A 144,179-nucleotide genomic window follows, 5' to 3' on the forward strand; every position below is an offset into this window, starting at 1 on the left:
ACATCAAAGGTGACCTGCCAGAAACACATGAAGACGAAGAGAAGAAATGAAGAAAACTTGGTTAGACATCTGTAGTGCACTCGCAAGCATTGTATGTGCAAATTCTCAAGTCATTAAAGGCTTTACTCTCAGAAATAATAGTAATTAATTGGTGTAATACACAAAGGACATAATTATCTTTTTTTCTGTACTGGCACATATTTAATTACCCGTAATTGTTCCCCAAGCCTCGTTCAAAAGGGGTGTAGACTAGACAATCATAATGCATTATGCTCTAATCCTATATTTGGTTTTGCACAGAAGATATCACTATATCAAAGAATATATACAGCGACTACTTCACAATGCTCAAACAAAAACATCTCGGAACTCAGCAGATTGTCTTATGTAGAGAGCATTATATATGTTAATAACTGCCAGATTTATCCCTTTTCTCTCACAGACCAAAGAACAAAACTACTGATTAACGTGAATTCTTGTGAAGTGTGGCGATATCTGAGAGTGTTGGGAGCTAAATTTGCCCCCTGTGCAGAGGGCTGAGGGCAGCCTCGCGGCTCCTTGAACACAAGATGGAGTTTAATAAGTAAACAGAACAGCGAGAGGACAGACACTCTGATCATGGGCTCGTTCGCCCACCCTGGCCCCCTGCAAGCCAGGCGAGCTGATTAGCTCTGCCGATTGTACCTAGTAATTGCAGTGCCTTGACCCCCTCCAGGCAAATATTAGATTTTAGTGGTTTAACCTTTGCAGTCTACAGTGGGTTTAAATTGCCTGTGCAGATGTTGGCGAGCCCAGCGGTAGCCGGAGAGCCAGTGTCCTCTCATCAGCGGATGGAGATGTCTCAAGACTCCCGGTCCTTATTATCCCTGTCTCATTTAGAGCAACTCTTTATGTCTGATTGGTAGCGTCATTTCAACTTTTCGCAGATATCATCGCTGGAATCAACTGTGTTGTTTAAAGTGTTTATAATTGTGTGCACCAAAGCTGCTGTGCACTAGCAATTAATACATGGAGCGCAAACATTATGAACAAATCCCCCAAAATTAAAATGTTGGTTCAAAGAGGGATACTGTGCTGGGAATGTAGTTAAAGGTATAGCAGAACAAGGGGGTGCCCCTTGCAGGGCAAGTCCATTAGCAGGAAATGTTCATGGGATGAAGCGGTAGGAAGTTTTTCTAAGGTCAGTCTCAGCTACTCCAGAGGGTCGTATTACTCCCGTCCTGTCTGGGGTCTTGAACCTCTTCCTCCCATGTGACGGGCAGCTGCATCCCACGGCCCCTTTCTCTGCAATGTGTAGTAATGGTTTCCTTCCTGCACTCGCCACCGGGACCCTACCTCAGACGCTTACCTGGGGGAAAAAAAGACAGACACAAGTTGAGGGAGGGGGGGAAAGACACTGGTCTTTTCATCCATGGGAAGCAGGGAAGGAACCCTTCAACTTGTCTGAGGCTGGAAACCCAATACAGCCGCTCCACTGGTGTGTGTGTTAGGGGGGCTGAATGGGCCTACAAAGTGGTTCCATCTGAGAGCGAGAGAGGCTCACACAGGATACTGCCTACACACATAACGCAAAGCTGACAGATCCGTGTTCTGATCTATCATTACTGCCCTTGTAACAAATATCGTGTCGGTGAACAGAGGTGCACAACATGAGATGGATGAGATAGAAATACACCGAGAAAAAACGGCGCAAGTTCTGGCTGTAGCCCCATGACCACATAAGCCTGCAAAGGAGGCATTAGCAGAGCTGGCAGAGGCAAAGCACTTCACTGATCTAAATCGCCCCCATTCTTTCTTATCAGCAGTGTGTGGGGAGCAATACTCAGGTAGCCCCCCACAGGCCCATCGCTAAAAGCCCTAATATCTGTGGACGTCCGTGGCCACAGCCCAATCTGCCACGGCGGTCGATTTGTTTCACGCACTGCCAGAAGTGCTTTGTAATTAGGCTGATATTGATGAGGCCTGATTCCAGCAGGTAATCACTGGCAGTTCAGCTTCTCTCCGCTCCTCAGCAAAACGTCTCTATTTATTATAGAGCTTTTGCTATCAATTAAAGGCCACTCAAAGCACGGCTCTTTGATAATCAGCCGGATGAGTTCCGTGGCTGTCGGAGGGCAGATATGAAATCTGGACAAGCATTCTCAACGGATGCCTCAGGAGCATTACGTTATAACAATACTGGAGAATTTTGGCATTGGAAAGGCCTCGCTTGAAGGACTGTTTCATTAAAAGTCCATTTCCTACATAAGCCTGTTTTGGGAAAACAATGTAAATAAAACAGTGATTTCCTAAGAGCAGGCTCTGCCAGGGTTACGCTTTCGTGCCTTGCTTTCGCTTATGCATACTTATTATTTAGGCTTAGTTGATTGTGTGTGCGCTACATGTGTGTGCATCGTACCGCTCCGTCTGCGTCCCTGGGCCGCGCGTGTTCTGTGTGGATTACGACTCCCCTGGATTCTGTCTGTGTCTCTGAGGAGAGGACACCATTTGGGCCCCACTCGTATCCTCCGGCTGCCTTTTCCAATCACTGCCTCTCTACCTCTTCTTTCTCCCTACAGATAAGCAGCCAATCAGTGCAGGTGCTAGTTCATGAAGGGTAGGGGCATAAGGGCGGGTTCCATGGCCCCGGGGCATGAAAGGCGCTCTGGCACCCATGACAAAGACACAAACACACAGATACTCACACATTTGCACCCGAACGCAAGTGTGTATTCAAGGGGGAAAAGAGAAATCTGTTGTTTTTCTTTCACTCTTTCACCACCCTCACTCCCCTCCAGCTGTTGTTCCTTAGTATCGATCAATGGTGCTCCCTGCATCGGCAAACTATTCATTTTTTGATTCATTATTGTAATGTCAGCCTGTGTTGTGCCTTCCTAAATTGTGGTTATAAGCAAACGGGTTATGAGTACGAGTGAAAAAGTAACTTTTATGCTAGACGGTTAAATAATAGCCTTGCTACTGTATATTCATTGCTATTGAAATAGCCACTTTGCATTTCATTATGCAAACTCACTAGAACACATTTGTAGTGTTTGTCGCAATATTTTCTTTCTTTTAAAAAAAATAAAGGCTTCATTTCAAAAATCTCTGGATAGTTGCCATTTACTTTGGCACTGGCCCCGAGTAAACAAAATCATTAGACCAAGTCCTAACAGAAAGCATGTGCTGTTTGTAACCACTAAGATGTTTTCACATAAATCCCTCGTGAATGGAATGAGAGATACAGCGTGCAAAATACTAGAGGAAAAGCAGTTTTAAGCAGACTGCCCTATGGCTGATTGTGTCAGCCACAATGGCCGCTGTAAGCAGTGTGAAAGCTTTAAGGTGAAAACGACACACGCTGTGAGATGTGCTTATCCCATCACGAGCCAGTAAGGATATTAGGAAAAGCATGATGGAAATTATGACTGGAATAAGCCTACATCTTACCACTAAAGCTTAAAGAATCAAGGCCCATCTCTCTCGCTCGCTTTTCCCCTTTTTTTCGCCCTCTCATGCCCTGCCACTACTAACCCTTTTTTTTCCTGCAGTGTAAAACTGTATTTCTCAAAAAGGCATTATTTCCACGTTTCAGCCTGTGGAATTTGCTATTCCTTTCTCCTTCTCTAAAACCACACAGCTCTTTTAACTTTCAAGGAATTTTCTTTCTGGACTACAGCCACTTTCCAAAATTCCAGGAAAGGAAGAGGACATTTATTAAACTTTTGAAAGGCCAACAAAACCATCTTCACGAGAGAGTGGTGAAGTCATGCTGTACAGTTAAATACAAAAAAGCAGTCACACTTTGTTGGTCTTCCAATAATAATTCAATACAATGTTCAATACAAGCTAACCTCAGTCGAAAGCATTTGTGGCATAATTACCACAAAAAATATTTCTTAAAAGAAAAGAGGTTACAGAGAGATATATACAGAGATGTTTACAGACTGGCCTCATTCACTGCATTGTAAATTTTTGTTAAGAGTTGTCATTGTTGAATGTGGAATATTCCTTTAATTGAATGAAATTACCATTTTGACACTTCATGTAACCGATTTGAAATGTGATTACGACGTGTAAAAACAAGTCACAGAGAATGTTAAAAGTGTTTACATCTTAAAAATTCTCCAGTCTTAAGCTGTAGACCTTTGTGACATTTGACATTTTTCATATTTGCGAGGGTGCCTCACAGAAACACCTCCAGCAGGAGCGTTAGCCCTGAGTTAGGCCAGAGCTAACATGTGATTAATGTGATGCTCACTAACCCCCATGGTGAATTGGAGACCAGGGGTCGAGTCTATTTTTCTTTGTGAACGCTTGTGGCTAAACCTGAGCACAAACGTTGTTCATCATTGCGCCACATTAGCTCGCCAGAGCATTGACTGGCACAAACCAGAAGCGTGTGTCCCTTCACTTTGATAAATGTTCAAAAACACTCACTCCAACTCTATCATGAGTGAAGAAATGGCATCCATTAGAAACAGTGCACACATACATATAATCCCTGGAATAAATGTTGGCCTGTGGCTCTGCCCTCTCCTCTCTTGTTCATACATAGAAAATTGTGATGGAGATGGGTTTTTTTTAATCCATTAGGCAGTCTCACCCCGAACATGCCCACTTCCAGACAATGTAGTATGTGAAAAGTAGTATGTCAAATGAGATGTGCAGGTTTCAGAAAACAGTATGTGAAAAATACCCGGATGACCTGCTAGTTCTGCTAATATTCTGATTCTGAAATGCACCTCTGACAGACATTTTACTATCCAATTGGCACAATTATGTTTAGTTAGTTTCGTTTTCATGGACTTTTAGTTTGTATTCATCTGTTGCCTGTTTCCTTTGTTCAGTTTCCCGCCACTCATCAGTTTCCATGGACACTCATTAATTATCACAGCTGTTTGTCATTGTCTCATTATCACTGTGTATTGTATGTAGTTCCTCTGTGTGCTACAGTAGTTGTCCAGTATTGTTGGTGTATTGCAGTCTTGTTGCTGTTTCTACACTTTGGATAATCTGAGTCTACTTTTAATTTAAATAAAATGACTTATATTTGATCTTCTCTGCCTTTCGTCTTCATCATCGGACTGACAACGTTACAGAATACCAGACACATAAAAGTATTTAACAATGGATCTTGATTCCATTAATGTCACCCCAATGGGGGGGCCCTACAAACCCAACGGGGCAACGATTTTTATGTTTCAGGGAGGTCGAGACCTGGAGGAGTATGTGGAGGATTTCGTCCACGTCAGCGACCTCGCCCAGTGCAACGACTTTGTGCATATGGAGGGTTTTTGGATCGGACTGGACGACGAGATCCGGCTGGTGATGCCACGGGGAAACTCCTACCGGACCATGGCTGAGTACATCAACTTCGCCCTATGGGTCAGCGGATCTTCTTTTACGGTGGGCGAGATAGAAGAGGATCCTACCAGCCAGCGCCCAGTCTCACTCACCATCCGTCATCAGACCCAGCGACCACGCCCACTGCGGATATGGAGCCAGAGCCCACCGCAGAACGAGAGACCCAGCCATTCCATGCCACAGACATCATGCCTGAGCCTAAGCCCACTACAGAGCCAGAGCCAGCAGCCTCATATGTCCCAGAAGAGAAGCATGAGGTCCCGTCTGTCCAGGTGTGTGAGCCGGCCAGTACATCCGTGCCTGTAGGAATTTTAGTGGAGCTGGAAGAAGAATGGCTTATAGACTGGAATACAGAGATAGTGCTTCCCACCCTGCCCACCCACAAACCTTGTCTGTCACTGGTCCCCTCCTGCACCAACATCTCTTTATCACCACTGGTCCCATCCAGCAAAGATTTGTCTTCGTCATTGCTGCAAGTTCCGTCCAGCACAGTGTTGTCACCACCATCCCTGTCTATCAACAAGTCTGTCAACGCACCCAACCTTCCTCTTCTGTTCACTCCACCAAAGCCCACCATTCTCTCGGCCCCGCTTCCGCTGGATTCCTTCAGCCCTTCGGCTTAGCCATGCAACCTGGATCCGCCTCAGTCACCAGCTTCGCCGTGGAATAGGGATTCCCTGGCTCCGCCTCATCCCTCTGAGCCCTCAGCTCCACCTCAAACCGTCGGCTCCACCCTGGCTCCTTCAGCTCCACCTGGCTCCCTCGTCCCACCGGCTCCACCTGGGTCAATCGTCGCCAGACCATTGCCACAGACTTCTGGGCTGTCTTCTGCGCTCCAGCCCTCCACCCCTACGGCTCCGTCGGACTCCTCCATCCCTCAGTCTTCACCGGGGTACTTGCTCACACCGGCGTCGCCTTGGTCCACTGGCCCCCAGGCTCCACTTCGGCTACTCGTCACCGGGACTCCGCCTTGTTCTGCAGGTCCAGCAACGTCGCCGTGTCTCTCAGTCCATCGGGCGTCACCTGGGTCTCACCATCTCCCAGTGTCACCTCTGTCGGTCGGGCTCAAATTACCACCTTGGCTCCTCCCTCCATCACTGCCGCAGTGGATCGCCTCCATCATGGCCGTCTCCTGGGTCGCTCTGAAATCTCGTCGGCTGCCTGTACCACCCTGGATCCTACCACCATCCCCTCCTCCATGGTTCCTCCCATCATCTCCACCATGGCTGCTACCACCATCTCCAGCTCCTCCCTGGTCTTCTTCGTCTGTCTGCCCCTTTCACCAGCCCTTTGCCTTCTCTTAGCCCACTTCCAGGAGGGGGCTTTATGTCACAATTATGTTTAGGTAGTTTCACTTTCATGGACTTTTAGTTTGTATTCATCTGTTGCCTGTTTCCTTTCAGTTTCCCGCCACTCATCAATTTCCATGGACACTCATTAATTATCACAGCTGTTTGTCATTGTCTCATTATCATTGTGTATTTAAGTTCCTCTGTGTGCTCACTTCAGTTGTTAGACGTCAACTGAAATGAAGCCTCATGAAGCACTAAAGGCTCGTACACACCGGGACGAATATCGGCGTGCGTTATTCGCCAGCGTTTTTTTTCAACGCGTGTTTTGTGTTCACACCCAAGCGATTTTCGCTGACGATGAGCCGAGTGAACATGCCAATTTATTCCCTGACATTAGATGGCGCCCATTTGCTCTGCAATACCACTCCATAACAGTTCTCTTTTATCAAGATTTTTGTAGTCGCTGTCGCGTTTGCCATATAGTTCTTTATGTTCCGACACCAACGAGACCAGCAGCTCTTCATTCATCTTGCCTTGCATCTTCCGGCAGTGTAGACGCTACTTGGCGTATATCTTCTTCGCCGTTACGTATGTGTGCTCGGCAAGACCGTTTTGTGTTTGAGCGCCCCCAAGTTGTGTTTTACTGTAACTTCAGAAGCTCCAGACACGTGAGCAAAAGCGCCAATCTCATTGGTCGGATGGTTTTTGACGCGGCGCGTCAAACTATAAAAACGAACCCGAGGCGTTTTTTAAAAAATGACGCTTTTACGCGTGGCGTTTTTCGCGCTGGTGTGCACACTCACATTGGCGCCCTTTGTTTAGTCACAAGGCGTTAAACGTCGGCGAATATCGCGCGCGAAATTCGTCCCGGTGTGAACAGGCCTTGAGGCTTTCCCCTGAATGTTTCGGGAAATGATTTGAAGCATCAAGAGTGTCGAAAACAGCGCCATCTTGTGGCAGGTCAAATTTATAGCAGACGTGTTTATGAGCAGCACCATTGTTTTATCCATTAAGCACAAATAAAAGCCTGACAATGTTAAATATTCAGTTTTCTGATAATATAATATAATTCACATATTAAAGTGTGGCAATAAATTAAATGTAACAATTATATTAATACTAATTATAAAAATACCAACAGTTGCTTGATGCAAGTAAATGTTGGTCTAATTGTGTTATGGTTTTTATGCTGTTTATGTGTCAGAATACATGATCATATGCTATAGGCTTATTTATAAAAAAAAAAAAATTTTAGTAAATGGACTTAAACTTCCAAACACCTGTAGAGTAGTGGTCTGGGTTCAAACATTCTGACACGCAAAGCGAAGCATTCACGTGACTGCAAGAAAGTGAGGCTTCGTTTTTCGTTGATCACGTGTTTCTCTGAAAACAATACGCGCTCCGGTGTGGTGAAGTGTTGAGTCCCACTGAAGTGATGGGTCCCAGCTCAGGACCCAAGCAATCCGATTGGTTCAAAGCACTTTTTATGGGTAATCGCTTTAGTGCCTGGTTACAAATCAAATATCACTTTATTATATAAGTCGTTTGAACTACGTTATAATGACCGTTAATATATTTTAACTTATATGTTTCATATACTAGTACAAACCCGATTCCAAATAAGTTGGGACACTGTACAAATTGTGAATAAAAACAGAATGCAATGATGTGGAAGTTTCAAATTTCAATATTTTATTTAGAATACAACATAAATGACATATCAAATGTTTAAACTGAGAAAATGCATAATTTTAAGGGAAAAATAAGTTGATTTTAAATTTCATGGCATCAACACATCTCAAAAAAGTTGGGACAAGGCCATGTTTACCACTGTGTGGCATCCCCTCTTCTTTTTATAACAGTCTGCAAACGTCTGGGGACTGAGGAGACAAGTTGCTCAAGTTTAGGAATAGGAATGTTGTCCCATTCTTGTCTAATACAGGCTTCTAGCTGCTCAACTGTCTTAGGTCTTCTTTGTTGCATCTTCCTCTTTATGATGCGCCAAATATTTTCTATGGGTGAAAGATCTGGACTGCAGGCTGGCCATTTCAGTACCCGGATCCTTCTTCTACGCAGCCATGATGTTGTAATTGATGCAGTATGTGGTTTGGCATTGTCTTGCTGGAAAATGCAAGGTCTTCCCTGAAAGAGACGACGTCTGGATGGGAGCATATGTTGTTCTAGAACTTGGATATACCTTTCAGCATTGATGGTGCCTTTCCAGATGTGTAAGCTGCCCATGCCACACGCACTCATGCAACCCCATACCATCAGAGATGCAGGCTTCTGAACTGAGCGCTGATAACAACTTGGGTTGTCCTTGTCCTCTTTAGTCCGGATGACATGGCGTCCCAGTTTTCCAAAAAGAACTTCAAATTTTGATTCGTCTGACCACAGAACAGTTTTCCACTTTGCCACAGTCCATATTAAATTAGCCTTGGCCCAGAGAAAACGCCTGCGCTTCTGGTTCCCGTTTAGATATGGCTTCTTTTTTTGACCTATAGAGTTTTAGCCGGCAACGGCGAATGGCACGGTGGATTGTGTTCACTGACAATGTTTTCTGGAAGTATTCTTGAGCCCATGTTGTGATTTCCATTACAGTAGCATTCCTGTATGTGATACAATGCCGTCTAAGGGCCCGAAGATCACGGGCATTCAGTATGGTTTTCCGGCCTTGACCCTTGAGGACAGAGATTGTTCCAGATTCTCTGAATCTTTGGATGATATTATGCACTGTAGATGATGATAACTTCAAACTCTTTGCAATTTTTCTCTGAGAAACTCCTTTCTGATATTGCTCCACTATTTTTCGCCGCAGCATTGGGGGACTTGGTGATCCTCTGCCCATCTTGACTTCTGAGAGACACTGCCACTCTGAGAGGCTCTTTTATACCCAATCATGTTGCCAATTGACCTAATAAGTTGCAAATTGGTCCTCCAGCTGTTCCTTATATGTACATTTAACTTTTCTGGCCTCTTATTGCTACCTGTCCCAACTTTTTTGGAATTTGTAGCTCTCATGAAATCCAAAAGGAGCCAATATTTGGCATGGCATTTCAAAATGTCTCACTTTCAACATTTGATATGTCATCTATATTCTATTGTGACAAAAATATGTTAATGAGATTTCTAAATTATTCCATTCCTTTTTTACTCACAATTTGTACAGTGTCCCAACTTTTTTGGAATCGGTTTGTATATAACCGAAGCTATAGATTATGAAATTAAACATTTCTCGTTCTTAGTAGTTAGCTTAGATAGTAGCATCCGAAATGATTAGAGATAACGTTTTTCTCACCATCTACGATATTTTTCGATAAAAAACTTCGATAACAAATATGATTATTCAAGCATAATTCTGTTTAAGAATTAATTATGACATGACATGCTTGTAATTAAAACAAGTTATATTATGCTTTATTGCTTTAAGCTGCAGTAGGGAGTTTTGAGAAAACGTTGACTTAGCCTGAAAATTTGAACAAGCACAACTTACAGGTCCCACCCCCTTGCTCTCTGCTGCGCTACAGCCCTCCCTCCACAGCTCGTCCTCCACAGCGGAGCCTGTCGTGAACGCGCAGGCTAGTAAACAGGGCCACCGATGACGGTGGATAAAAAGTTATATGGCACATTCACTAATAGGGACTAAACGTCAATAATATGCTTTACATTGACTATGGCCTGCCCATACTTTGACTACAAACTTGGTCCTCAAATCATTATGTATTTTCCAATAGCCTACATGTAACTTTATAACGTTGCACTCTTTCTATAAGTTATAAATAGCTAGTAAGATAACGTTAATATAACGGTAACTAACGTTACAGCATGTAAGTAATTATTCTAGCGATATAAAATGCTAGATAAGGTGTGCTAGTACATTATTTCAGCAACATGACAAGCCAGTGAATTAGCAGGTTTCAATGGGCTCTATGCACGGCGGTATTTCCGGTGAAGGTCTAAGGATGCTGGATTACTTCCGCCGATCGTAGAGTCCAATGCTATACCGAGAATTTATATTGGTTTTTATACTCTATTGCTATATTAAAGAAACGTCTCAGGTTACGACTGTAACCGTAGTTCCCTGAGAAAGGGAACGAGACGATGCGTCACTTGACGCCTTGGGAACGCCCCCAGCGTGCATGCGTCTGAGCATCAATGTCAACTAGTCCAATGGAAAGAATGAGCGTCACGGGCGGGTGACGTCATGACCAGGAAGGGATAAAGGCTCACCCGGTGAAACGCGGCATTAGCTTCAAAAAGTCGAAGCAAGCCGATCACAGGGAAGCAGGAAGTATGGCAGGGTGACGCATCGTCTCGTTCCCTTTCTCAGGGAACTACGGTTACAGTCGTAACCTGAGACGTTCCCTTTCGAGGGAACTCTCGATGCGTCACTTGACGCCTTGGGAACGAGAATACCCAAAACGCCAGAATTCCAAGTACCTGAGTGTCAGTCTGTTGAAGCTAAGCACTAAGCACCTGAGAACCTGGGGCAGCATCCAGGTCTAAGCTGTAAAACCTGATGAATGTGAGCGGTGAGGACCAGCCTGCCGCATCACAAACGTTTTGGAGGGAAACCCCAAATAACAAGGCTTTAGAGGCCGCCATACCCCTCGTTGAGTGAGCTCTGACCACCAAGGGACACGGATGGTCAGAGTACTCGTATGCAAGTGAAATAGCCTCGACTATCCACTTACTAACCGTCTGTTTAGAAGCAGGAAGACCCTTCTTAGGTGATCCAAAGCAAATAAATAACTGGTCGGACTTCCTCATAGAAGATGTCCGATGAACATAAGTATCCAGTGCTCGCACTGGACACAAGAGGTTCAGCCTTTCCTGGTCCGCAGATGTAAAAGGAGGAGGACAGAAAGCCTGCAGCACGATAGGCCTCGGAATCAAGGTCGGCACCTTAGGGACGTATCCCTGTTTTGGATATAAGAATGCCTTGACCATCCCCGGTGCAAACTCAAGGCAAGTGGGGGAAACCGAAAGGGCCTGAAGGTCTCCAACTCTCTTAAGGGATGAAATAGCTAGCAGAAAGATAGTCTTAAGGGTAAGAAATTTCTCTGAAACCGAATCTAAGGGCTCGAATGGAGCCCTAGACAGGCCTTCTAGTACTATTGCCAAATCCCAAGCTGGCACCCTAGTGCGAGTTGCAGGCCTCAGCCTCAATGTGCCACGAAGGAAACGTGTAATCTGGGGGTCTCGACCCAACGATGTACCCCCAACCAGGGCGTGGTAAGCCGCAATGGCCGCCACGTAAACCTTAAGTGTGGAAGGACATAAACCTGACGTAAAGCGCTCCTGCAAGAACTCGAGTACTGTGTTCACAGAACAGTTAACCGGATCCCACTGATGTCGGTGACACCATACAGAAAAAACTTTCCATTTCAGCGCATATAGTTTCCTAGTAGCTGGAGCTCTGGAGCTTAGGATGGTCTCAGCAGCCTCAGCTGAGAGACCACTCTCTATGAGTTGGGCCCCCTCAGAGGCCAAACCCACAGGTTCCAAATCTCTGGTCGAGGGTGAAATATTGTGCCCCCGGCCTGAGACAGAAGGTCTCTCCTGATCGGGATCTCCAAGGGAGGACCGTCTAAGAGATGTATCAGGTCCGCAAACCAGATCCGACTCGGCCAGCGTGGTGCTACAAGCAGTAGGCTTATTCCGTACTGGCGGACTCGTTCCAGAACTCCTGGGAGCAGAGCAACAGGGGGAAATGCGTACAGACGTAGCCTCGGCCACGTCTGCACCATAGCATCCAGCCCCAGGGGGGCTGGGTGAGTAAGGGAGAACCAAAGTGGACAGTGCGTCGTGTGCTGAGACGCAAACAGATCCACCTCTGCTTGGCCGTAAAACTCCCAAATTTTCTCCACCGCCTCGGGGTGGAGTCTCCAGTCCCCTGGCCTCAGCTCCTGCCTCGACAGGATGTCTGCCCCCACATTCTGGTCCCCAGGAATATACACTGCCCTCAGGGAGAGTACCTTCCCCAGAGACCACAGGAGGATCTGGTGCGCCAGTTTGCAGAGCGGACGCGACCGCAGACCCCCCTGACGGTTCAGATAAGAGACCACTGATGTGTTGTCTGTTCGTACAAGCACATGATGGCCCCTCAGGTCTGGGAGAAACTGTCTCAACGCATTGAAGACAGCCATCATCTCCAGGAAATTGATGTGCCACGAAAGATGATGACTTTTCCACAGACCCTGAACCGAGCGGCCTTCCATTACCGCTCCCCAGCCGGTGAGGGAAGCATCTGTCGAGATCGTAACACGATGGCAAAGGGCTCCCAATACCGGACCCTGGGTTAAGAACCAATGTTTCCTCCATATAATTTAGGCACGAAGGCACCGCCGCGTGACCTTGATCATACGAAGTGGGTTTCCCCTCGGGGAGAACCCTCTGGTCCTTAGCCACCACTGTAAAGGTCTCATGTACAGCAGGCCAAAAGGAATCACGTTGGACGCTGCCGCCAAGAGGCCCAACAGTCTCTCGAACTGTTTCACAGTGCGTGACTGGCCTAGCTTTAGCTCTTTGGTGGCTGTCAGGATAGCAGCTACACGAACGGGCGATAGAGTGGCCCGCATCGTCACTGAATCCCATACCACACCAAGGAAAGTGGTTCTCTGTACTGGAGAAAGAACACTCTTCTTGGCGTTGAGCCTCAACCCCAACATCTGCATATGGGCGAGAACGACACCTCGGTGCCGAACCGCCAACTGCTCTGATTCCGCCAGAATCAGCCAGTCGTCGATGTAGTTCAGAATACGTATGCCCTGAAGCCTGAGAGGGGCTAGAGCTGCATCCACGCATTTCGTGAACGTGCGGGGTGATAAAGCTAGACCGAAAGGAAGAACCCGATATTGGTATTCTTTGCCCCCGAAAGAAAACCTTAGGAACTTCCTGTGCTGAGGGAGGATGGAGATATGGAAGTAGGCGTCCTTCAGATCTATCGTGACAAACCAGTCCTCGGATCTGATTTGAGTCACGATCTGTTTGAGTGTCAGCATCTTGAACTTGAGTTTCTGTACTGAACGATTCAACAGACGAAGATCTAAAATGGGACGCAACCCCCCATCCTTTTTTGGAACAATGAAATAACGGCTGTAAAAACCCGACTCTCTGTCGGGTGAGTACACCTGTTCTATAGCTTCCTTTGCTAACAGGGCCTTTACCTCTTGCTCCATTACCAGAGCCTGCTCAGGATGCACCACTGTGGGCAGCACCCCGTTGTAACGAGGAGGACGAGAACCAAACTGGATTCTGTATCCTTTCTCTACAATCTGCAGGACCCAATGAGAAATATTCGGCAGAAGCTTCCACGCTGCCAGAAAATTTACTAAGGGAACCAGCCTCTCGAGGCTGGTCTCTGGTGTTATCGAGACAGCCAATTCCGGAGCCTGAAACATAATGGCAGGAACTACCTGAACTGGCCGCTCTAAGGCCCCCCTCAGAGGGCGCGAAACCGATGCTGTGCCGCAGCATAGCATCAGCGACTCGCTGGAGACCGCTGCGCCCTGAAGCACCAAGGGTGGCAGGGTTGGCAGAACGGTCTCGTGAGGACCCCGAAATGGAACGGGCACCGTATAATGAGGTGAACACCGCTCCACTTCGGTCGGGGCTGTCCTCACAGGCCTGATGCATGAACATCAGGACCTTTTTTTTTTGAACCGAAGTCTTCTTCGCCTGAAGAACGGTCCTCAGATCCGGCTTCGACTTAGAAGACTTCGGTTGAGAGGGTTGCGTCCGTCTCCAGTCTCTACGTGGAGGTGCACGAGACGCAACACTCTCTTTCTGATGCACACGATATGATGAGCTCGACGGCTGGGGCTGCTCACGCCCAGCAGTCGCAGGGGGCTGGACCCGGCGAGGGATAAACTTTTTAAAAACGTCCGCTTGTTTCTTTGACTCCTGAAATCTCTCGACGACCGCGTGGACTGCGTCGCCGAAGAGACCAGAAGGTTCAAGCGGAGCATCTAATAAAAAAGCTCGATCTTTTTCTTTAATTTCAGACAGATTTAACCATAAATGTCTCTCAGTAGCTACCAAGGCTGCCATAGACCGCCCAATTGCTCTGGCGGTCTCCTTAGTAGCCCTGAGAGAAAGATCGGTAGCCCGACGAAGTTCACGAATATCGTCATGACTGACTCCCTCACTACTATCCAGATCCCCCAGCAGGTCAGCTTGATAAGCCTGGAGCACTGCCATAGTATGCAGACATGCTCCAGCTTGACCTGCTGCCGTATAAGCTTTGCCCACTAACACCGAAGTGGCTTTAAGCGGTCTAGTGGGCAAAGCCGAGGCTTTCAGAGACGATGCGGGACCAGGGGAAAGATAACTGGCTAAATTCTCTTCCGCCTGGGGCATCGCCTCATAACCATACTCTTTCAGCCCTCTTATTCTCGAATAAGTGTTAACATGAGGGCTGAAAAGACGTGATGAATATGGTTTATTCCACGATTTAGAAATTTCATTGTGCAAATCGGGAAAAAATGGAAGCCCTCGTGGTGGAGATAATGTGGTGGAAGATAAAAAGCGCTCATCTAATTTGCTTTTAGGACGAGCGCCCTTCTTCTCAGATGGCCATTCAATATTTAATTTCTCTACAGCCCGCGACATAACATCCACCAGCTCATCATATGCTGGGGAAATAAATTGTGAATCTCTTTCCCCCATGTGTGTGCTTACACTCTCCACACTCATCGCATCAACCTCCTCGGAGGAAGAGCAATAAAGTAATGGAGGGCTCTCTCCCCGGGCAGAAGAAACCGCAGAGCGTGCTTCCGACACCGGGGAGAGAGCACTGGATCTCTCGGGTAAGGAAGGAGAAAGAGCCCTCGGACCCGTCTCCAACCCCTCCGAAAGATCCTTTTGCGATCCCCAGGAATGCATTCTCCGCGCTGCCTCAGCAGACGCGGGTCCTGATCCCTGTGGATCGCGAGCCTGCCCACTCTCTTTATCAAAGAGTGACAGGCGAGAGCGGAGCATGCGAAGCGGTAACATCTCACAATGCTGGCACTCAGCCCCCTCGAAGGCTGAGACCGCATGCTCCACTCCCAAACAAACGACACAAAGCTCGTGTGTATCCCCACCCGTTAAATAACGCGGGCAGGGAGAAGCACACTGTTTGTACACTTGTTTAGTTTCCATCCTTTTCCGCAACAGACAACAGTAAATAGACAGAGACAAAATGACACAGATCGCTTGCTGAGGCGCAGAAGCTAATGCCGCGTTTCACCGGGTGAGCCTTTATCCCTTCCTGGTCATGACGTCACCCGCCCGTGACGCTCATTCTTTCCATTGGACTAGTTGACATTGATGCTCAGACGCATGCACGCTGGGGGCGTTCCCAAGGCGTCAAGTGACGCATCGAGAGTTCCCTCGAAAGGGAACGTTAGGGACCTTTCGGTATTTATGGAAAGGGCCACCGGAGGAAAATAGGGGAGGGTCATGTCTTTTTATTCTTTGTTGAGGGGAGGGTCATCCAACTTTTTTAGTCTATAGGGGAGGGTCACCCAACTTTTGTATTCATCAAAACAGCTACATTTCAAAGTGGCTTGTTTGGTGCATATTTTTTCCATGTAGCTTTATGTAGCTCTCTCGGTCTCGGCCCCCCATCGCTATCTATGGTCTGACCCAACAAAAATCTAGTTTGGCGCTGTTTGACAGTGCGCGCGCACTTCAGTACGCGCTCAGAAAAAGTGTATTAGAACAGAACGCCAAAGTAATGTTTACCCGGCAAAGCTTTAAAGCACGAGCAAATAATGAACTTTTGGGATTGCGAATAAGTGCAGTGTCCTGTGAGTGTAACTCTACCGCTGCATTAACATTTGATGTGAATGTACGTAGAGTTTTACAGTATTGGGACTGAGGCGCCAGAACTGCAGCTGATATAATGTGCGCTGTAGCACGATACTACCATATTTCAGTTTCCATTCTTATTGTGTTTCCACAACAATGTTAGTGAGCAAATCTACTGAAATTGCCCCCATAACAGTGGAGTGTGATGTGTTGGACATAGGGCTACCACATTTTTAAATTACTATTAGTATTATTTGAAGTTTACATAATAAAATAGACCTACACCAAAAAAACTAGTTGAGGATAAATTCTTTAAAATTGGGCAATTCCAGCGTTATGGATGTCACATTTGCTGTCAAAACATGAAATATAAATTCTCAGAAAATGCATTAAATACTGAAACGCCTGTTTATATATTCATACTCCAAGGCGGGCTTACACGGTGCGATTTTTTTTTTTTTTTTTTTTTTGCTGTTTTACGAGCTCGCAGATGATTTTTTTTCACTCGGGAGAAATCGCGTGGTAATCGGTTGTGCTCGCATGTTGCGGGCGGCTCATGTCGTGTGCTAGGAAGATACGAGCCGAGCCGAACCTCTCGACCTCACGATCATTTTTAAACATGTCTAAAAAGTTCGGGAGCTGTAGGCTTGGATTCGTGAGGTGTGTGCGCTGTGCGGTTGAATGAGCCGATGTGTCGATCTATCTGAATTTGACCAACCAGGAGCTGAAGAAATCCACAGAAGAAAGACGAACATGGCAGCGCCACCGCGAATTTGGACTATTGAAAGGGAAGCCTACTACTTTATTATGATTTCAGTATCATAATGATTAATAAATGCATGCACAATTATCAGTGAACTTGATAAATGTTGTAGATATGTTTTAATATGCACAAACAAATGCCTTTCAACTTGTGTGCAAAATTCAGAATTTAATAAATGTGCAGCAATTTGTCCAAATAGAGTCTGTATATGTGTTGTAGCCATAATAAGCGCATTTTCATATTATAATGTTTTTTTTCCATCTATGTTAATTATGAAAAGTATAGCCTACGCAATATATCGGGAGACATGGCCAGACATGATTTTGACCACTTCATTAAGTGTTGTTTTGTAGAAAGCCTTTCTTTAAAGTGAATTTCGTTTTGTATAAATTCTATCTTAATTTTAATCAATGTTTCATCAACAAATTGTCTGGATTTAATAAGAAGTAAATAGTAGAAAATCATCATGACACGGAGGCGCGTGAACTGGACTCTTGTCTAATAAATTAACCGAAACATCATAATAGGCTGTAGTAGGCTACTTGCCTCACAGATCTGATAAATATATAGAAAGCTTGACATGTCTACTTTTTAACAGAACAATTCAAAACGAAAGAAAACAGACAGACTGCTCTCTGCTTATGTAATCCGAAATGTGCATTTCTCTCTGGCGCTTATTGCGAAGATCGCGAGTCAGCATCACCACCTTTATATTTGCAACCGACACTGACAAAGACTTGTTTATTAATAAACAATTAAAATGTCCCCTTGCTATATTATTCATAATCGTTACTTTTGCTGTTGGCAGGGGGAGCATTGCCCCCCCTGGTGGCTGAAACCCGTTTAAAAAATTTTTTGCATTGTTAAAAAAAATATATATTATAAATATTTTAAATAACACAAAACAACTAAATGGTGGTAGGTAATACACATCTGATTTTATATACTGCTTTAGTAAAAAAAAAAACTGCAATGGAAACAGGTTTTGCGCATTTACAGTCAGCTGACTTAGAGAAGACGCGGGGATAATAATAATAATTATCATCATTATTATAACATTTATTAGGCTACATAGGCTATGTAGAAGACGCTTATCAAAAAAAGGAACAAAGCGATTCGTCACATATCATTCATAATACAGGGCTAAGATGATCACAAATGGGCTAAACAAGATTTTGACGCATATCCAAGTGTGTGTGCGGAATGTGGAGCGCGCACTGGATGGCACGGAGGCGCGGGGCGCGGGCGCGAACACTTGCATTTTTCTATCAACAGTGGAAACAACTTAAAATAGGCTAGCCTACTCTATCATTTCTGGTCATACAGAAAATAATAATACATTATTCGCAACTACTTTTATTTGTGTACACTCACAATAACAAGAAAACGTTGTGCTTTTGTAAAATAAAATAAAACAATCAGGCGCGCTTCATGGTCTCCGTGAACTGAAGCGCTATAACTGAAACAAAATAGCCTAAGCTAAAGCTTAAAATGTCCACTTTAAAACGAACAAATTCGAATCGAAAGCTAATACCTTCTGATTATGTAATCCGTATGAGAGGTGCATTTCTCGGTGCATCCGCCGTATACAGCGGAGATGGAGATATGTTTTAGCCGACACTGATTTTTTATTAATAAACAATTAAAATGCCTTGTTATTTTTTCAGACACATTTATTAATTAGTATAGCCTATAACTCACCTATAAATCCCCTTTCTGTAGCCTGTGGTTATCTTCTCATTCAGCACATACGGGAAAAATATAATTTCCAGGTTCTAATTTGGCCTTAGAAAACCAGTTAAATCTACATTTTTTCATATTAATTTGTCAATATTTTTAATGTTTAATAAAGGGGCAAAAAGTCATAAACAAAAATCTGAAAATTCGTCCATATTATTTATTTTGCGCAGCATTTGGTGTGTAGCAGTTCAAATTAAAATTTTGGTGTTCGACTTTGCGTTTTAAAAATACAACCGTTTATTTTTCGTTTTGCAATTACGGCTTAAATAAGGAAAAACGAATGGACACAAAAGTACACTGACCGTTTGGACATAATACGAGACAGAGTTCTTTATCAAATTCATAAAAGAAACAATAATTACAGGAATACTGGATTCTAAACCTCAAAGAAATGCCACAATCAAGACCTCGGAGCAGAAATGAGGGAGAAACAGCCAGGAACTCTTAGGCTAGGCTATGTGCCGTTCGCAGTATAAGGGTCTGCCATTAATGCTTGGATAACACCACGTCTCCTTCCATTAATAATAATAATGTTTAAACTAGTGCGGTGGCTGTGATATAGCCTAGGCTTTAAACCTACCAACATCCGGTTACCATGATTTTTGGAATGACTTATCGCGAGAGGAAAAAAAATACATTTTAGTCGCATAACATCGGTTAATGGAAACGCCGTCATTTCGCAATAGTTTTTTATCGACATTTAGAAAAAGTCGCAAAAGTTTTGCGCAAATCTGTAATGGAAACGCGCCTAATGATTACTACATGAATGAATGAATGCTACAATGATTTTTTTTTTGCCCCCCCCTGGCTCGAATGTCAAACTCCGCCTATGGTTATTGGCAGCGCCACCCTTACATTTTACATGAACACGTCACCACTGCATCAGCACCGAAAACATGATTTTTTTTTTCCAAATCAAAAATTGTGATACGAACCGAATTGTAGGTTTGGTGTATCATTACAGCAAGATGAGAAAGCAGGAGTTGAGTCGTTTATCATGGAATGGCTATCTGAACATCTTTGCCAAGCGCAAACCAGAAAAGTAGCCTAATCAATAAATTATCGGGGAGGGTCATGCCTTTTTTCACAATCATTTTGGAGGGTCATATAAAAAATTATTGCTGGCGAAGGGAGGGTCAAGTCTTTTTTGACTACAGATCTCAAATCTCCTCCGGTGGCCCCTTAAATAAATAACGAACAGTCCCTTATGGCGCTTTTCCACTACACAGTACCAGCTCGCCTCGGCTCGGCTCGGCTCGGCTCGACTCGACTCGCCTTTTATACTTAATATTTTGTGGAAACTGTGTTTGATGAATAGAGAGTTGCTGTTTGCAAGATTGATGTTGGACACACAGTGAACATTAGTTAAATAGGGTTTGCATACTAAAACATCTGAGAGAAATGCTGCATAAGAAGGATAAGAATCTTTTACTTTACACAGAACAAATTCAGAAAATTTTTGTCACAAAAACAGACAAAACAGACACCCCTCGTTTTGTTTATGCTTCTTTGTTTATTATATTAAATAAACACATAACTATATATAAAATTACAACTAAACGTATTAATGTTTCGTTTCAAAGACGAGAGGACAGTAAATTTTGAAGACTCTGCCATAATCCCGTTTTCCTCCGCTTTAAATCTCCCCAACCGGAAATGTAAGAGCATCCTTGCATCAAACGCGGAAGTTATGCGTGCGTGCATATAGCCCATTGTTGCTTAGCAAAGTGCGTGACATTTTATCTACATGTTATGCGGCTAGAGTTTTGACACCGAGTCAATGGGCTCTGTGTAATTCTTTCTTTTTCGCTTGTTTATCGTCATCAGTCTTTTTCCTTTTACCTCTTTGTTTTATGAGCAGGTGTCACTCGAGAATTGGCAGTTTAGGTTGTTTCTCCGTCATAAGCACAGCTGCAGCACGCCGGCAATCTTGAGTTTGAACGACGGCTCGCGCTCCGGCGCTCGCGCTGTGCAAGAGAGGGGTGTGATCAGCGCGTACATGAGCGTGACTGACACTGCTAAGACACTCCTCTCAGCTCTGATTGGTTGTTTCTGACCGGGAGCGTGTATTTCTTGCAAATGGCAATAGGACCACTGGGAGGAGCCAGAGGAGCTTGATTTTTACACAGATTATCTGTCTCATATTCTACTGTCAGGACATAATGACAGTTTTAGCAAATACATGTTTTCAAAAGTTACCTACAGGAGCTTTAATAACAATTAACAATGTCGCAAAATTTACCTAAACGTTATTTCTTTCACTTTCTCGATACGCGCTTTGAAGCTTCAGTGTCAAATGTAACATCATAGCACGCAGCCATCTTTAGAATTTTATCTTTGAACTTCCGTTTTTGCGTTAGCCCTGTATATTTCTATGGCGTTGCTGTTGAAGAGTAATTAGCTGGTGAAGTGGATTTACTTATTGAGTAAGTTATCATGAACATTGTAATGTTTGAAGCTGATGTCATAACAAATGTCAGTAGAGCAGGAAGATTTTAAAACGAGCAGTTCATTCATAAATCATTAAGATCTTACCTTCATGCTGTGGAAGTACAAGCCGGAGGACAGAACACAACGAGCACAGCGAGGAAAAGGGGCGGGGCTACATAAGGTCTAAAGGCCTTAAAGTGCCTCAATTATGCTATTTTAAAGGGCTCCTGTAACAGGTTTAAACAACAAGTTTGCATCAAAGGAAACTACACACCCATTACCATAACTGAACTTCAGCTCAGGAGGCTTCCTCATTCCTCAGCGATTGTACACGCTGTAAAGACATTAACAATGACGTTGATTTGACCATATCAATCCGAGCGTGAGTCCGATTAAACATTGGAAGAACTAGTTATTCAACCCGAACCTTCATCGCAAGCACGACTTGATCAGGACGTTTCTCAGTGATACACTACTCAGTTTGCGGTAGGCCTATATGAGATGTTGCAACTGTAATTCCTCACCATCAGCATTAACAAGTGTATGTCCATCAACAAACATATGTGTATTTCTAATTTATTGTGGTGCACATGTGGGAACTGTATCAATAACAGTGCATACGTTAGCCCAGCCCTAACATGAATGAATGTATCATTGTAACATTAAAGTTTGCAAAACAAATTTTGCTCCATCCTTTATCTTTACTCAAAGTAGTAAGAACGACAGACAATCTGCATTAATAGACAGGAAATAGTGGCCCACAGCTTTTTAGCAGAACTATTAAGTAGTAAGACTGTAATAACGTGAGTTAGTTTAGTCGGAAAACTTGTAAAACACATACGTTTTTAAAATAGAAAATACATCAATAATTATTCATACTTGCAGGTTGTGATTCTGAGGAGCAAGCTGGTCCAAATAAACTGATCCATCTTTCAAGAGAAAGCGTTTTGCGAATCGTGCATTGTACAGTAGTCAGTAAAATGACGTTTGAGGGCGGGTCAAGTTGTTCTCGGGCATAGGCGGGCATTGTGCAAATATCTAGTGACGTAAAACAGTCGGTAGGATTCAAATTACAGACGACAGGTTAAGGCGGTTCACAGTCGATTATTTCTTTTGGGAGACAATAACTTTATTTATCGTGCACTTTCGACTTTGTAGAACATTTACATTCACAAACAGCTATTACACACTGCATGAAAGGGAATATTTGAGAAAAAACATAATAGGGGGACTTGAATGTGCTTAATCTCAATTATTTGTGCTGAAAATTAATTAAGTAAATGTGTTTACTGCATTAAAATGTAGATAATTTAAAAATAGAGATTATAATTAAAATGGCTAGAAACTCAAAGGACATGGGTTTGATTCACAGGGAGTGCATGAACTAAAAAACATAAAGTTAATAACATTTTATGCAATGTTGTTTTAGATAGGCCTAAGTGTCTCCCAAATGCATATACACATAATACATCCCAAATGCATCCTAAAAAATGCACACATAGATTCATAACACTCTTTCCAAAGAGTTATTTTTCTATAAATCTTTTAACTGGTGAAGATTTTGAAACATTCTCAAAATTGTAGGCCTATTATTCTAAAATCTAACTGAAATTTCAAGTTCTGTTTTTTCTCAAGTAAGTATACATTAGGCTACTTGAGATATTATTACTTTAATTACAGATAGATAGATATATTTTTATGTATTTTGGATATTTAGTTATCACCGTGGATAAATGTGTTATGCTCAAAAAGGTACCATTACAATGTGGCAAAGGTATTTTTGTAGGTGATGAACGACTTTGCCTGCTTCCAGGATATGATGTAGGCATCACTTCCTGTCTAAGCAAGCGCGACTCGGCGAGCAAACATGGCTGCCTCCAGTTGCAGAGGCGTGAGATCGATTTTATGGAAGTATGGGAGCTGCGGGAAGAGTTTATGTGTGTCCCGATCAAAGACGGCTCCGCAGGTGAAGTGCATTCTTATGTTTGTTCCGACACAGAGCTGGTTTTGCGACAAGTTAGTCGTAATTGGTAGCAGCTAGTGATGCTGTAGAGAGCAGTATGTCCTTGTGGCTGAATACTAACAGTCGAGTGCTTATTGAGTCTGTAAAACACGTGCAGATTGGCAGACTGGAGTGTGCTGTTCTTTCATTGCAGTGTATACGTATTGAGTTCATAACCTAAACTATTTGAAATATTTATTTGTTGTGTTTACAACATCATGGCGTGACATTATGTCCACTGCCCATAATACACATGCAATTTTCGTTCTTTAAACAATATAATAACGTTTTAGTACTTTTTTATTTATTTAGAATATTTCCTCTGCATTTAATATTGATGTTTCGTCATTTCATATGAACGTGATCACCAAGGCTTAGTTACTTGTAGCCATGTTCTTAAAGTCACCATGACATAACAATCAGTAATTCTTGTTTTTATGTAATATTGCTCTGTTTATTATAAACGAGTTATCCGTGAACATATCGGCATTTTTTTAATTAATGTTCCCTCGTAATCTTTAATCAAATGAACTCCCTCTTGCTACTACATCTCTTCTCTGATGACGTTTTGTAGCGTGAGGGCGGGGCAACCTGTCACGAGATCGCAGCAATTGAGAATGAGAAGGTGATGTCACGCGTATCACTCCGTGTTGCATTGTGGGAAGGATTCGCCATCTTGGTAGGATAAGCTATCCGTTGTCATGGTTACTTCGACCGTGAGACCGAGAGAAATAGCGAAAGAGAGAGAGAGCAGCTTGATATTTGTTTGCATTTTTGCGATAAGGCACAGTTTCTTGGGAATAAATGAAGAAGGGGGAAGCAAAAGGAAAGGGGCTCTATCGGGAGAGACTAAATAACAACACAAAGCAGCGTTATTTAGAGAAACTACTTGACATCAACATGGACCCGTACGACCTGCAGTGCTACAGAATGGACGAAAGACCAAAGCATTACCACCTTTCACATACGCTGACATAGTTAATTACCTGGTTTGTTTATGGTATCAGTGACTAACGTTACTGCCTACACAATGCGAGAGGATTAGAAGCTGAACAAGTCTGTTGCGGCTGCGGGTGCAAGACTTAGAAACCCCAAACCTGTAACGTTAACGTTAAACTGCGAGAGTTCAGTCATACTTGATGTTTCATTCAGGCCTCATTCATATGTGGAAATAAATCTGATATGAATCAGATACGTGCATTTGCACCTGCTGTGCAACATTAAGCGAACAGGCCGGACATTCCCCTGTCAATGCGAATCGTACGTCATTAAAAAAAGGGTATTTTTAAAACATTTCACGGTACAGATATATCTATAACAAATGAAACAAGTTGAATAATAGAGTATTAATTTCGTTCGTTTGTGTTAAATAAAAGGCGAACTGTGCTGAAATGTGTTGCTTTTGAAAGCATGCTTTGCTCGCTGTTGCTGCTGTCAGTTTATTGACAAGCAGTTTCTCTAAGCTGGCTGCATTGTTATTTAGTCTCTCCCGATAGAACCCCTTTCATTTCTCTTCCTTCTCCATATCTTCCAAAGAAACTGCGGCGTATCGGTAAAATGTAAAATGTAAACAAATACTAAGCTGCGCTGTCTCTCTTTCGCTATTTCTGGATGAATGTTTAGTCGCGCCTCTGGAAGTTCTGAAGGCGTTGCCCCTGGCTACCGATAGCGTCTCCTACCATCATGGCCGACCGGCTGCGATATTTTTTTTTTAGACAGGATGGTAGGGGAAGACTCATGAATATTCATTAGGGAACTCATCCCTGATTGGTCTTAACCCCAGTGACGGGTAGGTTTAGGGGCGGGGTTAGGGGTAAGTCATCAGACCCCCAGTGACGGGTAGGTTTAGGGGCGGGGTTAGGGGTAGGTCATCAGACCAATCAGGGATGAGAACCCTAATGAATATTCATGAGTCTTCCCCTACCATCCTGTGAAAAAAAAATATCACCAACCGGCTCAGACCCCGCCCAAATCGGCACGTGACTCCTCACTCTCAATAGCAATCCACAATGATCCAACATTCCAAATTAATACCCCATGGACAAAATCAAGTCCCTTCGTGTAATTTTTCAATGAGTGAGCTGTTTCACTTGGATTAGACTTGTGTTGCCAGACCTTCAGACTGGCGGCAGAAGGTCTGGACTACATAGCAGCTTTCATTGGCCAAGGAACGCTCAGTGGCTGTCTGACTGACATGTAAAGCAAACAGTTACAATTCGTTTTGTTCAGCATCATGTTTAGTGGCATGAAAATGTAAAAGATGTCCTTACAATAATAACAGACCCGTGTTTAAAATTCTTGGACATATTTAAAGAGTCTGTTGTGAACTTAACCTACTTTTGAAAATCCAGTGTTTAGTTGATTCTGATCATTGTCACATTTGTGAACACGACGGCTTTTTCCCATGAGGGGTTTGCCGTCACAGAGGGTTTGTGTCAGATGGATAAACTCATCTTCCGGAAACAAAGAAGAATTCAACCAATCAGATGACAACTTTGAAAATCCTGAAGTGTTTCCATTTTTGTGTACCATCAGATTCAGCCGTTCAGCCAACAGCCCGATGGCGTTTCATGCTGTCTATAACAACAGCATTTGACTGAAATTTGTTCTTATGTGTTCTTCTCTTTATTAATTCCAGCTGCTGGTCAGGCAGATTTGTGTGTCATCCTCTTTGTGGAAGAAGAATCTGGCAGCGGCAGGCCCACAGAAATTCACACAGGAGTTCATCAATAAACAGGTGGAGGAGTTTGAAGTTGGTAAACGTCACTTGGCCAACATGATGGGGGAGGACCCAGAAACATTTACACAGGAGGATATTGATGTGAGTTACTTCACCACACTATTCTATATCCATGTTCAGACTTATTCTGTTCCATTTACTGTGTTGTTAAAAAAAACATTTTTACTCTAATGCACAAGTTATTTAATATACAAATGGAAAAATATCTAAAATAGTTTTGGGATGTTAACAGATTTGTATGTATTGCACATCATTGAACAATAACATTGCACAATATTTTGGGAAATATGGTTAATTCTTCTGGGGGGGGGGGTTTCTGGTTCAATGCTTCTGGTTAAAAAAACTTACATTCAGGCAAAGTCACACAAGTACATTGTAAGATTCTGAGCACCACATTATTTTTAATCTTAAGTGGGAACACCCTCTGATTCATTGACATCCATTTGCTTTATGGCATTTCATATTTATGTAAATAACAGTACTGATACAGCAGTACATCTGATCGTGAAACTATGGCTTATTTAAAAAACAAAACAAAGAATGGACAAAGTCTATTCATTTCTTAGGGCTCGTTCACACCGAATGCTTTTTGCTTTGAAAAAAATTTAAATTAGTGGTTAAAGGGAAAAACCGCAAGGCCTCAGGATGCGTCTTTTAAAAGTTGAACTTATTTTAACTTGAGCACCGCATTTTTAGAACGGCGTGGCATGTGCAATGCTGCAAAAGACGCAAAACACGAGGTCACCGGTCAAAGTCCATCTAGCATGTGTTTACATAGAAAAATAATGGAAAATTAGCACAGTGGAATGGAAAAACCACTGATCTATATAATGACTGGATAGCTCATGACGTTCTAAACTGCCACCAGGCAGTGAAGCCACCGGAAGTGTTCTAGCGGCCATCTTACGATTCCCTACCAGCAGAGGGCTCCAACGGCCGTTATACAGAGATCGGTATACCGACGGCACTTTTAAGATGACCCGCTGCACATCAACAAGTGTAAAACGAAGATCACAAAAGGATCTTGAAAAACTGCTCACAGGTTGTACTTTAAGCCCATATATAGTAATTTATATGCACAATTGTCGCTATTTCCGTGTTGTTTAAAAAAAAATTTATAGCCTACTATGCATTATTTCCCAGACGTATTCAAGTTTAAACCCAATAAACGTATTATTCAATGCATTACTTCTTATAAATTTAATTAAATGCATATATTTAATATTTTCATGTCAATCCGTGTTCAGTTTGACCACGAACCATGCGCTGTCACTTTAATTCAGCGCCTGCAGCACAAACGATCTCTGCACGCACCGCACAGGACGGGCATCCGCGTGCAGTGAAAGCTCCAACCTGTTGACATGGGTATGGTAAAAAATATGCACTGCAAACGGAGTAGGCCTATGTGTAACCCCCTTATTTACACTGCATACATTTGCGGGGCATTATGGCTCCGACAATGTTTTATTCCTACCTTCACGCGGTGTCAACTCACACCGGGAGCATTTCCACGTGATTTGCCGATTTGTGGGCGCGATCAGCTCCGGTAGCCGTATCGCAGCTGTAAACGCGCCGCAGACGTGTGCAGTGTAAATAAGGGGTAAATAAGAGGTGAAACAGGTGTACATTAACCCATACAATTTGTATTATGCATTTCCTGGGCATGTTCTTGCTAACTAATCAAATAACAGACTACTGATCTTTCTGTAAAACACAATCAGAAAGAGCTACATTTTAAGTTCACAATTCACATATACTTAATTTTTAGTAACCAGGAATAATTTCCAACTTTAAACAAATACCCATTTAAATGCTTAGGATGTTTGCCTTGTAAGACTGTTCAGGGAGACTTTAGATTTAAAGACGGTGTCTCGTTATGCAATGTTTTCTCAGTCAAATCATACAATTTCCTATTGATTCAATAGAACGCGTGAGCTCACTAGGGAATCACAATATGGCGGCGTGGTGGCTTCGCTGTTTATGACGTCATGAGCTATCCAGTCATTCTATATAGATCAGTGGGAAAAACGCGTTCTATGTGAACTGCCCCTTATACCTTCTGCTTCAGCTGTTAAACCAAATGTGTGTCATTTGTTCGAAATCTTATATAAGTGGTGAAAATATTACGCAATATATATAGCCTAGGGTTCCTATGCAGTTTGAAAAAGTATGGAATTTGCTTTGAGTAATTTCCAGCCAGGTCTTCATAAGTATAGAAATAAGAAAATATTTGTGTTTTCAGGCCATTGCCCCTATCCAGTTTTCCGAAATATAACATTTAGAATTTCTAAAAATAAATATATCATACAAGCAGAGTGTTTTCATGGAAAGTGTAGTGATTGTCAAACACAAATGAATTCTGTTTGTCTTTACCATAAGTGAGTCTCTTTTGAACTCTTTTGCCACTCATACCAGCAGCAGAGAAAGGAGCAAACAATCATCTAAATTAGACTATACTTTGTGGTTGGATGTTGCACGATCACAAAACAGCATTTACAGCATCAAACTCGTGTCAGACTTAAATATTTGCAGGTTATAAAGTGTTTTAGGCTTCTTCTCATCATGTAAGCACATGTTACTACTTTGAGAAAACCAATGAAAAAATAATTATAAAATAAAAATATTCACAGATGACTACTAGGCCTATACCAAATATAATGCTAAAAATAATGAACCATTCATGTTAAATATGGTCTGAAAAATAATTTGGAAGGACTGGGAGGTTTGGAAATTTGACTATGGAAAAGTATGTAATTTTGAAATGTGTAGGAACCCTGCATATAGGCTTTACAGGATATTTCAAATGCTCGTTCTCTGTGTATAATACAGCAACTTAAAAATTAAGACAATGAAGAGCTATGTTGATACTTAAGACATGTGTGAATAAATCTCTCTAAAAGTGTGCTATATGTTACAAAATACAAAAAAAGTCTGCTGTTCTGAGTAGAGTTCTCATTTCGTTTTCAAAAATGTGGCCCAAATATCCAGGTCCTTGATTTGCAATTTGTTTTATTGTCTCCCCAATCTTCTAATGTTTACACATTTGTCTAATGAAAAAGTAAAATTCTCCCCAGCTTTTCAGGTCTAACAAGTAAATTACATCATGAGCAATTTCTAAATAAAAATATTCCTTAAGATCATATTCTATTCTATTTTTTTAACCTGTCTGGATTGTCTTTAATAAAATATAAGTTGATATTCTAAAACAGTGGTTAACCATTTTGATTTTAAGGCCCCCTTTACTCCACAACAATATGTAAAGACTAAAGGCGGGCGTACACTGTGCGAATTTGGACACTCAGGAGGTCATGAGCCATTGCACACGTTACGAGTCAGTTAACCTGATAATCGTGTCAAAGCAGGTGGTACACGGCACGACTGCACGGTGAGCCGGCGGCAATCGCATGAGCTTTCGCACTAAACACGGAGACTGGAGCTTTCAATGTTGCTGCTTTAGCTTTGTATAGAAAAAAAGGAAATAAAAAGATGAGTGTGCAAATGATTTGGTGAAACTAAGAACTGCACAGCCATTCATTTCAACAAAAACAACTAGAGTGTATTTGTGTGTGTGTGTACCTACTTAACTATATTTTGGGGACAAAAGTGTACCCAGAAGTGACCAAAACGTGACAAACTCCAAAAACCTCCCCTTAGGGACGTCCTCATTTGTAAATCTTGTATACAAATATAGTAATGTAAAGTTTTTTTAAAAATGTAAAAATGCAGAAAGTTTTCTTGGGGTATGTTAGGAGTAGGGTTAGTGTAAGGGGATAGAATGTACATTTTGTACAGTATAAAAACCATTACGACTATGGAATGTCCCCATTTAGATGGCTTAGTAAACGTGTGTGTGTCAGTGTATGCACACGCTGTAGTGTTGCTGCCATTGGGCTATAACAATATTCATAGATCTAGCCTATGTGACGTGGTTGTGTGATTTGGCAATTGGGGACAGCCTATACACTGGTCAAAATTGGGCCGACTTGGAACTGTCAACTCGCTGTCAGAGAGAATGTATATCGATACTGCGAAAAATCTATATTTTTGACAACACTAGAGGCCAGTCATATAAAATTGGCACACTATGGACACAATGCATCAGAAGGGTAATGTGGCCAATCTGGCCATATACTTTCTTAGCAATCTAGCCTAGTTTATTGCACAAAGTTTGCATTATGAATTTGTATTGGAACATAAGAAAACTAGAAATGTGAAGTCTGATACAATCATTGTGGTACTCCTAAAGCTGAAAGTTAAGTTATCAACTTTCTGCAGGTGTCACATAGAACTTCTGGGACCCGCTTAGAAATTGGCATACATTTACAAACCGTATTTATGTCCGATATTTTATTCTGTGCCAGAAAGAAATGGCCTTAATTGATTTATCCCACTAATTTGGTCCAATTTCTCGATTCTTAGAATTATTCCCCAATCTCTGTCACCATTAATGAATTGAGTCCTCAGAGTAAGTGTGGCTAAAAGAAGCTGACACGTACCGTCCCTCTGCCAGCTGATCGGTGTGTAAGGGGTGGAAAATGGCTGCGACTGCAGGGCACAGAGCAAGTACAGGATGGGGCGTCTGTGCCTGAGCTGGCACCGGTGTGTGTGCCAAGCGCTTCAGCCGACATGACGTTCCCGTGAATGCGCTGAAGGTGTGAAACAGCTGCACAGCAAGAACTGCCAGGAGGAAGTAATTAATAAAGACTGCAAGCCTCACCTGCTTTCTCCCGCTGTCTTTCGTCTACTCTACTCGCACACACATTCCGTTTGCACCCGGGGCTCTGGCGTTCACAGAGACCATGCCACTGGGATGAAATGTGCTGAGTTTTTGACAATTCCAACTTGAGTCAAAGTTTTAAAGGAGAATGTAATGGCTTAAGAAGTTTTTGGAAAATAGTGCAAGTTATATGATCTGCCTTTATGTTGTGTATTTTTGGAGCTTGGTAGTGTGACACCATTAATTTCTATTGTATGAATAAAATCAGCTTGGGCATTCTGCAAAATATCACATTTTTTGTTTCACAAATAATAATACTGATGTCAAACATTAGTTTGTAGAAAGTAGATTATTTTTAAGTGTACTATTCCTTTAACACATGGGTTAATGACAAATAAGGGTGTCCAAAATAAAGAAAAAGGAAATCTTTAAAAAAAAAAAATATTTTCAAGTTTTTAGAGATGTCTTCATGTTGGTTTCATTTGGTTTTGAAACCCTCATACCATTTAAAAATAATAATGAAACTACTTGTAATTTTAGTTCAACAAAAGGTTTTCAAATATTAACATCATTCTATTTATTATGTACACTTCTCTTCACTGTTTGGAACCTCTAAGATATTTAATTTTAATTTATTTTATAATTATTATTAGGCTATAATGTAAAGTCTCTAAATGCTCACTAAGGCTGCATTTATTTGACCAAAAATACAGTAAATCTCCTGAACTCCAAACTGAATTTCAGAATGGGAAAGAAAGGTGATTTAAGCAATTTTGAGCGTGGCATGGTTGTTGGTGCCAGACGGGCCGGTCTGAGTATTTCACAATCTGCTCAGTTACTGGGATTTTCACCCACAACCATTTCCAGGGTTTACAAAGAATGGTGTGAAAAGGGAAAAACATCCAGTATGCGGCAGTCCTGTGGGCGAAAATGCCTTGTTGATGCTAGAGGTCAGAGGAGAATGGGCCAACTGATTCAAGCTGATAGAAGAGCAACTTTGACTGAAATAACCACTCGTTACAACCTAGGTATGCAGCAAAGCATTTGTGAAGCCACAACACGCACAACCTTGAGGCGGATGGGCTACAACAGCAGAAGACCCCACCGGGTACCACTCATCTCCACTACAAATAGGAAAAAGAGGCTACAATTTGCAAGAGCTCACCAAAATTGGACAGTTGAAGACTGGAAAAATGTTGCCTGGTCTGATGAGTCTCGATTTCTGTTGAGACATTCAGATGGTAGAGTCAGAATTTGGCATAAACAGAATGAGAACATGGATCCGTCATGCCTTGTTACCACTGTGCAGGCTGGTGGTGGTGGTGTAATGGTGTGGGGGAGGTTTTCTTGGCACACTTTAGGCCCCTTAGTGCCAATTGGGCATCGTTTAAATGCCACGGCCTACCTGAGCATTGTTTCTGACCATGTCCATCCCTTTATGGACACCATGTACCCATCCTCTGGCTACTTCCAGCAGGATAATGCACCATGTCACAAAGCTTGAATCATTTCAAATTGGTTTCTTGAACATGACAATGAGTTCACTGTACTAAAATGGCCCCCACAGTCACCAGATCTCAACCCAATAGAGCATCTTTGGGATGTGGTGGAACGGGAGCTTCGTGCCCTGGACGTGCATCCCACATATCTCCATCAACTGCAAGATGCTATCCTATCAATATGGGCCAACATTTCTAAAGAATGCTTTCAGCACCTTGTTGAATCAATGCCACGTAGAATTAAGGCAGTTCTGAAGGCGAAAGGGGGTCAAACACAGTATTAGTATGGTGTTTCTAATAATCCTTTAGATGAGTGTGTGTGTGTATATATATATATATATATATATATATATATATATATATATATAATATATATAGAGAGAGAGAGAGAGATATATACTTTTTTTTTTTCAAGGCTTGCACCTTGGACCTATTTCAAGGTTTGCGTTCTCAAGCCAGTGCCTGGTGTTGTGTGGATAAGCGGTCCGGAGCGCGTTAGGGGTTTTCTGTTAGAACAGTGTCGTGTAAGCGGCCCCTAAATTAATAACTAATGATCTTTGCAACGGTAGTAAATCCATAAAAACTAACTTTAGCTGGACAATAACTTTATTCTAGAGTTGCTGTAAAGCCAAAACAATCTGTTACTTTAATTTCCTATTATCACTGTAAAGCTGCTTTGAAACAGTCCATATTGTTAAAAACGCTATATAAATGGTGACTTGACCCCAAACTTTTGAACAGTAATGTATTTTTGAATAAATTAATAGATCAGGATAGATGTCCGAAGATATGTCATTTCATTGAGCCATATGATCTCTTGGATATCAACAACTATTCAGTATTTCGCTTCATGGCCCTTCCTGACAAGCAGATTTTCCTTTAAATGTGTGGTATGTAAGGGTCAGCGAGAGGGCACAAATGTCATGTGAAATTAAATAACACCTTGGTGCAGGAAACCTTGACTAACTACAGGGAAAAAAATTATGCTACAAAAAAAAGATGGGATGGCAGGATTGGTTTGGTATAAACATGTATGCCCTTGTCACCTGAGAAGGTCAGGCACTTTTAGGTTTTTGATGCTGTGTTTTCCATGGCACATGAAATGAGTGGTCAGATGTCTCAAAAAATCTGTTTTGAGGGAGTGTGTGTAGCAAGTTTGCTTTCCCAGATTGGGCTCGTGTGAAGTGTAGGCAGCAGAGGTTTCTAGAACACTATGACGAGGCTAAACCTCCCTGGGGGAGTTGGGCCATATTGCTTTTCAAGGTATGAACAGGTGCTGCCTTCATCTGTCACTGCATCCTGCACCGTTTGTCTGTTCTTCTCTTTGTGTTGCTTTATTCCACTCAGTTTCCCTCACCCTTTGGTTTTGATGGCCCAATACATGGATATCTGTTCTCTTGGAGTGCATCTGCCATCACCTTACTTTTTTCTTTCATCTTTTCTGTCTCTTTATCCTGGAAAACAGGGTCAAAGACCCAAAAGGTTGCCCTTCTGAATGTCTCATGTTATGCAAATGAAAGTTTTATGCCCCGTTCAATGACATCACTGGAATCTGTTAACCTGTTTGGTGTGATGTTTAATGTCCCCAACAACATCTGTAGCCCTATTTAGCAACTTGTTAGCAACCACATTTTCAAGACATATGTAAAAGCTTAAAATATATAAGGGTAGGAGTGAGGTATTACTGGTGTGTTTTTATGTCAGAGCCTGTGTTCACCACCACAAACCTTATTTCAGGCTTTTAACCAAAATCCCATTCAGAAAAGCCCATTGACTTTGGGACAATGGAACTGGAAGTACTAAAATGCTAACTTGTTTCTGAATTTTGGCCTACAAATATATGTCATCCCTGCACCACTCTATAGATATAATAGATCAGTGTAAGAGTTATAATTATGACATTTGCCATAAAACGAGTGTATTCTTGTGTTTGTTTGTTTGTTTGTTTGTTTGTATAGAGGAGTATTGCATACCTCTTCCCCTCTGGACTTTTTGACAAGCGAGCACGACCTTTAATGAAGGTGAGATTTGGTCCAACTGGTTTGGCTTTTTTTTTTTTTGTGGATAATTTACATAGTCAATATGTTTCTTATGCACATTTCTTTTTGTTTTAGCACCCAGATGAAATATTCCCAAAACAGACAGGTATGGAAGAGCTGTGTTTTAACTTTTTGACACCAAATATAAGCATGCTGATATGTAGTAATAAATTACTCCTGCCCTGTTCTCTCTTTTAGCTGTCCAGTGGGATGCAGAAGGACGGCCTTTTCACTTTCTGTTCTACACAGGGAAACAGTCCTACTATTCTCTCTTGCATGTGAGTTCCTGCTCTTAATATGTGTATGTTAAATGCTTACATAAAACATGCAAAGCCAAAGGGCCCTATTTTAACGATCTAAGCGCATGGTCTAAAGCGCAGGGCGCAAGTGCACTTAGGGCGTGTTCCGAATCCACTTTTACTTGTATAACGATGGCAAAAATGGTCTAAAAGGGTTGTCCCTATTCTCTTCATGAGTAATGGATGTGTTTTGGGCGTAACGTGAAATAAACCAACCAGAGTCTCATCTCCCATTCCCTTTCCGTGCCATGGCGGATTGCTATTTACATGGTGGAATTTGCAAGCGGAAAGATTGAACGCAAACGGATCTGCTCGTGTGCGAGGTTAAAGCGCGCAAGCAGATCAACTACGATACAAGCCGGATTCCACCATAACATTATGTACATAATATTATGTACACAATATTAATATTTTACATTGTAATCTTTTTATTTTTCATATTTGGCTAGTTTGTGTGTTGCTGCGCGTCCCTGTGTGTGTAATAAGCAGAATGTACGCGCGTTGTGACCTGCCTATATGCGCACATTACTAACGCACTCTTTAAATAACAAAAAAAAAATATTGCGCCATTGACTTTAGACCAGGTTTTTGTTAATAATAATAAAAATAATACATAAGTCTTATATAGCGCTTTCCAAGGAACTCAAAGACGCTTTACAAATGAAACAAACAAACAATGATGAGAGTGCTAATTATAGATTGTAGGTGAGCTGAAACAGGTGGGTTTTGAGCAGTTTTTTGTAGGTGGTCAGTGAGTCCGAGTTTCTGATGTGGATGGGGAGTGAGTTCCAAAGGGTGGGGGCAGCGATGGCGAATGCTCTGTCCCCCAAAGTTCGCTGCGTCGATTTGGTGATGGGTTTGAGAAGGCCCAAGTCGGCAGAGCGGAGGCGTCGGGAGGGGCGGTGATGCTGTAAGAGGTCTGTGAGATATGGAGGTGCCAAGTTATTGAGGGCTTTGTAAGTGATGAGCAGAACTTTGTAATGGATGCGCTGTTGTACAGGGAGCTAGCGAAGCTGTTGAAGGACGGGGGTGATATGGTCTCTGGAGCGGGTGTGGGTGAGGAGGCGGGCAGCGGAGTTTTGAACGTATTGCAGTTTTTTTATATCAGAGGATGGGAGACCATATAGGAGACTATTGCAGTAGTCGAGTCTTGATGTAATGAATGCATGGATGACAGTTTCCGCAGCAGATGTGGAGAGGGTAGGGCGTAGACGAGCAATATTACGTAGGTGGAAAAAGGCAGTTTTGGTGATATGATGGATATGGGGCTTAAATGTGAGTGTGGGGTCAAAAATGAAACCAAGATTTCGGATCTGGGGAGAGGTGGTAACTGTATGGCCATCGACGGAGAGAGTGAAGTCTTGGGAGGAGGGGAGGAGTGATTTGGGACCAATGACGATGATTTCCGATTTATTGCAATTGAGTTTAAGGAAGTTGGCATTCATCCAGGATTTTATTGCAGAGAGGCAGGTTGTGATGGTTAATACTGTGGCAGGAGTGATGGATCTGGTGCTGAGGTATAGTTGTGTGTCGCCTGCGTAACTATGGAATTTTAATCCATGATTATGAATAAGTCCAAGGGGAAGCATGTACAGGATAAACAGAAGGGGACCTAGCACCGAGCCTTGAGGGACTCCGTGATTGACAGGTATGGTGTGAGACGTACAGTTGTTGATGGATTTGAATTGAGATCTGTTGGTAAGGTAGGAGGTGAACCAGGAGAGAGCTGAGCCAGAGATGCCAAGATGTTGTAGGCGTTGTAAAAGGATGGAGTGGTCAATGATGTCGAAGGCGGCAGAGAGGTCAAGTAGGTGGAGAATGGAGAGGGAACCAGAGGCGAGCAGGAGGTCATTTGTTACTTTGAGTAGTGTAGTTTCAGTAGAGTGATGAGTGCGGAAGGTCTGAAAGGTCAATGTCACAGTCTATTTCAGTTGCCTCAAAATTGCAACGCACCAACAATGCGTCTGAACGCACCTCGTTTTCAGACCAGCACTCCCATGGCCGCAAATGCATTTGCTATTTAAACAACGTGAAAACAGGACGTAGACGTGAAAACAGGACGTGAAAATGATAACTGCGTCGGGCATCTCTAGTAAAACAATCCGGGCAAATCTAGTAAAATGCAGGCGTCGCGCTTGGCGCTGCATTGCGCCGGGTGTATGATATGGCCCGAAGTGTTCTAGGTGATATTTGAATAATAGCTGTAGAGATAATCAATATAGGTCCCATATCTGTTGTTGACCAATAAAATTATTTGGTAACAGGTGATATTTAATTGAAATGCTCTCATTTCCCCTATTTTTACATTTCTTAATTTCACCATCATTTTACTCTCACGTTAAAAACACTAATAATTTCATTGTTAACACTAGAAGTGCCAGAATTCCATAACTACTAGAACTGCCACAAGCGGTCATTTTGACCATATCTTTAATGATAAATACTCAATTGAGAGATTAATGCATTTATTGTATTAGGATATCTTTTAAAAACAAAACAACACCAAACTGTACATTTAAAAAAAGTTTAATTATAGGCTACATTTATAAATAATAATATCAGTAGCCCGTAATTATCGCATATTCACAACAGATATTATACTATATTTCCATATCCATTCAAAATAACTCAGAACAAGACAATAACAACTAAAAGTATCTTATTTAGATATTCTTTTGACAGTGAGAGAGACAATGTCACGGTTTATGAATTTGCTGTCTCCTTTCTCGTCTTGTTGTGTGTGTGTGTGTGTGTGTGTGTGTGTGTGTGTGCGTGGTCGCTGATCATTGCAGCTGATCAGCACGCCCGCTCTGATCAACGTGCCAGCTGCAACTGATCAACCCTTTTTAGTGTCACTGTTGTCGCCTAGTCTTTGTCAGGTCGTTGTGGACTTTTCCTGCGTGTTTGTTCCCTGCCTGTATCAGTTATCTGTGTGTCATCCCGTGTTCAGCACTCCTGGTTCTTCACGCAGCGTCCCTGTACTGCCAAGGGCTTCATACCGGACATTTGCACACCTTAACTCTGCCAGCATCTGACCAGCTCTCAATAAACATATCATTTTGCAATTGAATCTTCTGATTATTTCCTAATAGACAAAGGTCAACCGCGAGAAATGTAACAAAAGAATACCGCGAAATTTGGTGCGGTCAATATGACCGTCTATGGCCTAAATAGGTAAATATGTTCATTTGTTTGTTTGCCTTGTGTAATTTATATTAAAAAACATTTTAAATGAAAACACAGACACTTTTAGGAAAAGTCAGGTACCAGCAGGATTTTATTTATTTTTTCAACAAAGTTATTGCAGATATAAAATTCAAAACGGTCAAAATGACCGCCGTGGCCGCTCTAGTGTTAAATGTAAATTTTCTAGCAAAGTTCAATATTTTTCCATCGTGTACTCTATAATATTGTGATGGTGAAAAATTTTCCACAATAGCTGATTTTAGTGGGGGGGTTTTTCTAATTGTTTCATATAGACAGAATATATTCATTTTAATACTGATAATTTATCAGCCATAAATTTTTACCAAAATACAAAAAATTCAGCAAAGGAAATATTCAGCTGGAAATTAATCTTTGGTGTGGGAACGGTGATGTTTAGTTAGCGCTTCTCCGATGGCACGTTTTGACTGTTCGTGTCTATTGTGTCTTTTAATCTATCTTCATTTGGGAAAACCAACATCTTTTAGTCCATGCTGTTTTCAGTTAACGTGTGAATACAACTTTGCCAAACATTATTTGTAGCTCGCCTCCCATCCAGTAATAGCAATAAGCTGTGCTTTGTTGCTTTTGATATGAAATGTGATATGAAGTTTCGAGCTTTCAGATTACCGGTATGTGGGTTTTATAACAAAATTCAAAGTAAATGTCATTTTGGCACCTCTTTAAAGGAGGTGCCGTTTTAGCTGAGTGGGAGCTCTGGGCATTAGCTGTAGCAGCTCCGTGTTGCAAGCACCAATCCGGTTCGTTTATTTTTTTCTCTAAAGACTACTCACAAAGGTATAACGATCAAGATTAACTTAAAAATTGCCCGGAGTTCTCCTTTAATGTGGCGTGACATATCGCCTCAGTTCAAGTGGAACTAAGGGAATTACTCCTTCAGTGTCACGTCCTTCAGAAATCATTATAATATGCTGATTTTGCTGCTCAAGAAACATTTACTATCAATATTTCAAAAAAAAAAATATTGCTGCTTAATATTTTTTGTGTATTCCATCAATACCAGAAAACAGTTATTTTAAATTGTAATAATGTTTCACAATATTACTGTTTTTATTGTATTTTGATCAATAAATGCAGCCGTGGTGAGCTTAAGAGACTTCTTTCAAAAACATAAAAAAAAAACATTTTTTTTTTTAACATTGGTTTTACTATATTTCACAGAACACGGATATGCTATAGTAACAGGACAGTTTTAAATGTGTCACTATTTGTCTGGAGCTGGTGTGATTCTGGCCTGTAACAACCAACTCTTGCTTGTATATTGTGTACTGAATGGTCTTTTTTTTTCTTTTTTTTTTCTTGTCATTCGTTTGTCATCTTCACTTTATTTTTCGCAAAGCATTATTTTGCTTCACTTCAGCTATGATAAGGAGACATCCACTCTTGCATTGCATGTTCAACGGAGAAAAGAGAGGAGTGTGTTTGTTTGGGTTGATATCAAATATCAACACTGTTATTTAGAAATCGCTTACTGCAACTTCAATTGATTATTAACTCTCCGCCATTGACGGAAATTTTCGCCATTTATGAGACGACGGTTCCCTGCCATAGGGTTAAATGTGCAACTTAACTTCCGTATTCTGTAAAAAAGATTGCATCGCTTCCGGTTCAGGTCTTTTGTATGTGCTTTGTGTAACAATTTGCTGTTTTACTCAAGATAAATTAAAAGGAGCGAGCAAAGATGAGTATAACCAATGTCCCTCGCAGATTATCTAAAAGTTAAATTTTATCTTCTTTACACTAACGTTTAGATATTTAAATAGAATAAAAGGCCAATAACAAAGTGAACCCTTTTCTAAATAGCGGATGTGATAAGACCAGTGTTCCGGTTTAGTCATGCGACGTTCGGCATATACCCTATTGACGGAAATTTACGGCTTTCTGTGCTTTCGCTGTTGTACATTAGGGGGCGCTATTACGCATCTTCTAAAAGAGTACTCAATCTCCTGTTCAAAACAGCCGAAGAAGCAGCAGAAACGAGCGATAGCATAAGCAGATGCAAATGTGAAATAACACGATCATCAACATTAAACGGCATATAAATCAAAACTGCCTAATGTTACCAAATGAAATGTCGACCAAGGATGAGGTATAGGACTGTGCAAGCTTTGGGGGTGTTGATGGACTCTATGTTTTGATGATCGTTCTGAATTCTATGATTTTCTCTGCTTTTTGCTCAATGTTGCTATTTTTATGAAACTTACCCACATTCAAGTGTTGATAAAGCTGTGAGTCTGTTCTTTCTTTTGAAATATTGCATGTTGCAGACAGTATTGCTCTGGGGGGCCCAGAGAGGTGGGATAGAAGGAGGGGCACAGACAGAGGGAGGTGATCCCCTAAAAAGGGCCTGGATGGGGTGATAGGGGAACAGCCCCTCTGCAGAAAGAGCGAGGCTTTGTTTGACATTTCTACTCTTAGTGTGCTAAATCAAATGAAATAGAATGGCTGTTGTTTAAACAAACCAGTATACATCAGAGATCGGAATGATTAGGAAAATGCAAGTGGCAGGTTTGGATTTGTAAGAAGAGGAATGAGAGTCAGGAAGATGAGTGTGACGGAGCTCTTTCTCCTTCTTAAATCCCATTTACAACAGGGAGCATCACACACTTCACTAGGCACGCCAGGGCTTTGTGATATTAGGTGTGCTCGCGAGTGTGTATGCGTGCACACGTGCTGTTCTTTGTGTGTAGGTGTGTGCACATCAGCCTCAGGGGTTTTACTGCGATGGGAAGAGCCCCAGAGAGCCTCCTGCGTTAACCGGCTCTTTGTCACCACGGCTAATTCCTTTTCAAAGTAGTTTGTTTGTTTTAGCTTATTTTTCCCTTCTCTACCATTCATCTATGGACTCGACCTTGGGCTACTACGTCTCTCAGTAGCAGTAAGGAGTTTGTGTGTGTGTGCGAGTTGACTAATGCGGCATTGTCCTTGGTGCGCCCAAGCCCCTCATCCTCCCCTTTGCCCTGCAGTGGCTGGGACCCCTGCTGCTAATTTAAATAGGTATGTCAAATCTCTCTCTCATCCAGCTTCGAATCGCACAGAGGTGCTCTGCGTTCATAAACCCTGCAGTGTGCATAAAATAATGTACAATTCTCCTTCCTGCAGACAGCAATATTTGTATGGCCTGAGAAAAAGGAAGCCAAACACATCCAAACTCTTCAGATAGTACATAGATGGTGGACATTTACCAAGGACACCTATATTGTGTACCTAATATATCAGGAGAATTTACAGCTATCAAAGTAAGCCACTTGCATACAAGTAACTAGCAGTGGTCATTTATTAAAACGCATTAATTGTGTGACCCTTTTAATTGCATAAAACTAATAATTTCATGTTTAAAGTTCTTAAACAACTAAAATAGGGCCTTTTTTTTTTTTTTTTTATCTTTACTTGCTTGCCCATGTTTATTCTGTTCCCATTCACATATAGGGGTGGTGATGGCACAGTGGATAAGACACATGCCTTTGGTGTGAGAGACCCGGGTTCGAATCCACTGCGAGACACCAATGTGTCCCTGAGCAAGACACTTACCCCTAGTTGCTCCAGAGGCGTGCGACCTCTGACATATATAGCAATTGTAAGTCGCTTTGGATAAAAGCGTCAGCTAAATGAATAAATGTAAATGTAAACATATATTTCAATTTTATTTATGTTTTGTCATAATAAATAAATAAATAAAAATATTTAAGAATAAAATAACAATTTTATTTTAAATTAAAAAATTAAAAAAATGTTGTTTATTTATTTTACATTTATTTTAAAATGTAAGTAGCTACAATGGAAAGCTTTTTTAAAAATTATTAATACTTTATTATTACGGAAATATTAAAGTGACAGTAAAGACTAGGGCAGGATATTGACACAAATTTCATAATTCGATTAGATTTTGATTCAGTTCTGATTTTGGTTCAATTCGATATCGATTATTTGGGTTATGTATCAGGTACAGTTCAATGCAAATTTAGTAGAAACATATCTCTGAATCAATGCTGTAATATACAGGGAACCCCAGTTGGTACATGACTATAAAATTAAAGCTTAAAATTAACTGATTTGTGTAGGCTATACTTGCATTTAAATTACACATATACACAATAATAATAACAATGTTAAAATTTAATGACAATTATATTTCTACTACTTTCTTGAAATGGCTTTAAACATTTAGATGGTGGCTGTCATAAAAACATGACGGATTTATTCAAACATTAAATATTGAATAACAGATTAAGAACAAACAAACAAGACAATTACTGACCGCTGTAACTTGTAGCAAAGCGGAAGAGATGATCGGTTCACGTGTGCTTGAACTGAGGCGCTACAGCGATCTGTCATGACTCACACCACATTAAATAGTACCAAAACTGTATTTATTGTTTGAATTTCGTAATAAAATGGGCAACATTTTAAAGCTGAGACTTTGTATCAAAATTAACTAAACCACAAAGCTTATTGTTATTTATTGGCATGGGAGGAATGCTACAATGTTTTGTTCATTCATCACTGTAAAACAGCATAGACGATAAAAGCTCTATTTTTGGAATTTAAGAATCGATATCAGTTCATCAAAATGAGAATCTTTATAACTTTCTATTCATAAAATAATCCTGAAAAAAAATGTTTCACAGTTTCCACAACAATATTCAGCAGTTTTCAGCTGTAATAATAAGAAATTTAACTTAAAAGCCAAAGCAGCATATTAAAAATGATAATATGTGTGACTAAAACCGGGTATACAATATATTAAAATAGAAAAGTAATTTTAAAGCTGCAGTCTGTAACTTTTGGCACTCTAGTGGTTAATAAACAGAACTGCATGCGTCTTGCGGAAGAACATTGTAGCCGGAGCTACTTCTCTCTCTTTATGTCTATGACGACGAAACAGGTACTGGGCTAACTCCGCAGAGGTACGACCCGAACCAGGCTAAAATAGTCCCAATATAAAATTATTATAGGTGTAACTTAGTGATTCAGGATAAGACAAAAACACGGTTTGGAAAATGGATTCATGATGTACTCTTTTGTACATGTATATACATGCATAAATTGTAATAATATTTCTCTAGAACACTGTCAAATAATTGCAGTCTTGTTGAGCAAGAGACTTTTTCAAAAACATTAAAAATCTTACCGACCCCAAATGTTTGGTGGATAGAGTAGATTTATAGAATATATATTTGCTGTTGGCTCCAAAACAGATTAGTCATTTTCACAATTTGAAGAAAAAAGTTTGTTAGTCAGCCATCATGTTACTTTGGTGAGTTTAACTCCGCATTGAATTAACAATAACATTCAATGCATCACAGAAAACCAAGTGTTTAAGTTTGCAAAGCATGAAAATATCAGTAAAAGATCAATGAGTTTAATATATTGTCACAATTTAGAGTCTGACAGTTTTTCTTGCGTTTATCAACTGGCCTAAAAATCCCTCACACACATCCCTACAGGCCTACAGTTCTTATCTTTGAACATTATAGTCAGGGCTCCAGACTGCGACCAAATGGTCGCATTTTGCGACTAAAATTTGAGAGTGTGCGACTGAATTTTACATCCAGTCGCACATGTGCGACCAGTAAATTTGGCTCACGTTAAACGCATGGTTAAGCGTGGAAGGGGCGCGTCAATGAATCCGGAATGAGTGACGGTGCGGATCCACTTGTCCGTGCGGCACTTCAGTCGCGTCGCACTCCACTTTTTTCCTATGGGTGACGTCACGCGACTTTAACGCGCCCGCAAAGCATCCCGGGAAGGCGGCGCTTCATTTGGAAAAATGCTGCGCGTCCAGCTTTATGCAAATGAATCCGCCAAACGCGACGCGTCTATCCAATAGAAGTAGTCTCTCGAGGGGCCTTTGTTCTAGACTGGCCGCTGGGTCAAAACCACCCCCATAGCGGTAAACTTGAGGAACGCCCATCAATGTACAAATGTGGAGAGGCGTGCGACACCACGCTTCAGTCGTGTCGCAAAAGTGGATCTGTACCGTGAGTGTGACAAGAATAGAGAGCGCGCGTGTCTGTCGGAAGGAGACGCGGAGACAAATATCACAAGCTGCTATGTGCGTCTGAGCAATGAGCGATCTATCGACTCGTTACCAAGCAGCGAATGCAAACAAAATGAAAGTGGAACGAAAATACGCTACTCATTTATGCTTCACGGACCGTTAATTATTCCGGACCAATAATAGACAGAGCAGCGCATAGCCTTTCTTATAGCCTAACGTTATATCAATGGAGCAGCGCCCCGAACCATTGACGGCAAAATAAAGACCCGAACTTGCCAGTCGCGGGCCGTTCTCGCTCACGCGACACTGTTACTAGGAGATCCAGTGAAGAAATCCATTGAATTCGCCTCAGAATTAATAACATCATCGCCTCGAGATCCAGTGAGAAACATTCCGATTCGACGCAGAGTTCTGTTATAAACCATAGATATCAGATCAAACAGTGCTGACGTGGAAACCAGGAGAAAAACTTATAGAAGGCTTTCAGTCCACAAATCAGCAACATTCACCATGGATTTAGGCTAATGTAGTAAGTAACTCTAACCATAAATATGATAATGTGACAGAAATAGTCAAACGCAGCATACACATCTTTTCTAGCCCTTCAAAACTATAATATCATATATAAATGCTTTTTTAAATTTATTTTGTTATGTGATGATCAACACATTTTTTTGTTCATCCTTCAAAGATTATCCTAAAACAAAAAAATTTAAGATGTTGGATAACTCTTATTTAAACACTTATTTAAAAAAAAATACCATTGTAAACAGTAGGATGTTTATTGGCTATGTTCACTCCTTAATATACATTTTTTCACTCCTTTTGTTTTTTAATTAATATTAAGACATTATGAATGATAATAATAACAAAAGTTAATTTCATCTACACCCTAAATTAAGCTTAGTGATTTATTGTCAGCCCCAGTGCTACCAGTTTTTTTTTTTTTTTTTTTTTTAGAACTCCGTGTGAGTTCTCATTTGAGGTGACGCTGCCCTCAAATTTGAGTCTGGAGCCCTGTGAACTTAAAATAAAACTGCATATCGTAATATCTGTACGTTAAGTCTCTTTATTATTAAAGAATTTGTCAGTATTACAGTTATTTTGGGGGAAATTTTAATAATTGCATTGCAAGCTGATTTAAGGTGTGCCCCTAAATTTTCTGCTTGTGCTCCTACAATTTTTTAGTCAGGGGCAACAGCGCTCCTAGTAAAAAAAGTTAGTCTGGAGCCCTGATAGTCCTGCTTTACAGTTTAAAAAGCCTGTCACCTTTACATAGAGGCATTGCCTGTGTGTTTATTATTAAATGTGCATGTGCATTAGCTGGACTAGCCTAAAAATTATTTTATTTTGGCATAATTTAAGATAAAGAATCACCGGTTTTGACACAAAACTCTGTCATATTTATAAATGAAATATATTATTTAAACTTAATTTCAGTCATTAGCAATAGCTGCCCATGTGCTTTACCAAGATGGCTGTAGAGTGGACTGACTGGCAATGGCAAAGACGTCCATCTGACACATTTATACTATTTATACCAAAAATGATTCACTAAAACAAAACACAAGCAAGGTCATAAAACACTGGCTTGTGATGTTAGTACTTCCTGCTTTTAACCGCAGGCCCTTCAACTTTGATCTTGTGCTCATTATACTGTATTTTCGACTTAACCTTCAACAAAAAAATCCCATGTGCGCTTTGGGAGGAGCGAGTCTGTGCAATTTAACCATGATTTGTTGAACACAAGGAGCCCCGGCCAACCAAAAAGCAACAGTGAAAGTTCATTTTAAAAGCTGAGATCGAGGAGCCTCTCTCCCCTCCTAAAGGCATTTGAATTTCTCTGGATTTGTTATGGCGCTGTGATCACGAACGTGTAACGCGCATTCCCCCAGCTTTTTTCCTCCCTCCCCCCTTTCTTTTCTATTACTCCTCCTTTTTTGTGCTGAAAATTGGTTTTTGCCCGATGTTTGCTTTTTTGGCGAGTAGCGGTGGATTATACGCACTCTATCAGGACCGAATTAAACAAACAGCTGTGGGATAATTGAGGGGGAAATGAATTCTCGCACAGGCGTGAGGAAGGTGCCGACGTGAGCTGCATGCCAGCGCCGGGCCCCGCGTCAGACCCCTGCTCCAGCACCACCACGCCTGACGGGCACTCCAGGCTCACGGGCGCGATGCCAATTTAGACAAGTGTGCCCGAGGATGCCATCCTGCTCCGCATGGCAGATTCTCCTGTCAGGAGGACGTGCGAGTGAGTGAGTGTGTGTGTGTTAGAAAGGAGAGAGAAAGTGTGGGGGGTTACGGCCCAAGTGCTCCCCAATTCAATTTTCCCTCCACACACACACACACACACACACACATAGACACAATTAAATTCAGCCAGAGCCGTAGAGAGAGATGAGATCTGCCTTCATAATAGAGACTGTGTGTGTGTGTATCTGTGTGAGCGTGTGTGTCGGGGGGATTTTCAAATCCCTGCTTTTGCTTCACTGCATCTTTTCTTTTGAGGGATCCCTGAATATGAAGAATACCTCGTCCTTCATTCAGTGTATTCATTGACTTATTAGTCAACAGAGACCACGCTCAGGATTCTTGCATCTTTTTTTGTGTGTTATTTCTGCTCTTACAGAAATCGCTTTAAAACTGACCACTTTCCATTTCTCTTGCCATTCTAGGATCTGTATGAGAAGATTCTGGCCATAGAGAGACATCAGGACAAGATGAGAAATGAAGGTCTATTTACGTCAGACACCAAACAAATGTGAGAACTTCCAAACTTCCTGCAAGAAAAACGTTTACCTTTATGCGTTCAGCAGATGTTTTATCAAAAGCAATTGGACAAAAAAAAGCCAACAATATTTGTAACATACAATGCCAGTGCAACTAGATCCGAAAGAAAGCTAGAGAATTTTCGTTCTTTCCTCAAAACGATGATTTGAATGGCTAAACTGTTTGTTTCCTCTCAGAATGCTGACTGGGAGCAGGTGGCTGTTAAAAGAGGAAATGGAGGAGCATCTGGTTGAGAACGTTTCAGATCAAGACGTAAGAACTGATACATTGACCGGATCCTATATAAAGTGTGTATTTCAGGATGCAAGAGAGGGTGCTGTTGGCAAACTAAGTGAATTGTGTTATTTTGTGTAGTACGCGCGGTTGATCCAGCTGATGGAGAAGTTGTTGTCTATGCCCTACTGCTCTCTGGAGGAGGAGTTTGTCCTGAAGTTCCGCAGAAAGCTGGAGGTTCAGTCCAGTAAACAGGAGATTCCTGTGATACAGTACGACCCGCAGGGAGTCGCTTTCAGCGTCGCTGATGGTACGACGACGTATATCCACATCTCCAATACACAGGCTGATTAAATATGTTATGGTTAAAATGTTAGGTTTTTAGATTATTCGATTTTGCGAACACCATACAAGCCTTTTTCCCACTCTACTGACCGTCTACTGTAACTCTCAGATCTTAACTCTGTAATCAAATGTGTATGGCCTGATAATAATTCTGAATCTGATTGATTATTTGCATTTATTCTGCACTTTCAATAGCAATGATAGCCATTTATATAAGGGAATTTATGAGTCTCTCTGGTGCAATAGTGCAATATATGTGTTCTCCAAATAAATTGAGACGCATGAAAAATGTGTGAGCGTGTGAGTTTAGGACAAAAATATATATTACTATCGCACAATATTCACAGGACCAACATTAATCAATTACTATAATATTGTGGTGGGTTTTAAACCATTGTGAATTGAAAGTTTAATATTTAAATATTAAATTGTCCTTCAACCCATGTGTAGTATTCCAAATCCTTAAATAATCAATTATATTGTAATTTGTAATCAATTATCAGTTTTTTTGTAAATGGTATTAACGTATTTGTTCATTTTTTAATTAGCTTTTATTTTTATATTTTCAGATTTTGTCTTTTAATACTTCAACTTCAACTTTTTCAGTTAATTGCTGCTAACTCAGTTAATATAAATATTTTATATTATGTGTTTTATTATTTCAGCTTTATTTCAATGGTGTTTAGATTCATTGTCAGGTTTGACATCATTCAAACACCATTTGTTTCTGTGCGTGTATTGTGAACGTGTATGATTATACTATTTTTGCATCAATGAGATACTATAATAGTTTTTATTAATGTTTTAAATTAGTTTTTGGTTTTATATTGTCCATTTTATTTTTAATATTAGTTGTCAATTTAATTACTAATTTTAAAAGTCATTTTATATTTTTGTCATTTTTAGTAGTTGTCTATGTAGATTTATTCATTTTTAATTTCAGTTGTAGTTGTTATTTTAGTACATCAAGTTAAACTAAATTAAAATAAGAAATGCTGAAATTAATTTTAAAAAGATTTTCAGATTTTATTTAACAAGTTAACATTTATTTTATTTCATGTAACAGTTTTTTTTCTTTAGTTTAACTAATAAAAATGAGATTTGAGAGCTAGAGCAGAGCTGTTGATTTTTATCTGTTCCTCACAACATGAGCGACAGTAAATGACACAATTTTCATTTTTGGAAGAGCTATTCCTTCAAGTCTTGTGATCCTGTGAGTAAAATCAGAGAGATAAAGAATTTCTATTCTGCAAGGTTTCCGCTTGTCTCAGTTGATTCTCGCATAAAACTCTCTCCGTTTCTTCTGTACACACTCACTTAATTCCCACTTCACTCTAGCTAAGTCTCTCTCTCTCTCTCTCCTTCCCACAGGCAGAAGAAAGTCAGCCAAAGCCAGTATCACCCTCAGAGACAGCGGCTCTGGGAACGTCACAATCAACAGCAAAAACTACCTCCGCTACTTTCCCATACTACAAGACAGGTGTGTGTGCCTCAGTTATGCATCGCATCTTTATGAAAAGATCCTTTTAGCATATCAAGAGCTTGAATATTTGTTTTTACTCTAGTTAGTATGCCATAAATGAAACCCGCACCAAAAATGCTCAAATCCAGCATTTGTGGTGAGTGTGTTGAGTTTTTTTTAATGTGGTTGAAAAGTTAATTACACAGATGAGTGAGCCGGAGACCGGCTGCCCACCCTTATCACTCCGTCCGCTTCACACAGACCTAATTGGAGCAGGAGGGGAGTGTTGCTCTGTGTCAGCACTGTGGGCCGTCCTGCAGGAGAGCGCACACACTTGCGCCGCGTCCTCTCAATAGTTCTTACGGTGGCAGGATTATCGCTTTGTCTAAATATGAGGATACAGTCCTCAATGGGGGATTAGCAGGAGTGTCATTCATACAGATGTTGAAAGCTTGGGTAGTCCAGTGGAGAGAAACGTTCTTAATTCTGCTTTACTCGTTTCTTTCTCTCAGGGAGCAGCTGTTGTTTCCTCTGCACTTTGTGGGCATGCTGGGCCGGTTTGACCTCGAGGGCAGTGTGGAGGGCAGTGGTCACTCTGCTCAGGCTGGAGCTCTACGATTGGCCATCTCACGGGCGCTGCTCAGCTTTGTGTCTGAGGGACAAGTGGAAAAGATGAGGCAAGGTGTGTGATAAGAAGCCCATAACATCACAGAACAGGGCAGAACATATATTTTAATAATTAGTAGTAATATTAGTCATTATTTTGGGGTCTTACCATAATGCTTTTTCCAGTTATTAATTTTACTTTTTTTTTCTTTCTTTTTTACCAATAATTGTGGGGGGTGTTTAATATTCTTGTTAATATTTAGTTTAGTTTAATATTAATGACATTGGCAGGTATATTAAAGGGATAGTTCACTCAAAATTTTTGTTCAAAACAATGTATGAGTTTCTTCCGTTGAACACAACAGAAGATATTTTAAAGAGTTTTGGTAATCGAACAGTTGACGGTAGCCATTGACTTCCATTGTAGGAAAAAAATACTATGGAAGTCAATGGCTACCGTCAACCGTTACCGACATTCTTCAAAATATCTTCTTTTTTGTTTAACAGAAGAAAGAAACTAATACAGGTTTGGAACAACGTGAAGGTGAGCAGATGATGACAGAATTTTCATTTTTGGGGGACCTATCCCTTTAACTGCACTTGCTCTGCAAGGCCTAAAGCACAGGTCCAATATTTTGTCAAGTTTCCGATAGTGAAAAATAATAACTTACCATCTTTACATCTAATATCTCTTTTCTCTGGTAGTCATGTCACAGATGCTGTTAGTAGACTTGAAGTAGTAGAAAACTTTGTCATCATCTGTTTTCTCTGATTACCCAAACAGCTGGCCTGCTGACCGCTGATCCCAGGATCAAGGAGAGGAAGAAACCAGGGCAGGAAGGAGCACGGAGAAAGTTCACATGGAAAAAGCGCTGAACAGGAAAGGGGCAAGGCAGGACTGGAAACCTGAGAGAGGACACAACTTCTCTCTTTCACTGGATTATTGGGTTTTTCCATGGACAAATATACCCTGCTGATCACATATTTAAATCAGCCCTATTACTTTCTTCAGTTAAAATTGATAAAACGTATCGCTGTTGGACATCTGTGAGCTGAAAGGAAACCTTTCTGTTGCTGACATTTAATTGTTCTTTTCTGTGTGTTATTGTGTACATTAATGTTGGTAATATAAACATATTTCAATAAACCATTTTTTTCATATGTGAATATTCCCAGGTTATTTTTTCAAAAATGAACCCAGCTGCCATGCATGGCATGGTGAGATTACCGGTTGTTAGATTGTAATGCTTCTAATTGCCACAAGAGGGCAGCCAAAATCTGCTTTTGAAATTAATTCACTTTTTACCGGGGTGTTAAAGTAATTCGTCTTGCTGTTTTCAGATTTATTTTGAAAATAAAAAAATACAACAAGGGTTAAGGGCTTCTGCACCATTCTTATTCACCTATCATTTCCCTCTGTTTGTAGGGGTAGATATGGGATTACTAATACATTTTCTGACAGGAATGTTGTTCCAAGATCAACAAAATGTTGATCAGGAACATGTCTGTATTGGCAAAATCGTTTTGAATGGAGGTTAACGGCCAAAATATTTGTACAGTTCGGTTTCACTGTATATAATTATTCACAGAATAGAGCTGTTTAATTTTCTCCATATAAATACCTTGCATATTAATGTAACTATATTGTACTAATGTAGCTATTTGGGCTTTTGTTACATTGAGTAGCTACAGAGTGTTCGATAGACGTTCAGTATTTTCAGAGCTAGTTTTATTGATTTAGTTTTGTAATCAAAAAACACATTACCCATTTAAAATCACTCACCTTTGAGAGAAAATATAGATATGACAGCTAGGCTACTGGTCATTACTGTCTGCCAAAGCTTTAAACGGATAGAACAGAATATTATAAAATATGTCAAATAATAAAAGCCAAATAAAAGAGATTCATCCCATTTCAAATATCTAGGGCACATAGTTAAAAATGGTTTTGTCCTCCATCACGTTACTTGGTATATCTTGGTCAAGATTCTGCATTCTAGAGCAGTTTCCTGGAGGATGAAACATGCTAGTGTGCAAATATCAAGAAACATGAACCATGTTCTCGTCTGTAACCATGACAGCAGTAAGAAGCCAGTGAGTTGGCATGCAAAACTGTCTGCATAATGACCTTTTATTTGACATTTGAAAGTGCGTACTTAAATCGCAAAGTTTGGCTCTCTGACTCGTGTTTTTGGTTGAAAGAAGACAGAAATGTGTGATCATGGATGAAAAGATTTTTGCCCATTCATCCAGTAAAACATTTGTGAGGTCAGGCATCGATGTTGGACAAGGTGGCCTGGGTAGTTTTTACCATTCCAGTTCATCTCAAAGGTTTATATGAGGTTGAGTTCAGGGCTCTGTGCGGGCCAGTCAAGTTCTCCCACACCAAACTCATCCAACCATGTCTCTATGGACCTTGTTTTTACACTGAGGCACAGTCATGCTAAAATAGAAAAGGGCCTTCCCCAAACTTTGGTCATTGTCCAAAATTAGCATTAAGATTTCCCTTCACTGGAAATATGCCAAATGTAAAGTTTGTACATGTATAATGGTATTGGGTTGTTTATCAGGGGTTGGGTTGGGCTGGGCTGGGCTGGGCCCCTACCCCTGACAAACAACTTCATAGCTACCATTATACTATACAAACTTTACAGTTGGTACAATGCAGTCACACAGGTAACGTTCTTCTGGCATCCGCCAAACCCAGACTCACCCATCAAACTGCCAAACAGAGGAACGTGATTCGTCACTCCACAGAAGACAGAACACATTTCCATTTGCTCCAGAGTCCAGTGGTGGCATGCTTTACACCACTCCATCTGACGCTTGGCATTGTACTTGGTTATGTGAGGCTCACATACAGCTGCTCAGCCATGGAAACCCATTCCATGTAGCCCGCCGCAGTTTTTGTGCTGATATTAATGCCAGTGGAAGTTTGGAACTCTTCAGCTATGGAATTAGTGTTGGCGCCTTTACGCACCATGCGCCTCAGCATTTGATGACCCGGCGCTGTGAATTTGACGTGTTCTTCCGCTTCATGGCTGCTTTAGTTACCGCTGTCCCTATACGCTTCCACTTTCCAATAATACCACTTACAGTTGACTGTGTGGAATATATAGCATCATTTCACATACTGACGTAGGCTATTGCAAAGGTGGCATCCTATCACAGTACCATGCTTGAATTCACTTAATTTCAAAACAACCTTTTTCACAAATGTTTGTAAATGCAGACTAGTAGCTAGGAGCTTGATTTTATACACCGGTGACAATGAGTCTGAATGAAACACCTGATTTCAAGAATTAAGGAATATAGTAACTTTAGTTTAGGGTCCAATTCTCACTATTAACTAGTTGTTTATTAGCATGTATGTAAGATATTGGATGTTACTTATAAAGCACATATTAATGCCTTATTCTGAATGACCATTTTCTACATCCCTTAATCCTATGGTAGGATACTAACTTAACATCTACCTTACTAACTATTAATAAGCAGTAATTAGGGGTTTATTGAGGAAACCGTCATATAGTCAATAGTGAGAATTGGACCCTAATCGAACCATATGAATCATACTTGATGAACTTGTGAAATTGATGCATTGATTTTTCCCATTCCTCAGGCTGCAGCATCTGTCAGTCATATGATGCTTCTGCAAAGATGTTGGATTGATAAACACACACAAAAAATGGAACAGGTCCAGCCATTTGGCTCTTCTGTCTTTCTGTTAGTCTCTTTACATGAAGTACATCATCATAAATAGCGTGCTCTATTCATGTAGGCATAATCATTTATTAAAATGGACGTCTTTACATTTTGTACATTCCACCCACACCAGCATTGATTTACAAAGCAACAGACAGTTATTAATACAGTATGTACACACCAGTATCCATGTATATTTATATGTATAAAATACTTAAAGTGGATGTAAAGAGGTGTAGAAGATTTCCATTTAGTTGCTCAAGCTGAAAAGTTTACAGTCTCACTTCAGACAGGAGGAAAAATTTGGTTGCACGTTTGACAAATGGAGCTTTTTCTGGGAGAAACGCATCAGCAAATCAAAGACTAAATAGCACACAGAAACTTTCCTACAATGGCATTTCAAGTGTGGAACTTGAGCTGGATCCACCACTCAAGATTGTGTACAATAGTATTTAAATTATTTAACTGTATGACAAATTAGTTTGGATACAATTTACCATTATCCTTGCAGCCAATAATCACTATAATAAATTGTATATTTTCACTTGCTAAACCGTTTCTGTAAAAAACATCAATGCAAAAAGTCATCCTACCATTCCCTGGTTATGGCCGAGGACATTTTTAGTATTTATTAAGTAGGCAGTGTTTCTTCTATGCTTCCCCCCCCCTTCACTTATTCCACCTTTAAAATCCCACTATTTTCACAGAGAAAATATTTCAGATACTTATTCAAATATGAGCTTACAGATTATTCTCAGGCAAACCCCTCTGCAGCCATTGCTGCTACTGTGCTTTCCCAAAAAACACAAATGTAATTGATCACATTAAAAATATTTTTTGATCTTTAAAATCACAGCTTAGCATTAAGACATGAGGACTCACATCCACATCACCACATGCATATGAGAAACAAATATTTTGGATGTTATAAGCAACTTTAGCATTTAGTTATAGCATGTACACAAACACAGCACAGCCTGAGTCCATTGGTTTGTTTGATATGGCAACCATTTTTTTTTTTTTTTTTTTTTTTACTAAATATCACTTTGTATCTTAAACTTGTCTTTAAAGGGAAATATCAATCCAAATCAACCTTGGGAAAGAGGGGAGAGAGAGACACAATAGTATTTTTCTAGGGTTGTGCTAATAAATTAGACTTTAATTGCATAATTTTACATAACACTGATGTAACTGAAGTTACCCAGATCGGACTGTAGCCATAAGACGAACATGGAAATTCTGGAAAATCTTCCCTTTTTATCACAGAAAATTACTATTAAATGGTTTAAAAGAGCTATGATGACCACAAACCATATTCATGATGACATGAAAATAATTTGTTTTCTTTTTAAGCATTTCTCCCTTATATTAAAAGAATCATGATGCAATCACTTAAGGCTATAACCTGTCACTCTCTGAGAACAGAGCAAGCGACTTTGGTGTTTGTTTAATGAAAACTATGGATCGGCCAAATCGCATAAACCAATTTTTGATAAGTCTGCTCACAGGGAACAGATAGTCAAGACACTAGCATTTTGACCTCAAACAGTTAGCAAATAATAGTTAGTTAACATGGATACCACCCACTTAAAAGCGAAATATTTCAAGACAGCCATTGGACCAGTCATAAGGCAATGCTAAAAAGATCAACCAGTAGAGTCTTTTTTTTGGGGGGGGGGGTTAGTTTGACGTTCATTTAAAAGTTCATATTCATTGTCAGTGTTGTGTGTATGGAATAAATAGTATCTCAAACTCCCAAACAGTCTTATTTGTTGACTGACTCCCTCACACACACACACACACAGGGAAAGCAGGTCCTGCTCTTGCGAGGGCTCTGAACAGTTGCCCTATGCACTTCCTTCTCATGTGTGCGGTACAGGTGTAACGCCAGAATTTGTCGCCTGCCCCACAGATCAGCTTCATGTGTGATTGCTGCGGTGGGCATTTTCATGATGGCGCTTTGGCAAGTCCAGGGCTTTCTTGGCGACACAGTGAATGTGGACCGGCATTCCGCCAGGCAAGCAGGCGCAGTCTGGCTCGCTGAAGGTGTTGTGGCACAGCTGGCATCCCTTCTTTTCAGACACTAATATTGGGCCGCCTCGATACTTCAGCTGTGCAACACAGAATGCAGTTGTTAGTGGGTCAATGACATGCACTGTAGTGGTCAAGTCTGTGTATATATATATATAAACATAATTCATGTTGGTTTCATTTGGTTTTGATAAACAAAATAAACTAAAATAAAACAAATTTACTGTTCAAAAGTTTGGGGTCGGCATTAAATTTACCAAAAGTGACAGGAAAGACATTTACATTGTTACAAAAGATTTCGATTTCAAATAAATGCTGATCTTTTGAACTTTCCATTCATCAAAAAGTCCTGAATTTTTTTTTTTTTTTGCAGCTGTTTTCAAAATTGATAATAGCAAGAAATGTTTCTCAAGCATAAAATCAGCATATTAGAATGATTTCAGAAGGATCATGTGACACTGAAAACTGGAGTCCCCGAACTTTTGAACAGTAGTGTATGGAGTACACAGACCAATCATTTAAAAAAGTTTTACAAATATTTAAATATTTACTTATTTCATACAAATATCATGAATTATTACATTAACACTGCATGACATTTTTTTGCAACCTGAACTAATTTTGCCGTTTGCCTTATTGACCCTGACTTTACCATATGATTTGTATTTTTTTTCAATTTCAAATTCCAAATAGTCGAGTTTCATTCATTTTTTTTCCCTAAGAAATAATAATAAAAGATATCAGACTACTATTTAGGTTCTATTTTAAATAATTTCATTCTTTTTATGTTTTTTCCCCCCTCTGATATCTAGACAGTTGTATCACCCTGACATTTTCTTTACTTTATGCCCAGCAAAAATATCAAAATGAAATTTGACTGACAGACAGGCGAGTGAGGTTACTCTACAGGTAAAAATATAGAAGTGCCCAGCCCACTGTTTTTGCCTTTATTGAAATAGGATAGTATAGAGAACTGATAAGACATGAAGTGGGAGAGAGCGGGGGACAGGATCAAGAAAGCTCCCTAAGCCGGGACTTGAACTCGGGTCACCCCGAACCGTAGCTACATCTCGAAGCACTTCCCACAAGACAGGCTACAACAGGCTCTGACATAAAAACATAATTCATGAAAACTCACCCTGTCATGCTGAAGCTGGAGGTTTTGTGCCCGGGCCAGCCCCACTGCAACCTGGGAAGTGCAGCGTGCATGTACACTAGCCCTCAGCGCCCCACACAGGAAAGGACGGAGTAACGGTAGAGACCACTCCTCTGGAAGGAGCTTTAACACATGCACTGCGTCAAAATCTTCAGCATGTCGGTTAAGCAGGTCGACTGCAGCTATTGTTTGTGCCCCTCCCGGTAAATCCGGGTCCAAGTAAACGCTCAAGAGTTGGTGGAAAAGCTTCTGACGGTAGGACCGGTCCTGAGATGCAGAGGCCCAAGAGCAGTATTCCTCAGCCGCAGGCGAGTCTTTGAGCTGGTGCACTAGAATGTGCAAGGCCTTGTCATGTTCTTCTAACTTTCCATGAAGTGTAGCTTGCTCAAGTAGCAGCAGCTCGGAGTCCTGAATTTTACCTACAGCAAGATCAAACCATACTTTAGCTCTTAACACTAGGCATATACACATATATTGCGATTTCAACTGCGATATGATAAATACTGTTCTGTAATAAAAACCTCACATGGCACCACTTAAAAGACATAAAATCAGAATAGAAAAAACAAAAATCACATTGAAATAGTGTGGGGAAAACTTACAATCAATCCCTTTTGCCCACACTCTACTGCCATATAGTCACTCTATATGGGTGTTCACACTTGTACAATGACCAGTTTGCAAAGTGAACTCATTATATATTGAAATATTTCTATTCACTAATCTTCTTTAAAGGTGCTATATGTATTTTTTAGTGGCCTCTATCGGTGATGTTTCAGATTGCAACCAATTTTTACAAGAGCGCTCGTGCTCTTGCGCGTGCTCGAACACAAGAGCGAGCACTCATGGTACACGGACACAGAGACTTTCAACACACAGGAGAAAGCATCAAACAACATGCTGGAAACTCATGTAAACTCCCACTACAACGTTACTTATAATAATAGGCTACTTTTATCAGCTTGACGTTGAACTAATGCTCCATGCTCGTACCATGATACATTGACAGCATTTAGCCGACATGTGGTGTTATCTAGCATAACAAGGCATTTCACTAACTATTTGTGAAAGATACATTTTTGTTTTGTTTTTATATTTATGTGGAGTTTGTGTTGGAGTCTGTGTTGTGCTGGAGGCAGGTCGTTGTTTGGTGTTATCAGACTCCATGTCGTCAGCTGCAGTGCCGTCGCATAGACTGTATATAAAAAGGAGAGAGGCTCGGTAGCGCGCATGCACGTCACATCCGATGGCTTTCGCAGAAAATCCGACCCGGAGACTTTACATAGAAATAGGAATACAGGCCTTCAGAGGTAATAGCAAAACCCGACAAGTGGATCATTGTAATGTGTGATTACAACCCCTTCACACACATGCAATAAAAAAAGGATTCATTTTAGAAGAAAAGTTACATATAGCACCTTTAATTTCAATTCAATTAATATTGTGTCAGTCCATTTTACATTCACCATTGTTTTTGGAACCCAATCAGCGTGAATTTATTATTATTATTATTATTATTATTATTATCACCATAGCCCTAACTATAAAACATTAAGGGAAGGAAAGAAATTACATTTCTAACGTAATATTTTTGTACTACACAATTTATTATAGCCTATTATAGCCTTATTTAATTTATTTTTGCTTTACAGTACAGTATTACAGTACTAAAATATTTGTCTTAATTGCCTTCACTTTCATGCATTATTTTGCAGTAAAAACAAAGAGTTCCTTTAAGTTTCTGCGTATAATTGACAATGGATGTAATATGTTTCAAATGTTACAAATCTAGTGAAATGCTGTAAACCTCGGTCAATAGTAAAGTTTAAAATTAAACAAATGTAAAAACAAAGTGCTTTCTCAATGCACAGAGTATGTGTTTAGCAGCATTATTGCAAAGCATTTACTGGTAACACAAAACCTGAAAATAAAGAAGTTATTATTCTTATTAATGGTCAAATGCAACAAGACATATCTGCGAAACCAAAGATCACTAGAGTTTTATGCAAAGATCAACACCTAACCGCTCAACTCTCACATCTGCTTTCCTGCCCTTTTCACAAAGGGGCAATTAATTAAACTGCAATCAAAGGATCAAAAGTCTTGTGTATATTGGAGGCACAGGCATCCAGCTACTGGGTACCTACCTAGTAGTAACTGGACTCTGCAGAGATTGGACTCTTTCAGTAACCGTTGTAGTTTCTGGCGGGCAGCAGACAGTTGTTCCTCATTGGCTGATGGTCGTGATATCAAGCCCAGGACTTTGTCTGCATACAGCACAGCCAGATGTGTGTGATACTTCTCTTTCTGCAATAACAGACACAACACACAAAATAACTTTTTCATACTGCGCTTAACCCCAGGATATCTTCGATCTATACACCAAAACAAGATTAGCACTGCGTTGTGGTTTTTACCACACATTGCAGTGCCAAACAAGTACAGCGAAGTTACAATGTTACACTAGTTGCTTAGCAAAAGACAACCAATCATGTGCCACATATTCATGTGCTTTGGACAGTCACGGAAACACGGCGCACTATGTAAACATCAGCATTTGAAAGGAAAAATGTCAAATGATGACAAAAAACACATCAATTGGACTGAATTGGAGTGATTCTTACGTTTATAGTCTGAAAAACCTATTCAGGATAAACTTGATACTTCACTCGGCAATATATACTGTAATTCGAGGATGTACAATGCTAGAGTATTTATGTCAACAAAGGCATTCATCCAATCAGTGACGCCAACACCGCAAATAAAGATGTTAACTGCAGAGTTTAAGAATGTACAGTGTGAAACTTCAGTTTATAAATACCCAGGATTAATTGTTAACCCCGGGTAAATTATGAGCAATGTGAAACGAAGGAAGATTACCCAGGACTCCGTTTACCCAGGGTTTAGAATGACCCAGGGTTAACTAGCATGAAAAGCCCTAAAGAGTTGGGCAACCTTTTAGCATATAGTAGGTACAGCACTTGACTAAAGAATCAATAATGCTTTGGCAGTGGTGCCATTACCTGCAATTTCTTCTCTAGCACCAGGTGTTCCAGGTAGAGCAGAAGAGCCTGACTGTGTTTCTCCAAATACGCAATCACATCATTTGGGTTTAACTGCCCCATCTTCTCCTCTGAGGTAGGCCTTTTGGTGAAGATTTGCACACCAACCTGTAGGTGATCCAAAAGATAGAGAAAGCTAGTCAATTACACCCTCTAGAACAGGGATGGGCAACTTCGGTCCTGGAGGGCCACTGTCCTACAGAGTTTAGCTCCAACCCTGAAAAAAATCACCTGCCTGTAACTTTCTAGTAGTCCTGAAGACCTTGATTAGCTTGTTCAGGTGTGTTTGATTAGGGTTGAAGCTAAACTCTGTAGGACAGTGGCCCTCCAGGACCGAAGTTGCCCATTCCTGCTCTAGAACATTATGTAGAGAACCGATAAAGCTCCCTCTCACCTAAAATAGTTCATTACAATGAGGATGAAGTACACACCTTTTGATCTTTCTGTAGTGCCCAGTCTGCATGCCGCCACACAAGGTCAAGGTTGGAGCAGAAACTAAGAAAATCCACAACATATTCAAACAGATCTGGTCGTGTTGAGTCTTGGAGATCTCCATTGACAATCTTAACCCACATCTACAAGAGGACAGGATAAAAAAGAAAAAAAGAAAGCTCTTATTCATCCATTACCTGAGAGCACATCCAATTGTAAGGTTCTTAAATAGAACTGCATCTTGCTTAACATGAATATTGCAAGTAAAATACACACACACGTTCCTCCGGAACTATTTACTACCGATTTATTACTGCTCCTTTTAACTGGTCATGACACAAACTGAAACACTGTAATTACTGTACATTTAGACAGAGAAGATTGGGAAGCAATTTTATCACACCAGTCTTATGGTGCGTTCAAGTCATCTCGTAAAGATTGTATGCATTTACACACATAAACGCCACCACAATGTCGTAAATATGAACGGGCTTTTCTTTAAGCCCCAAATTTATCAAGTTGGGGGTGTGTCAGTGAGAAACATTGCGTAATAGCACAATATTTAAAGGTATTTAGCAGTGATATTGTCAGGCATTTCTATTTACAGTGAAGTAAGCTAATTGCCTGCACAGAATATGATGGCATTATAATATAACAATGTAGTAAATGATAAAGTGTGCAGTGGCTTCATAACTTAATCAAAAACCTAAGTACACCTGATGCACATTTCTTCATTCTTAATTTTCTAGAACTAGAGTTTAAGAACCTTGCTGTATTTTTGTGTAATTAATTAAGAGAAAGTAAACCGCCATCTTACTCCGGCGAAAGTGACTTGAACGCACCTGCCGTAAACACTTCCCTGGAGGACCTGAACGCACCATTAACTTGGATAGACCGATACATCATCCAGGAAGATTAACTGGCCAATACGTGGCCATTAGAATATCAGTCTCAGCCAAAATCTGCATCAGACTTCCTGACTACAGAAGCATTTACTCTGCACAATGTCAGTTTGAAAATATACAGAAAAAGCCTTATCAAATGGGTAGTGCATTTTCATGTGTCTGTGAATTTAAGTAAATATAGCATGAAAGTGATCATTAAAACTCTGCAAATGTGTTCATTTTATTTGCCACTATTAAGTTGTATTTACATATATACACACACTACCATTCAAAAGTTTTGGGTCAGTAAGATTTAAAAATAAATAAACAAATAAATAATAATGATAATACTTGTATTTAGCAAGTATGAATTATCTATTAAAAGTAATGCTACAAAAGATTTCTATTTCAAATAAATGCCCTTCTTGTAAAAGGGATAGTTCACCCAAAAATGAGTTTGAAATTTACTCACCCTCAAGTTGTTTCAAACCTGTATGAATTTATTTCTTCTGCTGAACACAGAAGATATTTTGAAGAATAGTTGAAGGGCCCCATTGACTTCCATAGTATAAAAAAAATACTTCATACTGGTTTGGAACAACTTAATGATGAGTCAATTATGTCAAAATTGTCATTTTTGGGTGAATAATCCTTGAACTCCCTATTCTTAAAAGAATCATTTATCATGTAGCTGGTTTTCCACCGTTGGGCCAAACTGATCTCGTTGCTTAACGGTTCAATTCCGTGTCGGTCCGGCCCAGCTAGTATGGATATGGTTTCATTTTCCACTGTAGGACTGATAATGGAGCTCTTTGGAATGTTGTCAGTTGTTGCCTTGGTAATGCAAGACTTTACACAAGGTATGAGATGCAAATAGCGACTGCATTATGGAGGAAGATCAGATATTTCTATTATTAACTTGTTTACTTCACTCAAATAGCACGCTTGGCGACTACAGAGAAACTGGTAATCAGGCAACAGACAAGTAACCAATCCTAAGTGGCGATGTCACTACACGCATTCTACTAGCGCAGTTGAGATTTCCGGGCCGAGAACGCTTTGCAATCCATCCGTGCCGAACCGCGCTCAAGTAGAAATATAACCGTAACAGTTCCTTACCTTTCTTGGAACCTTTTAGTACGACGGTGGAAAAGTGGCTATGTTTTTCCGCAAAAATATTTAGCAGCACAACCATTTTCAACATTGATAATAATAGATGTAAGATAAAAGAAATGTTTCTTAAGCACCAAATCAGCATTTTAGAATGCTTTCTGAAGCATCATCAGACACTGAAGACTGGAGTAATGATCTCAAAATATATATATTATTAATATTATTATATGGAGGATGAATCAAAATATTTTTCTGTGGTAATCAACAGAATGCCAAAGGATGTAAGCAGAGCTTAAATTGCAGTTTAATTCAGAAAATGCTTTTAAAATTGGCAGCAAACTTTTCCTAGCTTGTCACCACAATCAGAACGTTCAATTAGAACCCACCTGTAAAGCAGCAGAATCCTGATCATTGTAGTGATATAGAAGTCCAAGAGCATAATACCTGAACAGAGAGAAACACCATTAACAGTCAAATCACACACACATTAAGGAATGCCGCAAGTTATTTAAACTGTCATTTATTTAAGTTTTAAAAATGTAATGTACTGCCATGACTGCTGTGAATAAAATGACAGAGGGCATCGATGATTAATGCATAATAATGGTTTATAAGACAACAACCAAAATACTACAAAACGTGAAGCTTCGCAAAGCATCATCTTTTCCACTCTTAGCTTTCTTCCAAAAATAAACCGTCAAAACTTTATCAACGGCTACTCAAAGAAATACAAAAGCGAGTACCCACTTGTGATGCTTCTCCAGCCAGGGGGCGCTGTCTGCCAGAAGACAGGCATTATCAGAGGCCAGCAAGTCCAGAAGACTCTCGTGGCCGGTCTCTGCGTACAGCTTTAGCAACGCCGTATCTACGTCTTCACGGAAACCATTAGCGCTGTCGCTGCTGCGCACCTCGTGTAGGTAGCTGATGAGAAAACGTTTGAAGCGCTGTACCTTCTCCTGGTCCCCCTGGGTCAGGTGGTTCAGGTCAGCAAATTCATGAAGTGGTGGATGGCAACGTGTGAAAGAAGAAGAAGCGGGCAGGAGCAGCGGATATAGAGAGATCAGCTCCCGTACATCCAGCTGTCCCTTCCTGAGATGGGCATCAGATAAAGCAACATTATTATTATTATTATTACAAGGTTTTTATTTTATTAAAGTTTATTTTGCTGTATTATTATAAAAAATGTTTTTTTAAAAACTATTCCAGCCACATTAAAATAAAATGAACACTACAGTGGAAGTGTTGTTCCTGATAATTAAAACAAAGTATTAAAATTGTTTTTGTTAATTGAAATAAAATAAAAATATTAGATGAAACACTTACAGTAATACAACAATTATAAATGTTGCCATAGAAACTACACAAAATAAAATAAGTTTAAGCTGAAGTACTAATGTTTGGAAGCTTGTTTCCACCATAGAATAAAAAATAATTCAGGTAAGTGCGACTTAATCTCACAATTCTGATTTTTTCTTCGCAATTGAGTTCACAAAAAAAAAGTAAAAAATAGATATCAGAATTGCACGCATTTGTAAGAATTTCAGACTTTTTCCCCTCAGAATTAGACTTCATAACTATTTAATATCTCACAATTCTGAGAAAATAAGTCAAAATTGAGGGATATAAACTCTTAATTGTGAGGAAAAAAAAGGTCAGAATTGCGAGATATAAATTTGTAACTGCGAGAAAGTCAGAATTGCGAAATATAACCTCAATTGCAAGCAATAAAGTCACAATTGCAAGTTTATATCTCACAATTCTGAGAAAATTTGGGGGGGATTTGCAAGATGTAAACTGCAATTATGAGAAAAAAAGCCAGAATTGTGAGAAAAAGTTGCAATTATCTTTTAAAAAAAATGTATTCTGTGGCAGAAACAAGTTTCCATAACAATGACTACAACTAAAAATTAATATAAAAAAGAAACCAATGAAATTCACAAAAGCACATGAAATGACTAAAACTTACATTTAAAAGCTAATTAAAAATGTTAATAAATACTATAAATTATAGCAAACTAACACTGGTGGCAATTGTCCATTTGCTCAATTTTTGAAGATAAGGTTTTAAAGATAAGGCTATGTTTTTACATGGTAAATTATTCCAGATGTACCTTCTCCTTGTCATCTGAAATATTACAGTAGTACTTGCAATCTGTGATTCAAATGGGTTAATAGTTCATGGCATGCCGTATGACAGATGTAGCAACTTAAAATACATGCCGAATCCAACATGGTGAATCCACTGATATTTACGTCAGCCATTTATTCAGCTATTAGACAAGTTTCTGTTCTCCATCCATTAGCATACGGCGATTAGGGTCAGGTGCGCAGAGGGATAAGAAGCAATTAGCAAACAAGTTAATTAACTCCATTCAGTCATCCTCTGAAACATCTGGGCCTGAACAGCAATTAACAGTATTAATTGCATGACAAAATTATGTACTTCACCTAAAATGCTCTTTCGCTTCTAAAAACTGAAGCTGGCCAAATTGGATGAATCCTGCTTGTTGGAGAATTCTTTTGTGCAATATCTACAACATAAAAAGAGAAAACGATCAATTTAAATCCTTTCTCCATTGAGAGAAATACTCCTGTATCTAACCATAGTCAGAACGGCTCGGCGTACCTGATATTTCTCTTTGGGAATGTTTCTCTGTGCGGCCTCGGTGAGGGTCAGGGCTTCCTCGACTCGATGGCTTGCCAACAGGTCTTGGATCTGACGCTCTAGAGGGAGAGGCACCAGCATATACACCGCTTTTGATGAGGCCAACACCACCTTACCTGAGAAATTAGAGGCTTTTTATAAAGTTGACAAAAAGACATTCATTGTGTGTTCTGCTCTTTGAGCACCACATTACTTGAACGCTGTAAATGCTGCTTAAAGGGATAGTTCCCCCAAAAATGAAAATTAGCCCATGATTTACTCACCCTCAAGCCATCCTAGGTGTATATGACATTCTTCTTTCAGACGAATACAATCAGAGTTATATAAAAAAAATGTCCTGGCTCTTCCAAGCTTTATAATGGCATTGAATTGGCCGTTTCAAATTTGAAGTCCATAAAAGTGCTTCTATCCATCATAAAACTGCTCCACGCGACTCTGGGGGGTTAATAAAGGCCTTCTAAAGTGAAGCGATGCGTTCGTGTAAGAAAACTATCCATATTTAAAACTTTAATCGACTAAAATAACTAGCTTCCGGCAGACCGTACGCATCGATTTACGGAGAAAGAGTGGCCCTTGACCTGACGCACGACGTAAATGACGAAAGTGGGAGTGCAGAGGATAGAGCAAAACAAAACACCAGTCACGAATTAAAAGTCTAAAATGTCAATTTTTAAAGAGAAATGTGGGAGGAACTTGAGTTTGTTACCCAGCCCTGTTTGTCTGAACCGCGAGAGGCGTCAAAGCTTACGCTACTCACACATCCTTACGTCATACATCGTCAAGAGTTACTCTTTTGGCGTAAGTCGACTTGCGTAGGCCGTCTTCCGGAAGCTAGTTATTTAGTCGATAAAGTTTTAAATGTGGATATTTTCCTTACACGAACGCATCGCTTCACTTCAGAAGGCCTTTATTAACCCCTCAGAGCCGTGTGGAGCACTTTTATCATGGATGGATGCACTTTATGGACTTCAAAACGGTCATTCACTGGCATTATAAAGCTTGGAAGAGCCAGGACATTTTTAAATATAACTCTGATTGTATTCGTCTGGGAAGAAGAATGCCATATACACGTAGGATGTCTTGAGGTTGAGTAAATCATGGGGTAATTTTCAATTTTGGGTGAACTATCCCTTTTAATTCCACAGAGTTGCAATGCAATGGATAACGTGTTTGCATAAAACACCAATTTCACATCATGATTTCCATTACACGAGAGTAGATGTTAAAACTTCATGCTGATTTGTACTCGGCTTTCGCCAAGATAAGCAAAACTAAGACGTAGCTTTACAGTAAACTATGCTTCTCCATCCATTTACGCTTCTTTCCATAAGGTAGTGTGACTCCCCTTCTGTCCGGCGTTAACGGCAGCAGTGTACTTGGCGCGTTAGCGCACGCGACGGCTGCAACTACAGGACCAGCACGACAACCGTCTGGATTGAACCGAGTAGGGGACATCTCTAGGGTCTTCAAGTGGGCACCTTCCGTCCTCAGTGTTTCGTCGACTAGCCCACGACACCTCAAGAGGGCTCGACAGTGACTCTGGCGTCCCAGAGTCACCCCCCTCCGTCCCCCACTCAACTCAGCCCAGCTTACTGGCCTCTACATCCCTCCCGCTGCTGAGACCTAACCACAATATCACAATCTCTCCGCGACCCAACCATACGCGCCAACCCGTTGACTAAGGCTGTCGAGCCCCACTGGTGCGTTAATATGCAGTTTCAGTGGACAACGGTTCCGTATGGCATACCACCTACCGCAAAACACAATATCTACCCAACCACCCGTCATTCACGCAATATCCACAGGAACGTATACAAACAAACCAACAGACTCTTCAAGTTTTAAAGAACTCTACGAAACCGTAGCGTGGCGGCCTGTACACAGCCAGCCAGAATCTTTCCGTCTCAACCACAGCCAGTTGCTGCTCCTTTCTGCTGCTTCAGATAAGTTCTTTACTGTGCGACGCAACTCTTGGCCACTGAATCCGACGTCTCTGAGGAACCGGGTTGTAGAGTGTGCCACAAAACCTCGACAACCCACTTCCACTGGATAAACCTGGACTCTCCATCCTCGCTGTTCTGCTTCAGTGGCCAGATGAGCATACCGCAGTTTCTTCCTCTCATATGCCTCATCTACCGCATCCTCCCATGGCACTGTTAACTCTATCAGTTGAACAATGCGTGCTGATCCAGACCACAAAACAATATCTGGTCGTAGGTTAGTGGTGGCAATCTCAGGTGGAAAAATAAGCCGTTGGTCAAGATCAGCCAGCATCTTCCAGTCCCTAGCAGCTTCCAGTTGTCCTGGGCGAGAATTGGTGTTAACACCTTTTCTTGGTGGTTGCTCGCCTGGGCGGAGGAATATTGTCTTCTGCGTGTAATGTTTTGCTAGAACAGGTGGCAACTTATTGGTCATGTTACGCTTGCCTTCTAATGCTAAAGCCAAACATCGCAGTACTTGGTCATGGCGCCAAGTAAACCGACCTTGGCTAAGAGCCACCTTACATCCTGTCAAAATGTCTTAATGTGGCAGGTGATGAACACAAAGGACAAGAGGGATCCTCTCCTACCCAGAGGTTTAGGTTCTGCGGGGATGGGAGAACATCATATGTTGACCTAATAAGGAAACTGATCCTACTCTCTTCCATTGACCAAAGGTCTTGCCAGCCCATCTTACGTTGTTCCACACTCTCCCATCTCATCCACTCTCCCTGCTTGGCCTGTGAAATGGCCTTTATACACCTCATCCTCTCCTCCTGCTGTCGCACCTCGTTGACTACCAGCTTCCTCCTTTGAGCTGGGCCTGCCTTGTGCCATTTAGGAGGAGCTAAACTGAGCCCAAAACCCCCTCTTCCATGCTGTACCTGTCCCACGATATCCCTAATTTGAAGGGCAGCCTTTGCCTCTACTACAGATTTCTTTGCTGACCACTTTCTACCAGTTTTTAACACAGGGGCTGCCTCCCTTACACATTTGTCGCGTGACTCTACTAAGGTCATTTCCAGTCTGACCTTGGCACACTTGGTTGCAACTCCTCGGTTAAAGCAGAGACTGGCAGCTGCAATATTCCTTTACTATAAAGTCCTACTCTGCTGAGGCAGCGTGGAACTCCCAACCATTTCCTGATGTATGAACTTACCAACGCTTCCAGCTTATCCACTGTTGTCAAAGAAACCTCGTACACGGTCAGTGGCCACAGCAACCTCGGCAGTAGACCAAACTGAAAGCACCAGAGTTTTAGTTACCAGGTAGAGCACAGCTGTTTATGCTCTTCAACCCTTCCACTGCTTGTCGTCTAACTTCTCCCACCCGAACTGTGTCCTTTAGATCCCCATCGTACCATCTCCCAAGACTCTTCACTGGCTTCTCAGAAACTGTTGGTATTGCCTCACCATTAATGAAGAATGTTTTATCTACTACCTTTCCTTTAACTATCGAGATGCTCCTTGATTTAAATTTCATTCTTGCCCATTCAATATTATCTGTTAACTTCCCCAATAACCGATTAGTGCAGGCTACTGTTGTAGTCATGGTTGTCATGTCATCCATGTATGCTCTGATTGGTGGTAGTCGCATCCCAGAAGCCACGCGCTCTCCTCCTACTACCCATCTTGATGCCCTCATGATTACTTCCATCGCCATGGTAAAAGCCAGTGGAGAAATGGTGCATCCTGCCATTATTCCAACCTCTAGGCATTGCCATGCAGTGCTGAATTTTGGAGTTGAGAAACTGAATTGCAAATCTCCAAAATAGGCTTTCACTAAATTTGTTATTGACATTGGTACTCTGAAAAAATCAAATGCTGCCCAAAGAAGCTCATGTGGCACTGAACCATATGCATTAGCCAAATCCAGGAATGTCACATGGAGCTCCTTCCTCTCCTTTTTAGCTGACTGAATTCGTTGCCAGATAACATTGATGTGTTCTAAGCATCCTGAGAACCCTGGAATACCCGCTTTTTGAACTGAGGTGTCAATGAAGCCATTCTTTAACAGGTAGGTGGACAATCTCTGGGCAATAATGCTGAAGAAAATCTTACCCTCAACGTTTAATAGTGAAATAGGACGAAACTGACTGATGCTTGTAGCATCTTTTTCTTTAGGTATAAAGACTCCACCTGCTCTGCGCCATGCTCTAGGTACAACCTGTTTTTCCCATGCCACTTTTATCAATTTCCACAGAATTCGCAGAACTCCTGAAGCACTCTTGTACACTCTGTACGGAACTCCATTAGGCCCTGGAGATGATGAAGCCCTTGCCTTTCTCACAGCCTGCTCTACCTCTTTCCACTTAGGTGCACAGACCTCCATTTGGTATTCTGGTGGGTTGATAGGTGGTATGTCTGATGGAATTGACATAGGCTCATGCCTTTTTGCATCTGTATGCGTGTCCTCCAAATATCTCTCTAGCTCAATCCTAGATGTTTTTAAAGTGCCATTCTTCTCACTGCTGAATAACTTCTTTACGAATTTGAATGGGTCTTTATAGAAATTAGCCCTCGCACGTTCCTTCTTTTTGTAGCGTTTCCGTAGGCGCTCAGCTCTGCGTAATGTTGCCAGCTTATCTTTTATGGCCCTTTGTAAGAGATTGAGTCCCTCCTTCTGACTTTGTTCTGCTCTTTTCCATTGCTTCCTCAGCTGTCTCCTTTCTCTAACTAACCCTTCAATTTTCTGCTGCCGTCTAGACATTCCAGGAGTAGTTTGTACTTTTTCCTTCCTTTTTTCCACACCAAACCTCTCACTTTCATATGCGTAAATGATGTCCCCAAATTTATCCAGCTTCTTTTCAACTGTACCAGTTAATCTTTCCAATGCAAAGCATAGATCTGTGTTTACCGTGTCCCATGAAGTTTTCTCACAAGCTCTTGGCCATCTAACTCCAGGCCTATGCCCGTTGAGGTTCTTTTCTCTCTTATGCTGGTTAGCCTGACCGGGTTCACAAGTATGAATATGTTCATCACTAACTGTGCAAGCCCTCCTTTCGTCAATGACAGGGGTGCTGATATCCTGCGAGCTGTGGTTTGCTTCCTGTCGCTGGATTTCATTCGACTGACTTGACTGACTTCGTAAGAAGTACTGATCAATGCGAGGCCCTTGTCCCTTCTCCCTCAAGCATTTCATTTTCCCTTGATGAACCTTCAAACCCCTGACCGTTGTCACCTTGCTCCAGCCACAGACACAAACTTGGAGTTCAATGACTTTACTTACTGCAGATCTTGAACTAGTCTTACTCTCCATACTCATATCCGTTTCCATTCCTAAGTCGTTAACCATGTTGTCCAACATTGAGTCATCTTCCGTCCCCGCTCTCGCAGACTCTAGGGGTATTTTCTTTATTTTCTTTCCATGGAAATAAATGCTTTGGCATAAAGACCAGCACATTCATAAGACATGAGAATGTAAGGACTGATGGTGATTAAACCGCTGAAAAATAATTAAGCTTGTGATCTGCACAATAATGAGTTTTTGACACGGGACGTATGGTGACTGACCTGATCCGAGCTTGTCATAACACATTATATCAGATGCTCCTAAATAAATTGCCTTCACTACATTCTCTGCACTGCTTGCTTTATTAAATGTGAATGTGTCTGGTTTTCGCCCTACCGATTCAAGCACTATCAAGCTTTAGCAAGACTTGACAGGAGAAAATTTCCCTGCTGCTTTGTAGGGAAATTTACCTCAGCACTTTAGATAAATCAATACTTGTAAACACTAGACTGCAGCACAAGCAATCTAAAGGAATACCAACTAAGACACTGGAGATCTTTATTTATATAGATTTTTCAGCTGCTTCTTTACTGTTTCTCCTACAGAATTTTGTTCTGAAACTATGTTGTGGTTTTCTACCTTTAACTACATGTTCTCATATAAACAATTAAATCAGTCGTAATGAATTAAGTTAATAACCTTACAAATTTGCATCTTTAACATTGCTTTCAAAAATAAGTTCTCCGCTCACCGAGTGAGTCAGATGCGAGCTGATTCAGTGTGGAAATGAATCGTCTGACTGATTCAGTCCGATCACAACAGTCTGACATGACAGTCTGATTTGCTAATCTGGCTGCTAATAAATATTGGATGAATGTGTATTTCAATGAAGAAAAGGCTGTGGCGCATATATAGTTCTTAGTTAACATGTCTACTGCAAAAAGATTTTTTTTTTTTATTATTATCATCATGAGGGATTATATTATAATATATTATATAACGGTCACATATTATATTATAAATATTGCTTGTTTTTTTATTATTATTATTGAAGCTAACTGACAAAACATTTACATCTATCATTTGACTAATTTGTGTGAATTTTTGTGTAATTCGCTGTATGTTGATGATAATGAAAGGGAGAGAGAGAGTTTATGGATAAGACTTTAATGCACACTTCTTATACTGTGTTTATTCAGCTCTTATGGTGATTTTCTGGAGTAAAACTGATGCTTCATCTTTTGTGTGATGTATAATAAACTCATCATTCGGAGACGGTCTGCTACAACAGGCTTGTAGCCTACTAATAGTGGATAAAAGCAAGATGAAAAATAAATTATAACCGTAATTAAACTAAACTATACCTGTTATATCTCCATACAGCATATATTCTCTGGCCCTGTGGGCATTATTGTCCGACTCCGGGTCGAAATGAAGTTATGAACACCGCTACTGAGAGTTTCTGTTTTGATATTATCAGATGAGATTGTCCTGAGCGTGAGCTACTGAGGCTCCGCCCTCTGGGCCGGCAGCAACAGCTAATTTGCATTTAAAGGGATACACACTAAAACAGCGCATTTTTCTCAGCCCCAAAAAGTGACAATTTAAACATGCTGTAGAAAATGATCTGTTGGGTATTTTGAGCTAAAATGTCACATACACACTCTGGGGACATCAAAGACTTATTTTACATCTTGTGAAAAGGGGCATAATAGGTGCCCTTTAATATTTTGTTAATCTACTTAAAAGATGCAGTACAGGAGGAGGTGTGTTAGTTCTGACAGCTTGTGGCCATAACTAAAGAGCAACATTATTACCACAATGGACCATTCAAAAAGGCAACCGTCTGAGGAATCATCCATAGTTAAAACAAAGAAACCTCGTTCAGAGAAGAGTTTACAAGCAAAGGAGGGAAGTGAAAGAGCCCAAAATACAACTCATATCAACACTGCACTGGGCTTTCAGAAGGATTGAAAAACCGACACAGAGATGGTACAACAGTGGAAGACTAATATTTAAAAGACATTATTTTCAGTTATTTGTTGTTGTTTTTTAACAATGATCACCTGCGACCATGGGTATACCAGTATGAAACCATAATTTGTATCTGCACTGTAAAGCTGAGCTGATGTACTCATGGACTAAATGATTGGATAAGTCCTGCATGTCACCAATTTTCAACAACATTTTGATTAAAAATAAAATGTAACAATTCAACAAATGCATGGATGAATTGTTGAAAAGATTTTATCTATTATTTTTTCAAACGCTAAAATCATACAGATTCTGCAAGTATGGAAAGTGAAAAGAACAAGTGTAGTTTTCACCTTTGAGCCTGCAGAGCATGACTTGCTCAACTATGAATGTAGATGCTATAAATAGAGCATAAGCAACATTTAACTTGCCATAATTGAAAATGTGGTTACGAGAAAAAGTACAGTGCATTAATATGCTGTAGCCTACTGTCTTGAGATCCAATCAACTCTAGAATGCTGGAAATTAGTGGAAAGACACATTTTCAATGTTTTGTTGTCTAAAAAAAAGCCATTTAGATACACTGCACCTAAGCGCAGAGGTGGAAAGTAACTAATTGCAAATACTTTCATTACAGTACTTAAAGTAGAAACAAATTAAAAATCTACTCGAGTATAAATGAATTGTAGTACTTTTACTTGAGTTGAATAAAAATAAAGTATTCAACTTCACTACATTTATTTCTCACCTAAAGTACAAAGTACTTTGACAAAGGTGCCGACCATAGACTGTAAAAAAAAAAAAGAATATATAGAAAAAAAAAATATATATATATATATACACTCACCGGCCACTTTATTAGGTACTCCATGCTAGTAACGGGTTGGACCCCCTTTTGCCTTCAGAACTGCCTCAATTCTTCGTGGCATAGATTCAACAAGGTGCTGGAAGCATTCCTCAGGGAGTTTGGTCCATATTGACATGATGGCATCACACAGTTGCCGCAGATTTGTCGGCTGCACATCCATGATGCGAATCTCCCGTTCCACCACATCCCAAAGATTGGGTTGAGATCTGGTGACTGTGGAGGCCATTTTAGTAGTGAACTCATTGTCATGTTCAAGAAACCAATTTGAAATGATTAGAGCTTTGTGACATGGTGGAAGTAGCCATCAGAGGATGGGTACATGGTGGCCATAAAGGGATGGACATGGTCAGAAACAATGCTCAGGTAGGCCGTGGCATTTAAACGATGCCCAATTGGCACTAAGGGGCCTAAAGTGTGCCAGGAAAACATCCCCCACACCATTACACCACCACCACCAGCCTGCACAGTGGTAACAAGGCATGATGGTTCCATGTTCTCATTCTGTTTACGCCAAATTCTGACTCGAACATCTGAATGTCTCAACAGAAATCGAGACTCATCAGACCAGGCAACATTTTTCCAGTCTTCAACTGTTCAATTTTGGTGAGCTCTTGCAAATTGTAGCCTCTTTTTCCTATTTGTAGTGGAGATGAGTGGTACCCGGTGGAGTCTTCTGCTGTTGTAGCCCATCCGCCTCAAGGTTGTGCGTGTTGTGGCTTCACAAATGCTTTGCTGCATACCTCGGTTGTAACGAGTGGTTATTTCAGTCACTGTTGCCCTTCTATCAGCTCGAACCAGTCTGGCCATTCTCCTCTGACCTCTGGCATCAACAAGGCATTTCCGCCCACAGAACTGCCGCTCACTGGATGTTTTTTCTTTTTCGGACCATTCTCTGTAAACCCTAGAGATGGTTGTGCGTGAAAATCCCAGTAGATTAGCAGTTTCTGAAATACTCAGACCAGCCCTTCTGGCACCAACAATCATGCCACGTTCAAAGTCACTCAAATCACCTTTCTTCCCCATACTGATGCTCGGTTTGAACTGCAGGAGATTGTCTTGACCATGTCTACATGCCTAAATGCACTGAGTTGCCACCATTTGATTGGCTGCTTAGAAATTAAGTGTTAACGAGCAGTTGGACAGGTGTACCTAATAAAGTGGCCGGTGAGTGTATATATATGTATATATAATAGGCCTATACTCTGATACAGGCTATGTCGATTAGCGTTGCATTATAGACATACATCATTCTTACGAGAATACCTGAGATGGCTTGAAGAACACAGATAAACACAGATCACTACAATCGTGTTTATTGTCTTCAGTTTTCATTAGTCAAAACGTCTAGTTAGTTATTTAGCTGTAGGGATATTTGATGCCCATAGAAGGGGTTTCCTAGAAGGGTGCCCTCTTGCTTCCAGTATGAATGAAATATAAATTACATGAGAGTGTTTTGCGCTCCATATTGCTGACATCGCCTTATTTTAGATAAAAATTGAAAAATATACTTTGTAACTGGAGTAGTTTTTCAGCAAACTACATATTTACTCTTATTTGAGTCATATTATTTTCCAGTACTTCTACTTGTACTCAAGTAAATTATTTCTCAGTACTCTTTCCACCACTGCCTAAATGTCACCAGTACCAACAGCACGACATATTAAACAGACTTTTAGCCCTTCAATTAAAATATGTCATTACCATGACTACGTTTTTCTGAAGTGCTATGAAGGAAGAAATCATTATCCCCTTAAAGGAACACTCCGACTTTTTGGGACTTTAGCCTATTCACCTTATCCCCCAGAGTTAGATAAGTCCATACATACCTTTTTCATCTCCGTGTGTGCTATAAGTCTGTTTGACGCATCCACCGCTAGCCTAGCTTAGCACAAAGACTGGATGTAAATGGTTGCAGCTAGCATACTAATCCAAATAAGTGACAAAATAACGGAAACATTTTCCTATTTACATGTTGTGATTTGTATAGTCACAGAGTGTACAAAAAACAAAGTCACATGAGACACAGACATATTTTAACCATATAAATACTGGGAACTATATTCTCTGAAGGCGAAGCACTGCTACTTGATTTTAACTTAACCGCAGCACCTGAGACGAGCCGTGGTGAGGAGCAGAGAGCGCGTCTCAGGTGCTGCGGTTATTACTCCGCCCAAGTAGCAGTGCTTCGCCTTCAGAGAATATAGTTCCCAGTATTTATATGGTTAAAATATGTCTGTGTCTCATGTGACTTTGTTTTTTGTACACTCTGTGACTATACAAATCACAACATGTAAATAGGAAAATGTTTCCGCTATTTTGTCACTTATTTGGATTAGTATGCTAGCTGCAACCATTTACATCCAGTCTTTGTGCTAAGCTAGGCTAGCGGTGGATGCGTCAAACAGACTTATAGCACGCACGGAGATGAAAAAGGTATGTATGGACTTATCTAACTCTGGGGGATAAGGTGAATAGGCTAAAGTCCCAAAAAGTCGGAGTGTTCCTTTAAAATAGGCATGGCAAACTTACCTTAAGGGATAGCCTAGTTCACCAAAAAAAAAGGAAATTCTTGCCATTATTTACTCACCCTCAAGTTGTTACAAACCTGTATGAATTTCTCTCTTCTGCTGAACATACTGTAAAAGAAGATATTTTGAAGAATGTCAGTAACCAAACATTTGATGGGCCCCATTGACTTTCATAGTATTTTTTTTCTCTCATACTATAGAAGTCAATGAGGCCCATCAACTGTTTGGTTACCCATATTCTTCCTTTTGTTTTTCTTTTTGTTTCTTCTTTTTTAGCAGAAGACGAAGAAAAGAATGAAGAAATTCATACAGGTTTGGAACAGGAGAGTAAATGACGACAATTTTCATTTATGTCTAAACTATTGCTTTGATATTCCAAACAACGTTCTTCTTTAACCGTGAATACAGAGTAAGGCGCCACGTTTTTCCATTTCATGGCACTACACTACTTTTCCATAGTTTTTCAATGTAACGTCTAACGTATAGTTAGCGTACGTAACTTATACGCAATGTAACTTCATAACGCTAGATGGACGTCTTTAACCGTTTGAACTCGCATCTTTTGCACTGTCTGGCACATGTAACAGAATTGTAAAAAATTGTTTCGTTCCACTGACCTAGGTCTCGTGTTTTTACCAGCAAAAATGCGGTCTGCGTGAACCGCCCCTAAGGGTGAAAATGCTAAATGTATGGGAATACCTTCAAAATCCTGCATAAGGTGTCCATCTCTGAATGACAGTGTCTGTTTGAGCTGCTGGTCCAACATGCTGTGAACGGTCACAAAGCTTTCATCCAGCGCGACCACATACGGGAAACACACAGCCGCCGCGATCACGCTCTCAGACCAGCTCACCGGAGCACGCTGAGATATGCCTTCTGCATTAGCAAACATCCCTGAGAGATAAAGGTACAGAGAGATGCATGACTCATCACAAATGATCACCATGAGTACAGCCACAGCAGAGAAGACAGCTTCATCTCTCCTCTCAGGTGGGCTGTGGCTGAACTTATAATAAAAAGCACAAACAAAAAAATAACAGACATTTGCCATAGAAAACAATTTATGATACTCCTCAGGGTCATATATAAGGAGTCATTTCCTCCAAAACATTTAGGTTTACAAAAAAGTGATTTTCAGTTGTCTTATATAGAGTACTGCAGGGATGTCATATTTTTGTAGACCAAAACCAGGAAACGAGTTCCATCATTCTGGCTCAATCTTAAGTTTATCAAGCGACGAGAATACTTTTTGTGCGCAAAAAAAACAAACAAAGATAACAACTTTATTCAACTATTCATTTCCTTCTCTGTGGGCCTCGAGTGAGTTCACGTAGAGTAACAGCGCAGCGCTTTTGTGTAGTACGTCACACGCATCACACACATGACCAGCGTCGGCCAATAGTGAGCCTACGTGTGACGTACAACACAGAAGCGCTGCGCTGTTACACTACGTGAACTAACTCGAGGCCCACAGAGAAGGAAATGAATAGTTGAATAAAGTCGTTATTTTTGTTTGTTTTTTTTTAGCAAAAAAAGTATTCTCGTCGCTTGATAAACTTAAGATTGAGCCACTGTAGTCGCTTGGACTATTTTAACGATGTCTTTAATAACTTTTCTGGGCCGGCAAGTTTCAATCCCTTAAAAGCCTATGGAGGAGTGATCCAGCTCTCAGATTTAATCAAAAATATCTTAATTTGTGTTCCGAAGATGAACGAAAGTCTTACGGGGTTGGAACAACATGAGGGTGAGTAATTACTGACAGAATTTTCATTTTTTGGTGAACTATCCCTTTTAATCTCACTTTATTGACCAATGTCTTTGCTGCTGACCTTCGATGATCTAATTAATACTACTAATAATAATTCATTACATTTATATAGCGCTTTTCTCAGCACTCAAAGCACTTTACATAGAAGGGGGAATCTCCTCAATCACCACCAATGTGCAGCATCCACCTGGATGATTAAACCATACTAAGCAAAAATGACTTTAGATAAACACATTTGTGTTTCATTATCTTATGTTTTTATTGCTGAAAAAAGTGTGTTAAATTATTCTGCTGCAGTTCGGAATGGCAGTTCAGAGCTGAAAGGTTTGTTTGAGCTGTGCTCTCTACTGTATAGGCATGAGTTTGCATTTCCTTCAGCCTGAGGCTTATTATTTCACTTTTGGTGTGAAAGGGCCTTTACATTTGCTAAAAATAGAACTTTGTTAATAATAAACAAACAACCATGCCCAGGTGGAAAAAAAACTAACGCAGCAAAAGACAAAAAGAAGCTAAAACCTGACCGATACAATACAATACTAACATTTATGGTTGTCCTATTTTCTTTGCTTTCAAACGTTAAACCATTGAGCTTTCATTTTGGCGGAAAACCACAGAGAGGCCTTAACGCTTCTCTTTGCTGATAACAGATTTATAAACTATTCCCTTAATGAATTTGGTAAGATGGTTGGCAATGGCACATTTTGCGTTCCCAAATGCAAATTATAAGTAGGGCTGCACGATTAATCGAATTTTAATCACGATCACGATTTTGGCTTCCCACGATCAAATTCGCGTGATCGAGCGATATTTTAAATGCGTCATTCAGTTCACAGAAAGCTTTTTTTTTGCCAATCTAGCGCACCGTAAACCAGTGTCTGATCACGTGCCTCCATGAGCCCAGGTGCGCGAGAGAGACCTACGGTCTGCGTGCGAGCGACAGTGCACGAGAGAGACCGCGAGTGTGTCTGCGTGCGAGCAACAGCGCGCGCCTACCGATTGTGTCGCACGCGAGAGAGACTGAGTGACAGTGCGCGTGAGAGACCGAGTGTGAGCATTAGTAAATTGCATTAGTAAATTGGTACATACTACATATATATATTTACTATTTATACCATGGTCTGGGTGAATACTCGATTCTGATTGGCTGCAGGGTGTCCGTTAAAAAGTGATAGAGGACAACTAAAGTAGTTCTGGTGAAACTGCCTGTTTACCATTCGAAATTAATAAATAAATGCGCTGCCTACAACAGCTGTGTGAGTAACCATAGCAACAGGCAGTCAACGTTAGTTAGATATTACATAGCCTACTACAATGAGCGACTTCGTTCGTTATTTCATCTTCAGTCTCTCACGGACTGACGGAGCCCAGTAAGCCCGCAGACTGCTCTCGCATCGATGGCCTGTCACCGACTTTATTTGACGGCTCTCCAGTCCAGCATCGGAGAGTCGACCTACAGCGGTGCTTCGGAGGCTGTGGTTAGTGTAGACTAGTGTAACACAAAGTGTTTTATGTGCAATAAAAAAATAACTATGCCTACCTTTGTGTTTCATGAAAAAAAAAATGCATTTTTGAACCTGAAGGGTTCTACAAGCTGAGCGGACTATAAATATCTCAAGTTGCTAAATAAATCGTCAGGCAAGTTATTATTTGAAAAAACTAGATTTAGCCTAATTAAAATATAAACTAATGTTTTAAAAATGTTTTATTTGGCAAGTGACCATGGTATAAGCGGGTTAATGCCCTTCGAGGTGACCGTTGTCAGGTTTTAATGGACTTCGGCGGAGGCAACCGTCCTCCGCTGCGCGTCGGCCGGTTTACACCTCGCCGTCGTCCATTAAAACCTGACAACGGACACCTCGTCGGGCATTAACCCTTACATAAGAGGCATGGAAGTTCGATTAATGGACTCCAATAATCAGTCCTACAAACGTCTTGTTTTGACCTATTGTTTAACAAATAGAAATAATTTGAGCACATAAACTTTCACATGGAGAATTAAATAGATTAAATTTATGCAGTAAGACTTCACAACTAATCACTGACACTGTAGGCCTACCACAACATTTTACATTTATTAAGCGTCAAATAACAATGACTCTGAATTTCATCCATTAATCGAACTTCCATAGTGCAGTTCTGCCTTGAAATGTTCTCATTTGGTTACATTCTGTTATGGAATATTTGTTTTTTTATTGATTGTATATTTTGCGTGTTTTATTCACATCCATTATGCAGGTACAATGCAAGTTTATATTTTGCTTCCTAAAATAGATTTACACAATGTAAAATGTAAAATAGTGCCCTGTTGAAGTTTTGCTACATTTTCTTTATTGTTTTCTTTATTCTTTAAGGAGATGCACTGAATTTTGGTGAATAAGAGGACCTATTTTATTTAGATACACATACATTAGCAGAAATGTAGCACAATATGGATGTGAAAGCAGTTATAATTAGCCTATGTGGCAATAAAATTTGTTTTGGTTAAAATCAACAAATAATCGTGATAATTAATCGTGATCGCAATATTGATCAAAATAAGCGTGATTATCATTTTGGCCCAAATCGTGCAGCCCTAATTATAAGTGACTCAAACACACATAGAGTGGCTGCAGAGTGGCTTTACTGTGAATCTAAACAGAAAAAGAACACAGTGTTGTTCTTTACTCTGAAACATGCAGCGCATCAGACTATACATTTATATAATAACACCACAACCGTTGTGATCTGATGATCAGGGTACCCCCAGGATCCTCCAACTTAAATTCAAGGCTATTTAAGACCTTTTTAATACCATTTCAAATGAAATTCAATGCCAACTTCGTACCCATTCCGACAGAAGTATGAGGGGAAAATGTCAAATCTGTATACATTTTAAACCCTAGAAAATAATTATGTACAAGGAGGTTACTTGACTGATAATTTAAGTAAAATGTTTTATTTAATTCATTTCATACATACGCAACAGCATTGTAGCGCACACGTGTATGTAGGCCAGTGTAATTTTGGCAGCCATTTTTTATTTAGTCTTAAGACGAAAATGTTTATTTGGTCTTAATCACATTTGAGTCATCCAGTTTTTTATAGTTGTAGTTGACGAAAAGTCTTTGCATTTTTTGTCCACTTTTAGTCAAACTGCAGTTACTTTACTTTTGGTAGTTATTTTATATGTAGTCTTTAGACAGAAAATGTCATAATAATTATTCTCTCTAGGCCAATTAAATTAGGCTTATGAGAAATTATTGACATTGCACGACTTTAGCAGTAGCACTTGTGCAGTTCTACATAATTATCCCTTTTTTTACCTTTGTAATACCTTAAAAAAAGACAGAAATAATGCTTTAAATAAAACAATGTTCATTAAATTTGCAATGTTAAAAAACATTAAAATCGCCAGTAGGTGGCGGTAACTCCCTATCTTTATGAGTGAGTCTTTGAGTCATTCATTAATTGGATCTCAGGATTCGTTCAAAGCCACATATGTCGTTGCAAAACAGAGCAATAAGCCTGACAATGCTGTTTTAAATGTAGTACATCACTTAATGTTACCCTTTTTTACTGTTGTATAAAATCAATGTCACATTTGAAATCGTGTGGATATTCGGGAAACATTGCATTCTTGCTCGTATGAACACTGGTGGATATATCAGCCTGCATTTTAGTCGCACAAACAGCGCAAGCGGCGCTCGTGACAGAACACAGACCGACTGGATGACACTTTAATTCAAGTACAACATTTTAAATAATGATCGCTGAATGCCAACTGTTGCCAACCAGCTTGTCTGTGTTTTCAGATAATCCGCGCTTCAGCAGTGTAGAGAGAGAGCGTGCGCATGGTTGCCAGATACTATTGAAAAGACCGGGTAGAAAATATGTTCTTTTAACAGAAAAGCTCGTATTTGGGGTTTAAATTCTGTCATTTGTGGCCACAGCGGATTAAACTAGGCTAGCTACTATCTTGTTCTGTACCTCACTTGCCTAGAAACCATAGTGACGGGTGCGCACGCGATCGCTTTTTCTGCTATGACGTGGAGCGCGAGGTGCACTCAACCAAAATTGTCTCTGACTCAACGTTGCATACATTTTGAATTAGCCTACATTAGTAACAGTTAATTTAGTTACGGTATGAACTTAATCCTAGCAAAGGCAAAAACATAAATAAGACCTTTGTAACGAAATCCAAGACTTGGTATACAAAATTCAAGGCTTTTAAGGCCTTAATTTGAGATGATCAAATTCAAGACTTTTTCAAGGCTTTTAAGACCCGCGGGTACCCTGGATGATTGCATTAAGCCATATCACATTCTCACAACAATGCATTGTCAAAATTCATCATAAAAAAAGTTACCGGGCAACTGGCGAGTAACACCGTTTCACCGGTGCATCGATTTTTACTTGCATTTGGCACCTCGAACCATGGCAAACCACGGCCTGTGCAGCGCTGTCAAGAAGCAGTCCGTGCATGAAATAAATGTATTAGAAAACGTAACATTTTGCAGTTTATTTAGTGATTGTTTAAGGCCATTTCGTGATTTTAATCATCATACAGTAACTAACCACACATCTCCCCCCCCCGAAACATTTTTCTTGGATTTACGCGTGGAATTCGCATTGGTTAACTTTTTAGGTCAGAGAATACGGAAAAATCATATCAGTTACACATGATAAAAAGTAACCAAGTAACACAATTTGCTACTTTTTAGAGAGTAACGTAATATTGTAGCGCATAACTTTTAGAAGTAACTTTTACTAACACTATCAATAACTACTTCGGTAGTCCACCTTTACACCTCCTCAACTCTAACTTTGAACAGGGCGAATGTTTTTTGGATAAAGACTGAAAGAGTTAAGGGATGCTTAATTGCGGTGCCGTGGTTTAGTTTGTTTATAACGTTCATTCAGCTTTTAACTTGATTTATGAAGATTATCATGATGGAAAAAACGTGTAAGAAACAAACTTTTGCTTGTCGCAAAGCTTATTTTCTGCAAAAATCAGAGTTTCTCCAAAAGTCAATGGAAAAAAATGTTTTGGGGTTTTTGTTGAGGAAAAGAGGGTGATGCTAACTTCTGGGTTGTTCTACAAAAACACGCCATCACTGCAGCACTCTATTGGTAGCAAAATCAATTAATTTCTCACTAAACACAAATGATAGAAATAGGAATATTATCTAGATGTTCTATAGACATTTAAAATTTATATTACTATCTCCTGAACAATTCAACTGATGACGGCAAAGAAAGAAAATCAGGGGGAAAAAGTAAAAAAACAATTTTTTAATTCACTTCTAAAAATTCACCACAGATCTGATTCAAATCCTCCAAATTAAGTGTAGATCCTCAATGTCACTGATGACTAATATGCTTCAATAGGGCAAAGAAAAACCTAATGCTGGTGCTAGCTTTTAATGAAATGGGAATAAAATTGGTGGAAAAAAAATTAACACGTGTACTGATCAGTGTTGTGTTCGGTCATGTAACTCACCAAGCCCGCCTGGGCCAGCCAAAAGAAACTCTTCCCGGCCGATCCTCTTAACAATGGGTTTCCTTTCTTCACAGTCATAAGGGAACAGATCCTGAGAGGCTCCTGTGCTGTAGTTCAGAATCATATACTGCGTGGACAGGGCAAGACAGATATTGTACCCGTCCAGGCTCAGGGCACAGGGCTGTTCTGGTGTGGTCACTTCCTTTAACATTAGCACCTTGTCCTCATGGACCGTACATATCTGGACTGCCCTTCTGCGTGCCAAAACCACCGCCATTTCCACACAGAACGCATCCCCTGTCACCGGATTCTCGTTGATACAAAACGCAGTCACACCTTTGAGCTTAGTGCCACCAAAGGGGACAAGCTCCAGGGTAACCATGTCCACAACAGTGATGGTTGAATCACAGAGGACAATTAGACGTTCCAAAGCAGAGGCGGCCTTCAGTTCTGCTACTGGCTTCTTCAGGCCCAGGTATTTTTGGAGGAGTTTCTGGGCTTTGTAGGCCAGCTTACCTGTGGCTGTCGTGTGCTCCTCTAGTATGAAGTGATGGATGAAGCAGTCATTGGTGCCCAGGTACAGATGTTGGCCACAGCACTCAATGCATTCGATGTTTATCCGCACTTTTTCGCCCATCACGTGCTCCCGCTCCACAGCGGGAACCAGCTCAAAAGCTTTCACGCTCATGGTGCCACCCACATCTACCGTGGGAGAGAAAACAGAAACAAAACCTGAGTTTAGACTTACACTAGCAACAAGTTTGAGCAATATTATTAGGAATATTGGTAACACTTTACAATAAGGTTCATTAGTTAACACCTTAGTTAGCATGAACTAAGAATGAACAATAGGCCTACTTCTACAACATTGACTAATACATTATTAAAATCAAAGGTTGTATTTGTTAACATTAGGCCTAGTTAATGCACTGTGAACTAACATGTATAAACAGCTGTATTTTTATTAACTAACATTAACAAATATATTCATAAATACTGTAACAAATGTCTTGCTCATTGTTAGTTCATGTTAGTTAATACAACATGTTAATATACATGTTAGTAATGTAACATGTTAATATATAGTAACATGTTAATATACATGTTACTACATGTTAGTAATGTTAACAAATGAACCTTATTGTAAAGTGTTTCCAGAATTATATAATAATGCTGTACAAGCCTAAACTAAAGCTTTTCCACATCTTCAGTAAGAGAGAAAACAAACAAAATATTCAGTTACTTTAGACTTGCACTGACCCAAAATATGAGCAATATAATGAAGGCATTAGATTAACAATACAAATTATTTTAAAAAAGATTAAGTAGACAAAGATATACTTAATTCGAATAATGAGATATACACCTTTGGGTGCCTCCATGTAAACAGAAACGCAAAAATGGTTTCTTAATGCCACTTATTGGCATAATTCATCATCATAGAATAATCTAAAGCAAGAAATCACAGCTCTGAGAGTCAAGCACAAAAACAGGTGCCTATTAACCTGTGGTTTGTATTACACACAGGTGCATTAGTACTACTTACAGACATATACTATCAGCTTCCTTTAAAACAAATAAGGCATTTCAGTATTAGAAAGTTATTTACAAGATAATTTTCTGTCCAACCAGCCAAAGGCCACGCTAGCAAAACATAACAAGATTCATCAACACAAACACTTACTCGATTCCTCTTTCAAGCACCAGCACCTGCTTCACATCCACTCAAACAGCCCAGTATGAGCAATTATATGAACGACAGACAGTGCTTCGATTACGGGTGATCATGGGAGTGCGTTTCAAAACCTAGTGAGATGCCTATCTAGACAGCATTATTGGGGGGAGTTTTCCAAACGTACGCACCTATTATGCCATATTAAAAGCTGTGCTGGAAGACAGCTCGCTAGGTTTTAAAACACAGCCTGCGTGTTTGGTCGTGTGTGTGTGTGTGTGTGTGTGTGTGTGTCTGTGTGTTGCGGCATGCAGACAGCGCAGGTGACGCGACAGGTGATGTGAAAGAAAGCCGAGCGCATATCGTACCCCAGCCTTGGCCAGTGCGGTCCTTGAGAGATGGCAGCGTTTTCACGGCCTGCCAGTTTCATTCACTCTCCACCTCCCTCTCTCCTTCTCTCTCCCTGCTGTAAGCGCTTCCTGTTTCTCTACCGAAATACATCCGGCCACGTGATGAGGGTGGGTTCTGGCTTTTTGATTGGAAAGCGTTTATGAAAATTAATTCTGAAAGCGAAATGTGTTACAATTTAGCTTTTGCACTAATGTCGTTAAAAAAGTTTTTTTTTTTTTTTTTTTTAATTAGCTTATTATTCTTGATCTGTGGTGCTTGGTTAGAATGTTAGATTTTACAATAGACTGACACGTTTGTAGTCCTGAAACCTTTTCGAGTTATGGCCTCCCTCTGGAAGTTCGAATGGCTTTTCAAACAAAATCATATATATATTATATTATATTCATTATTTTGTATTTCTGCATTTAGCAGATTAAAATGTAATTTAACATTTTACCACAAGGTGGAGCCATAGGCCAGTGTCTTAGTCCAACATCTGACGACATCCATGATCTTACTTTACTGCAGCTATTCATTCATTCATTTATTTATCCATTCATTCATTCATTCATGCGCATTATCTTTTGTTGTGTTGTGTCACACCATGCTCAATGTTTTTTTGTAGGCTATGTGTCCATACTGGAGATGTTGATCTATGAAATATTTTCCATATAACAAATTGAACCTTAGGTAATAATAGATTTGAATAAACTTACATTGCTTTTAATGAGACAGATGCATGACGAATAAGACCTTTGGGTTCTGTTTTAGGTTTCACTGAAAGATAAGAACAGCTGAGGCATATTTAGAGTAAATGTGTTGAATGTCAGTCACTTTTTATTGTAGTGATCTCTTGTAAGCAGTACTGAGACTTTCATTAATGCCTTTTCAAGAAGTTTATTATGAGCTACAGCAAATTCTTTACAGTCTATAAATGACAAATATTGATTGATGAGTCAAAAGCAAATGTTAGTCACAAAAAAGGTATATAGGCAATAACACTTGTGCTTTATGTCTTTATATCCTAAAACAAAGACATTTAACAATTTTCACTCTGCATATGTTTCTTGTTTGGCAACATTTTAAACCCTGACCACAAAGACATGACACAATATTATATAATAGGCCTTGGCACACACAGGCTCCTTTAAACTTTTATTAGACAAATATATTAGCTATGATAAAAGCTTGTATTGCTATTTAACTTTGATGAAATAATAAAATGTTAGGAATTGCAGTGCTATGCTGTGTGATCAAATGTCTTTGCCACAGTCAGGACACAGGATGTCATCCCTCTCAGTCAGGAAGCCACGGCCCACTAGAGACACCAAGCACTTCTTGCAGTTGAAGCAGTCGTTGTGCCACTGTCTCTCTTCAAAGGAGATGTATTTGCTTCCTCCTAGACCTGCAAAGGATATGACAGTACAAATAAAAAAATAAAAAAATGATCATATAGCAATAATGTATGGGAAATATGGATTTTATTTGCTAAAGTGTGGACAAGAAGATTCATACAGGTCCTGAAGTCAGAAAGGTCGTTCAAAACCTGTACGTTCTTTTTTCCCTTTGTGTTTAAAGGTGTGTGTTTTGTTTTTTTAATATCATGGATGCTTTTTTCAATATAATCAAGATGAATTAGAAAATGGACATTTTAAAATCTCCCAAATGACAAAATTCACAACAAAAATATCATAAAAAGTGATAGAAGTAATCTATTTTTGGTCTGTTTCTAACATAATTACCATTGTATGGCTTTAGAATACCAGTAATATAGCACATTTCTCATATGGACTTATTTTAATATACTTTCATGGAGCTCTTCTGTCGAGATGAGCTTTATAGCTTCAATCCTTAATCACTTTTACTAAAAAAGTGGCCAAGATATTCTTAAAAGAATTGTAGTTTTGTCTGATAAAAAAAGTTTTATGGATTTTAAACAAATTTGAGTAAACTATTCCTTTAATATGGGGATTTTTGTGAGTACATTAAAGTCAGCATGAAATGAAAACTCATCTATATTCATCCATGCATTTGTTTCATTTAAAACTGTTTTAATCAAAATGTCACGATTCAAACTTCCAGTGAAATGACAGATTTCTCTCTGGTGACATGCTGGACTTTAGTCCACTTAAACCCCACCCCTTTCTAAATTTATTTTTCAATAATCCGTTTCATTCGGATACACAGTTGCAAGAAAAAGTATGTGAACCCCTTGCAGAATCTGTGAAAATGTGAATAATTTTAACAAAATAAGAGAGATCAGACTAAATGCATGTTATTTTTTTATTTAGTACTCTCCTGAATAAGATATTTTACATAAAAAATGTGTACATGTAATCCACAAGACAAAATAACAGTTGTGGGTCATCCAAGTATAACGACACAGTATTTAGAATCAAAAGTCCCTAAACTTTTGAGTGGGATCATTTTAATAAATTCAGCTATTTGTTTGTCTTGTGGACTATATGTAAAAAAACAAAATCATGTAAAATATCTTATTTTGGACAGTATTAAATACAAAAATAACATGCATTTTGTATGATCTCTCTTATTTTGTTAAAATTATTCACATTTTCACAGATTCTGCAAGGGGTTCACATACTTTTTCTTGCAACTGTACATGATAAAATAGATAAGAAAAGATCTGTCACTGCTTCTGTTTCATTGCAACTTTCAGTATGTTAATTGTGTTTATACTGATTTATAAGCTCGCGTTCAGTTCTGATAAGCACCTTCCAAACATAAGGAGATGTAAATGTGTTGAACGCTCATACCGCTAATGGGGGTGGTGCAGGCAGCACACTTCTTGGCATACAGATTGCAGAAGCAGTTGAGGCAATAGGCAAAGTCATCACGAGAGGTGAAGCGTTGGCCGGACAGCTGCAGCTTACAGCCTGTACACAGGAAGCAGTCCTTATGCCATGGCTGGTCATGGTAGGTCACGCCCCCAGTGGTGATTGGCTGAGAGGAAACAAAAAAGGTGTGATATCATTTAATACTTTACATATATTCAAAGCCACATGTTGCATTCCAGCTGTTCTTACCTTCTTGCAGTGCACACACTGCAGTGCAAATTGCTTCTCGTAGCAGGGCACGCAGTAGTTACTGTTGTCTTTAGGAATGAAGCTCTTGGTTCCAATGGGCTGCTGACAGCGCTGGCAGGAAAAGCAGGTCTCGTGCCAGCTGTTCCCCTTATGCTCCATCTTCCTGGAGCCTGAGAGGCATAGAGACATAGAGAAAAATGCAGACAGACAAACAAATATCCCATGACTTGGCAGGATAATAGTGAGGATGGATTATAGCCTATTAAAGGGATAGTTCACCCAAACATTCTGTCATCATTTACTCACCCTCATGTCGTTCCAAAGATTTTCGTTCATCTTCGGAACACAAATGAAGATCTTTTTAATTAATGAAATATGAGAGCTTTCTGTCCCTCCTTAGACAGCTACGCAACTACCACAACGGTTTAGTCCAAATTTTCTGAAGAGAATGGATCGCTTTATATGATGAACAGGTTGAATTTAGGCTAGTATTCACATTTAAACACTCAGCGAACATAAACAGAAGCTTAACTTAACCTGCTTGGTGCGAAAGAACAATCCTCATTGGTTCTTGCGGAAGCTCAAACGTGCTGTGTAACACATGAGAATGAACCTCATTGGCTCTCGCATGTTTTTGAAGCGTCAAAGTGGTAGTTGCATAGCTGTCAATGGAGGGACAGAAAGCTCTCAGATTTCATCAAAAATCTTAATTTATGTTCCGAAGTCTTGCAGGTTTGGAACGACATGAGGGTGAGTAATTAATGACGGTTAGTTCACCCAAAAAAGAAAATCATTAAAAGGTTAGTATTTATGAGTTGGGATGTCGTAATTAAGATTTTTTTTTTAAACTCTACATCTACAAAATGATAAATAAAGTTTGTTTGTGTTTCAAAAGTTTGTGTTTTTTTACTTTTTTGTGTTTTATTTAATTTATGAAGATGCTGTTATAATGGTATTTTGTACATGCAACTTGTAAATGTAACAACAACAACAACAAAAAAATCATTAATTGTATAAAATGTACTATTAATGCAAATGATGCATCCATTGCGTCCGACATGCTTTCTTACTGACAGGCCCTTAACTCAGGGTGTATTCACACCAGGAAAGTCCGATAGTTCACTTGCTTTGGTCCGGACCAAATTTTTTTTTTTTTTTTTTTTTTTTTTTTTTTTTTTTACGGTTCGCTTTCACACTGCTCTTTTTGCAAGTGAACCCAAATTTGTAAACAAAACCACATGTGTGCTAAGGTCGTCCATTCATTGGACAAGGATTCTCAAGTAGGGAAATCAGGAAGTGCAAAAAAAGGTTCAGCATGGAGATATTTCGTACTGCAATATTTGTTATTTTACTAGTTTTGTGTTATTCTGTACAAACGCAATATGAAGAAACTGCGCAGAAGACGGACAAGGTATAAAGTTCATTCATATAGAGGGGCTATGTTCACACTTTCAAATAATGAGATTCTTATTGTATATACTGCTAACAAGTGCTGTCAATGTTAACGCTTGCGATTAAGTTTGTCCAGTTTAACGCAGCATCATCCTTGTATTGTAACTATTGTTACATTATATGAACTGCAAAAGCTTTTTCTGCATCTATGCGCGATTAGACTAAAGAGAACGCTCTGTATGTGAATGTCCTGATGCACACACTCCTTCATTCATTCCATTCCAATGATGCACACACACGACGCGCAGAAAGACGCGCAACAGTATCGTGTGGCCAGACAGCGCGCCGGAATGGAATTCTCTTTTGCACTTGAACAACAATAACACAAACCATTATGCCAAAATCTCCGACTACGGAAGCCTGTTAACTCAAAGGCGCAGTGCTTTCTTGCAATTGGGTCAGTTCATGTTCACACCGTAAACGATCCGTACCAGAGTTCGTTTGGAACCGTACCGAGACCACCTCTTCAGCTGGGTCTCGGTTCGGTTGTTTGGTCCGCACCCGAGTTCGATTGCTGTATTCACACCTGCCCAAACAAGGCAGGTGTGAATACACCCTCAGATACCAAGGGTAAATACGACTTTGTATTGATGTTCATCAACTTTTTGAAGCATCAATGTCTTGTGGAACTGACTTTCAAAGCAGGAACAGAAATCCCAGAGGTTTCATTAAAAATATCACCATTTGTGTTTTGAACATGACAGAGTAGTAATTGATAACAGAACTTTCATTTTTGGGTCAACTATCCCTTTAAATTGATTCATATGTCGCACAGTTAATAATGTCAAAAGATACTGTCAAATGCCTCATTGTGATGAATCTTGATGCATCAATTAGATTTCTAAAGGACTAAGAACCTGTGTGAGGAGTATTACAAGCAAGCTAATGTTTCACTTACCTGGCATGATTGTCTTCTTGCACTCATAACATTTAGAGGAATACTCATTGGAATAACACTCAGTACACAGCAATTGTTCGTCCTTGGTGGAGAACGGCTTGTCCACCAGAGAACGCTGGCATTTGAAGCAGTGGAAGCAGTCATCATGCCAGTGACGGTCCTTATAAGACAGATCCTGAGGACAAAAGCAAGCAAGTAAGGATGATTTGAACTTCCATTGTCTCACATGCATTAAACTTAGGGTTAAGGGAGAATGTATTTGGCCTCGGTGGTCTTTTTCAGCCTTTGAACTGATAATTAGGGAGAGAGGGAGGGTAAAGGGTTCCTCAATGTCAGCTTCACAGCGGGTCACTCTCCAATGAGAGCCGCAGGTGCTGGCGTCTGCGACCAATCGCAGTATGATCTGCCAATAGGTGTGCATTAGTGAGAGTCGGTCCTGGGCTGTGAGCGCACATCGCCCCAGGATGCATGTATGACACCACTGCTTTAATTATCCACCAATTTGGAGAGAGTGTTTGTGCTCGTTAAATCGCTGGCCCAAGGTGTTATGAGGTCATGCTGATTGGCTGCTTCTAGAGGGGGTAGCGGGATAGCAAACTGGGCCAAGGACACGCCACACAGATGTGGTCCCACCCCAGGCCTGTCCTCAAAACAAGTGACAACCTCCTCATCAGGACTAATGACCATGTAATGTGACACTAACGACAGAAACTCACAGGAGCCTGTAGAGAGAGCACCACACACACATATATATATATATATACCGTAATTCCTCAAATAAAGACCGGTATTCAAATAAACGCCGGGCCTCTGATAGTGGCCGGGGGCGTGGTCAACGCGGACAAATAAAGGCCGGTCTCAAATTAAGGCCGGGGAAAAATTAGTGTACACTCAAAGACGGACTCGCTCAGCGGTTGTCATATCACAACTATTCAGTGTTTTTAACCACATGTTTATTTTAGGTTTCAGACATTTAAATAGATATGATTTATAGCAAAACAATACATTTATAGTTTGTAAAATACACAATGGTGTCTATGGAAGCAGCAATAACAATCCATTCAAATATATTTGGCGACGTGTTTTATTCATATCAGATACACAGTGTAAGTAACTATAAAGTGTACTCTATTCTTCTCCCAGTTCACCGGCCACTTACTTTCATGTATTTCGGGAGAAACTGAAGAATTCACGCGCTGTAACGTAACAAATCCAACAGACAGGAATCTCTGAACTGCGGTGCCCATCTCACGTTACAGATCAAGATAATTTATAAAGGGTTTTAAACGACAAAACAAACTCACTTACACGGATTTGAGAGTCAGAATAGAAGATAGTTGATGACATGGTAAGCAAGTTTGTTAATATTTAGAAATAAAAGCGCTACATCTGTCGTACAGCGCTATTTTGGCTGTGGTGAACACGTGCCAAGCATGACGCGTCACCATGGAAACTTGGCTGGCGGGCGGGCGGGGATCGCGAATTAGAAATAAAGGCCTGCCTCTAATAAAAGCCTGCTTCAAATAAAAGCCGGCTACCATCTGCAGTTCAGTTAAATAAAGGCCCCGGTCTTTATTTGAGGAATTAGGGTATTTCTATTTCTTCTTCCTTTTTTTCTTACAAAAAACATGTTTTTTAGGGCATTGCTATGCTGTGGTTAAAGTGTTTTGAGTGGTGTTTAGCACTGTGCAATGCTGTTGCTATTGTAGTCTATAGTTATAGCTCAGGTCCCTTATTTAATGCAAGTGGATGGGATTTTTCACCAGTTTTATCATCTGCGATGAAAAAGTATTTTCAATCGCTTTGACATGTGAGTACACTTCTTCTCAACAAGCTGCATGACTTGAGGTATGATTCATCTTTAGCACAAGTCTGTAGCATAGAGCTTAAAGGAATAGTTCACCCAAACATGACATTTGTGTCCCCCTCATGTTGTCCCAAACCCATAAGACTTCCACACACTTATCATTTTTGACCATAAAGTAATTTTTTTCACATTTTTTTCAATTTTCACACTTCAAAAAGCACAAAAAGACATTGAAGTAATCCATATGAATATAACAGTTTAATCACTAAGTCTTCTGAAGAGACACGGATACTTTGTATGATGAACAGATTTAATTTAGGTTTTTACAATGTCCTATTGTACTTTTTAATAGCGTGACAATTTGGGATGCGTGGACTTTCAATGGACGGACAAAAATAAATATACCTTTATTTGTGTTCCGAAGATGATCTGAAATCTTATGGGTTTGGTAAATCATAACGGTGAGTAAATGATGAAAGAATTATCATTTTTGGGTGAACTGTCCTTTTAATATGTTCAAGGAGTTTAAGGGTAAAAGTGATGCTTGTCTTAATAATTTACACCATTTATTTTTGGTTAATGTTAATTTCTACATAATATATATATATATATATATAAAAATCTCTCTATATATATATATATATATATATATTATTATATTGAAATGACATGCATTTTATCTTTAGTATTTATATTTTAGTATGTATAAAGGTTATAAAATGTGTCTTTGAAATGGCAATAGAGAGTCTGTGTTTCTGTCTCCAAGGTAAATGAGTGCTGGTAATTCCACAAAAGCTCATCTGGTCTCTTTGTTTGGTTTTGGACTCACTCCCCAGCACTGATGTCCTGCTGGGATCAGTCGAGAGTGTATGAGCTGGCATTCATACTATTCCCCACTGCTCTCCTGGTGATCTCTCAGCTTTCAGAGGGCCAAACAGAGCTCCAAATCATTGTGTACAGTGTTACTAAATAAAAATGCTCAAATCTCGTTCTGGATACTGCGCTCTGATATGGTGCACAGTCTGCTAGAGCTGTCATTCTTGGAATTAAGAAAAGTAGTGCACTTGATTGCATTTTTTTTTAAACTGTACTTGCAGATAATAAAATATTAATTAAATTAAAGCCATTTAAGTGTACTTTTATGACTTTCTAAACACACTTAAGTATACTTTTAAAAGGTGCACTTTGTAATAATGTAAAAAAGTGCAGTTTAAATCATTAAATCATTAACTAACACTAAAGCACATTTACTTGAATATATTTTTAACTGTAGTGTGTTATTTGAAATTACATTTTAAATTAATATATTTTAAATGTAGGCTACTATATTATTATTAAGTATAGTATAATATTAGTACTATTCTTCACCTTTACAATAATTACAAATACAGTATATTTAAATACATGACATACAAGTTTCAACAGAAACTACATTAAAGTATATTTTAGTTTACCATAAATGCTTGTCAGTACTTTTGACGGTACACTTTAGACAGTATAAGTTATTATGAAATGACATATAAAGATGTACTTAAGTCCTACTTAGGTGTAGGTCAAAAAACACTCTAAAGTCAGCTAATTGCATTTAATATAAATTTAAATACTAATACATTTTCATTCAGTTTTAATTAAGTATCTACAAACATTACATTCACTTCACACTAAAATATTCTTTTAAATCATATTATTTCCATCATAAGCAAAGTATGCGAAAGTGTACCAGGGCAGCTCCAGCTGTTTTGGATTGTGTCTTTTAGTAAAAACATTTAGTAAGGTAGAAATTGTGAAGATTAACATACTCTGCTGTTGCAGCCAATGGGTTTCTTGCACTCCTCACAGGTGTTGGAGTACAGGCTCTCATAGCACTTCACACAGTATGGATTTTCATCACGCAGAACATACTTCTTCCCAAACAGAGACTCCTTGCAGTAGTGGCAATCATAGCGCTCCGCCATCTTGGGTGTAAACAGTTCCTAAATAATAAAAGTGTTTTAAATGGTGCAGAAAGGTTGAGGGGGACATTGAGATTCAGTTCAGATAATAGTTTGGAATCATGTAAGGCATGAAACTTAGGCATATAATACCAGTGCTTAACCTCTTCTTGATAAAGGCTAAATATGACGCAAACTTTCTAAAGCAAGAGTGGAATGCGTGCCAATGTATTAGTCCCAGCTGTTGTGTCTTCCTCAGAAAAGCCCTGCTAATATTTCTGCGTTATCCCTCAGAACTGTGTCCAGACTAGCATTTGTGCACTCAAAGCTTACCCGCACTGAGCTCCACACCAATCCTGTGGCTTATTTTCTCAGAGAGTCTCATTCTAACACAACAAAAGACTCTGTAAAGCTTGTCTAGCTGAGTCACTTCAGTAGACTTGGTAAAGTGCACTATGAGTTCAACAGTTGACGGTAGCCATTGACTACCATAGAAGGAAAAAAATACTATGGAAGTCAATAGCTACCGTCAAATGTCTGGTTACCGACATTCTTCAAAATATCTTCTTTTGTGTTCAACAGAAGAAAGAAACTCATACACCGTGAGGATAAATAAATGATGACAAAATTTCCCTTTAATATCTGCTAACACTTTACTTACTTGATGGTCCCCCAACAGGCATTCTACTGACTATAAGTAACTTTGCAAGTAGGCCTATATGTCAACTTATTCTACTAACCCTAACCTTATCCCTAACATCCAACTAATATTCAGCTAATACTCTAATGAGAGTTAGTTGAAATGTAGGTGCAACATTGCTTATATCAACAGAATGCATAAAGGGAACCATCAAAATAAAGTGTAACTGCCTTCTTTTGACTAAACCTAAGCTATAGCAACTATGCCACATCAGAGTGAGGTCATGATCTCATTGTGTGTTTGTGACCTTCATTATAACTTCATAGACTCCTTTATGTTCTGTACGTCTCCCACAGAGAGGCAGTGGATTCAGCTAAATATGCACTGTGAACACTTGTCAGATCACACTGTTGTTTCTGAATGGATTCTTTGATCTGTCCTCGGCCTGGCAGCCTGGCACCAACACTGGGCACCAGATCAAGAGAAGTCTCTGTGGTTCCAGCTGTCCCCAGTGTGTCCCTTACTATCAGTAAAGAGGCATATCTCCCTCAGTCTCAAACAGACATGCACATACAGTACCCAGGGATTAAATAAGACTGAAGCAAGAGCTTAGCTGGGGAATCTTTTGAGTCATGTGAATTACCTTAATGAGTCATGTGAATTACCTCAATGAAGCCCCAAACCAACCCACTCATTTACGATTAAACCACGAGTGATGCAGTGAAACGTGCAGCTAATTAAAGACAAGAGGGCCTCTGTTTTTGGAACCTTTCAGCCATAGCTATGAAGGACTGACAGGTGGCTGTGGAGATGCCTGACACATTTATTTATCCCCATACCAAGAAGGAACCAGTTTAATACCAGTTTAATACCAGTACTATAGCACTATTTCAGGTATAAATCTCAAACCCAGAAGATTTATTAAAAATCACATCCATTAGAAAATACAGACTGGCTCATTGGCATGTCCACAAATGCGTTTACATTTCAGTAATCATGCCCGTTTTAAAATGCAGCCTACTCCACTTTAAATCCTTAGTCTGAAGCACATATTTGTGTTTTAATTTAATAAGTAAACCACCTTGAGCTTTTAAAATATGGTTCAGTAAAAGTATTTGGCTCAGAAGCATTGAAACTAGGACAGACAATAGAAAGAAAAGAGAGAATGCGAAACAGCCATTGGAAGAATTTACATTAAATACAGTACATCGATTGATAATGATAAGATCAGATGTTTTCTGAAAAAAAATCTGAAGTTTTAGTGAAAATTGAAAAGTTGAAGTTTATTAGATGCAAATAAAAAAGCAATAGGATAAAGTGGTTGGAATGAATGGCAAAAAAACATATAGTACGAAGAGAAGAGAAGAGAAGAGAAGAGAAGAGAAGAGAAGAGAAGAGAAGAGAAGAGAAGAGAAGAGAAGAGAAGAGAAGAGAAGAGAAGAGAATTTTCTTGATGCTCAACTTGCCTGTCCTGTGCCGTGATGTGCTGTGCGTCTTTGGTTCTTGAAAGAGAGATGGAGGAGCGACTCCTGTGCTCCTCTTTATTGGATTACTCCCCCTGTGGAAGGGCAATGGGGTGATTGAAATGGGTTGGACACTTTATCAGGAACTATAAATACATAGACACCACTAAGCCACAACATCTACTGCATGCACCCCGTACTTGACCATACATGCTCTTATGTAACAATTCCGTAAATGTATATTTCCACTGAATCCATAGGCATTGTGAGTAAAAGAATGTTTAGATTCATAAAATATATGCATAGTGTATGCCATGCACATATTTTCTACTATATTAACTGCATCTAATAATTATTGTCTAATAATTAGAATCTAATGCAAAACCTTGAAGGGACAGTTCACCCAAAAATGTATTAATTACTCACCCTCGTGTCATTCCAAACACGTTTAGACTTTCGTTCATCTTCAGAACATAAATGAAGATCTTTTTGATGAAATCTGAGACCGTTCTGTCCCTCCGTTGACAGCTAAGCAACTACCACAACGGTTTATTTAAAATTTTCTCTGAAGACACCCGATCGCTTTATATAATGAACAGATTGAATTTTGGGTTTTATTCACATATAAACATTCATCAACTCACACATCATTTGTGGTAAATGGTAGCTCAAGCATATTCGCTTGACATGTGAGAGCCAATGAGGTTCATTCCCGTGTGTAACGCAGCACGTTTGAGCTTCTGCAAGAACCAATGAGGTTCATTCTCGTGTTACACAGCACGTTTGAGCTTCTGCAAGAACCAATGAGGTTCATTCTCGTGTTACACAGCACGTTTGAGCTTCTGCAAGAACCAATGAGGTTCATTCTCGTGTGTTACGCAGCACGTTTGAGCTTCCTCAAGAACCAATGAGGTTCAGTTGAGCTTCTGTTTATGTTCGCTGATCAATGTTTAAACGTGAATAAAAGCCTAAATTAAATCCGTTCATCATATAAAATGATCAAATCTCTTCAGAAAATGTCATCTAAACTGCTCAATTAATATGGATTAGTTTTACGATCTCTTTATTAACTTTTAGAAGCGTCAAAGTTGTGTAGCTGTCAATGCAGAGTACTTTCAGATTTCATTAAAAAGATCTTCAGAATTTATATTTTTGGGTGAACTATCCCTTTAAGAGTGATGAGCATATTACAAAAGTGGACTTTTCAAGCTGAGAAGACCATTTTAGACTATAACGATTTCCCATAGATATTCCAACCAACAAGCTTCTTAAACAACAAGACTTCCTTTGTCAAACTGCTCCACCCAAAATACCATACTGGATGATAAAGAAAGTCTTGCTGGTTCCCATGCACACACTAGCTTTCCATCCAAAACACAACATATACAGTATATTGAAGGAACAAAGTTATTGTGCAGTGTCATGTAAATGTGTGGCAGTGACAGTACAAGTCACTAGAGGAAACTTATACATTTTAAAGCACAGGTCACTTTTACCTGCCAAAAATGTCAACCTCCTATTATCTTTATGAGATCTGTCTGGCAAAGGTGGAAAAGATGCATTTGAAATGGCCTACTGTATAGCACAAAAAAAGTGTACAATTACTTTTTTGAGTCACTGAGACAAAAACCATGTGAAATTCTCAAATTAAATATAAAAGTAAAAACTCTCAAAGTCTGATCATGCATTGGTCATGAAGATGTTCTACGGCTGTTGTAAGGTGATGATAAGGTAGTCTTAAAAGTATGAGAAACCACAAGTTTTACCCATGCTTCTCTTGATTGATCCATCCAACCCACAAAGGTCATCATTTGTTTTAAATCTATCAATTTGGTAGATGTTTTTATCCAAAACAATTTATATGGCATTCAGTTCATGAATTCCCTGGAAATCAAATCCATAACCTTGGCTTTACATAACTGTTTGAGCTACAAGAATATTTTTCTATATAATACTACACAGAGTTTTAACTGAATACTTGCAAAGAAATAAGTACCTTTTGAAGGTTTTGGCTTTCCATCATGTCCTTAATAGGATTTCCTTGCCCCTTCCTGGCTCGTCTCCATCGCTCTGGCCACAGTATGAGCAAAGGCCTGTGTGTGATATTGTAAACTTGCTTAGTGACAGAGTGGAGGAATAGAAGGGAACTCTTGGAAGCTTTCGTCACTGTGGCTGATGGTTCACAGTGAGATGGTGAGACCCAACACCTGTTTGCTCCAAACTTTGCCCTCTCTCATCTGTCACTCCCATGGGTACTTAGATTTGCTTATGGCTGGAGCCAAAATCTTTGCCAGTCATCAATTAACACTTGAATTCCCACGATCAGATTGCAAATGGAGGTGTTATTTATCCCTGGCTGTGACTATTATTTCTAGGGAATATGATTAGGCTATAAAAGCCATTACCATTCTACGTATAATGATAATTTATGCGGCACATTTTCTTTATGTAGTTTTTGACACGATTAATGATTGTTACACAATCTAAATGATGCCTCTCTATCTAATAAAAAAGCACCACTGACAGAACAAGCAGCTGACAGTTATTTTGAAGATAAGTGCAAATACCTGTCCAAAACAATCCATATACAAACGTGGTTTTGCAGAAGAAAATTAAAGTCATTCAAAGTACATTACGATCAGTGATGGGGAAATGAACTTTTAAAAGTAATGCACTACAATATTGCGTTACTCCGCAAAAAAGTAACTAATTGCGTTACTTAGTTACTTTTTATGGAAAGTAATGTGTTACATTACTTTTGCGTAACCTTTGCTGGGCTTGCTTGTTTGTTTTTTAATAGTAACAAAAAAGTTCTAATTTTGGCAAATTTTAAGGCCCTTTCACACTAAAAGTGAAGTGAATAATCCTCAGGCTGATGGAAATGCATACTTCCTCCTGTACAGTAGAGGGCGCTGCTCAAACAAACCTTTCAGCTGTTCTGCTGTTATTCTGCATTAACGAACAGAAGGAAGTTTAACACTCTTATTTCTAAATCTAATCTTAAGTCATTTTTGCTTATTAGTATGGTTGAATTAGATCACTGAAGGTCAGCAGCAAAAACTAAAGAATATTTGTGCAATTTATTAGTTAATTATAACATTTTAGCGTAAATTTCTGAGATTTTACTGTTTTTATTCATTTTGAGGAATACTGAATGTTTTTGTGCAAGTGAGACGAGTAAATGGATGTTCACATTTAGTCTAGAACTAAAATAACCATCGTTTACAGAGTAGGCCTACATACACACACACATCACCTCACTTCAATAAATGTGGAAAAAGTAACTTGCGTTACATATTTAAAAAAGTACCTTAGATATTTTGTAGTAAATTGAAAATGTAATGCGTTACTTTACTAGTTACTTGTAAAAGTAATCTGATTACGTGACTCAAGTTACTTGTAATGAGTTACACACAACACTGATTACGATGTATTGATGCATTTTCCAATCCGATTTAAACTTGAACTCAAGGCAATGTTAATACAAGCCTTTACGATATGCAGGCCAAATATAGCCTTAATGTCATAAAGCAATCCGAGAGATATTAGTTTCAGTGATGCACTAACCGTTCGAGCATTTATAGCGGATTGTTCCCACTGCGGACCCGGGGGAAACACGACTTCTTGAGCTTCATGGTGTTGATAGTTCATGCCAAAAGTGCACAGGGCAGACTGGCACACGTACGCCGGGCTGGCAGTGCCACACACCTTAGCCTCTCTGCCCAGTGATAAGGCCTTGGATAAATCCAGCAATGGTCTAGATTACAGTACAAGAGGTACAGCTCAATCTCTAATAGGTCAGCAGTGATCCTCCTGGGCTATCACACTGGCTGTAAATCACCAGCTCTGCCAGATCTGACCAGTCAAACAACAGTGTACATAGCTAGAAAAGATATGTTAATGACAGGATGTGATGTACTTTTATAATGCAGTTATTTAGTCCAAAACACATCTCTATACAATGTAACCCTGTGCCTGCCCATTGTTTAATCCTGCATGTGTTGGGGAATTTCATTTGTCTCATACATGTCTGATACATGGGTCTGAATATAAAATGCTGTAATGCTAGAGAAAACCAGGTCTGAATGCTGTAATGCCAAGCAGAAAAACTAGGTCACAGGGCATGTGAGGATAGGGCACATGAGAACATGGACAAGAGAGTGGAAAAATACCCAAAAGACTTGTAGCACAGATGCAGGTGTTGGGAAGCACTGGAAGAGAAACATATTGTATACAATGTAACTATGTGCCACCAATAAGAAAAAGGCATTGATGCGGTTAAACTTTCTGTCAAAATGATGGATGATGACCTTTTGATCTGGTTCCGCCCCTTGCGGTTAAACTTTCTGTCAAAATGATGGTGACGGTTAGTTTAATCGTTTGAAGTTGGGTTTGATAAGAAAAAGGGGAGTGTGAAGTTAGTTTGATAAGACAAAGGGGAGTTTGACAGTTAGTTCAATCGTTTGAAATTAATTTGATCAAGACAAAGGGGAGTATGACAGTTAGTTTAATCGTTTTAAGTTAGTTTGGCTACAGACCAAGGAGGAGTAAGTAGAAAAAGATAACTGTATGAGCGCTATTCGGACACCTGATAAGAAAAATGTATAAAACCTGAGCGCTGGCCCTTGTGGAGTCAGATGTCCAGCTGGCTTCTCACTTTGTTGAACTGCTCAATAAAGTTATTCTTCTGAGACCTGAAACTTCGACTCTGAAAGATTTCTTCTTAGACCTGAACCAGACTTTGAAGAATTGAACCAAAGATCGAGAATTTGCCACAACACTTCCCAAAACAAGATGAGCTCTTCTAAGTACATTAAACTTTTATGGTATAGTAGAACAAACATTTTTGCAGCCCACATAGGGTACTTTATGGTAACACCGTGTCCTAACCAGCCGCGACGGCGACACGTACGCGATGATTCTAGAAACGGTTTCTCTGTGACGTCGAGGCTGAAACAACAACAGAACAGAAGTATAATCTCAGGTAGTAATTATCTTTGTTATTTAATGTTAAAAGTGTCTGAATGAGTTTGGATATAATTGTGTGTGTCTTTTATAGCCGTACTGAAAGCAACAATTAACCTCAGATCTAGTTCAAAAGAAATAAAAGTGAACAAGAACGTTCAAACTGTCAACTCATTGCTAACAGAGTGTATTCTATGACAACGATTGTTTCAGTAACTAAGTATGTATTTTTAATCATGTTAAAATTGTGTAATATTCATTAATTTGATTATGTAGCCTACTTATCCATTTCGTTGCGAGTGCCGGGAGCGTGCCAAGAGAGCCCGCCGGTGCCCAGGCGCTCTTCTGATTGGCTGTGATTTTTGTCTTGTCTACTGTGTACAGAACAAATTATTTGTCGCTGGAATCTTTTCCCATCGCATCTGGTTACGACATGATGTAACAGTGTCCTTGTTACATATGTTACTTAGACTACTGTAGCAATATGATGCATCATAGAGGGAATGCATTAACGTCACTTCCCCGCCGGAACACGCCCCCCTCAGCGGGACTGAGTGGCAGAAGAGCTGCTGCGTGACTGGAGTTAATAGGGGAAACTGCGTTAACGCGAGTAAAACAAACTATTATCAGTTTAAACTAAAAGTTGGACTCGATATAGTGTTCCTTACAACTTATCAAAGATCCAGTGATCCATGGATATTGACATGCAGCCAGGGATCGTGTTTCCTGACGTTTATATGTGCCTGATTTCGACGCCGGGGAAATAAATGAAGAACATTTGCCTGTAAACGTTTTATATAAATACAATATAGATAGGTCTAAATCCGAGTGATCACTTACATTAATGTTATACTGTATATCATCATATCGTCCAGCCCTAAAACTTGTATAGTTTTTTGTCAGTGTTTATTTAAAAACATCCAATTATGCAGAATATAGTCTGTTCTGTAGCTTTTTGCAGTCTGTAAAAATATACAGTACCTCAGATTTCTGGTCAAATCTAGTTGTACAGTCAATCGCAAAGCTCTTTCCCGTTTTAGATGTGTTTTGTGTGATTTTCACGGCATTCACGCTGAAAACAAATGTTGCCGCTCAGTCTTTTTGCCACTTGTGGGCGTGACCGCATTCACTCCGGCCGACGGTGACGTCATGCGCATACCCTCTATAGTAAGACATGTTGTTAATTAATATTCATAATTAATTAACTCAATTAATTCAATATAGGCTACTTAAATGTATACAATTAGACTGTAACAAGGAAACCCTAAAATAAAGGTATTTTTACATGTTACATTTGCAATAGTAAAAACAGTAAATTACTAACACTAAAGCAGTCCCAACTGTCACGAATTGCGTGGAAGCAAAGGCGGTAGTCGGATCTAAATGCAGCAGGAGACTTTAATAATACAGATTTGGGAAAACTCAGAACAGGCAAGACACTCGTAGTACGTAAATGAATACAATAACTGACAAAGACAGGGCAGAAACACAGGGCTTAAATAATCAGAGACAAACGAGCAGACAGGATAACAAGGGGGCGTGGATAACAAGAAACACCTGGGAGAACTAATGACAAGACAGAGAACCACTAAACATGACAGGACACAAAACCACATCACGACACCAACATTAAACCTATTTTTTTAAGTACACTGTAAAAAGCACATAAAGTGCGATCACACTAACTATTTTGTCCTTTTTTTTACCTGTATGTACCTACTTTTGGCCTACTTTTCTATGCCACACTCTTCTATGCTAAGGAATGCCACATGCATCTGATCTGACAGGAAGTTTATTTTTAAGGCTTTCAAAGGTTACTATGAAACATACAATGAAATAACATCTAAAATGCAATCTAAAACCACCTGAAAGCAATCAACTCAGATGTCCAACCACCAACCAACAGTGCATACTTTGTCCAGTTCCATTTAAATGATTTATACATGCATGAAAATCGTTTTATCCAAATGTGCTGCCAATTTTTGTGAAAATTCTCATTTAATGAATTAATTTATGATAACTAATGTTTTTACTTCATGAAACCATCACGCAATATGTGTTCTGAACCATCTGTTGTTGGAGCCACTCGGGTTTGCATCTTTGGCAACTGTATTCTCTTTTATTTTGGAACATAATGTTGCTGCTCATGAAGCAGCACATACAAGAGGGATAACACATTAATGGACCCCCATATGGTGTCGAGCAACAATATCTAAATCTCACAGGAGACCTTGATACATTTGACATGCATAACATCATAGAGTCATAGTTTTTCCCATTGACCTCCGGGTCCTGAAAACCCTATACACTGTCTGGAGTCACAATGCAAATTAAGTTAGGAAAGGTTTAGTTGCTCATGACATTCCCTTTTTCCCCCCTGAAAATTTACAGTGTCATGAGACTTTGAAAGAAACACATTTAGGCATATTTTTCCATGCTCAGTGCTGGTCTTTGCAATAACTTAATAGCTTGTTTTCATATGACGTCACGCTACTGCGTTGCCATGGCGCGAAATGCAAATGGAGGGCAGGAAGTGATTTGCTGTATTTAGAAAGCACTATAACAAACTCAAAATGCATGTCTTGCGTCGTTTATGGTTACTTAAAACGATCAAACCACGAGGAGTTTTTATCGTGTACCAAAAGTTGTTGTTCATAAGGGGGGAAATGCAAGACATTGACCGAAAAACTCCGGAAAAACGGCTTGAAAACCTAGCTACGTCTGCGGTCGGGAGGAGCCGAATGGGAAAATGCCCGTGTGTGCAGTGATCACTTCATCAAATGTGAGTTAATACAACTTAAGTGGCTATGTTTGTGTAATGTGTAACGTTTCCGAACTTTGTAAAGTCAAAGTATGTCTGTAAGACGAGGTAGTTGCTGATATCTACCGATTGGATGGCAGGAAAATCTTTCAATTCAGTTGAAAATCGCTCCTCTTCATAACGTAAGGATCACGTCCAACATATGTTTGATTTTTTGTTTATATCTTTCTCTTGTAATAGCGTGTAAAGTTGTACAGTACGGACTTTCCTCCATCTCGTCCATTGCGCTCTTCACTCCCTGCCCTCCATCTGAATTTCGCGCGTCATCATAATCACGTGACTGAAACCCAGCTATAGCAAAGATATCAGCATAGATGATTTATGTAACTTCATTATAGTGATTTTGATAAGATATAGGATTTCTTTTGTAACAAACTAAACTAATATAACCCCGATAACCACTGGTTACTCATTAAAAACTAATTATAAAGGTCAACCGAACTCTGTGTTTTTCCATGCAAGCCTAGTTCTCTTACGAGAGGTTCTCTCGTATTGCGTAAGTTTAGCTTACACTACGGGTAAAGTTTATCTTTGCTCGAGATACTGAAGCCAAAATTATCCTTAATTTTGTATATATTGTCAACGCAGTGCAGCAGCTGCAGACCTAGAGCAGGCTGCCTAGCGTGCTCATTGGCTGCCTTGCGGCAACTGCAGCAGCCTACCAGTGAGCCTGGCGTGACGTCACGCCCAATGGTGGCGCTTCGCGCCCACTACGCGTCACAGCCCGCGCAAAGGGGTGTGGCTTAGCGTATAAAAAAGCGGGGCTCAGAGGCTGCTTCCCTGATTTTTCATCTCTTCAGCGAAGCTCTTCATTTCCGCTGGATCCGAGAGAAGCCGCCGCCGTTGAAACCAGCGACTGTCAGCAGAGGAAAGCGCCTGAGGAAGCCGGTCGACTTCTCGCCGCCTTCAGCCTTCCGTGCCAGCAACGCTATCCGGTGACAATATCCTTTTTACTGCTCTTGTCTGTTTCTGTGTACTGTGTGTGCTCGCCGCTGCGACACACACTTCTACTAAAAGAGCGCGAACGTTCTTTTAAGAATGCCTCGCACGTCCTGTGGCTCGTGCCGAGCCCCGCTCAGCGCCGGAGACCGCCACGTGATTTACGCTCTCTGCCTGGGCCAGGACCACGCAGCCCTCGCACTTTCGTCGGGAGGCTGCATCCACTGCGAAGAGCTGTCCATGGCGACCCTGCGGGCTCGTCTGGAGCTCTTCAATGCTGAAGCTGTCACTCCGCCCTCCATTTCACCACGCAAGAAGAAGCGCCGTGCTCAGAGGATGCCGGAGCCCGACGCGGAAGACAAACACTCGCCGGACAGGCTCCCTCGAGTGTCTCTCTCGCCTTCCCCTCCCCCCCTCACCGACGCGCAGATGCCGGCTTCCGCCAAAACTTCCGTTGCTTCAGAGGACGAGGCGGACAGGGGCGCCGCGGGCGACAGCTGTTCCATCCTGGCCTCGGACAGCGAGGAATGGCCTGGATCTCTCCACTCCTCCTCTGCTTCCATCCAGGAGTCCAGACGGACACGTTCGGGTGTGGATGCCGAGCTGATGCGTCTCCTGGTGAAGGCCGTCGACCGCCTCGGCCTCGAGTGGTCACCGCCCAAGGAGCCCGCGCTTAACCGCCTGGACGGCTGTTTTCTTCAGCGCCGCCATCAGCCACCGGCTTCAAGGCCTGCTCCTGTTCTGCCGGAGCTCCACGCCGAACTCTCTAAATCGTGGAATGCACATTTCTCCGCGAGGCTCTACTCCAGTTTCTCCGCGACGCTCTCCCACGTGGACGGCGCCGCCGAGAAGGGGTATGTTTCCATCCCCCAAGTGGAAGAAGCGGTAGCAGAGCACCTTTGCCCGCCCTCCTCTGGAGGGCGCTCAAAGTCTGCGCTCCCCTCAAAAGCCTGCAGGACCACGTCAGCTCTCGTCGGCCGCGCCTTCTCCGCCGCCGGACAAGCTGCTTCCGCCCTGTACTCTATGGCCGTTCTGCAGATCCTGCAAGCCGACCTCCTCCGCGAATGGGACGAGAAGGGCTCGGATCTAGCTGCGATCGCCGATCTAAGGAGCGCGACGGACCTTTTCCTCCGTGCCACGAAGACCGCAGCCCAGGCCATCGGCAGATCCATGGCTGCGCTAACCGTCACAGAGAGGCACCTCTGGTTGACGCTCGCAGACATGAGGGAGTCTGAGCGCGCCACTTTCCTCAACGCGGCGACTCAAAACGGGGGTTGGAGGTAAAAAAAAAAAAAAAAAAAGCTATGTAGCTTTTGACAAAAAAAAAACCTTAACAACACTGTGTGTGTATCAGGGCAATGTTTATTTTAAGGTCAGAACATGCACTACATGGGTGCAAAATGTAAAAAAAAAAAAACATTTTCACAAGCAGCAAGGGGGTCGCTGTAACGAAGAGGCAGAGTCGTGCGGATCCATTCGCAGTAACTTTATTAAACAGAAAAGCACACAGAGAGAAAACAGGCAAAGATCAGGGAACCAGGAAAACCAGGGATACTTGGAAATGTCTGCAGGGCAAAACAAGACTTCGCAATGGACACAGGGTTAACTCAGGCTTAAGACAGGTGCGCTCAACAAGATAATCAAACACAGGTGCATAAAATCAACCATAATCAGATCAGGGTAAAACATAATGGAAATAATAAACTAGGAAGGAGTGCCCCCCAGAGGCTCAAGCGGGCACTCCAGCCGCAGATCATCACATATCCCCCCCTCAAAGGAGCGGCTTCCAGACGCTCCTAAGAGCTCCGGGGGGAGGTCAACGGGGGCTGGGATGGAGGGCCAGGCCCGTGCAGGGGAACGGGACCAGGAAGTAGCCCAGGCGGGCCTGGGCCACAGAGCTTGGGCGGACCAGACTCGGGCGGTGACCAGGGCGGAGCAGGATGAGACGAAGGCCAGGGTGGAGCAGGATGAGACGAAGGCCAGGGCGGAGCAGGACGAGACGAAGGCCAAGGCGGAGCAGGACGAGACGAAGGCCAGGGCGGAGCAGGACGAGACGAAGGCCAGGGCGGAGCAGGACGAGACGAAGGCCAGGGCGGAGCAGGACGAGACTAAGGCCAGGGTGGAGCCCCCTCAGGCTTCCCTGGGTGTGAAGACCTCTCTGGCAGCCATGGCAGAGAAGACCCCTCGGGAGACCATAGCAGCACAACATTCATGGTCCCCTTGTGGAGCCTACTGCCCCCCCCCCCCCCCCCCCCAAAAAAAAATACTTGGAGGAACCTACGGGGACATGGGCAGGAACAAGAACCGGTTCAGGAACTGACAAGGGCTCTGGGACTGACAAGGGCTCTGGGACTGTATGTTCGTGAAGAACAAGATCGTCAAGGCTGTCGTGAAACTCTGGTTTGTCGTGGCTGACGTGAAGCTCTGGGACAGTCTCATGGAGCTTGAGAGACGGGGCCGGCAGGGCGAGGCGTCTGGATACACTCACCGGAGCCTGGCGAGCCGAACGAGTCCTCCTCCTCCTGCGACGGCGAGTCACTGGGCTTGATTCAATCACTTGGTCTGAATCACTCACTTTGCTAGATTCAGCACTGGACGCACTTGATTCGGCGGCACTTGACTCAGAAGACTCGGACGACTCGGACGACGATGCACTTGACTCACTGGATTCACTTGACTCGGCACTTGACTCACTGGATTCACTTGACTCGGCATTTGACTCACTGGATTCACTTGACTCGGCATTTGACTCACTGGATTCACTTGACTCGGCACTTGACTCACTGGATTCACTTGACTCGGCATTTGACTCACTGGATTCACTTGACTCGGCATTTAACCCACTGGATTCACTTGACTCGGCAACCGATGCACTGGACGATGCACTTGATTCACTGGACGATGCACTTGATTCACTGGACGATGCACTTGTTTCACTGGACGATGCACTTGATTCACTGGACGATGCACTTGATTCACTGGACGATGCACTTGATTCACTGGAAGATGCACTTGACTCGGCGCTTGACTCACTTGGCTCGGTACTTGGCACGCTCGACTCGGGATTCAGTTCACTTGACTCGGGATTCGGTTCACTTGACTCGGGATTCGGTTCACTTGACTCACTGGACTCGGCAGGGCTCACGTGAGGCGCAGGCTCGGCGGAGCACGCGTGAAGCGTTGATTCACCGGGAGACACTTGATGCGTGGACTCACTGGGTACCTTGTAAAATGGCAAATCGTCGGGTCTCTTGTGAAGCAAAAGTTCCAAAAAACCAACAGTAAAAGGCGAGCTGCTCATGGAAAGGGCCAGGTCAATATATTGGGTCAAAGTGCAGTCAGGTTCAGGGTAGGGCATCCTTGAGCGAAGCGGTTCGGACAACCCTCCGCGAAAAAAGATCTTTAAACATACGGTGGTCATTCTTGTGAAACGTGCGAGTTCAACAAACTCCTCGACATACCACTCAATCGAACGACCCTCTTGATGTAGACACATGATCTCAGCTCCAGTATCCGTGTCGTACTTCACTGGGCGAGCTTGACGTGGAACCCGGATCGGTTCAGGGCTGACAACAGTGGAGACGGGTTGAGTGCGCGATGGTCCCGGTGTGGAGAAATGAAGACCGCGAACCATCTTAGCCAACCTCTCCAACGACGAGGTGAGTTGATTCTGTTGAACCTGCTGTACAGCGCTCAGATCTGCATTGGCTGACTGGGAGGCATACAAGGCTGCTGGATCCTGTTGCGGCTAAGTCTTCTGTAACGAAGAGGCAGAGTCGTGCGGATCCATTCGCAGTAACTTTTTTAAACAGAAAAGCACACAGAGAGAAAACAGGCAAAGATCAGGGAACCAGGAAAACCAGGGATACTTGGAAATGTCTGCAGGGCAAAACAAGACTTCGCAATGGACACAGGGATAACTCAGGCTTAAGACAGGTGCGCTCAACAAGATAATCAAACACAGGTGCATAAAATCAACCATAATCAGATCAGGGTAAAACATAATGGAAATAATAAACTAGGAAGGAGTGCCCCCCAGAGGCTCAAGGGGGCACTCCAGCCGCAGATCATCACAGTCGCACACAGGATGAGAAGCGCCACGTTGCGTCTAGGACAACTCGAGGTATCGCACATCAGACGCGCACTTTCTCAGTCTATGGCCAGCAATATTGTTATGTTTAAGGACATTATGGAATTAAGATAATGTCTGTATTATGTTATGATTGTACTGTACAATCGTTGCTAGTCTGCAGACTCTGAACACTTCACCTCAGAGTGTCCGTTAACTGAATGAATTGAGAATCTCACCTGAAAATCCGATAACATCAGCAATTTTCATTCAAGCAACTGATTTCTGTAAATAAATGTAAAACTAAATGTATATTGCATGCAGCACAGGGTGAAGTCAGACAGTTTTTACATTAACAACGCCGAATGGCGCTGCCGGTGTGTGTACGAGAATAATGTGTTCAAATTTTAAAGACGTGGCGCTGCGCTTCTCGTCCGGTGTGCGACCCACTTTACCCTGAAAATTCACCTCAAAAACGCATCGAAACTGCAAACACAAGATTTTTGTGGAACTTCAATAGGGAATAAAGACTAACAAGACAGATAACAACATTGAACCTTACACAAACAGTAATTATTAATTTGCCATAGTGACACAGGAGGTGCCGGATCCAATAAAAAAGGTTCCGGATCCAACGTCGGAGGTGCCGGAACATGTTCCGGCGTGTTCGGCTCAAATTAAGCCCTGCCCACGCCCCAGTGTTCACCCCTACACACAAGCACTCAAAAACATGTGTCCCTCTGGCCCACAGAGCCCACTCTCATAAAGCTGGCAAATGCCGCTCGAGTGTTAGATGTAAACATCGCGCCCGCGAACTCGCGCTCGCATCCATCTCATGCCCGCTCTGTCACACGGCCATTTCAACCTCAAGTAAGTCAGGTTATGAGTGTAAGTCACGTGCCCACTCACAAGCACTCACTCTTACTAACAGACACACTGTCTCCGGCGCTGCTAGCGCGTCACAGAATGTTCATGGTACGCCCCCCGTTCACGGTAACCGGGTCGCCTCATGTAAAACAGCCAGCTGTTGCTGTCAGCGAGCCGCCACATACAGACACCCATATGAGTCAGGCTGCGATTGTAAGTCATGTGCCCGCCCCAGCGCGCTCACGCTTGCTAATAAATGCCTCGCCTCCGGCGCCGCTCACTCGCTACAAAGCTCTCAGAAAACGTTCCCCGCTCAAAGTAACCGGGACTTCACGTATGAAACAGCGTGCCATCGCTGCCAGCGAGCCGCCGTGTCTAAGCACTCATACCGGTCAGACTGTGAATGTATGCTACGAGCCCGCTCACGAGAGCTCGCGTGTACTATCAGTCGCTCCGCCTCAAGCACCGCTCGTGCTTCAGAAAGCGATTGTAAAACGCTCCCCATTCAATGTAATCGGGTCGTTATGTGCGAACCAGCCCAAAGCGGCTGTCAGCGGGCCGCTTCGTCCAAGCACCGAGGGCGCGCGCGCCGCGCCCACATCTCCGTTTCAGTTCCCGAAGCCCACAGTGTGCGGCGACCGGAACCCGGAGGCCATTCTCCCCCTGGCCACACATGCACAAGCATGGGAAGCCATTCCAGGGGTGTCAGAGTGGGTGCTGAGCACAATAAGACAGGGCTATGCACTACAGTTCGCTCGCCGTCCCCCGCGTTTTCACGCTCGGACCGAGTCGACAGTGAGCGCGAAAGTAGCACATCTACTCCACGCAGAAATAGCCAAACTGCTGTGCAAAGGAGCTATAGAACCAGTGGCGCCTTCTCTGAGCGAGTCAGGCTTTTACAGACGTTATTTTCTCGTTCTAAAGAAGGACGGAGGCCTGAGGCCTATATTAGATCTGAGATTTTTGAACAAAGCTCTCATGAGGAGACCGTTCAAAATGATTACAACCAGGCAGATCCTCGCGCAAATACGCCCGAGGGACTGGTTTATATCTCTCGATCTGAAAGACGCATATTTTCAGATACAGATTATACCCCGTCACCGGCCATTCTTGAGATTCGCCTTCGACGGCCAGGTATATCAGTACACCGTCCTCCCGTTCGGCCTGTCCCTGGCACCCCTTACATTTACGAAGTGCATGGACGTGGCGCTCGCCCCCCTCAGATGTCAGGGTGTGCGAATTCTGAACTATTTGGACGATTGGCTGATTCTAGCACAGTCAGAGATAGAGCTTGTATCTCACAGAACTATGCTTCGCAGTCACTTGGAAAGATTGGGTCTCACGGTCAACTGGACCAAGAGCTCATTAACAGCCCAGCCAGTCAATCTCCTTTTTAGGGATGGAACTGGACTCCGTGGCTATGAAGGCTCAGCTGTCGACAGAGCGCGCACGCCGTGTTCGACACCTGGCCGCATCTTTCCAGAAGGGCAGAACCGCCTCCCTGAAGAAATTTCAGAGGATGCTGGGCTGTATGGCCTCAGCTGCAGCAGTGCTTCAGCTGGGCTTACTGCGTATGCGCCCGCTACAACGCTGGTTGAACGCCCGCGTACCCCGTCAGGGGTGGACGCGCGGCTACAAGCGGATCAGGATATCTCAGAGCTGCATTTCAGCTCTGCAGCCCTGGTTAGCGGCCAATTGGTACCAGCAGGGGGCGAAGATGGGAGCGATTTCCCACCGAAAAATCATCTCGACAGACGCCTCCAACTCAGGTTGGGGCGGCCTTTTCGAGGGCAGACCGGTCTTTGGCCTGTGGTCAGACCGAGAGAAATGCCTTCACATAAACTGTCTGGAGACGTTGGCGGTCGAGAACGCGCTGAAGCGCTTCCTCCGGTTCATACAGGACCAACACGTTCTAGTCCGCTCGGACAACATGTCGGTGGTGTCCTACGTGAACTGCCAGGGCGGTGTCAGGTCCAGGAGCCTCTACGACCTGGCAGAACGCCTCCTCGTTTGGGCCCAGTGCTTCCTGCGTTCGCTGAGAGCGACGCACGTGCCAGGGATCCTGAACGAGGGACCGGACAGATTGTCCAGGGACAATATCCCCCCCGGGGAGTGGTCGTTACACCCCCAAACAGTCCAGCTGTTGTGGCGCCTCTTTGGCAGAGCGGAAGTCGACCTATTCGCGTCAAAGGACAACGCTCATTGCCCAGTGTTCTTTTCAAAGAACGAGGTTGCGCTGGCCCAACTCTGGCCCAGCCGCCCGCTATATGCCTTCCCTCCGATCTCGATATTACCACAGGTAATCAAGAGAATCAGGGAATCACATAGCCCCGCGATGGGAGAACCAAACCTGGTTCCCGGAACTAACACGGCTGTCACACACAACCCCTGTGGCCGATTCCGGTGAGGAGGGACCTCCTCTCTTAAGCCTGCGGCTCGATCTGGCATCCCCACCCAGAGCGCTGGTCTCTGCATGTGTGGTTGATCAACGGATACCCGTTATCCTGCCAGAAGGAGTTATGAACACGATCACACAATCTAGAGCCCCCTCTACGAGACGGCTATATGCGTCTAAATGGTCTGTGTTCTCCAAATGGTGCACCGACAAAAATCTGGACCCCAGAACAGGTGAGGTTTCGCAGGTGCTCAGTTTCCTTCAAGAGCTGCTGGATAAGGGCAGGTCCCCATCCACGCTCAAAGTTTACGTGGCGGCCGTCGCAGCCTTCGCTGAGTCGAAGCAAGGCCGGTCGCTAGGAAGGAATGAGCTGGTCATCCGCTTCTTGAGAGGAGCCAGAAGGATAAACCCTCCGCGCCCACCTTCGGTTCCTATTTGGGATCTCTCCGTGGTCCTAGAGGCCTTAAAGATGCATCCCTTCGAACCATTAGATTCAACGAATCTAAAATACCTCTCGCTCAAAACCGTTTTTCTTTTGGCTCTGTCATCAGTTAAACGTGTGGGGGACTTACACACGCTACCTGTTAGCGCAGCGTGCCTTGAGTTTGGCCCGAATGACTCTAAAGTCATCCTCAAACCGAGACATGGTTATGTCCCGAAGGTGATTGGTACTCCCTTCAGAGCGCAGGTCATTTCTCTGTCGGCTCTGCCAGCATCCGACAGCGTGGGCAGCGACAGCCTCCTATGCCCTGTCAGGGCACTGAGAACTTACGTTACGCGCTCAGCCCCTTTCAGACGCTCCGAGCAGCTTTTCGTTTCGTTTGGCTGCCGCACCAAAGGTCTCGCCGCCTCGAAACAGTCCCTATCCAGATGGATAGTGGACGCGATTTCTGCTGCCTTTTGGGACTCATAGAGGGGATGCTGGGCGCGCACGGCGTTGACAAAGTGTTCCCGTAGCGTAAGCTAAACTTACGCAATACGAGAGAACCTCTCGTAAGAGAACGTACTCGGTTACCTAACGTAACCTCGGTTCTCTCTAGAGAGGGAACGAGTACTGCGTAACCGGCCGTGCTAAGCGCCACGAGCGATTTTCGCTTCAGATCATGAAAACCAGGGAAGCAGCCTCTGAGGCCCACTTTTATACGCTAAGCCACACCCCTTTGCGTGGGCTGTGACGCGTAGTGGGCGCGAAGCGCCACCATTGGGCGTGACGTCACGCCAGGCTCACTGGTAGGCTGCTGCAGTTGCCGCAAGGCAGCCAATGAGCATGCTAGGCAGCCTGCTCTAGGTCTGCAGCTGCTGCGCTGCGTTGACAATACAAAATTAAGGATAATTTTGGCTTTAGTATCTCGAGCAAAGATGAACTTTACCCGTAGTGTAAGCTAAACTTACGCAATACTCGTTCCCTCTCTAGAGAGAACCGAGGTTACGTTAGGTAACCGAGTACGTTTTCAATCCCCATCTCATATTTGGATTTATTTTCCTGGCATATGCATTCTTACAAACTAATGTGTTTAATGAATGTTACTTCATTTATGTCATTTCATTGTCATAGAGTATAAATCTACATGAAGAGTTTTAAAACAGGAACCCCGGGGAATGAGGGTGCTTGAAGCTTTATACATTACTCTAATTCTGAAACATATTTAATAAGACTGAGAATGAATAACATAATGAGATATAAAATATAATGTTATCAATTTGCTTTTGGCTTAAGCATAATGACAATACAAAAGCCAATTATTTAATTTCAGAACAGTGCCATCTTAATGAACATATCTAGCTGCTTATATTTTAGGAAGGGGGTCCCTCACAAGGATCATGATATTTTTGGGTCCTTGGCATCAAAATGTTTGTAAGACTCTCTCATAAGAAGACACTTGTGAATAAATCCAAATTTCCATCTATGTTGCATGCACTGTAAAAAATTATCGTGATTTTAACGGTAAAAGACTGTAAAAATGCTACAGTGCAAAACTGTTAATTGGTTAACAGAAAGTTTCCTTACTACATACGGTAAATAACTGTGATAGATCTAACGGTACATTTAATTTAATTTTACTGTAAAATACCGTTAAATTTACAGTTTTTGAAAGTGAAAAGAACAACTCATTGTATAATTTACAGTGAAAAACCGTAAATTGACATTCCCACAATTCCCTGCATGACACTTCGCATTTGATTTATTTTTGTTGAAATAACAATGTTTCTTCTTAGTTTTCTTAGTTCTTTTCTAATCAGTTATGTACATTAGGGTTTTATGTAATGTTGTTAAATTAATGTTTATTGCATTTTTAAAATTTCATGTGTTACCATGATGGTGTTTAATGTTTGTGCGAATAACACTGTGCAGCTTCAATATAATAGTACTAACTATCTTGTGGAAGATTGCTTGTGATGAGCTTTGATTTATCATGTGACTCTCATCACTGCTGTGATGATTGTTGGTTGTCAATGTATTACAATGGTACAAAACAGATATTTTTACTTCAATAGGTTGGTAAATTATCATTATATCAGATAATGAATTACAGTTTGTAAATTTTAAGTTAAGTCTGTAAACCAAAAACATTGATACCGTATTGTTGACGGTAAAGTTCTGGTAACCACAGCTGACAGTTTTTTTTCCGTAAAAACAACGGGGTTTTTTTTACAGTGTGTGCTTGATATTCACTGACCCGAGATCTTCTTACCCATGGATGTAATTAGGAAGCAAACGTTCTGTCCCTTCATTTAAAATACCATATGTTTACCCCAAAGATGTTAACTTACTAATGAAATTACATTATTGAATTATTTGGGGATGGACTTCCATACTGACTTTAAGAGAAACATTATGGATTACTTAAAAACAACTGCTAACTTAAGACTGTGGCTTAATTATTAACAAGGGCACATGACTGGAAACTTAGTTTAGTTGACTTCTTTACTAAAATATGAAAAGGTCAAAACAACATGAGCAAAACACTTTTTTAAAATGTAATAAGGCTTGTTGACTGAAAGGTTGATAACGGAAAACCTTTATTTGAACTGAAACTCTGTTGTTGTGTTAAGGGTATTAGCCGAAGCATTAACCAATTTTGCTCAAACAAATTCAGAATTAAAATTTAAGTGACCCCAAATGATCCTCTACATTTGCATCTGTGCCCATGACTTGCTCGATCTTTGCTAAGTTGATGTACAAAGACATCTTGTGTTTTTTACTTGTGCATATTATAAGTGTTTCTAATTTTAAAATATGATACTCAAGGATTGCTTTTGTAGGTAATAGCATTTAAATACATCTAGCTTCTGCAGTTCACTCATGTCTTAATTCCCAAACAAATCCCTGCTGACACCCATTATACAATTACTCCATCCAAGGGTCTTTGTCTTTCCACCTTAAACAACATTCCTCTGTGTTTGTGTGCGCACATAAGCTCTGTGACTTATTAAGCACTTACAGTCTTTCGAGGATCTGTGTCTCTTCTTGTTGCATCAGAATAGATGATCCAGTGTGTTTTGTATAAGTTAAATAGTAAAATGCTGAAGTAAACTGGAACAAATTATAATGCTGTGAATAAAAAATAAATCAATCAACCAATTAGTTTGTAGAGCACATTTAAACACAACCGAGGTTGGCCAAAGTGCCATACAATGAATAAAAGAACCACTATGAATAAAAAGGGAACAAGAAAAGAAATAAAAGCAAAATAAACAAGCAATAGACAATCAACAATATAAGAGAATGAAATCATAAAGTCTGTATTTACAACAAAAGTCTTACAGTGTAGTACAATGAAGAACAGTGATTTTAGGGATGTTTGCTTTACTTTTGGAACATGGCGACTTGTTATTATTAATGGAAGCATGAATTCTGATAATATACCAGAGAATGCCTTTCATCAGTACAGGAGCTGTATTTGGGTGATGAAGCAGAACAGTGATCAAAACACAGAAGGAATTCCACATCTGAATGGCTTAAAAGTAACACTTTTTTTAGTGGCCTATAGGCCTGAAGACAAGGAACCAAGATTATGAAATGGCAGTTCAGATTCATCACAATCTCTGCAAAAAAAAAAAAGGACAAAAATTACTTCAGAAACAGCAAAGCACACTTTAAATTACAGGTAGTGTTCAGTTGCTGCTGTCCAACTGGTTTAAGGGGGGCATTTACTTGTTCACAGGGGTGATATGAGCCACTGTTAATGATTTGCAGATTTTGCACTGAAAGAAGAAAATAAAACCAAAAAAATGCGGCATTGTGTCATTACTAAGGTTCCCTTATGCAATATTGCCTTTTGCTTAATATAACATGCATTGGAGATTTAATATCAAATACTTTTCATGGCACGGTAATTTTTGCCTGGGGCCTCATGAAACCTCCTCAAATAGCCCAAATCTATTTGACCAATTAATCCCATTTGCATTGCAAGAATGAATGCTTGTCTCTGAGACTTAACTCGGTGCGCCATGTTGACTCACTCAACTTGAAAATAACAAAATCGAGTACAATACTAAATTCTTTCCCAAAATTACAACATTGAATTTTCACAAAAAATTTGGGATGATTTTTTTTTTTTTTTTTTTTACATGGGAGAAGTGAAAACCTTTTGCCAAGTATGTAAGTGTTTGATGCCAAAAATGCCGTCTAGTCCTTTAGTCTTGTGTTGGGTAGGCCTACGTACATGTCATGTGATTCAAGTGTGAAAGGATATATTCAGATAAATAGGCCTACTAGCTTCAGTAGCCTACCTCTTACTGATAGGCATTTTAAGATAATACATAATGTTAATAATACACAAAAAGGTGTTAAAAGACTGTGTCTGATATTACTTAAAGTTCATTTGTAGCACAAATGCAGATTGAATGTGCAAGTATTATTGCGCAGTAGGCTACTCTACACTGTAGAAAATACTAACTGTGGTAGCTATTTCAACATAATCTCTAACTCAGTGACTTAAATGGAAGCAAATCTTGCGCTGGGAAAGTTAGGTAGGTCTGCATGCACACATGACTGGATACCATCGATTGCAGGGTAAATATCACACTGCATACTGAAACCCCCAGTCTTTGTCAGCTGTAATACAGAAATCTATACTGTACTCAGACTTGTGCAGCATCGGTTGGATAGAAATTTGTCTCCTCCTGGTGGCTAAATTATGAACAGCTGTTAATGGTAAATTCGCTGCTGGCTACGTCAAATTTGTGCGCCACTTAAGTCCATGCTTATGTCACAGCGGCTGCATGTTGAATCAGCACCTGATCAGCACCGGCGACTGGCGAGGGTTTTTAACCAGTCATTTAATTAAAATGACGGTGTTTCACGACGAGGTTGAGATAGAAGATTTTGAGTATGATGAAGAAACAGAAACATATTATTTCCCTTGTCCATGTGGTGACAGATTCGCGATAACGAAGGCAAGTTGTTCTAGCAGAATACAGTCATTAACTGTTACTTGACTAATCATTTCCATAATATATATTTTTTTTCACACGGATATATGTGTGTACATTTGTATATTATTTATATAAAGAATTGTATTTGAATCTGTAATCGTTGTTCCCTGTTATGTTAGCGGATAAAGTATTGGCTCATGGATTAAACTTGAAGAACTCCGAGACATTAACCAAAAGACCATTAACGATTAACCAAAACTCAAGAGTGTGAGAGTTTAACTAGTGGCAAATATAGGTGAACTGAAAAATACCTACTGTTTTGTTAAGATAAAACTTCTGTTTTTCAGGAGGATCTTGAGAATGGTGAAGAAGTGGCCACCTGTCCGAGCTGCTCACTAATAGTAAAAGTAGTCTATGATAAGGTAAGATGTTTATATGTTCTGATATTTGTGTATAGCCAACTTGGCTTGGTCATTGATTTGTTGTTCTGCACTATAAATAATAGATAGATAGTTTGGTTGGAGGGGGTGATGACGTGTTTAAAAGGATAGTTCACCCAAAATGAAATTTCTTAACGTTACTCATCCTCGTTCCAAACCAGCATGATTTTGGTTAATCTTCGGAACACAACTGAAGATATTTCAGATGAAATCTGAGTGCTTTCTATCCCTCTGTAGACGGCTACACAACTACCACTTTGATGCTTCAAAAAGTTCATAAAGAGATCATAAAACTAATACACATGAGTTGATTAATTTAGTCCAAAATTTTCTGTAGAGACTCAATCACTTTATTTGATGAACAGAATGCATTGAGGCTTTTATTCACGTTTAAAGATTAATCAGCGAACATGAAAAGAAGCTCAACCGAACCTGCTTTGGTGAACAAACCTCATTGGTTCTTGCGGAAGCTCAAACGGGCTGCGTAACGCATGAGAATGAACCTCATTAATTATCTCCTGGCAAGCGAATATGCTTGAGCTTCTGTTTATCATAACTGATGTGCGAGTTGATGAATGTTTATATGTGAATACAAGTATTTGACTAAATTCATATAAAGCGACTGTGTCTCTTAATAAACCGCTCAATTCAAATGGATTAGTTTTGTGACCTCTTTATGAACTTTTTGAAGTGTCAAAATGGGAGTTGAGGAACTGTCAATGGAGGGTGTAAAATAGTCAAAATAGTCCAAGTGACTACAGTGGCTCAATCTTAAGTTTATCAAGCGACGAGAGTACTTTTTGTGCGCAAAAAAAACGAACAAAAACAACGACTTTATTCAACTAATCATTTCCTTCTCTGTGGGCCGTGATATTTCACGTAGTGATATTGCGCAAAGCTTCTAGGTTGTACGTCACTCATCACACACATGACCAGCGTCGGCCAATAGTGAGCCTACGTGTGACGTGCAACCTAGAAGCTTTGCGCAATATTACCACGTGAAATATCACGGCCCACAGAGAAGGAAATGATTAGTTGAATAAAGTCGTTATTTTTGTTCATTTTTTTTGCGCACAAAAAGTATTCTCGTCGCTTGATAAACTTAAGATTGAGCCACTGTAGTCACTCGGACTATTTTAACGATGTCTTTCATAACTTTTGGGCCGGTCAGTTTCGATCCCTTAAGAAGCCTATGGAGGAGTGATCCAGCTCTCAGATTTAATCAAAAATATCTTAACTTGTGTTCCGAAGATGAACGAAAGTCTTACGGGGTTGGAACAACATGAGGGTGAGTAATTACTGACAGAATTTTCATTTTTGGGTGAACTAACCCTTTAAGAGGGCGCATGAATTTAAATAACAATAATGATGTGTGCACGCTTAAATCATTTATAAAAAATACTGCAATATTCCATAATTTATTTTAATTTGAGTTTGAATAACATTTCTTTTTTTGTTGTTATAAATAACAATAATGTTGTTATTAATGTTGTAGGAGCAGTTCATGTGTGAAGAAGTAATTGAAGCACCAAAAACGTCAGACAACAAACTAGAGCTGGCCCAGAGCTGAGACATCGACACGACGACTCCACCTGATTCTTTGCTCTGAGAATGGACTTAATACTTAATATGCACGTCTTTTCACAGTTACTCACTACATATGCAGATCTTTTGTGTGGAACCTGACTGGATATTGATACGTTTTGCGCCAAGATTTTGCACATGAAGTACTTTTCGGTTAAAGCTATTTATTTTTTTTAAACCTTTTTAAAATATGCTCTGTTCTTTTTTGAAAATAAAATTCTCAGAAATTGAGAACATATTGTAATACTGAATTAATTCAATTCACATTTATTTGTAAAGCACTTTTTTTACAATACACATCATTGCAAACCAGCTTTACAGAAGGTGCATGAGTCCATATTACAATTTAGAGTGATCTGTTATCAGAGGTAACTGTCTAAGTTATGCATTTCAGAAATGTACATGTACAAAAATCAAAGTTAGCTAAAAATGTATTAATTTAAACAATGTAATAATCTAATGCAGAAACAGTGAGCTCATTGAATTAATAAATACTTGTTTGTTAATAAATGATTATGACATTCAGAAAAATTTTGCATTGGTGCATGTTGGTTCAGAGTTTGCGTCATCTGAAGTCATCGCAGGAGTTGGCGCCGTCTCTTCGTAGGTGTTGGGCTGAAGTCTTCATTATAGGCTGGATCCAAACTGGAGCTGACATACTCTCCTCAGGATGGGCATCCCAAGATAAAACAGAGAAGCAAATAGAAAAAAAATTAGCCTAGCTGTTGTTCCAAATGGTGCAAATACTGCTATTCATTTCCTCTAGTTCATTTGTGTGTTTGGGAATACTATCGATAGTATTTGGGAGAATATCGGCTACCTGGCCGATAACGTGGTGCGACATGGCAAATTGCAACAGTACGCGCCGCGGTATGCACCTTACAATGAATGAATTGATCTTTTCATGGTCAACATGGGCGGCTTTTGGTTCTACTGTATGTAATTTGGTGCTCTTCCTGAAATCCACCTGCTGCTCCTTTTTCAACTCACTCTTATACTATTTTTCATCATTGCCAAGTGTCTGTCCTTTTAGCATTTTCAGAACTGAGAATGAGTATTTTATACAAAATGTATGAATTAAAAATCTCATAACTTTTTTTTTTCACTGGAAAAAAAGCCTTGTTAAACCTGAAAGTTTTATGCAGCCATATAAGACATTTCTCATATTGGCAAAAATGATTCTTTAAAATTGAGTCAAGAACCCTAGCCCACTGAAATGTATTTATTTATTTGTAAGAGTGTGTAATGTTAAAATATAAATCTACGATTTATGCAAATTTTAGAATGTGCTGTGCTTGGTATTATCTTTGGACACCAGAGGGTGCTCAACAACAAAGATCAAATGTACAGAAGAATTCCATTTTTAACTTTATGGTAAGACATCAATTTTTGGGAATTTGTTTGTAATTTAAATTAACACTAGGTGGCTTAATAACATAAGACAGCTCTGATGCCAGTCAAAATTAAAATCTATTTAACAACTGTTGAGCAAACCAGACTGAAGGAATGGGCTGATATCAACCAACAGTAAGCAAAACTTAGATAGGCCTACATATATTTCCTAAAAACTTAAAGCTGACATCGCTGTAAAAGGTGGCTCTAAAGATGTAAATATTCTTACGCAGCGCATTTCGATTTTTACTGAGTAATTTCTCAAATAATGTTAGATTTTGATTCTCATCTGCATAGAAATAAATAAAAAATTATTTCCGAAATACATATAGAGTTTGAATGCACGATTAGTGTGATTTCATTATTTTATAAACGTTAACGCTAAAACCAGAAATTCACCAGAAACGGGGTTAATTAAGAGCTCAGTAATGAAAATGGTTTGTAGTTACACTGAAAAACTGCATAAATGTAGGATTTATGTAGCTTACTTGGCTAACAACAACAACAAATTCCATCCATTTGGATTACATACATAGGCCTACTATAGCCTAATGAAATTTCTGCACTCAAAAAAGCATGCCAGTATATTTGCATTCTATATTTGATTATTTAAAAAAAATTATTATTTTAGTTTCACCCACAACTGCTTACACGGTAAAAGATTTCTAACCTCCCAGTCCCAACTCAAATTTTTCTAGTGACTGGTCACATCTAAATTTTTCAATTGGCCCAAGTTAAATTCTGCAAATTGATTAAATTAAATTAGCAGAATTTCACTTGGGCCAATTGAAAAAAATTAGATGTGACCAGTCACTAGAAAATTTTGAGTTGGGAAGTTACAATTTTTTTTACAGTGACCTTCTACAGATGCATAATTGAAATCATCCTAACAAACTGCATCACAATGTGGCAACTGCACTGTCTCAGACCAGAATGCCCTCCAACGGGTGGTGAATAATGCCCAAACCATCATTGGTGCTCAACTACCCTCGATCAAAGATATACAATACCTAATGAAGGGTGAGAAGCATTATTAAAGGCACCTCTCATCCCAGCCATGGGCTGTTTGTTTACTCTTCTTCCATCTGGGAGACGTTATAGGAGCTTCCGCTGTCGCACCAGCATGACTCAGGAACAGTTTCTATGGTCAAACTGAACCCTGAATTAAAATGATGAACACTACATCCTGAACCTCCTTATAAATAAAAAAGGGAAAAGTTGTGCTGTACATTAACATGCTTCCATACTATGCCTCTTACTTTTGCACTTTCCTTTTTAACATTCTACCTCATGATACCATTTTGTACTGATGTGGTCACTGGCCATTTACATAAACATGCCTACCTCAATATTCTCAATAATGCACTTTCTGTGTTTATACTTTACAGTTGCACCTTGTACTGCATTATGTAATATATGGTATCGTATATTTAGACAACTGCATTGAGTTGGTCTCTGCACCTGTACCCTATATTTTGCTCTCCTGTAATATGTTATTATATATAGGCCTATATATATATATATATATACTGTATATATATATAGTGCTGGTCAGAATTATTTGCCCCCTTGGTAAATATGATCAAATATGGCTGTAAAAAATAAATCTGCATTGTTTATCCTTTTGATATTTTATTTTTAAAAAGTGCACAAATCTAACCTTTTATTGAAGTAAACGAATTGAAAGTGATAGTCAGATGAAACAAAAGAATTAGCTTTTATCTGTTTTTAGCTACAATCTTTGTAGAATGAATTTCCTATTATTACTGTAAAGCTGCTTTGAATCAATGTATATTGTAAAAAGTGTTATATAAATTAAGGTGACTTGACTGCAGTGCATCCTTTAACATCATTTTCATATATCACCTGGACTATATGACTGAGCCAACCCTGGAACACTGCCATGAATGAATCCTTTTAGTGTTTCCATCTGGTATATTCACAAATCCTAATTTGGCTTTCATTGATTTCCTGTCATCTAAATTTTCTTATTTGGCTTGTCAGCAGCCAGCTTTGGTGTGTGTGTGTGTGTGTGTGTGTGTGTGTGTGTGTGTGTGTGTGTGTGTGTGTGTGTGTGTGTGTGTGTGTGTGTGTGTGTGTGTGTGTGTGTGTGTGTGTGTGTGTGTGTGTGTGTGTGTGTGTGTGTGTGTGTGTGTGTGTGTGTGTGTGTGAGATAGAGAGACAGACAGCAGTTTTCTGTCCTTCAGATGATATTGAAAGGCCCATCTCTCTGATGACTGTGGCATCCCTCATGAGCCAGCTGCAGGAACACTGCACTCAGTCAATAGCATTTCAAATCACTCTCTCACTGAGCTGATCAGAGATTGAATATGGGCTGCCAGCCACACACACACACACAACCCTCAGAGAGAATATGTGCATAAAAAGAGTCAAAGTCAAGGATGATCAGTGTTCACACAAACGCCAACAACATGACATAAAGCACATGGTTATGGAGAAGCAAACACTATTTCTATTATAGCCTCTTTCACACAAACATTTTGTGTAATATTTCTGTTCCCTCCTGAAGCTTGGGTTCAGCAATGCACCTTGTGGTGCCATCCCAAAAAAGCACAAAATAAACCTTTATTGGACTTTACCTTGACTGTTCCATGCTGGTGGAATGACCTGCATGTCTAACTCAACCCGAGCAGGTATTCTCAAGAAACAAAAGTGTTTTCGTAAGTGTTTGATCTTTTTCGTCAACACTTGACCCGTTAATACTATCACGTACTATTCTATACTTCTATTCAATCTTTTTATTTAATAAAAAAACCTTGCTACTTGTCAGTCACAGCACTTGCATATTGTTGCCCTGTTAGTTTGATCGCTTCTATTGTTCTCCTGTAAGTCACCAGACGTTGCTATCAAATGCACACAGAAGCACTGAATCATTAAACACACTTTGAGATAAAAAAAAGGTAACGCTTTAGATTACAGCCCGGAAAGTACTGTGTAATTAAGAGGAATTTACAGAGTAACTTTTGGTAATTATAGTGAACCTATAACTTGCATGTAAGTATAAGGGAACACTATGTAAAGTTTGGGGAATAAAGGGGTAACAACCAGGAGAATTAAAAAAATATTTATACTGTAAGTATTATAGAACTAAGGGGAACTTATTCTACTATATCAGTGTTTCTCAACCTCTCCTGCAGGGACCCCCTGACAGGCCATGTTTTTGTTTTAACTCTGAAATGGCACACCTGATTCAAGTAATTAAAGGCTTAATGAGTAATTAGAGTAGGAATAGTTCAATTAATCAATTAGTCAACTACTCATTAAGCCTTTAATGACTTGAATCAGGTGTGCCATTTCAGGGTTAAAACAGAAACATGGCCTGTCAGGGGGTCCCTGCAGGAGAGGTTGAGAAACACTGTACTATATGATACAACATTTGTGAGCAATTTAGCGAGAACATACACTGCATACCTTTTTGTAATAATTGTGTACCAAGGCAATACATACTGTATAGGCTTTTTAAAAATGACAGGGTACATATCTATGCATTTATACTTTTATTTTTTTATTTTTTTATAGCAAAAGTGCAGATGTTTAAGTTTGGACTAACATGTTTCAAGGCAAGAAAAGCTAAGACTACTGCATTTTTTTTTTTTAAATACTGGGAAATATATCTGGTTTCATGTGGTTACAGGGTAAGTGGTGCTTGTATAATAAATAAAGGTTTCCGAGTCAGTGATAGAAGATTGTGTATGCATTTTTATTGTACTTACCCTGTAACTACATGGAACAAGAGGGTAACAAGCACCACTACATGAAACAAGAGTATCTTTCCCCAATATTTAAGCAAAAGTTGCAATAGTTTTAGTTTTCAGTGCACTTTTGTTAAAAAGATTACATTTGAAAAATTACAGGGTACATATCTATTATATCTATTTATAAAGCCTATACAGCATGTACTGGTTCACCATTATTTCAAAAAGGTACGCAGTGTATATGTTCTTGCTAAATTGATCACAAATGTAAGATTGTTATATCATAGTAGAATAAGTACCCCTTAGTTCTATAATACTCACAATATTAATAATTGTTTAATTCTCCTGGTTGTTAGTTACCCCTTTATTCCCAAAACTTAAAATATTGTTCCCTTATACTTATATTGTAAGTACGTTATAGGTACACTATAATTACCGAAGGTTACGCAGTAAAATTGCTTTAATTACCCATACTTTCTGGGCTGTAATCTAAAGCGTTACCAAAAAAAACAATAGATCCTTACCTTTTACTGCAATAAATCAGTTTTATAGAATGTATAAGTATTTTGAATGTGACATAATACTTTTGTAATGTACATAGACTGCAGAAAGTATGAAGGTAAAATGATAATCCAATTTTAAACAAATCCTGAAACAGTTTTGGTTTTGTGTTTACAATATTGGTTTAGGAATATGAAGCCTCATTTGAGTTCTGCCATTTAAAAAGAAAAAGTAAATTTGAATGTGAACAAACATCATCAAATGTCAAGAAAAATACTATAAATGTACTATACTGTAAACTGAATTAAATGGAAAAATTGTTTAAAACTTCCAAAATATTCAGCCAAATACAGTAAGAGAGAGAAAAACACAATTTGTAAATGTGAACTTATGTTGAATCAGTGTAGAATTTCTTAATGATTGATATGTCTTATGAACTTCAAGGTAAAATTCTCAAGGCTCATACATATTTCTGTTTTACATCTTTCACTTTGCATAATTGTGTACAGTAACATAATATAATGAAGGTCAGAGAAACTTGATCATCCTAAATTTCCATGAGATTTCTAACTGTTAACAAGGCCAAATTGGCCAATTCTAACTTATTATCTGTTGAGTGATTATAAAGTGTTACCAAAAACGCTTACTACAGTCAGTGATATAAAAGACCAAACTCCCACCTTATTGGGAGTGTAGGCTATTCTAGATATAGGAACAGGCAAGTGGACTCAGAATATGAACGGAACGCGCAAAGTTTCACGCTAATGCCGAGTTCAGACTGCACGATTTTAGCCCCGATTTTGGCTCGCCGACAGGTTTTGAGAAATCGCCGACAAATGCCCGAAATCACAGGCAAATCGGTGCTCGTTCACGCGAGTGACAATCACGCAGTGTGAATGAGCAAAGACGCGATCTGAGAGAATCGCCGACGAGTCGCCGACGCCCGTGAGATATTTGGCATGCTAAATATCTGGAGCTGTCGGGGATTCATAATCCTGCTGTGTGAATGTGTTCTGACTGAAAACTACATCGGCGATGACCGACAGCCAATGAGAGAGCAAGATAAAGGACAGCGGGATGTTCGGGGAGGAGTTATAGACCAGAATATCAGTATTTTAATAGATAGGCCTATATTTACAATTATATCAAACAGAAACAAAGCACAAACATTTGCATGACCAGCAGCAACAGCAGGACATTTGCAAATGTATTTATTTACCCCCAACTCTCTTTGCAAAACACAGTCCTTGCTCCCCTCGTCTTCTCAACCATTTTCTGCATTATAAACTGTTTATTATTTTTTTTCATTTTCGCTACAAATCAGTGCACAGACAATTTGTAGGCTATCATTTTTAATAACAAATTCAGTGTCGCGCGAGAACTCCGGTCTCACGCACACGTGATCTTCCGTTATTTCCTATCACTTCTTGCGTTTGTTTGGTTGTGAAACGTAGTTTGCGGACCAGGCAGAAGTTGTCGGCGATTCTTTCTTTTGTAAAGTCATGCAGTGTGAAACCTCCTGTCGCCGATCCATCGTGCAGTGTGAACACAGCAGCAACTGAATGTTACCCCAGATAGTCATGCAGAGTGAAAACAACAGTGACCCGATTATTTTGAAAATCGTGCAGTCTGAACTCGGCATAAGCGATTCCCAATGAAATACTGGCATAGTTGGCTTGACACTGGATATTCGATATTCGCACATTTAGTTTCTAAAGTTACATCAAAAAGCAATCCTCTGACATTGATTATTATTAAAACATTACTAACTATGTGCAACCTGGGTATTTATCTCCTCTGCTTTCTGAGTTGTCTGTTTCTGTGTCCATAGGTCAGACTCACTGGGAGGGGAAGTGGCAGAGAGGCAGCCAGCAGAGCCCAGATGATGGACGACGTTCCACTTTATCTAAAAGACCTGCTAAACGCTCTCGCAGAGGTCAGAATATGCTTTTAGTAAAGAAGTTATGGCTCAGTTAATAAATAATTTGTCATTGAATGGAAAGTTGAACGTTTTTGATGCCGCTACAGATCCAGGAGAGCTGCTTCCACTCAGACAGATTCTTCACCGCGCATCATGTCTGCATCATCTTCGTCCCTCTCTGAGGACAATGTAGAGAGGCAGTTATGTAGAGAGTTTAGCAGCAGATGCTCGTACAACCTCGATTGGAGGTGGCCATAGATCGGATAGCCCAAACGAACAGGGCAGTTGCGGCAACTGGCGTTTGTCCAGGTCCGACAGCCACGAAGGGTGGCAGTGCCCTCCGTTGCCCGGTCAAGTTTCTGTCGAGCCAACAGAGACTTCGAATGGCCTAACTGCTCAGGGTGCCATGGAGGCTTTTCCTCTGAACAAGAGCTCAACAGGTGAGAGTGAAATAAGGCTGGGCAGTGTAAAGTGTACAGATAGAGATTTTGCTATTTCAAGTTTTTAACTTTTCGAATTTCGTTCTCAAAAAGCCATGAACTCAAGTGCTTGCGCTGTCTGACACACACCAGAAACACGCGCACAGAAAGCCGCTTCTCAGACAGCGTACAATCCCGAAAAGAATTCTATTCCGTGACTTATTACTCTTGAATTGTCAAATACGCACAAAATTTTCAAAATGGCTGTCGTGGCAATCGGATATGTCATTAATAAGACATTGCTATATTTAATAAAAAACGATGTTTTTTAAATATATTATATTTAAAATAATATATTTTATGGCCCTTTGCCATTACCAGAACTGAGCCAAATGTGCCATGTTGGCCAAATTAAGCCTGAAAATGTTCTGTTTTTATTAAAAGATCAGATAAAATAAGAAAAATAACTAAATAAATATGTTGTGATAAACACAAACAGCACTGATATTTTTTAAATAAAACAATGGATCTAGCAAGCTCATATATTTTGTAATATTTTCTGTTTGTTTTTCAGAGTCCTTTGAGTCTCTCTATAACGTGGGAGAGATGATTGGATCCGGAGGATTTGGCAGTGTGTACGAGGGAACACGCAAATTTTATGGCAATTTTAACAGCGGTTTTAATAGCCTACTGGTGCTTGAATAGGTGCAGGTGCTTGAAAATTCTTACTGTTATTGAAACTTATTGTTAATGATTATTATTATTTATTTATTTTGCAGGTTGCCATCAAGCGAATGCGCAAGGTTGACACAGATCTTTATCTTGATATTGTAAGTTGGCCAAAACCTGAATGTATTGAGTTGTTTAAGTGCAGATTACTGTAGTTAATACACCCGTACACCCTTGAAAATTCACTCTCGTTATGGAGTTCCCCCGAACCCTGCGAGAGCTGGCTGAAGTTCATCACTCGTAATCCTGAACTGCATGAAACAATAGCACAGGTCATCATGCAACAGTCTGTGCAAAAAAAAAGCTCAATGTGCAAATGTCTTGCTTACAGGATTGCTGGATTACCGCCCACCTGAAGTCTTAACAGAACCTAGATTCCACGCCGTGCCCGCAAATGTCCGGTTGCATAAAGCACCTTAAGTGTAATTTTCCCTTAAAGTCGCCCTTATGTTTCCCTTAAACCTAAGGGTGTTGCAGAAAAATACCCTTAAGTGTTACTTAACGGTTTTTTTAAGTGAAACGTCATAAACACTTAGAATTTCCCTTAAATGCTGTTTTTTCACTTAAGTAATCGTTAAGTGTTGCATAAAACCCCTTAACGGTAATTTCCCTAAGTATTTAAGGTTTGGAAATCGTAACCTTAAGAGTAACGCGGACAAAAATAAGACGACATGGCTGAATTTATGAAACCAGCTGAAGATCATAGGGAATAGGGAGAACCCTTTGGACCAATTTAGCCATGAAAAATTGTTGCAAGAATACCGATTTGATCGACGAGCAATATTTGACATCGCTATCAAACTAGACGGCTGTCTGTCTGTCATTACACGCGACTCGCATGTAAACTATCACAACGTTAAGTCAGTGCGCGCACGGAGAGTGTGTGGCCGACAAAAAATTCACAGGAGAACGAGCTGATTCTGTGTTTTAAAAGGAATCATGACAGAAGAAAACAGGTATTCTATGGAAATATACTCAGCTGTATTTCGAGACACAGAGCCAGAAGTGCATTCACAAAACATAAACAAATGCCAAAGCATGAGACGGTGAACAACACAAACTGCCGCCACGTTCAGACGTGTCATACTTAAGGGAAAAACTTAAGGTGCTTTATGCAACCGGGCACTGGGCTCTAGGAGCGCTGTTGTATGAGATGGTGAACGCATCATGTCCTCCTTTTTGCAATGGAATGGGAATCAAACAAGCCAAAGTTACATTTCATAACTCCAATTTATTCAAAGGTGAGTGAATAATGTTGATAACATTGATAAACATACACATAAAGCAAAGGCTTTGTACAGAAACAGTTAAGGGTGAAGTTTGTAAGATTTTTAATATATAGCTCAATGTATAGTGAGAGTTTGGGGCATGGCTACTGTAGCAGGCGGAGCTATGGGAAGAGAAATTCAGATAGTTATAGCAGTGAAAGACAAAATTCGCTGCTTTTATGCCTTCAAAGTAGTCTGGGTTTCCCCATACTGCCTTCCCGCAGCGCGATTTTATTCACGCTGAAAGGCAGTATGGATACCATGGACCAAATTTTCGCCTCATTTAGGGAACCAATCACAGAACGGGGAGGGAGCAGCAAGACGATGACGCGTCTATGCAACACCGAAGAAGTTTGTTTATACCTATGGATCAAACATGGCAGTAGACGCGAAGTTGCCTTTCAATGCAGCCTTACGGCCGTTTCACACGTAGGTTTCACACCGCAAGCGTGAGCGGCATTTGAGCAGCGCGTCAGCGTAACTACATCGTCACTGCAGCTGCAGACGCGCGAGAGTATTCACACTGGAAGCGTTTGTACAGTGTCACAGCAGCGGCTCCAAAGCTACATATCGTTAGCCTCATAGCATAATTGCTTAAGTCATTTTGTGTTTTTTCTTGTTTTCCAAAGACATTGAAATATGACTTCGGCATTATATATAAGCGAGCAATTCTTTACAAAGACAACTATACATTTGTTTTTAGAAGTTGGTCATTTTATAACATTGATAGGCTTGAAAGTTTGTAATGGGGAGGTGTACAACATTCGCATATAAGTTAAATGTAATACAACAAAACAACCCAGAAAATGGCTCCAATCTATTAGTTTCAGTCATACTTTCGATGTTTACAAGACCGCAACTCCGCGGATAAAAAACAAAACACACAAATAAACCACACATTAGGGTTTGATTTGGGTTGTGCTAGCCTGTAGCTGTCTGTGTAGCTGTTAACGTTAAATGAACTAAAAGAACGTTTATATATAATATTTTCTGGCTAGTTTACTTTAGTTTTTTTTATTTATATAATACACAACTTTCACCCAAACTGAATAATTAAAAACAAGTTTTTACCGGGTAAATCTTCTATAAATATTTTAGAGTCTTTATTTTCTTTTATTTGCCTACTCAAGTTCTTGTTAAAACTCACTAGACATGCTAATTCTGTGCATTTTGGGCACCTTTTGTGTGAAATCACATTTATTTTTGTCCATCAAAAGTGTGCTTTTTACTTTAATTTAGCGTGAGCAATGCAGCAAAAAACAGATTCGAAACCCCCGCTTCACTGCTGCTCACGCGCCGCTCCTGCTCGACGCTCACGCGCTGCTCCCGGTGTGAATGCACTCATTGCTTAACATGCACGGCGAAAAAAAATACGCGCCGCTCACGCATGCGGTGTGAAACGGCCGTTAGATACACGCCATCGTGTAGGCTACACATAAATCTCTGACCCATCGGCCATCGTCGTCTCCCTCGTCTAATTTCTGTCGCTCTACATACGTCATCTGGTATAATCGAAACGATTGGCTATGAGCTACGTACAGGTGCATTTGATAGACATTCTTAGCACCCAATAAACGGCTCTGGGCATTCGTAAACCACGCCTCAAATACGAGAAAATGAACATGTGGTTCAGGCTACCTTCAAAGATTAAACAGATTAAAAATTGTGATGTTATGCGCTACAAAGCATGCTTCAGTATCATACAGCATCATTCCTAATATGTTGGACCTGAAACATGCTTTCACAAGAACCAATAAGAGCTGCCATACACGAAAGGGACGTTTGCAAGGTTTTTTGAAAAAATGTGTAATTCCGCTAGGTGCCATTAGTGTCGCTGAAACTATACTTTTTAAAGTAAAGTTAAGGAACATTTTACATTGATATTAATCATGTTTTAGATGATGTTTTCATAGATGGCAAGTCACATGGTCATGACTAACCAGCTCTCTCCTTATTAAAATTTGTACAGAATGCTGTGATCTGATTTGACATTGCCTAACCCGGGATCCAACTAAACGGACGACGTTAGAGCAGATGTTACAACGTAAATGGATTAGAAAGTATCTGTATAGACAGGAGATTCACTTGATCAGTGATTTCAGGTGTGAGGAAGTAGGATTATTATAATTTGTCTTCAATTTTGGATCATTTGTTGTGAGATTTTCAAATTTGTATTCATTGTAATGTTCTTGTTATAGTCAAGTCACACTAGAGAGCCTGCCCACATCTGCAAAGAACACGAGAGACGCCAAGACTGGAAAGAAGTCACAGCCACATTTGCTTTGTTTTAAAAGTAATTTTTGCTTTGTTTTTCAAAGTCAAGGCAAGTTATCTTAATTTATATAGCGCTTTATATATGACCAATCTGTAGCCTATATATATATATATATATATAGATTACTGTAATTATAGGTATATCACAGGGTTAATTATCTCGTCTACAATTAGTGCAAAATGCTGCGGCCAGACTTTTGACTCGTTTCACACCTCGCAACCAGTTTTAGTTTATTTACACTTGCTGCCTGTAAAATTCAGAATTTATTTTATGGTTTTATTGATGGTTTTAAAGCGTTGCATGGTATTGCCCCAAAATATATTGTTGACCTTTTGACCTTATCAAAACACCAGGGGCCTCATGTACTAAGACTTGCGTTGAATTCCTGCTAAAACATTGCGTATGGACAAAGCTGTAAATGTGCGTACACACACAAAAAAAAAAGCAGATGTATGAATCTCTGCGTACGAAGGATCCCACGCATATTCTCTTTGTACATCCCAATTAACGTAAAATTGAGCGCACATGCACGAGCACAACGCCCCACCCAGTCTCCTCCCCCAATTAAATTAATTTAAATATGGTAATTTGTCCATTTTGGCAAAAGAAACCTACAAGAACATGGCTAAAGCAAGCAAGAAGCGAAATTTCACTGAAAATGTCTTCTATGTGAATATATAGTAAAGTGTAATAATTTATTCCTGTGATCAAAGCTGAATTTTCAGCATCATTACTCCAGTCTTCAGTGTCACATGATCCTTCAGAAATCACTCTAAAATGATGATTTGATGATCAAGAAACAGTTATGATTATTATCAGTGTTAAAAACGTCTCTGGTTACTTGCGTAACCTATGTTCTCTGAATAGGGAACGAGACGCTGCGGAAAGCGCAGTGGGATATTCTTTGAATGTGCCGATTGTCTGAAGCCTTATAGAATCACGCCAATTCATTGGCTGATGGCGTCCGCGCGATTTGGCTCCGCCCCGACGCTCTTACGTCGCATCATTACATATTCGTGCGCGCGCCATCTGCTCCTCAGATTTCTCTGCCGAAAAGAAACTGTCAGCAGCGCGAGGAGCTTGGCCGCTAACGCAGCGTCTCGTTCCCTATTCAGAGAACATAGGTTACGCAAGTAACCAGAGACGTTCTCTTTCATAGGTTCACTCAACGCTGCGGAAAGCGCAGTGGGAACGGACTACCAAACTCGCCAAGCTAGAGCGCTTTTATAACTGGTAGATAAAAGAGACAACGACCGAAATGAGTTCAAACAGAAAGAACCTGGGAACCCGGGGTCATGTCAAGATCCAAGCTATAAAACCTTACAAAAGTGTGCGGAGAGGACCAGCCTGCCGCAACACAAATAACCTCCAAAAGTGCTCCTCTGAAAAGAGCTTGAGAAGATGCTACACTTCTGGTGGAATGTGCTTTAATGCTAAGAGGTGAAGGCAAGCCACGCACCCCGTAAGCCAACGAGATAGCGTCTGTGACCCAGTGAGAAATCCTCTGCTTTGATGCAGCAAGCCCACGGCAGCTAGCACCGAAGCAAACCAGAAGCTGGTTAGATTTCCTCCAACCGCCTGAGCGGTCTACATATATCTTAAGAGAACGAACTGGGCAGGGCAAGTTAAGCTTCCTATCTTCCTCAGACGAAAATGGAGGAGGGTGGAAAGCGTTAAGGTTAACTACCTGTGAGCGGAAAGTTGAGGAAAGAACCTTGGGGACATACCCTGGTCTCGGCCTCAAGGAAACTTTGACTAGGCCAGGGGCAAAGTCCAAGCAAGACTCGCTAACAGAAAGAGCTTGTAAGTCTCCCACCCGCTTTAATGAGGACAAAGCTAACAAAAGAGAAACCTTGAGAGTCAGAATCCTCTCCGGAGCTGACTCCAAGGGCTCAAAGGGGGCTTTCGTCAAACCCTCTAGGACAACAGAAAGATACCATGAGGGAACTCTAGGGGAGCGAGCCGGTTTCAGGCGCTTCACCCCACGCATGAAGGCAGAAACTAACCTTAATTTGCCCAGGGGAATCTCATCCGATTCCCTATGCGCTGCAATAGCCGCGACATAAACTCTGAGAGTGGTAGCGGCTGCTCCAGCAGCAAACTTCTCTTGCAGGAATTTCAGTACTGAACCAGCAGGGCAGTTAACTGGGCTCCTATCATGTGCTAAGCACCAAGTCTCAAACACCCTCCATTTGGAAGAATATAATCTCCTTGTAGAAGGGGCTCTAGCACTCGCAATGGTCTCCTGAACGTCAGTTGGGAGACCAGAGCTTAATGCCGACGGCCTCTGATCGGCCAAACATACAGCTTCCACATGTCTGGGCGAGGATGCCATATCCTGCCCTGTAGCTGGGACAGCAGATCTTCCCTGACCGGGATCCTCCAGGGGGAAGATTCCAGTAGAGGAATTAGCTCCGAAAACCATGGCTGAGATGGCCAGAACGGAGCTACCAGGAGGAGGCGGACTCCGCTCTCTCTCACTCTGGCCAAGACCGCCTGGATCAGTTTGATGGGCGGGAAGGCATAGAGTTTCTGCGTTGGCCAAGGGTGAGCGAACGCATCTATCCCCAATGGGGCCGGGGGACTCAGGAAGAACCAAAGCGGGCATTGGGACGACTCTTGAGATGCAAAGAGGTCCACCTCCGCCTCTCCAAAAACCTCCCAGATCAGGGCCATAGTCTGGCGGTTCAACATCCATTCCCCCGATCTGAGTTTCTGTCTCGACAGAAAATCTGCTGCGAGGTTCAGAACCCCTGGGACATGAACCGCTCTTAGAGATAGGAATCTGCTCTGAGACCACAGGAGAAGGTGACGCGCATGCCTGTCTAGGGTGCGCGACCGAGAACCTCCCTGCCGGTTCACATGAGACACCACTGCCATGTTGTCTGTTCTGACAATGACATGGTGACCCTCCAGAAGAGGGAGGAAATGATGCAGAGCCAGAAAAATGGCTCTTAACTCCAGGCAGTTTATGTGCCAAGAGAGAGCCTCTCCGGTCCAGACCCCACACGTTGGTCTGCCCTCGAAAACCGCTCCCCAGCCGGTGAGAGAGGCATCCGTCGTAATCATCTGACGACGAGAGACCGCACCCATGCTGACCCCTTTCCGAAGAAAAAGAGGGTCCCGCCAAACTGACAGGGCTCGAAAGCAACTGCGCGATACCTTTAGTAGGCGAAGGGTTGACCCGGAGGGTCGAACCCCTGAGAGTTTCACCCACCACATGAAGGGTCTCATGTGGAGTAGGCCCAGCGGTAGCACGGAGGAGGCCGCGGCCATAAGGCCCAGCATCCTGCGGCAGGTGCCCACAAACACATGATGGCCTAGCAAAAAACGAGCCAAGCATGTCATCAAGCTGGAAATCCGTGCAGGGGCCAAGCGGGCCTGCATGAGAACGGAATCCATGTTCACCCCCAAGAAAACGGTGCTTTGAGCCGGAGCAAGAACACTCTTCTCCGAGTTCAACCTCAAACCGAGAGACTGGATATGACTCAGAACGATGTCTCTGTGGTGGGCCACTAGCTTCCTGGACTGGGCTAAAATAAGCCAATCTTCCAGGTAATTTAGAACACGGATGCCCTGGAGCCACAATGGGGCCAGAGCTGCATCCATGCACTTTGTGAATGTCCTCGGGGCCAGAGATAGGCCGAAGGGAAGGACCCTGTACTGGAACGCCCTTTCTCCAACGGCGAACCTGAGGAACTGCCTGTGTCGCTGTACAACCTGGATGTGAAAATAAGCATCCTTTAGGTCTATCGTCACGAATCAATCCCCTGGCCGAATTTGAGATATGATAGCTTTCAGCGTCAACATCTTGAATTTCCCGTTGTAAAGGGCGAAGTTCAGTCGGCGGAGGTCCAGTATGGGACGCAAACCGCCGCCCTTCTTCGGGACCGGAAGTAACGGCTGTAAAAGCCCCGCTCGGTTTCCCCTGGAGTAATCTCCTCTATTGCTCCTTTGAGAAGGAGGGAAGAGATTTCCTGCTGAAGTACAGAAGCCTGAGTGGCGCTGTCTACTACAGTAGGAAACACCCCGTTGAAACAGGGGGGATTGCGGCAAAACTGAAGAGTGTAGCCGAACCGAATTGTGCGAAGAACCCAAGACGACACCCCTGGTAAGCGCTCCCACTCTGGAAGGAAATGTGATAGAGGAGGAGGGATGTTGTAATGCAGACGACATACCTGAGTGAGGGTGCCGTGCTGACGCTCCTGGAGTAAAGAGGTTGACTGTGCAGGAGGGCCATCGGCGTCCTGGCATGTGATGGGAGGCATCGATGCTGGGGTCATGGTGACCAGATCCGCCTGCTCCGGAGGAAAACGGAAAGTGCCTCCGAGGATGCGGCCGGCACTTATAGAGAGTGTGGGGGGTGAGGGGAGAAAGCAGAAAGCGTCTCCTTCCTCCCGCACCGGACTGAGTAGAGAAGGTGAAATATGACCTGCACTTCGAGACACTCTGAGTGGCGAAGGTGACAGGGCGAGGAGAGGAGAGCTGGGAGGTGGGCAGAAACGCTTGTGCGGTCTGACCCAACCTTCAGGAAGCAGAGGAGCTCTCCTTTTTCTGACCGGAAGGTCAGGAACGGCTCTGGGCCGCCGGAGCAGTCGGTTTGTCGGACCGCTTCAACTGGAGGCGCTTGTGAGGCCGTTGACGGGGAAGAGAACTCCGGTCTATGAGAGGGACATTCTCTGGGTCGCACCGGGGGGGGGGGGGGGGGGGGGGGAGGGGGTTGCAGAAGGTTCCCTAGCCCTCCTGGGCATGAACTGTCTGAACGCAGCCGATTGGGATTTGGAGGAGCGGAATTTCTCAACCACTGTGTTGACCGCCTCACCAAACAACCCCGTTTGAGAAATGGGGGGCGCCCAAGAGGAAAACCTTCTCTTTGTCACGGATCTCCGTGAGATTAAGCCACAAGTGGCGCTCCACCGCAACAGAACCAGCCATAGAGCGACCTATAGCGCGTGCGGTATGCTTGGTGGCTCTTAAGGCTATATCCGTAGCCTTACGAAGCTCCTTGACCGCTTCAGGAGTCACGCCGTCGCCCTCGTCCATTTCCTTCAGGACGTCTGCCTGGTAGGCCTGAAGAATGGCCATAGTGTGCAGGGTCATGCCTGCCTGTCCAGCCGCCATGTAGGATTTCCCAATGAGAGAAGAAGTAGTCCTACATGCTTTAGAAGGGAGGAGGGGGCGCGACTTCCAGGACGGCGCAGACGACGGAGCAAGATGGTCGGCTAAAGTTTCCTCAATCGCCGGAATGGCGGAATAGCCTTGTTCCACAGAGCCTACCAGGTTGGTAAAATCAGCAGCAGCCGCATTAGTGAGGCGCGAAGAGAAAGGCTGCTTCCAGGATCTGGAGGTCTCATGATGCAGATCACTGAAAAATGGCAGCTTCCTCCGTTGAGGCCTAGAATTAGGGCCACTGAGAAGCCTTTCGTCGAGTTTCGACAACTGAGACTCATGTGGCTCGTCGGGCCAATCAATAGTGAGCTTCTCCGTAGCGCGCGAAAGCACGTCAACGAGCTCCGCGTAGGCCACAGTAGGCCGCGCTTCCTGGCCGCTCGGCGGGATAACCTCGTCGGCGAGGGTAGGCCCAAAATCCTCGGAGTCGGAAGCCTCGGTAAAAAGTATATCCTCCAGCCCGAAAGAAACCGCGTCGCGTGCTCCCGGGCTGGGGCGCAAATAATCGTGTGAAAATTCGACTGGCATGCCTCGCGCGTGCCGAGGGAGGGAGAGAAAGAGCGGGGCTCGTCTGCTCGAACTCCACATCCTCAAGCTCTACATCCGAACCCCATGTCGCGGATCCTCGAGAGGCCTCGGGAGCGCGACAGGGGGAGACGAATGATTCCCTCTCAAAGACCGCGAGCCGCGATTTGAGGGTTTTGAGCAACAAATTTTCACAGAATTTGCATTTAGACGATCCTATAACTGCCTCACGTGCATGTGAAAAACCCAAACACTTAACGCACTTACTGTGTGGGTCGTCGTTAGCGATGTAACGAGCACATGGCGTCTGTAATCTGTAATCCATGGCAATTTCATCGTAAGGAGAAACAGAGTTCCGCTTGAACAGTCGCAGAAGCGCCGAGAATAATCCTTAGATGTAGCTCAGAAAAATCACGAGCGAAGGGCAACGTGACCGCTTCGTTCTGAAGGTAGAGAAATCTGAGGAGCAGATGGCGCGCGCGCGAATATGTAATGATGCGACGTAAGAGCGTCGGGGCGGAGCCAAATCGCGCGGACGCCATCAGCCAATGAATTGTCGTGATTCTATAAGGCTTCAGACAATCGGCACATTCAGAGAATATCCCACTGCGCTTTCCGCAGTGTTGAGTGAACCTATGAAAGAGAACAGCTGTGCTTCTGCTTCATATTTTCGTGGAAACCATGATATAGTATTTTCAGGATTCTTTAATGAATAAAAACTTAAATCAAACAGATGTCGAAATCTTATAATCATTTGTAACATTATAAATGCATTTACTCTCACTTTTACTTGTCACTTCAATGTGTCCTTGCTGAATAAAAATATTACTTTCTTTTTTTATCTTTACTGACCGAATTAATGAAGTTTATTTTTTATTCCTGTTAAGCCAACGCTGCCATTGGTAGACGGGTAGTATCAATTTGGACATGTGTAATGTCTGCCACTTCACTTTATTGCCTCTATGAGTCGCCAACGGACAAAAATCACGACAAATATACGTACGCCAGACATGAAGTTTACTTGGAGGAACGCACATTCTTACGTTAATTTCACTGTGTTAGTACATCTGGCCGTGAACGTGAAAGCTGGCGTACGCTGTGTTTTTGTGCGTACGCAGTGTTGATACATGAGGCCCCAGGGGTTTCATTCATTTTCATTTAATTAAAATCCTTATTAAAAGTGTACGTGTGCCAGAAAGCCAGAAATGGCGTACGGCAAAAAATAGTCAGACTTATAAAACCGTGTGTACGCCATACATGCACACAATTCCCTTTATAAATCCCAGTCAGAGGAAGATTGTGTGCACATGCGTCTCCACCCCGTCTTCTCCCCGAAAAATAACCATATATGGAGCCTAGTTTTACTATGCAAATCCTCATCTGGATATCATTTGCATATACTTATTCATCCATGTTCAACTGTACAAGACTTTAGGAAAGTATGTGATAAAGATGTGCCATCATATTACATTGCTAAAATCATTTAGCCTATCCTTGACTTGGGCCAAATAAGTATTTTTAATTGCTTTATATTATTAATGGAAACAGATAGGCGTTATTGTGCATTATTTATCATTACTTTCATTAAATATTTTCTGATAAATATGTTCTGCTATTATTTATCATGCACTTTGCAATCCTCGGAGTGATTAAAACATTAAAACACAGCGTGCCAGAAAAGTGTTCAAAAGCATCGCATCCACTACAAATACTTCTATTTATTAGAATATATATATTTTTTGTAACTTTCATGTAGTTTAAGTGCTTAGAATGGCACATTTAATCTAAATGTGTATATCAGATGTAAAACAGTTTAAATCATTCTTTTATTTATTTAAACTGTTATTGTGAACATGCACTATATTTATGATTAGGACTCATAAGAAAGATTTAAAGTGGTTTTCCTTCTGCCGTCAGTCCCTCAGTTCAACATCGGTGTCGCCAAACTGCTCCGTCTCCAAAATGTTCATACGAATGCTTGCAGGTGCGCACATTTTCTTGTCAAGTTTGTTTATATAAATCACAGCTTATGCGTCGGAGGTGGCGTACGCCTCTTTCAGGGCCTGTTTTGTGCATATGCAATGGTTGTAAATGAGGCCCCAGATATATGAGATCTTCTAGTCAGATGATTCTTCATGTTCCTAAAACTAGATTACAATCAAAGGGTGATAGGGCTTTTTCACACTTATGGAACCTTAAAGTCATATCTTTTTAGTATGGCTTTTAGAACTGATTGAGTGAACAGGATTTAATTTAGTTTGTGTGATATGTAATTGCTTTTGTTGTATGCTGGTAAGCACTTTGGTCAACAGCAGTTGTTTTAAATATGCTATAGAAATAAAAATGTGTAGGCTATTGTATTGTGTAGCCTATATATGACCCCCTTGAATAAATGCTTTCAATGAATACAAAAGGAGAAATGCTTTTAAACAGTCTTGGCCTATGAGAAACCTTTGAAGTGAAAAGACAAAGGCCTATTTTTGTGCTTCCCGAAAATAAAACTGTTTAAAATCTTTACATGATTGCAAACTTCAGTGCATTGTAGAGCCAGTCTTAAACATAGCCCTACAATAAATGAGAATAGAGCCTCATGAGGACAACAATAATAAGTGGTGCATGATACCCCCATTGGTTATTTAGGTTAAAGAAGCTATTTTTGTATTAGAAAGATTTAGGTCAATCTTGAAGTTATTAGGAATAATTACCCAAAAACAAATAAAAAGCTCTGTCATGAAACTGTAGATGGCGCAGGTTGATAGGTACTTTACTCAATTTGCTTGCAATCACATTGTTCTCTTTAGGGCACAGCTGATTGGTTTCTGCTGTATCATTAGCAAATGAGCTTGTGTACTTTGTAAGCATTTACTGTAGTTGCAGCACACTTTTTAAAAATCCACCACCTTCCCCAGCTCCACCTGCATATCGGCTACGGGTAATTCATGTAATTCATAATTCATGTATGCTATGCTATGTATTGTACAGCAGCATGTATGTTGATTCTTGTTCTCTGAACTTGATTCTTCTTCTAAAAAAAAAGTTTATAGATGCACCATTACTTTAAGATAAGTTTCAGTAAAGCACTTAGAATTGCTTGATTAAATTTGATTTCCACACATATTATTTTGGTAACACTTTACAATAAGCTCCTATTAACGAGTTCGTTTGCCCATAAAATCTTTAAGATATTAGGTTAAACTTATTTGGCTTGCTGTCCGCTGGAGAGGGGCTCGATGAAGCAGCTTCAACTCGAGCTCTGATATACCCCCCCCCCCCCCCCCCCCCCCCCCCCTCCCCCTCCTCTGGTGGGAGTTTGGGAAGGTGGAGTTTGGGGAGGTGGAGGGATACTGGAACAGCTGATACTAGGGAGAGGTAAGCGGCTGCTTATATACTCTGTTTGTTGATTGAAAGATTGGATGGGCTCGCTCCTCCCTAACTTACGTTTAGGAACTTCATTTAGTTAACGTAAGCTATATGAACTAACAGTGAACAATAAATGTATTACAGTGTTTAATCATCTTTTTTTTTAAACATTAATAAAAATATAACTGTTCATTGTTTGTTCATGTTAGCTCATGTGCAATTAAAACGATACAAGTTTTGATTTTAATAATATAATAGGCTACATTAAGATTAACATAAACATTTCTCCGCTGCTCCACACCTGTCAACGATTTGGCGGAGTATTCCAACTTCCAAGTTCTTCAGTTACCGTTTTTAAAAGCGGCAGCAGGGGGCAAAAAATAGAGAGATTTTTTTTTTTAATATATATTTAAGTTTTTGGACACTTGTTTGGAATTATTGCACTTAGGCCAATGATCAGTTATAACCCCATTAATCTAAATCTAAAACAATTCCCTAAATACCTAGAAGTGCCACTCCAGCCCCGCCCCCAACAGTCTATGGATTTACCTCATGGGGGTCCCTGGGTTGGTTTATTGAGAGTCTGGGTGGGATCTCACTTGGGTTTTAGTACACATAAACACACGAGAAACAATTTGAAAGTTGACAATGCATGTGAATCTTGTATATTGCCTTTCGCTTTTGAATCACGTACAGTTCTCGCCCTGGGCACTGGGCAGTCCAGCCCTGGCAGCGGTGACGTCATCGAGCGTTGGGTTGAGCAGCAGAGAGAGAGAGAGAGAGAGAGCGCGAGAACGCTGCGGTGGAGTTCCTATAGGGCCTGCGAACGAAGGACTAGGAGGACAACGACAAGCACTCTGAACGGGATTTCCATCGCCCTCTTCTGCATGCACCCACACCGAACGGCCGATTCCACCCGCATCCCTTCGTTTCCCCCCGATCTGTCCAGAGGCAACCTGTAAAGGTAAAGAACGACGAGCGTATAAAGTTGGTGCGTGAGCGTGTTTGGCAGCTTCACGGGAGGTGTATTTGGTGTTTCGTGGTTCACTGCAATAGAGGTTTCGAGAGGAAAAAGTCTTGCTGAAAAGCAAAAGCGTTATTTAATTCGCTTATAACCCAACATAAGACTCCTAAAGTCATACACAGTGATTTTGTCTTCTGAATTTGCCGCTGGTTAAATACTGAATGAAGCTTTTGTGTGCTCACGCCAGTACAATAGCGTCGAGGTCAGTAAGAATCGAGTCTTCGAATCTTTCCTTGCGAATCAGAGCGAGCTGCTATGGTGGTACCGCAACCAGTTGACTTTTTGCTATATTGTTTGTTTTTCTGTGACGTCTCAACTCAGAGCGCATGTTTTACTTGTCATTGTAGACTTTCTTTTTTGTCATCGTAATATATGAGAGAATCTTGCAAAGAAACACTGCAATCCTAGAATGGTGCAGTTGGGATGTTTTTGGATCACTAGGAGGCAATACCAATTGTTAAAAAGTGTACATATCTTAGGGAGTGTTTCTTTTTTTTTTCTTTTTTTTTTTTAATATGCATTTTCTATAGAGAACACTTGATTTCACTTGAACAGATAGCCTACTGTATACCCCTTACACTACTGACAGCAATTATTAAGTGGCCAATATTATGCAGAACGGATTTTTTTCAGGTTCTTGACGGAATATTATTATTAATAAATATTTCATAATATTTTGGGTTAACCTGTTTGGTTGCATACATTCCTGAAACTGTTATTTACATTTTCTGCTCAGTGCAAACGATTGCCCTGTAATTAGTCTTAACAAACCAGTTTTCATTAAATGGTCTCAAGCTCATCTAAAAATACGTATTCATGCTTAAAGTGATATGTCATCATACTCACCCTCATTCCAAACCTGTATGCATTTGTTTAATTTGCGTTGACATTTTGAGGAACATTGGCACCCAAACAACTTTGGACTCCATTGACTTTGATGTTAATATGGATAAAAAATGTCTTCTGTTATGTTCAACAAAAGTAAGAAAGCAATACAGGTCTGGACGAAATGGTGAGATTTAATAATTATCCCTTGAATGGTAGGAATGCCTAAAGTCAAATAACTTATGCAAACAACACAATAAAATATGAAATAACCTTTAAATAATTGACCTGGCTTCCTGTTGAACATGTGTTCCTGTTAATGCTGTTGCTCGGTGGTGTTGTTGTTCAGGGACCCACCAGATGGAATTGATTGGTAGACCTGACAGTTGAAGTAGAAAAGTTTGAATATCGAATTGCAATATCGGTCAATATCCTATGTCTGCCTGTCTCTTTAGCGTCTGTTGCGACAGCCTTTACCCTCCTGTGATATTTCTGTGGAAGGGAGCATCCTTGGCTCTCCCTGGCCTGCTGTATTCTAGACTGTGTGCATGCCAGAGATAAAGGAATTGGACTGTTTCTCTAAATCCCGTAGTTCTCTAATTTGCGAGCTTTTGGCACAGGGGCAAGAATAATGGATAGGGCAAGAATAATGAGCTGGCACCATTTCCCTTGGTATTTTCATTCGTGGGCTGTAGCCGATAGTGGAAATCCGGTTGGTCATAAATGCATTACACCAATATCATAGGATGACTGTGCTAAATTGGTCAACAGCTTATAGGGGACGTGCGATTTTTACCAATTCTCACTCGGCATCAGGTCGGATGCCGTTCAGCCCTCTCAAAGACTTCCCCTTCACAGATCAGATTGAAGCTCAATTTAAAATTGTTTGTAAATGTAAATGTAAATGTCATACAAGTTTAATGTGCTTGGCTGTCATGTATTGGAGTAATACTATGCTGTATAATCCATCTCTTTTTAATTTAAATATGAATTAGCTGTGGCTCTTATCAGAATCTTTTACAATGGCACATTAACCCTGTAAAGCCTGACATGAAATAAGTCAGACAAATCTATTTGGAACAGTTTTTTGAACCCTTTACGAAGAGTAATTAGCTGGTGAAATGGATTTAATACCTAATGAGTTAATGAGAGTTATCATGAGCATTGTAATGTTTGAAGCAGATGTCATAAATCTCAGTAGACCGAGAAGATTTTAAAACGAGCGGTTCATTCATAAATCCGTAAGATCTTACCTTCATGCTGTGGAAATACAATCCAGAAGAGAAGACAGAATACAATAGAGCACTCAGAGCAGCGCTGAAAACTGGCGGGGCTACATAAGGTCTATAGCAGACTGCATACAGAAATGCATATGAAACATAAATGCATATATCAGTTGTTGTCAATGTGTCTCTCAGATATAGGCCTATGTCTTATAATAAGATGATATTAACCCTCTATTGGTCCTCATATACAGTAAACACTTATGGTCTTTGGGGTAATTTTGACCCCACATTTTGACAGCGATTGTATAAAGAATATAAATTTTTAATAATACAAATGATATATCAACATTTTTTTTTACTTCTCAACTAAACATTTATTCGGTGGTTTGGGAGGATATATACTCCTTTTTTTTTTACCTATTTACCGTAAGAATATTCAACTTGACCATTACTTTGCTTATGAAATAATAATTTTTTATGAGAAAAAAAACACTTTGATCTAGGTACTCTGTCTGGGGCATAATTCTGCCACCTGCTGGTTAGAGAAAAACCTGTAGGAATTACAGTTGTAGAAAAAATGTGTAATGATTATAGCCTGACTACGTCAGACTTCGTACTTCCGCTCAATTTCATTTCGCTTCTGTACTTATGCTGCGTTCCAGGCAGTTTTTTGAGCACGTAAATCACGACTTCAAACTACGACTCACGACTTTGTCGCGTTCCAAGCCAGTCACGCCAAACTACCTGAGCGCAAGGAATTGTGGTAGCTATATGTAAACAAACCATTGCTGTTTTGTATGGTTTCGCGGGCTATGTGACGTCAGAGCTCGTAACTGGGAGTACATCGATCTAGTACGAGTTCACGGGTGGGAAGTCACGGGTTTGACTGCC

At 40.9% G+C, this 144,179-nt stretch overlaps 5 protein-coding genes across 6 annotated transcripts in view; 3 read left to right on the plus strand and 2 right to left on the minus strand.

The window, feature by feature from the left end:
* Nucleotides 1-14,774: 14,774 nt before the first annotated feature.
* Nucleotides 14,775-84,359, minus strand: tgfbrap1 (transforming growth factor, beta receptor associated protein 1). Of its 2 annotated transcripts, XR_008803784.1 has the most exons (13): nt 84,223-84,359; nt 82,183-82,884; nt 75,635-75,829; nt 64,317-64,471; nt 64,139-64,221; nt 62,438-62,779; nt 62,077-62,134; nt 59,693-59,836; nt 59,223-59,369; nt 58,347-58,506; nt 56,182-56,618; nt 54,814-55,123; nt 14,775-14,790 (listed from the first exon to the last, which is right to left on the minus strand). XR_008803784.1 is itself a non-coding variant. In XM_056233602.1 (12 exons), the coding sequence occupies exons 2-12, from the start codon at nt 82,868-82,870 to the stop codon at nt 54,932-54,934; spliced, it is 2,601 nt and encodes an 866-aa protein (XP_056089577.1). In that variant the 5' UTR covers nt 82,871-82,884; nt 84,223-84,359; the 3' UTR covers nt 54,808-54,931. The 2 variants fall into 2 exon arrangements, 1 of the variants encoding a protein (XP_056089577.1); XM_056233602.1 differs by lacking the exon at nt 14,775-14,790 and having other exon boundaries at nt 54,808-55,123.
* Nucleotides 23,216-50,474, plus strand: mrps9 (mitochondrial ribosomal protein S9). Its single transcript, XM_056233606.1, has 11 exons — nt 23,216-23,332; nt 26,007-26,189; nt 34,283-34,345; nt 34,439-34,469; nt 34,562-34,641; nt 46,567-46,652; nt 46,858-46,933; nt 47,036-47,204; nt 48,611-48,719; nt 49,214-49,383; nt 50,092-50,474. Exons 1-11 carry the CDS (start codon nt 23,234-23,236, stop codon nt 50,181-50,183), a joined length of 1,158 nt encoding a protein of 385 aa, XP_056089581.1. The 5' UTR covers nt 23,216-23,233; the 3' UTR covers nt 50,184-50,474.
* Nucleotides 84,360-85,048: 689 nt separating the features above from the next.
* On the minus strand, nt 85,049-97,494 carry fhl2b (four and a half LIM domains 2b). The gene is made up of 7 exons (XM_056233607.1): nt 97,476-97,494; nt 95,483-95,574; nt 93,245-93,418; nt 89,639-89,813; nt 87,289-87,458; nt 87,019-87,205; nt 85,049-85,649 (listed from the first exon to the last, which is right to left on the minus strand). The coding sequence occupies exons 3-7, from the start codon at nt 93,398-93,400 to the stop codon at nt 85,498-85,500; spliced, it is 840 nt and encodes a 279-aa protein (XP_056089582.1). The 5' UTR covers nt 93,401-93,418; nt 95,483-95,574; nt 97,476-97,494; the 3' UTR covers nt 85,049-85,497.
* Nucleotides 97,495-116,761: 19,267 nt separating this feature from the next.
* On the plus strand, nt 116,762-119,108 carry dph3 (diphthamide biosynthesis 3). The gene is made up of 3 exons (XM_056233610.1): nt 116,762-116,935; nt 117,262-117,336; nt 118,850-119,108. Exons 1-3 carry the CDS (start codon nt 116,762-116,764, stop codon nt 118,922-118,924), a joined length of 324 nt encoding a protein of 107 aa, XP_056089585.1. The 3' UTR covers nt 118,925-119,108.
* Nucleotides 119,109-140,984: 21,876 nt separating this feature from the next.
* nck2b (NCK adaptor protein 2b) overlaps nt 140,985-144,179 on the plus strand; it is a 90,515-nt gene continuing 87,320 nt past the window's right edge. The window contains exon 1 of the mRNA XM_056233605.1: nt 140,985-141,177. The gene's annotated coding sequence lies outside the window, so the exon portion shown is untranslated. The remainder of the gene's footprint in view (nt 141,178-144,179) is intronic.

Source organism: Rhinichthys klamathensis, unplaced genomic scaffold (assembly GCF_029890125.1).
Source record: "Rhinichthys klamathensis goyatoka isolate OS25496 unplaced genomic scaffold, OSU_Roscu_1.1 h1tg000372l_1, whole genome shotgun sequence".
Taxonomy (NCBI): Eukaryota; Metazoa; Chordata; class Actinopteri; order Cypriniformes; family Leuciscidae; genus Rhinichthys; species Rhinichthys klamathensis.

Coding starts and splice junctions, on each gene's coding strand:
- mrps9 (XM_056233606.1), top strand. CDS start 23,234: ATGGCTGCCTCCAGTTGCAGAGGCGTGAGATCGATTTTATGGAAGTAT. Junction 34,642..46,566: donor CCTACTATTCTCTCTTGCAT/GTGAGTTCCTGC, acceptor TTGCCATTCTAG/GATCTGTATGAGAAGATTCT. Junction 48,720..49,213: donor TTTCCCATACTACAAGACAG/GTGTGTGTGCCT, acceptor TCTTTCTCTCAG/GGAGCAGCTGTTGTTTCCTC.
- fhl2b (XM_056233607.1), bottom strand. CDS start 93,400: ATGGCGGAGCGCTATGATTGCCACTACTGCAAGGAGTCTCTGTTTGGG. Junction 89,814..93,244: donor CCATTGGCTGCAACAGCAGA/GTATGTTAATCT, acceptor TTTTGTCCTCAG/GATCTGTCTTATAAGGACCG. Junction 87,206..87,288: donor AGTGTGTGCACTGCAAGAAG/GTAAGAACAGCT, acceptor GTTTCCTCTCAG/CCAATCACCACTGGGGGCGT.
- tgfbrap1 (XM_056233602.1), bottom strand. CDS start 82,870: ATGAGCGTGAAAGCTTTTGAGCTGGTTCCCGCTGTGGAGCGGGAGCAC. Junction 64,472..75,634: donor CCTTATGCAGGATTTTGAAG/GTATTCCCATAC, acceptor CTAATTTCTCAG/GTAAGGTGGTGTTGGCCTCA. Junction 59,837..62,076: donor AGGATTCTGCTGCTTTACAG/GTGGGTTCTAAT, acceptor GTCCTCTTGTAG/ATGTGGGTTAAGATTGTCAA.
- dph3 (XM_056233610.1), top strand. CDS start 116,762: ATGTTGAATCAGCACCTGATCAGCACCGGCGACTGGCGAGGGTTTTTA. Junction 116,936..117,261: donor ACAGATTCGCGATAACGAAG/GCAAGTTGTTCT, acceptor TCTGTTTTTCAG/GAGGATCTTGAGAATGGTGA. Junction 117,337..118,849: donor TAAAAGTAGTCTATGATAAG/GTAAGATGTTTA, acceptor TTAATGTTGTAG/GAGCAGTTCATGTGTGAAGA.